Raw genomic sequence first — 140,470 nt, 5'->3', positions numbered from 1 at the left:
AGGGATTTATCTGGAAATACCACCAGTATCCCAAACACATACACACACACACACGCACACACAAATGCTTTTAGTGTTAGATCCATTCTCTTACAATGAAGGAGGCAGCCTGTATGTGTCGGGACATTTTTATATGGAAAATGGCCGACTGCCCATGCTGCTATCCTACCAGTTGGTGGCACGAGAACTTCAGGGGGAAAAAAAACAAAAAACAAAGTTATGTCAGCAGAAGCAAGATTTTTATTGCTTATTTGAATATCTACTCAATGGTAAGTGCTCACTCTCTAACTGTTAGCGGTGTTAGCGCAGTAGGAATACATGACCTTGCACTATTGACTCGTGACACTGAACTTTATATGTCTTGCTTTAGATGAAAAGACCATGTCAGTGTTTTTTGTTTATCTTTCGTTTTGTTGGGGAATTTGAACAACATTTGATCTTTCTGCTAGAGATAGGTGGATCAATCAGTATCAGATCAAAGCTGGCATGATGGCGTTGATCTGATGCGACCATCATATGATGGTTTTGAGGCTTTAGTTCCAGATTTCCTCTTGGAATTGTATTTTATTTTTGGGCTGTAGGTCCACAAATCTACCTCAAAAAACATTGTGTTTTGCTTTGCTCTCAAGTTATACTTCTTTGCAATTTGTTTCTTTATGGAGAAGTGCATTTGTTTTGTTTTTCTGTTGTTTCTGTTTATCATGTTAACATGTCATCAAAATATTTTGTAGACACCAATAAACTTTGTCCAAATTCTGTTCTAGGTTTGAACAAAATAATTCAAAGGAAAAACTACAAAAACAACTGAAAGTCAGAAGTCCGATGATGTATCAAACTTAGATAAAAAGTATCAGTGATGCTGGCTCTACATTTACATGGAATTGGATCGGTAACAAAATAGAAGCAAGTTTTTCCCAACTGTCACTGTAATGTGTTTTAATTGATTGGATTTTCATTTATACACAGATTACCCAGCAACTTTAAAAACACTGATCAACTCCAAGCACCTCAGACACAACAGAAACCTTCTAATACAAATTCTGTTACAGCACCACATGCAGGCCTGGCATAGTCACTGCAACACTTCTGCTCAGGTTTGTTTTACAATTATTATTATTTGGATGTTGCCTGGGAGCAAGAAGGTCCTGGGTTTGATTCCAGGCTCAGGGTCTTTGTGTGTGGAGTTTGTATGTTCCCCCTGATATTTCCTGAATTCTCGTTAGGTGTGAGTGTGAGTGTGTGCAAGTATGGCTGTTTGTCCCGTCTGTCTCAGATCGTTTCAGAAGCACTTTAACGAGGCCTGTAGGCCTTAAAGTTGATGTGTACCTAATGTCCACACGGAATCTTTCCAGGATTTCTTTTCATCCACACGGAAACACTGAGAACAGCCCAAAACGCTGTTTGTACCCCCAACACCTGTAAGTGGCGCTAGACATGGATACAGGACACACACATAGTGGTAAACAAAAGAGAATAAGAATGGCGAACCACAAAGTCCAAGTGGAGTCTTTGGTGTTGGGTGATGACAAAGAAAAGCTTCTTCTTCGTGTCACATTGAATTAATAATTTTTTTTATTAATTATTAGGCACTAATGACCTTTATTTACATCTTTTGACAATTTATTTAATTTCACAGAAAATAGGAAGATGGAAGAAGGGGCAGAAACGCAGCACACGGCCTCAGACTGAGAACCAAACCCGGAAGAGCCTCTGCAAATGAGCCGTCACAACGGATTATGAAACTAATAAACCACAAGACGATCATGTAGTCCGCCATTGTTATGTGTGACGAGTTAGGGGTCACATCAGAGGTTGGGTCAACACATCAGTGCTGTAACAAAAGAGGTGTTTTTGTTTCCCACGTGAATACACAAGGGCGACATTGGGACAGGTTTAAAAATTAAACCCAGGATCCACCGTGTGGACGTGGGGCACAAACGGTTAAAAACTTCCCCCAGTTTGGACTTCCAGGGTGGATGGGGCCTGAGCCTATTGTAATCTACATGTGTGAGAAGGGACCCAAACCGGTCTGTAGTCCCGTTTCCTAATTCTGGCCCCGGCCCCACATCACAGCCCACAGCAAAGACTTAAAAACAGACTATTTAGAAAGACTGGAATGTATATTTTAAAGCCATTAAGGCTGATTTTTATTTCGCTGCCTTTCTTTAAGCTGCTGCCTTCTCATCCTCCTTGTAGGTGTTCCCTCACAACAGTACAGAAAGGATTTCCTAGCAACCGCTATAATGCGCAAACGCACACACAGGGAAAGGGACACGCGAGCGCGCACACGCCCCCCCCCCCCCCCCCCCCCCCCACACACACACACACACACACACTCACACACACAGCAGCTCAGCTCGCTGGGGCTTCCTCTCCTCCAGCTATCAGCGTGGGCTTCCCCCCTCCTCCTCCTTTCTTCTCCCTCGCTGCCGCTCCGCCGTTGAGGAAAGGAGCGAGAGAAAGAGTGACACGCGGAGAGAGAGAGAGGAGAAAGAGAGAGAGAGAGAGAGAGATCCCCCTCTCTCCTCACAGCTCTCCCCTGGAAGTCTCAGCTGCTGGCTAGACTGCGCGGTTAGGCGGGCAGCCTGCCTGCGCGCCGGGACAGCTGCGGGTGGACACTTGGGGTTTTTCTCTGCTTTTTTGACGCAAATGCGCTCAGGAAGGCTTTGGACGGAGGAAACAAAGGAAGGGACGAAAAATATGCACGCTGTGCGGGAAAGATCGCAAGGAAAACGGGAAGAAGTGCTCCGTGTTGAGTTGAGGAAGAGAACAGGGGGGATGGGATGGAAGCCTGCAGGGTTTTTTTTTTTTTTCCTTCTTCTTTTTCGTGGAGCGCGCCGTTTCTTTGGTGCGCAAAAACGCGCGTCAGCTCCGACCGCCGCACCGGTGTTAAGGTGACTAGAGAGGGTCGGCGGGTGGAGGAGAGCTGCGCCGGGGACGATCTGAGCTCCATGATCCTACAAGCAACCGAGACGGAAGCAGAGGCTGTAGCCGCACGCTGACACACACACACACACACACACACACACACACACACACACACACACACACACCCCGCCTCCCGACACACTCCGACAGGGAGGCGTTTACTGGGGCGCCATTTTCAAAAAGCTGTGTTCGCAGCTCGTCGTGCCTTCTCATGTTTCACACGGACCTGCAGCGGACTGCACGAGGAGCGGACTGAGGAGAAACTATTTAAAAAAAAAAGAAATTTAATTATTACTCCAGATTGGTATAATTTTTTGTTTGTTTGTTTTTGACAAAGGTGAGAAAATTTATTTATTTTTCTTAGCATTTTCTGGCATGTTAAGCTATAACCTTGAATTAATATTCTCGGAATAGTTTCAAAGTCTATTTTAAAGGTTAGAATATTTATTTTAAAAATTGAAAAACTAAGTAAATAATATAATATGACAATAGCAAAATTACCAAATAGCACAAAGTAAGCTGACAAATTACGATTAAAAAAACAAAACAATGTAATTATGAAAACTGAAAATAACACAAGAATGGACTTTAACAAATCACTTTAATTCTCGCGATTAATTTATGGGTTTTAAAAAAAATTATTATTAATATCGTTTTATTTTTGGGCAGACGCATTCGAGTGTGTGTATGTCCAGACGTTTCGATACTTTTTAAAACCAAATAGAAAAATAACACATTTAATAAATCTATGTGGTAAAACCCTGAACGCTCCGCGCCGCCGCGTCAGACGGAAGTAAACAAACACAATGACTCCGTTTCCAATGTTTCCACGCTGCAAACAGGATTTGATTCCCAGCGACTTCCTTCAGTTTTTTCCGCTTTGTTTCGTGTTGTGTGATCTGATGCTGTGTGTGTGTGTGTGTGTGCGTGCGTGCGTGCGTGCGCGCGCGCGCCATCAAAGAAAGCAAAGTCTAAAATTACGGGCTGGCAGCTGCAGCAGGAGCAGCAGAGAGCTGTTTTCCATAATTACACACAGAGCAGTAAGTCTGCTCACTTTGAACAACACGCTTTTAGTTGAGCGGATGATCGCAGCGCGGAGAACAGCAGCCAATTAAAACGCCAACATATTATCTTTATTATCTTATTCACAGTTTTGGTGACGCGGTTTAAACCTTTGCGACAAAAAAGCAGAGTTGTGTTTTCTGTCTCCTCGGCGCTTTTAGATTTCCCACCACACACAGAGAGGCATACAAACACACACACACATACGCACACACACACCCTACACACACACTGTGAGTGTGTGAGGAGCTCTCGGCAGCAGGAGCGGATGGAAAACGCGCGTCTGAGCCGAGCTGCAGTTTGGAGACAAACTGTGTTTGAACCGAAGATTCGAGTGTGGAAGGAGGGAAAACTCCCTCGGTGGGATATTTTCCATATTTTGAATTTACTGCTCACGAATTTAGAACATTTTTAAAACATTTGTTTCACTTATTGAAAAGAGTTTGAGCCTCATTCATTCCGCCCGGTTTGCAATTTAACTGCAGCTCTACTTTTACGTTTATTTATTTATCAATAAATAAATAAATTATATATATATATATAATGAATTATATATATATTATGTATAATAAATTATATATATATATATATATAATTTATCGTTTATATACAATTTTATATACAATTTGTTTTATTTATTAAAATCGACTAGAATGTCTTGTAGCGTAGCCATAAGTCATGTTTACTTCTTCCTTTTATTATTCTAACTTTTCATCTTTATTACTCTGTAAACACGAGTTGTCTTCATTTTTTAACCTCACGGTTCTTTCCTACTGCAGCTCAGTGTGACCAAGGCAAATCAGAGCAGTCTGAAATAAAAGGGTAATTCAAGATGCTTTTAAAAATATATATATATATATGACCATGTTTATTTATTTATTTATTTATTTATTTATTTATGTCCATTAAAAGTAATGCAATACCAACTTTTTAAAAATTAAAATCCGTTTTGTGTTTAGTTAGAAACCTTTTTCCCCCAAAAAATGAATTTGAAAGAAATCATTTTCTTCGCTCCTCGTCGTTTTGTAAATGACTTGTGTTAAAACAAAACTCAGATTCATGTATTTGATACAGAAGATGTTAATCACAGCTTTGATGCACATTATATATATATATATATATATTTATTTATTTTTTAAAAACATTTTAATCGTGTTTCTGTCGTACTTCCTTTGTGCCTCTTGCTGCCATGTGTTCACTCCAGAATGGATCTGGGTGAATGAGTGAGTGACTGCTGGTGACTCGACACTAACAACGAGTTTCAGTCAGTTTATCCTCATAATAAAGTAAAGCTCTTCGGTTTCTGTTGAAGCGACATAAAATGTTCCCCCAAGCTGGAAACGTGTGGCTACGTCTCGATGTGCGTCTGTTTCTTGTGCGCTGCTGTTTTGTATTTCGAGCCAGTTTGCCTGGATTGAAAAAAAAAAATAAAAATTATTGCAAGACAACCATTTGTGCGCTGGGGTGTGTGAGTGTGTAGACCCGAGGAGCCAGCGCTGCAGCTGCTCCTGATGTGACCCCAACGCACTGCGTGACGGTGGGAGCGCAGGTTGGGCTCTGACTGCTGACTGTGGGTCGGAAAGCTGCAGCATGTGGCCCTAAAACCTCCAACAATTCAAAGCTGTGCGGCCATTAGGAGGAGAGCAGAACAGACCTAGTCAGGCGGCGCAAAAGAGCGGAACTTCTCCCGTTTATTTGCGTGACCTTGAAGTTTTGAGCTGTTTGCGTATTTTATAGTGATTGAAACCGAACCAGCAAATGGTTGTATATAGAGATGTAAATATGCAGCCCCAATCTGCGTGAGAGATGCCCCCCCCCCCCACTTTTCCTTTTTTTTGTTCTTCTACCAGTTGATTGTTTTGTAAGACAGAGGCGGTGCCTAGAGGAGGAGGGGCCGGGGTGGGATTTAGTGGGGGGCTTGATGAAGGGCATACCCCCCCCCCCCCCATCACACTTTGTTAAAAATTCCAACTCAACACACATACATATCACTTACGTTGCATTTAAAAAGGTAAAACAGCAAATAAGTTCTTTTTTTTTTTTTTTTTTTTTTTTTTTTTACAAATTATTACAACACAACAATAACAAACCTATAAAAACTCAAGAAGAAACTCTCCTCCCTACACCTCCTCTCTCAGCCTCAACCCCCTGCAGCACTGGGTTAGCCAGAAACAGACCCCCACCACCCCACTACCCAACCCCCCCTCTCTTTCTTGCCCAGGCACCAAGCTTCCCAAAATACAATACAAACTCAATTAAATGCTGTCTCCGCTGCGATTTACGGCAATGAATGATAAATTGGCAGTTGTTCTTACCCAATCCCCTCCCGAAATTTGCAATAATAGCTAGAGTCGTTATGTAAAATATGCGCGGGCACACATTTACCAAATTTACCGTAGGAGGGGCAACTGCCCGTCTGGGTCTTTGTTAGGAGAATCCAGCTCAAGTGACAAGGTTCGCCTCTTAGAGCACATCTTAAGGTCAAACAGTTGTATGTGCAAAATATCTGCATTGATACCCAGAAAAAGAGATTATTAATAATAATGATAATAAATGTATCATTTATATATTGGGAAAATGCTGAATAACTGCGTGGCTTTGTAGCATAAAATTAGCATCTGGCAAAATATGGTTTAAGTAGTTCATAGAGTAAAATAGTAATTATAAAGGTGAAAAGATGAGAAGGGAAAAGGCTGTTATTACCTGGAGGACTCATTTTCTATCTTTAGGCACATGGAGTTGTCTTATGATAACCAGTCATACTTTTTTTAATAAATAGAAATTTAAGAGAGCACATGTAATATTCAGCAGCAACTTCATTTATTTATTTGTTTATGTATCTGTGTCTATGTTTAATAAATTATTGTAATTGTATGGAAATACAGAAATGCCACTCTGAAAAAAAAGGAAGAAAAAAGTAGAATTGCACCATTATATGTTTTATGTATATTATTATCTTCTGTTTCTGAAAAACAAATTAGGTCAATAGTAGAAAACAGTAAAAGGCTTGGTATAATGCAATAAATATGCTAATAAAAATAACTGTTCAGACATGAACACAGATATTGTTAGACCAGTAAACCTTACATTTTAATGTTATTACGATAAAATGTGAAACTTTTTCTTCAGCTGTGTGTGGCTGCTCTGTGTCTCCATACATTTCACACTGACTGTTTACAAACAGTAAGCGTCATTTCAAATATAAAACATGCCCTTCTCTTAAATCCAACTCCCAATATAACCTTAACAATAAGCATTGTTTAATTTTCTTTTTTGTTATGATATCTGTTAAATTTCACACCCAGCTATTGAAACTGACTTTCAGTTCAGATATGAACCACATTCGCCTTTTGAGTGTGAAAAATTCACCGAGCGTTAAACCACAAAACTGCTTTTTTGAGTCACGGTCAGCGTAAATATCGCATTGCATGGCAACACACCGAGTGCCAGACCCACTCCTCCAACGCCCTCTAAAAAAGGTAGCCAGTAAACAGTTTTGTTTTTCCTGAAGAGCATTTCATCAAACATTTCACCCTTTATTGCCAAACATATCACTTTTTAAACCTCATGCCAAGCATGGCGATACTTTATTTTTATTTTTGAAACAAACATCCTGAGAACTTCCTTCAGGATCCTTTTGTATAAAGTAATCATGTTGATATACAGTATATATATATATATATATATATATATTTATTTTTATTTATTTATTTTTTACACATTCTTCATAAAAATTCAAAATAAGTTGAAGAAATTTGGATAAAAAATTTTTTAAATAGTAAAACTTTAAAGCATTGTTATAATGCCTACAAAATCTATCTTTTTGGCTTTGATATTTAAGTGACAATAAAAACCTGATATATTAATTAGGACGCATAAAAAGGGATTTCAAAAATCGGCCTTATTAAAAGCGCATAAAAACAGTATTTTACATAAATCTGAATTTTTTTGAAAATTAGTTGTTTAATCAGGTTTTAAAGATTAATGGAGACTCAAATGTATGTAAACTACAGGCTTCACAGCAAACAGAATCCATGCAGCTCTCACTTCAACTCTCTCCTGAAAGGGCATCAAACAACAAACCCGCTTTTCATTTCTAAACGTTTTCCTACATTTGTTCATCTGCTTTCACTTTGCTGATGTGCTTCAATATTTCAGGCATAGATTTTGTTTAACTTCTTTCTTTTAACACTGTAAGAGAAGAAAATGGGTTAATATGGTATAACAGACGAGTTGGAACTGGAAAGATAATACTTTCTGTATAGGATGATCCACTCCCATGTTATAATAGTGTGTGTGGAAAAAAAAATGACTGCAGGCAATGTCAGTTTGGGCTTATTATAAAATACAGGAAGCCTCAAACGAGCAGATTCCTAAACAAATCAAATACTACAATTCCAAACAGATCCGTCTGGTTAGCTCTGAAGCCGGACCTCAACTCAGGAGACCCGATATTTGGCTTTTGATGAGTGCATCTGAGAGTAAATCTGCGGCCAAAAGCGAGAGCCGTGTATCATGGCGAAATATTGATTTCGCAGTGGCCCAGGAAAGACAGGAGGAACACTCAATCCTTCTCTCTCCTCTTTATTCCATTAATCTCTGGGAGCGGTGTAAGATACTGCAGGGTTAGTGTAACATTGTGCCGCGCTAATATATTCCAGCCTTCACTTTGCCCTGTGGCATCCATATGTTTAATTCCACTACAAATGTTTTGGCTGCAAATGAAACTTGTCTGTCTTTTTTTTTGTTGCTTTTTTTCTCCCTTTTTTCTTCCATGCTTCGACTGTAGTTTTCAGGACAAAAGTACTTTAAAAAAAATTTTTTTTTTTAGACTTATACATCTATTGGGCTTTTATATGCATCTCAAAAAGATGCATAATGATTCTTCATTTAATTAGTTTAGGGCCACCTGGAGTTTCAGCATTTCTCCTCTAGCTGATTGCAGAAACAATATGCCAAATGTGTGTTGTTGTTGTTTTTGCACTGTAAAACCTGTATAATACTGTAATAAATGTTTCTGTTGTATTAACACAGGTGCATTCAGTGCTTTGTTTCTTTTGTGAAATAAAGAAGCGCTAGAGAAACTATTGGGCTTATTTGTTTTTTCTTGAAATGACTCACAATACTTCAGTTTGATGCATGCACATGCGTAGCTACAGCAAATAAAATGCAACTGCAGCACATAATAAACACAAGCAGAGCTGCGGGCGTGTGTGCAACACTAAATGCTACAGACAAGACAGCCTGTAGTCCCTCTCTCTCACACCCACATCATCAGGATCCTGTGCGTGAAGGCAGAGGAGATGTGGCGAGCAGGAAGGAAGGAGGCCTGTGAGGTCAGGAGGGGAGAAAAGGAAGGGAGAGGATAACAGACTGAAGAGGGGTGACAGAAATTTAGGGAGGAAACACATGTGTGTGTGTATGTGTGTCTATGAAGCTGGCCCACAGTGGCAGGGGAGGTTTCGAACGTGTGCTTCCGGTGCAGAATGGCCCATTCATCATACTCACATGGTGAGCTGCTCTGTCGGTGATAGAGAGAGGGGTGAGGAGCAGCGGCATTACAATGGAGCAGGGGGAATTAATGCATGCGGGTAAGGGTCCGTGAGCACTGGAGGAGGGGCCACTGGAAAGTGGACAGATGACCAAAGCAGATGTGAAAGCAGTGTGTGTACGCTTGTTTTTATACACTCCGGCGTCCATAAGTGGACAGCACACCCGACCTGCGGGGACCCCTGTGAACACAGGACCCAGGAGCACTGGGTACATTTTTCTTGAAGCGTGCTCATACTGTCGCAGGGTCGAGAAACCATGAAATGCACCATTGTCTGCATGCAAATATGAGAACAAATATGCATGTGTCTGTGGGCGTGTTTACGAGGTACGATGTGTGAAAAGATCAGATTTAACCTGCCTTCTTCCACTTGCCATGGCTGTGTTTCAGTTCACCACATTCCTTCATGCGGAATAAAGTCCCGCACACAGTGCCAACACAAAGTGTTCCATAATTGTCAGGTGTCAACATGATTACATTGGGTTTATTACTTGCAAAAATAAGTCTTTTTGGGGTATGTCTTAATACGTTCTGGACACACAGAGACTAAAATGTTTGCCTGTTATTGCAAAAAAAGCTGAACTTTACCACATTAGACAGATACCTTCTGTGAACATAAATTTTCCAGTCTGTAAGCTTTGGGTTGTTATATATCTGAACGGTGAACATTGGCCCCAGTCAAAAATGTTTGCAGGGTCTTAACAGGCGTTCTACCAACAATATCCTCACTAAAGCTTCAAGCATCTCTCCATCAACTCTGACCATGTTTGCTGCCCTTGCAGAGTAAAAGTATCCCCACAGCACCACCACCGTTGTGGTATGATTTGTTCAAGGTAATGCGCAGTGTTAGTGTTTGTGGATGTTGGCCAAACAGATCAGGCTAGGTCTCCACTGGCCAAAGCACGTTCTTGAACATTTGTCATAAAACTTTGAAAAACATGTATTGTCCTCTTTCAACTTAATTACTTAATTCACTACTTTTAAGTCTACCACACAAAATCCCAATAAAATACATTGAAGCATGTGGTTATGGTATGCTGAAATTGGAAAAAGTTCAATGGGTATGAATACTTTTGCCAAGGCACTGAATGTACAGCACACACCCACTAAAAGTAAATCCCCCCCCCCCCACACACACACATCAGGAGGCAGGAGATGGCGGCTTCTTTTCAATATGGTCCCTCTTGAGATGACATCACACCAGAGGTGTGTGTGTACATGTGTGTGTTTCAGTGTGTGTGAAGGTCAGTTTAAGGTTAGGTGACATAACAGATGATCTCGCTGAAGCCTCAAACAAACCTCCGCTGCCATGACAACAGCAAAATATGCAGCAGGCGTCCTAAAAAGAAGAGGAGGAGGAGGAGTCAGAGGTCAGAGGCTAGAGGAGGAGGCGGACAGATGAGGAGTCATATCCTCCGTCAGTGTAAACTCCAACCACCAGCACTTTTTCCCCTCGTCTGTGAAATTCCAAATCAGCTCAGCTGGAATGCCTGGTGCTTCTCCGAGTCCGTCTGCTGACCTCTGACCAGGAGCATCAGCTGCTTTTGTGTTACTCAGTCAAGTTCTAAAGGATGTGCCACAGCCTCCCCTGCTGGTGGCAGACTATACCGCAGTGAGCTTTTTTTTTTGTCAGCCGTGTCTCTTTAACTGGAACTATTAAAGGTTCCATATGAGCAGGTGAGATTTGATCAAATGTGTGTTTTTTATTCTGCGAGGGGAAACGGTGAAGGGTGAGAGAGGGGACACTCGCAGTAAAACGGGAATTGGGAACACCTGTGGGATTCTGGGATTCATCTGATTGCAACCAGAAATGAATCATGGAATGAGGCAACGTGCATTCAGTCTCTTCTCCTGCAAAACACACACACAGACACACACCCGCATACCCCCACACACATGCACACAAACACACATATGCTCCTCTGACCTGGTTTAGGGTCACCCAGAGGGAGACTGAAATGAGTTTCAAATGTTCACATTATTTATTATTGGCTATCATCTCACTGTACAAATCCCTTACAGATGTTAGCCTCTGGTGCACACTTGTATGTGTGTGTGGTTTGCAAATGTAATATAGAAAACACAGGATTCCTTTAAAATGTGTCTGTGATCTGTGTGCGTGTCACTGAGTGACTCGAGAAGAAATGAGCAATGATCTTTATGTGGCAGCTTATTTGTTTTTGAATGCAGGAGGCCTCCTTACTAAAGGCATCAAGTATGAGGCAAGAGGGGCATCCGTCACCATACTGTCAGCACGCACCCCCCCCCCCCCACACACACACACACAGAGAACAACAAGACAGGAAAGGGAAGAGAGAGCCCCAACACACACAAATACACACACAAGTTTCTCTGTCTTGTGATCGGGCCCTTGTGAGCTTCATTTGAGAGAAAATGGCTTCTCTTTTTGCAGAGTGAAAACAAGCGTGGCACAAGAGCCGGGTGATCAGTCACACACCAGATGCGGTTTCACAAGGTGAGGAGTCTGATGAGTCCACAGGCGGCGAGATACAGAGAGGCAACAATGTGACCTCCACAACAGAAAGAACTCTTTTTCATTACATCAAAAAACCCAGCAGACGAGTCAGGCTAGATCTCCAGGTAAACCAGCCGCTCTGATTTGGTTTTGAACCGGATCATAAAGGCAGCTTGAGCAAAAAAAAAAAAAAAAAAAAAAAGTACTGGTGACTTTTATCCTTACAGTATCTACGCCATAAATTTGTGAGGTCAGTAAATGAAATGAAATAAAATAAAGATTTAAATCCTCCAGGTGACGATTCTATTGTACTTAAGTCAGGAGTCTGATTTTTCTATCAGCCAAAAAAGAAGTATTGGCAACATTCATTTTTACGGTCTCTGCACCATAAACTAGTGAGTTTAGTTAAAATAAAATTAAAATAAATATTTAAATCCTACAGGTGTAGATTCTGTTGTAACTTGTAACAGGAAAGTATTGATGACATTCACTCTTCCTGTATCTACACCATAAATTGAGGTTAGTTATTAAAATAAAATAAAAAAAATAGTAAAAGACATTATATTTTTAAACCCTCCAGGTGAAGGTTGTGTTGTAACTTTGTTTTTTAACTCTGTGGTAAAGTCTGTGTCAGCAGAATATAAAGACAGGCCAAGGAGAACCAAATGCTTTTGATCTAACAGAATTTATAGTCCAATATAATTAGGGTGGCTAATAAAATGAAATATATTTCAACTTGAATTGAAGGTTGAGGATTGATGTACTTTTGTGGTTTTACTGTATGAAAGGGGGCGTTAGCAACAACAAAATAAAAAAAAAGATGATTAACTTTCCAACAAATAGTTATTTACAATGTAATTTATTGAGGGTGGTTAATAAATAAAATATAATAAAATAAGACACATGCAAACACATAAAGCTGCCGGGCTGTTTTACATTCCTTGTTTTTAAATGACTGTCTGCAACAATTTTAATAATTAATTTCACAAGTTAGCAATAAAAATAAAAAAACTGAAAAACAGGACAAGAAAATGCAAACATTTAAGTTAATTGTAAGAAAGTTTTACAGGCATTAATTTCTGCTGTCTCAACAAATAATAGTCGAGACGATAATGGACAGAAAAAATTTGCTCATAATTTCCTAAATCTGTACACCACACCATTCTTCACAGTGTCAACATTTGGGCAAAATGTCTTTGTAATTTTTAGTTTGGGCTTTTCAGTCGTCTCTATATCTATTCATGGTCGCATTGATGAAATTTGGAAGATTTCTCAAACTTTGCTTCATAATGATAAATATTCTTTTGGAGGGGGAGACCTTATACCGCTTCCTAAAGGTTTTAGTTTGACCAAAAGGAAGTGAAAGGATGTAATTTGCTAATTCTATAAGCAAAAATCTGATCTGCAGATAACAAGAAGGAAATTCTGCAGCCGCAGCCTAATTTTCCTGAGGTCTGGTAGCAATGAAACTCCCTTAAAGGTCAGCGGTGAACTGAGAGGCCTGGTTGGTCACCGGCCCGCCTCGGGACACGGGGTCAGCTCCGTCACCGGCTGAATGGCACCGCTGACCTTTCTGTTGTCAGTCCGGGGCTCTGCCAGAGTGTGTTTGATGGGCTCTGGCCTGAAGGAGATTCTAAAAGCAGGCCATATATATATATATATATATATATATATATATATATATATATATATATATATATACTGCTCAAAAAAATAAAGGGAACACTTAAACAGGTGTTTCACACTTAAAGTGTTCCCTTTATTTTTTTGAGCAGTATATATATATGTAGATCTATATATATATATAAAGCCCACGTGTTGATTGAGGGGGTTGGGGAGGTCACCTCAGTTTTAGTTTCTTGCTTGCTGGAAGGTTGGTAGTAATATTTCTGCAAATAAAGAGAGAACATTTGCACACACACACGCAGAGCAGCAGGAGGAGAAGGAGGGGAGTTTGGTACTTTGTAAAACACCTAGGGCTTCTGTTTTTGGCCCCCCATGCTGGAGAGCCCTTGGCAGAGGCTAAATGGATGAAAGTAAATAAAAGTGGCCATTATGTGTGGACTCCAGTAAATAGCTGCTCTCTTGTCTCTCTGTGCTTCAAAAAAGGGGCGGAAGATGCAATCACGAGGAAAGCCCGTGTCTTTTCTTCTCCAGCATCTACAGACAGAGGAGGAGTGTGTGTGTGTGTGTGTGTGTGTGTGTGTGCACCTTCCCTTCCTCCACTTCTTTACCCCGCCACCCCCACACCTTTTTTTTTCTTTTCTCCTGCCCTAGCTCTCCAGTTCTCCTCTGTCTTCCCTCTCCTCCTCCTCGTCCTCCTCCTCCGCTCTCTTCTCTGACGTTTCAAAATCCGAGCTTTGCCCGCCCAGCGTTTTCTCAAACGGCGCAGGAAGGGGGAGAGATCAATGGGTGTCCTCGGAGAGGGAATTACACAGCTGAATTTCGATGAGAGCCGAAGAAAAGAAGAGGAAGGGAGAACAAGCAAAGGCGGGGAAGGCATGTGAAAAGGAAGAGAAGGGAAGGAGGAAGGCATATCTTTCAAGAAAAAAAAAACATAGAAACAGGAGGAATGTGGAAAAGTATGTGGAGAAGCTGTGTTTGACCAGACTTTGCAAGCCTTGATTTAAAAAATAAAAGAGAGAGAGAAAAAGATTAGAAACATATCTGCAAAGTACAGCTCTGGGAATTGAAGGTGTTTGCATGTCAGAGATGAAATTCTGACCCTAAACTGAGCTAAATGCTGAGGTTCATAAATCATATTTGCTAGGAGAAAAGAGATATTTCCTGTTTAGGGTGTCAGGTATTTAGACATACACACAAACTCTCTCCTACACGCACACACACTGTCGTGTTTTTGTATCTTGTGGGGACTTTACATTGACTTCCATTCATTTTCTACAGGCTGACGCTTACACTACCCTTAACCATCACATACCTAATCCTAACCAAAAGTCAATTCACACCTTTGTCCTAAGCTTAACCCCAAAACAGCATTTCCTCTCATAGGGACCAAGAAAATGTCCCCACAAGCAGCAGTGGTCCCCACAAACTCACATTGTAGACAGACATAAGTCCCCACAATGATATAAACACCTGGTTCACACACATACACACATATGGTATTAAGAAAGATGAAAAAAATTACAAGACACAGACAGGAGAAATTCAAATATTTAAACCACGTGTCTTTAATCGTCAGTCATTGGGACATTATGTTACAGCTTCACAGCAAAAACACAAAATCTTACAAAGTATTTTTGGTCTAGTTTCTAGTTCAAATAGTACACTTGAGATAAGGAAATCTATCATACAATTAATTTTTCAGCAACATATAGGAGCTTGTTTTGAGTCAATAATTCCATAATATTGATGGAATAAAGCATGAGACTTGTAAAAAAAATCTGCCAATGAAGCTAGCACTTTCTCCTCTAACTGAATACCAGAAAGACATTTATTTTCTCAAATTTTTAAAAATCTGCATATGATATGAAATCTCTTAACCCTTTTCATGTTTGCAGACGGGTTCTAAAAGGATTTCCTGATTCTATGGGTCAAGCTGTGATCAGTCTACTGTATTGCTAGTAATACTGAACCTAAAAAAAGTGGCTTAAAGTCAGATGAGTGGGATTTAGATATATTTTTAAATTATTTAAAAACTCGTGAGCAGAAAAACTACTTTTTGAAATTCTAGAAACCACCAGTCACCTTGCAGTGTGAAGAGAGGATTGATTACCTTTTCCTTTCCTGATGTTTCCATTATTGGGGATGGATGCATCGATCACATCACTGTCCTCTGTTGCTTATTACTGATAAATAACAATGTCTGGTTGGTTGGCCATTACTAATATGTATGTTTGAGTCTAGAAGTTACAGAGGATCTTAGCTCGGTCCTTTGCCACCACGGATGGATGGATGGCATTTCTTTGGATCAACAAGGAATCACTGTTCTATTACTTTTCAGGTATCAAAATCTTTAAATATTAGATTTTTGATATACTAATATATTAAATAGATTTAAAGCTGCAGTATGTAACTTTTATTAAAAAATAGGTTTTTACATATTAGTTGTAACTGTCAACATGTTATGACAGTATAAGTCCCAAACAACTCAAGCTGTTCTGCCTCCTCCCTGTGCTCCTATTGCCACCTGCAGAAATACACTGCTCCTGTTCAGTAACAACCAATCAGAACCAGGAAAAGGGTCTTAGTGCAGCCAATCATGCCTGTGTACACATTCATCACACCCTTCCCTTTGCTCTGTGCTACACTACAGCTCATTGCCCAAATTGGAGCCTGCCATGAATGGTCAGGCTAGTTAGCATTGCATGGCAAATGATCCGTCTTCCTATCAGTAAGCTGTTTCTCTGCCATTAACACATTGAGTAGCACGTACACAAGCTTGATTAGCAGCTATAAAGACCTTTATCGTGGCTCTGATTGGGTGTGGTAAGTTTTCTTTAGATCTTAGTAGCAGCACAGGGAGGAGGTGGAGGAAGCTGATCTTTCCACAGGTTATCTGTCGCATGTTAAACTGTCACGACTTAGTGATAGTTTTAACAAATGTGTAAAAAACATTTCTTTTATAACAGTTAAATACTGCAGCTTTAAACACATGAATGCTTATTAGTACAAATTTGTACATAATAAATATTTCAAATTGTATTGTTTGTGCTTTTTGAGATTAAAAAAAAAGTGAGAAAGTTTTTAAATTCTAAAAGGATATGATGACTGCACCTCTGTACCGTTACTGAGAGAATATAAGCTTCAGGACCCCCCCCCCCCACACACACCCTCCATAATGTTATTTCAATAATACTAGACTTCTGTCATGTTCTTTTCTGGATTTGATTAGGACATTCTGTTTCTTGTCTATACTGTTTCTGTTATAAATCAGTACAGCAATAAAAAAAAAGAAAAAGAAGACAGAATCCTAATATTCTCTGAGTAAGGACCTGGCTGTTCATGTGCTAAGTGCCTCTCCTAAAATCCTAATGATGCTGCTGGCACCAGAGAACCACATAAAGCAGCATTTCAAAGGCAGCGTCTGTCTCTGGCTGAGCAGCCACAGAACTGCAGCGGAGGAGAAGGAGCAGTGGTGGAAACCCGAGGACAGCGCCGTCCCTGCTGGCTCTCAGCTCCGCTGCGGCCTCGGACGCCGTCAATTAACCGGAGATATATGGAGCTGCACCGTTTCCACCACTTCACTGAGTCCCCCCTTCAGTGGCTGCCCCCACCCCGCTGTAAAGTATCACCACCTCCGATCCGAGGTCTGCATCGGTTCAGAGTCGCCATTCAGATTCAAAACCCTCCTCTGTCTGCCTTCGGATCTCACCTCCTCCGCGTGCCAAACACCAAAGAACCTCCCGCCATCCGAGGCCTGCTGCGACGCGTGCAAGCCCCGCGCGCCCTCGTTGGACGTGCCCGCTCACAAACATTGATTCAAGCACACGCAAATGCACACACATGTCCGTACGAGGCATATAAAGCATCCCTCCGAAGCAGTAGATCATGGGGGAACAGGTAGGGAATTTAGCGTGAACGCACAGGCCGTAGATCACCGGGGTGGGCAGGAACGTCAGCGCCCTCACACACAGCCGGCCTTATTGCAGAGTTTAATAGAGGAAGCCCAGCATGAATCCCCACAGTCATTCTGTTCAAGTCAAACACACTATTCACAACGCTCAGGCTCAGTGTGTGTTAACACACACAGATGGCCCAGGCGGTATACAACACATTACAACCCCTCAGTATGCAACCAGTGCGTTAGATATTGTGATATAGAGTATGGATGCATGACTCTAACAGGAGTGTTCTGGTGCAGTTATCACAGCGTGCAGAAATATACATCCAGCTCCATGTGGGCCTGACATTCAAGACTGTGTGTGGAGAGATGAGAGCCATATTGAGCCATCAAGTGCCGCTCTGTCACCTCTTCGCTTTATGAGTCTGGCCTTTTAAAAACACCCCGGATTTATGGTCAGTTTGGGCTCCGGCTCAGCGTGTGTGAGCCTCTCTCTCTAAAGTAGAAAATTGGTCTGCTTCCCTGTCAAAAGAAGAGGCTGAAAAGCCAACATTGAAAGTGACGGGACGGTTACAAGCGCAATGCGTTGCTTCTGAACTGCAACATGTTGGAAACTTTGCAGGAGTTTGAAGGTAACGCAGTGGAGCTTTTCAAAGTTTTTTTTAATGCAGGCCTTGAAGCAGTGATAGACAGCTGGCAAGTATTGGAATTTTTACATTCAGTTTCTCTACATATGGTTGGTTCATGTAAAGACGGCGCTTTCTGCTGATGCAGTGCCACACAAACCTCAGTATGTCTTGTTGGGATTTTAGCTTTATCTCTTAAAATCTGACTTAGATTTGTAATCATGCCCCCTCTAAAAGAAAAGACACATTTTCTTTAACAATGTGTCTTTACTAGCTTTGCACATCTGTACTAGCTTTGCACATCTACATCTTGAAGTGTATCCAGCTTCTTGGCCAAATATCTCAATTTAAACATGTGAACATGCACTTCCAAGTAATGGAGTTTCAGTTAGCTTTAGGTCTGGATTAGCCTGGTAAAACCCAGCCCTTTGTTCTACCTGTTTGCTTCGTCCAGAGGATCTGGACTCTCGGCTGTTGAGAAACAATTGCTTCCTGGAGTGGTGGACTCTGTTGACGTTTTAAACTTTACCCAATCGCTAACGTTTGACTGTGACGTAACACTGCAGTTTGACTTTATGAAGCTCTTTGCAAATAGACTGACTGCGCTGTAAACAACCTCCCTCCACTGCGAAGAGAGAAATTACCGATGCGCAGAAGGCGACTGTTAATGTTAATACAATATTTGGAAGCATGGCCAACACAGACTGAACGGCTTAATTCATTTCCTACGCTGCCATTGATAAAACTACAGGCAGACTACAATTCTAAAACATCACAGAAAATCAGGTCATCGTTCACAACTTCTTCTGTTTGCTGATTGGCCCGGTAGAAAATCTGCATTAAGGAAGGTGTAGTCACATTCTGTACTACTGGAGGGAATCCAATCCTGTCACTGCAAAAGAAAAGCATTCCAACAGCATGATGTCACTACCGTGTTTCAAAATATGGCTGCTGTGTTCGGGTCAGTGTGCAGCACTTTCTGCCGCATAAAACATTTTGGATGCAGGCAAAAGAGCTAAAGAAAATCGATTGTGGCTGAAACTGACTGGTGCACTGATTTCCATATGTTTTCTGTGCCCTTGTGGCAAAATACAGAACATTTTATGAAGTTCTTTCAACAGTTACTATTACCTTTTATCCACTCTTCCATAAAAGTCTGATTTGTTAAGTGCGTATCCAATAGCTGGACTGTTGACAGATTCTCCCACCCGAGCTGTGAATCTCTGCATCTCCCCCACTGGCCTCTGGGCTGCTGAAGCCAGACAGTCACGTCTTGGTATGTTTGCAGCTGCGCCACAATTTCTCCATTTTCAGGACTTTTGATGTTGGTTTAGAACCCAAGCCTACAATTTCCCTACAACTGTTTCCCTGACCTGCAGATAACTTGCATCTGCCTGGATGCAAATTAACTGTTGATGAGTTAATCTGAAGATGTTTGATGTTATCGATTGACTAACGATTAACTGATAAGCGGCCAATCTTAAAGACCGCACCAGAAGCAGGAAGCGGACTACACGCATTGCATTTTCTGTAAAAACAACCAAAACAAATGCTAACAGGAGAAATGATTTGTGGTCTTTTATCAACGACAAAGAAGAAATATTCCAACCGCTAAAATCTGATGCTACTCCATTTATGTTTATATTAGGTGTTAAAACACCCTTATTGTTTATCTGCTACATAAAATCCCAATAAATGACATTGAAGTTTGTGGTTGTTGAAGGACAAAGTAGAAAAAAGCTTAAAGGATGTGGATACTTAAGAAATCATACACTGGACATGCATGTTGCAGATCTCAACAGTAGAGAATGTGACTACACCTTCCTTAATGCAAATCTGATTCATCTAGCATCTTAAAAGTGTGAGAATCTCCTGAGAGATTAACAAGAAAATTCGTACCTACAAGAGAAGCTGCTCCACATTTCAGACTCAGATTGGCTCACGTGGAGGAAACTCTCTAGAATAACCATCTTTCATCAGCAGTACTAGGTGCTATGTCATTGTGGACGGAGTGTGATGTGTGGTCCCATGTGCTGCATTAACGGGGCAGACACTAGCTGTTCAAGCAGGAAAACGGCCGTTGTTCCCCCGGTTTTTAATGTGCAGCATTAGTCCCGCAGTTGTTAGCAGTGCTTTGTTAGCTGGTGCTTTGATGACGGTCAAATGACAAAGTCTTAATAGAATATAACGGGATAAGCGGGACAAAGGTGGGCAATGTTCAGCTGGATGCAGCCAATTTCTGTGTGAGAGGCCTGCCTAAAAACCCTATTCATAAGCCGTCTAATGCTGGTGCGTAATTAAATGTGATTACTGGAGTGGGAGGGGGGGCGGAGGGGCTTCACTCTGGTTCTCCGAGGGCCACACACAGGACTGGAGGGAATGTGCATGCGCTCATTAAGGAGGCGCTAACAGATGTACACAAGCAACAACCACAGGCGCACCCGAAGATCCGAACTGCATCTCCCTCTGCCTTCCACCAACACAAGCAGGAGTGTGTGTATATATATATATGATTAAACTTATCAGGCTTTAAGAGAACCTGGATTCGATCTTAATGTCGAAGAAACTGGAATGTGTTTTAAGTTTTCCGAACATCATCCCTCAACTGGAACTTAGAGAGTAAATTTGCGTTGCTATTTTTAACCTGATGTTCCAAAATCCTTCAGTGGTTTCCAACATACAGAGAAAAAAAAAAAATCAAACAACCAGCCAGGCGTTTGGTGGTAAATCAAAATCAGGAGAAATTTTCAGTCAGCGATAATCAGGAGCCAAACAGGCAGATATATAAACAAAATCAGTTACGGTTTTCCAGCCTCACTTACACACACACACACCCACGCACACACACACCTCCTCTGACTCTCCGGTTCAGTTTCCTGGGCAGACATGGTCCCCTGGTGCTCATGGGAAATAGTGAGCATGCCAGGCCCCCACAAAGGCGTCCTTTCAGCCGCCCGCATGCTTGACCTGTGCAGGGTCAGTGCTCTGCTTTGTGCCCCGCGACCCCAGAGCGACCTGTGGGTCACGCTGAGGGCTGGAGGTCAAATCCAGATGCCTGCGTCCAATTTCGCTCCAACCTGGTTATCCGTTCAAATCTGCTGTAAAAATCTGCCTCCCCTGCCTCCACCCTGCCTCATCCAGGCTAACTCAGAATCTTCCCCGGTTCCTGAAGCCTCCCAGTACCTCTACACATTACTGCCTCAGAGGAACATGGGCACTCTGCAGTCTAATTGGGCTACCGTGGAGTATCTCTCACACTCAAGCTCTCTCAGTCACGCACACACACACACCCACGCCCCCCGCCCCACACATACACCAGCAGGCTTGACCCCCTGTAACTGCACTAATACCCAATCCCATCGCTGTTGATCAATCCTGAGGGATTAGGTGAAGAGAGACACACAGACAACCCCAAATACATCCATATACATAAATGCAAACACACACACACCCACACTCACCAACACACACACGAGCACACCCCGACTGGCTGAGGGTCTACCTTGAGGGATTATGTGCAGAGAGACAGGACCCTCCAGCCAATCAACCGGTCTGTCACATTGATTTTGAGGGGTCACTGCCGCACAATGGCCAGGGTTTTTCCTGTCTTAACCTTTCTGATCATGCACATATGCACACACACACACACACCCACGTCCACACACACAAGTTTGTATTTCTACCCATATTAGGATTTTGCATTGACTTCCATCCATTGTAATAACTCCATTTATGCCTAATCCAGACATTTTCTCCTAACCCCAACCAGTACTGGTCTATTTCTAACCCTAACTTTAACTAAAACTTAAATCACACCCTACCGCTAAAGCTAACCCTTAACCCTAACAAGGAGGTCCACCGTAGTATGACTGGGCTTACGTCTGTCGGTCTTTAGAATGTTAGTAATGCCAAAAATGGTCGAAAGAAGAATAGCTAAACAAGTACACACAAGCTGTGTTCCTACTACAAATATGTGCAAAACTTTGTCTTTATTCCGCTAATGTCGAAAAACACAATTTCAGAATTGCTGGGTTTCAGACATGTGACCAGGATGAAGCGCGAAATTCAGATACAGGGCCGGAAGTGGATTTCTCCGGTTCAAAACAAATCAAAACGGATCACAACAGTATGCTAAAGCCCTACGTAGGCTGGAACAGACAAGGCATCTCGAAAAAATACACGTATATTTAGGATATGATCCGTATTGTCTCGGTAAAAAAAGACTTCTCTTATAATATTGAGGATTTACCCGCATCGAGGCTCTCCACATAACTAACTATCTGGTGCTGCAGATATTATAAGAGCCAGAAGAAAGTTTTCAAAAGACTGGAAAATACAATCATTTAGTTTCAAGTTGGGTCAAGCATTTAGGATCAAAAGAAGCATTAAATGGCTGTCGACTTGTTTCTGCCGGTTGAGTAGTGAATTGCGCTATTTTAAGTAATTAGTCTATGATAACGATGCTACCGCTAACAACAGACTTATTTGTGTTGAAACTTATCATGTTTATGTTTTGTGTAATTTGGGATTCAAAAAGATCAGATTAAAACAAGAAAGACAATTTCATAATGTCCAAAAAAGGCTTTTTATTGGCAACGCCTGAATATGAGTGACAAACTTATCACTTATTTTATAACACTGTATTAAAAAACAATCTGTCTATATTAACTTTATGACCAAGTGTTTGGCCAATGTATGAATTTGAACAGAGCTAACTCCATCTTCCCTCTATTTTACCTCATTCTATAGTGCGAACTAAATCTATTAACTCAACCCACTGACATTATACAGCATCATTTTTCCATTTCCTACTTCACCTGTTTCACTGAACAGGTTCACTGAAGTCTGATCAGGTGGTATAAAGTTCAAAATGAGTGCTGTGAAGAATCATGAAGAAGTTTTAAAAGTACAGGATTTAATTCTATCTATCTATCTATCTATCTATCTATCTATCTATCTATCTATCTATCTATATATCTATCTATCTATCTGTCTGTGATGGCTAGTGAAGTAGATTTTGCAACAATCTAAAATATCTGCCATATCCACCTACACACGTATATATACATCCACATCCTCTGTGCAATTCAGAATTCCCCTTCCTTGCCTATCAAAGCTTCATCACATGCCTGCTTTAAAAAAAAAAATCCCTCATCTCTGGGGGAAAGCAGAACCGGCTTGAGGGGGAAATTTAAGGTCAAGACCCTTTTTGCCCTCCATGGCTTTCTCCTTCCATCCCCCGCCTCCTTCTCCTCTTTCCTGGTCAAATGACACAATAGTTGTGTATCAGAGAGGGCACCGGGCAGGCGGAAACGAACCGGGGCCGCTGCCAAGCAGCATCTCAGGTGCAGAGGCTAAAAAGAAAAAAGAAAGAAAAAAAAAACCTCTCCAACGTCATCGACCGCATTTGCTCTTTTCTGTTTCAGTCCTTTGTTGCTTGTTTCCTTTTCCTGAAAGGAATATCTGAGGCCTCTGGAAAAACAGGATTCGAGCATGTCTGTTGGTGCTTTTGTAAAATAAATATAACAAGGCAAAAATATTCTGTTACCAGTATATGACCCTCAGGAGGAAACAAGGAACAAAGAGCACTGTCAACAAAATAAAATGTTCTCAAAAGCATAATCTATTATGCAGGAGAAGAAAAAAACATTTCCATCTAACTGATGACATATCAGCATTTCATGATGCATTAATGTACCAGTAGCACCGAGTTGCATCACATTATATATGTCAAAATAATTATTTAAGTAAAATGAATTGAAATCACCAGTGAAGTTAATGTCAACAAAAAGAAATATATGCCACAAACAACATTCAAACTGAGGGCTAAAAGGTGAAAGAGAGTGCTAGCAAAAATGAAACGATTGAAAACTCATCAACTTTTGTCACAAATCACCTGTAAACTGATATATAATGATGATAAGGAGAACTGTAAAAACATGCATAACAGTTAAAAACAGCTACAATAACAAAATGTGTCTGAACAAGGTATGAGATAGTATGAGACTAGTAAAATATGACCAAACGCCACAGTTTTATGGTATTACCAAAAAGATATGAAACATATTTTAACATTAAAAAAGGAAAATAGATTATGCAATGATGCTTAAGATGGCGTACGAAGACTATTATAGATAGAAAATGAGTACATTTCCACCACAAATCTCAGAAATGTTGGGATTAATCTCAGAAATTTTCTAGAAAAACATGGGAAATTTCACAGTTTCAAAAATCAAAATGTTGCTAGAAAAAACTTTGACATTTTGAGATTAAACTCATGGAAATTTCAGAGTTTCAAAAGTACACATTCTTCACCTCTTAGAAATGTTCTGAGTTTCATAAAACACATCCTGTAATGTCAATGGAATTTAAGACTGGAAAATTATTTAAAACAAGTTATATTAAAAACAGGATGCACAAGAAAATGAAGCAATACAGAAGAAAGATCAGTAATATTAGCGGCCTTGGAATATTATTAAAGACTGAATGGAAAGAAAGAAACTCATTATGTACTAACGCAGTAAAAGAAATACACCTTGCTCGGTTACCATATACACTTAAAATGTTTTTTTTTTTTTGTTGCCTGGATGTAAAACAAACTTTAAAAAATTTTAAATCAATTTGCCTTTTATAATAACAATGAAGGTCTAATAGAAGTTGGGTTTCATAAAAAGTGGCATTGAAGTTTCGACCACTAGTAGGCGCCCGAGTATTTCAGCAGTCTTTAAGTTGCGGCAGCGTCACTCAGCTCTTAGATACCACTTCCTGGATACACTTTCAGGGAAGCAGTCCTCTTGTATTTGTTGATGAACTGTGATACACTGATTTTCTTCTCTCATTACACGCACCAACACGCCTCTTATCCGCAAAAAACGAATGAATGTGGCGGAATTACAGATGATAACGTAGCAGTACAGGAAGGCGGGAGGGCGGAGAGTAAGGTAGGCAACTAGAAAGTTATCGATTTAGCTTTGTGGCTAATGACTTTACACGTTATAAACTGCCTACGTGGACTTATTTACCTTTACCCAAACACTATTCGGGTAGCTTATCAGCTGGTATTTTAGAAAAATAAATAAAGTTAATAGCGTGTTCTACCGAGCTGTCGTTGTGTTTCCTCTCAAAGCGCCACGTCACTGATCCACGGGGAAGTAGACCAGCAGCTCCAGAAATTAGACCGAGCCAAAACAGCACCGGCGGCCCTCACGGTGCTCCCGTCTCTGCCTCGTACAGCTTTATTGGTTTTATAAGACCACTGCCACGCACATAGCAACTGAAAAATGACGGCGTCAAACTGGGGCCTGATCATGAACGTGGTGAACAGCATCGTTGGAGTCAGCGTGCTCACCATGCCCTTCTGCTTCAAACAGGTGGGTCACTCAGCTGCCGCCATAAGGTTCACTTTATTCCATGCAGACAGGCTGAGGTTCACTGAAACTGTTCTGATCCAGTGTTGGGTTTGTTTTTGTCACTTGTTTTAGTGTTATATTGAAATATAATAAATATTTCGTACGTTTTCAAATGATTTTGAGAAATGTATCCAAATAATCAATTCTTATTTAGATTACGTATACTTTTAAATTTTAATTTTGCTGCCTACTCTTACAAGGCATTATAGCAATATTTTTTTTAAATAGTTGTCTGTTAAAAACATCTCATCTGACAGGGCCTTTTAGTGCCCTGTCAGATTTAGAGCCCTCTGGATCATGTGAAATCAGTTTCACATGATCCAGAGGTTTTTTTAAATGTTTAATTTAAATAAAAAATAATGTGTAAAATAAGATGGGTAGGTTCAAATATGTTTATACTGTCTACAAAAATGTTTATGTAAATATGTATCGCAGTGTTTAAAAGTGAATGTGAATATGTTGAAAATAAACAATCCATTAAGCTATACATATAGGTTTATAATTTGAACAACTAAGGGTGAAATTCCATGGGAATTTCTTTACCTAAATTTACAATAAAATCTGCGAAAAGCTGAAAGTATATATCATAAAAAAACAATCAGTTTCAAATCCTTTTTCGAAATGTATATGACACTATGATGAATTTTGCAAATATGTTTTTAAGCGCGCATTTAGACAAACTGAAGTATCATAGCTTGGACATGAACATGAAATCATCTATCACTGTTATGCAACGCAAAATGGGTTTCAGTTTCACAACCAGCATGTTTGAATCCAGTTGATGATGATGGCATATTTTATGTGGGCAAAATGGATTTTATTTCTCACCCTGTGGATTGTAATACCATCATCTTATTATAGATTTACTTTATTTGGATCTTTTGAACTATAAGCTGCATATATATATATACAGTATATATATATAGAGTACAGACCAAAAGTTTGGACACACCTTTTAATTCAATGAGTTTCCTTTATTTTCATGACTATTGACATTGTAGATTCACACTGAAGGCATCAAAACTATGAATAACACATGTGGAAATATGCACTAAACAAAAAAGTGTAAAACAACTAGAATATAATTCTAGTTTCTTCAAAGTAGCAACTTTTTGCTGTGATTACTGCTTTGCACACAATCTGCATTTTCTTGATGAGCTTCAAGAGGTCGTCACCTGAAATGGTTTTCACTTCATAGGTCAACCTGTCCTGTCAGGTTAATAAGTGGGATTTCTTGCCTTATAAATAGTCATGAAAATAAAGAAAACCCATTGAATTAGAAAGGTGTGTCCAAACTTTTGGTCTGTACTGTATATACAGTATATATAATGTGTGTGTGTGTTTTTTTAGAATCTTGTGACCTTTCTGTGTAGAAGTTGCTTGTTCTTCCTGTGCATGATGAATGGACTTTTACCAGATTCCAACTTCCTCCTACCTTTCTAAAAATGCGCATGTTGGATAAACGGGTCGCTCTGTGACTGAGTCACATCCAGGAGCAACGCTGCTCCTGGGTGTGACACGTTCATGGTTGAAATCAGCAGCCTCTTTCAGATTTAGGCTTTTCTATGTACAATGAGAGAGATTTAGCCAAACATGCACAATCTGAAGCCTACCTGTGGCCTTGTCATGTCATATCACTCGACCGATTCTGTTGATGTGTTATCTGTTGTTGTAGCAGAAAAATCTTTGCCTGATTATTTTAGGGGCCATTTTTCACAGATGGAAATTTTTTGATCTTATAAAGCTGGTATTTGGAATTCATTTTCATTTTGGGCCATATCAAGATCATCAATGTAATTAAATGGCCTGTAGTGGGCATTTAAGAATCTATTCATGAAAAAACTCAATAGCAAACTGTGAGTATTTTTTCAAATCAAATAGTTTGGCATGTGCTACAGGGCAACATTATTGCAGATAAATAACATCTTAAAGAAATATTGAGTACAAAAAAAACTAACTTTTTGTACCTCCCATTTATTAAAGCTTTTGCATTCGTCTTAATTTTGGAGCAGCTAGAATCACAAACATTGGTCTGGTTTTTTCTCAAATGCAAATCTTCTAGTTCAAATAAGAAAACGATCAACCGCAAAACATGTGGAAACTGTCTGACAGTAACGCTGTCGTGCTACACCTTTTTTCATGTTTTCTATCCATCATGATCAGTTTTCTACAAAAATGTTCTATTTTGTTGCTTTCCATAAAATTGTCACTTTTAGTTTATTATTGAGCAGGTAAAATAAAAAAGGCACAAAATGTTCTTTTCCAAAAGGTTCTAAAAAACCCTAACACTTCTGTGACCCCAGGTCCTTTCTACTTATCGACTTTGTCGCTTACAGCACAAAGTTTGAACACCACTGGTCTAAACTGTCCATTTAAACAATTCCCAGAAATTCTGCAAAATATGAAAAGACCAGAAGTAGTTCTCATACTTCATCCTCTCTCGTGTTAATTTCCTGAATCACAGGAGTTGAAGGTATAGGTTGGGTTTGATGATGACCTGCCTCTCTGCTCCTCCCCAGTGTGGGATCGTGCTGGGCACTCTGCTGCTCTTCTTCTGTTCATGGATGACCCACAAGTCCTGCATGTTCCTTGTCCACACCGCCAGCAACACCAAGCGGAGGACTTATGCTGGACTGGGTATGTAATCTGTGGTGCCTCCTTATTGCCGCAGTAACAGAAGTAGCAGCAGTTGTGGTTTTAAAGAAGTGAGAAAGCCAGCTGCTCCCCCACCTCCAACCATTCTGAGCAGGATGTCAGCTGATGAATGAGTTTCTGTTAGATTTTTCACGTCGATGTTTCCGTCTCTACAGCCTTCCATGCTTATGGGAAACCTGGAAAAACGCTCGTAGAGACGAGGCAAGTTTCACCTTGCGTGTTTTCAGATTTGAAATGTTGTTTTTGGTTTTTGTTTTCTGTAAAAACTCAGCAATAACGAGAATGTAAAGTTAATCTCAGACTTTGACTTTTTAAATAAATTGAAATTCTTTTTCCCGTCTCTGCAGTATGATAGGTTTGATGCTCGGGACTTGTATCGCCTTCTACGTTGTCATTGCTGACTTGGGATCAAATTTCTTCGCTCAGCTGTTGGGTTTACAGGTTTGAGACTTATTTTATAAGTCAACGTTCAGTATTAATCTGCTTCCCTCTCTTATATACACAAAAAATCTGTCAAAAGCTACAGCAGGGGTGTCCAAACATTTTGCACCGAAGGCTGAAATCCTCAAGTTAGAAGTTCTCTGGGGCCAAAATTGACTTTTTCTCTCCAATCAAAAATACAAGCACATGATTGTGATTTTCTCCTTTACCTTCACAACATTAAATTTAACTAGAACTGGAAGCAGTTATCGGTGGCTTCCCAGCCTTACAAGTAATTTTAATGAAACCAAAGTTAGTATGACATTTGAGGTTGATAAAAAAAAATTAGATTTTTACATTTTCCATTTAGAATATAAATTTGCCATTGCAATCTGCATCAAATTTGCAACATTCTTCAAATGCTGTCAGGGGCCATAAAAGTTTATTCTAAAGACCTCAAATGGCCCTTGGGCCGCACTTTGGACACCCCTGGTCTGTAGCCAGCGAGTTTGACTGCGGTGGTATTTGAAGCTCCTCGCCTGGCGTCGTTGCTGTGCTGCGTTCAGGTGACGGGGAGTTTCCGTGTGCTCCTGCTGGTCGCCGTGTCGCTGCTGGTCGTCCTCCCCCTCAGCCTGCAGAGGAACATGATGTCCTCCATCCAGTCCTTTTCAGCCATGGCTCTCATCTTCTACACCCTGTTCATGTTCACGGTGAGCCCAGTTCCACTCAGCCGCTCTCAGTCTGTCCAGTACATGTGAGGACTGTCGGTGAGGTCAGCAGGTTAATGGTTTGCACCAGCAAAACAGCCTCTGTATACATGAGTCAGAGTTTCTCTATAGATTGGGATCAAATCCTGTTACGGTAGTTGGTGGCTCTGTTGCCTTGCAGCAACAAGGTCCTGGGTTCGAATCCCGGCCAGGGGTCTTTCTGCATACTGTTTTTCAGTGACTTATTTTTAATCTAGAGTACAAACTCGAAGAAACCTCAAAGAACAATTCAGTCATATTCAGTTATTGTACCGTTGTTAAGGGAAACCTGCAGCACTGGTGGTCTTTAAAATTATGCTTCAGATGTTTTTGTGGCTGAAGTTTGGCTAGTGCAAACCAACGATAATTGTTTCTCATCTCTACCTTTAGATTTTATATGACATCATGAACTAAGAGCAGCTTTAGTTTATTGTGTATTAATAGTTTGTGTTCCTTTTATGCATGTAAAAACCAAATGAGTCTAACGTGCCGTTCTGCTTTTCAGTTGGAGCTCCTGTTCTGTTTGAACAAATGTTGTTTTTGTTGTATTTTTCATGAATTGTTGCTTATTTGCTCCGTTGTACCAATGCACCAACAAGGTACTGTCTTGCTCCTGTTTGTAAAGAGCAAATCCACACTAAGTCACTCAGGCAGAAAACAGTTGCTGCACCGGTCTTTGGATTAAATCTGACCTCTAATCTGCCCAAGAAATGACTATATAGTTGATGCAGGCGCCAAAAATGGAAGATGTCCAATTTTACTCCTGTTTTTTCCAGAGAGAACATTTCACGTGTGTTCTCTTCCAAGGATCAAGGTTTTTCACATGTGGTATTAGAGTTTCCAATTTAGCAACTTTGCCTCTATAATTTAGCAACTTTTTAGACAAAAAAATTCGACTGCTATCAGTCAAAATAGAAATTGATAGGTCAGGCTTTTTAAGATCGGTGATCGGTCAAAAACTGCAATCAGTGCAGCGATAATTTTAATGGAAGAGGAATTTTATTGACTTATTCTAGAGTCAGTTCTTGTTTCCACTCAGCATAACTGAACTTTGATTACTTGGCCATTCAGCACTGATCAGCATCAAGCTGGCCTCTGTCATATTTCTTTTTACCGACCTGGGCTTTGCTTCCACAAGAACGACAGCTTATAGAAAAGTCTGCAGTGAAAAGTCAAAAGAGACATTTTCCTGTTGCACAGAGCGTTCTTCTGAAACACGTTGTGAAAAGATGCATGGATTACAATTAATAATAAAAAACTGGATTCATCCCTCTTTACTCTGTTGGACAAAGATGCACCAGGTGACATCTTGATTCAGTTATATAAAAACCATTAGGGATGAAACGATTAAACATAATTAAATCGATTAAATAATCGTCAACTAGTTTTGTAATCAATTAGTTGTTTACTGGATTCAAAAAAGTATATTTACACTGCTTTATTTATGCACACATTTTTCATTTAAGATGTAAAAGCACATTTTTTGTCTGTGAATATGTTCTACCCAAAACTGCTCAAGTGGCAGATGTAGCTTCAGCTGATTTAAATTCTGAAAAAAAAAATCTATTAAGCATCTTTAGCTGTCCGATCATCACTCGATCAGTCCAAAAATAATCAGCAGATCATTCCTACAACATTTTGATAAGTTGGGGCCCCACAAAACCTAGAGACGGTCCTGCTCTAGCAGAGGCTGGTCCAGCATCAGTTTCCTGCCTGGTGTGAGTTAGGTTGTGTTTGTGTTCAGCTCAGTTTTACTGAATTCCTTCAAACTGCTATTGCTGCTCTCTCTCTCTCTCTGTCTCTCTCTCTCTGTTGTCATGTGAGTTGTGGAGCATGTCGGTAACTTAGAGCAGTGGTGCGGTGAGTTTAACTCTAGACCCGGCCCGACCCGGCCCAGTCACCTCACCCTCTAATAGATGTATCTCCTTCCCTCCCTCTTTCCATCCTACCCTTAACTGATCTCCTCTCTCACCCTTCATCATCTAACTTTCCTGTCTTTTTTTTCCTCTCTCTTGTCCCGCCTCCCTTCCTCTCCTCTACCTAACATGTGCATCCCCTCTCCCCCCCTCTGGCTCTCCCCTCTCCTCTTTTCGCCGCTGTCTCTGCTTCTGGTGATGTAGATAGTGTTGTCGTCTCTGCGCTACGGCATAATCTCGGGCTCCTGGGTGGAGCAGGTTCACCTGTGGCGTTTCAAGGGCGTCATTCAGTGCCTGCCCATTATCGCCACAACCTTCTGCTGTCACCCGTAAGTAAACCCCACCCCCACCCCCAATAACACCACGGTAAGGGCAGAGAGTGAAGGAAGCTTTGCTCTCCCTAAATCCTTCCTCATGTTTCCACCTGAACCTTCTGCCCACTCCTGTCCTTCATCCCCATCATTCATTCACCTTTTCTGGATTGAGCTGTGTGTGGGTGTGTGTGTGTGTCTTTGGTGGCAGTAGTAGTAAGGCAGAGGGGTTTAACTGAGTTTTTTGCTACACCTCCACCCAGAATGAATCGCAGTGTTCTGGATGTGGTGGATTTTATTTTTTTTTGTTTTAAAGGAGCAAGACAAAGGAAACGCATGCTGGTGAAAAACCTGTTAGGTTGTCGCCCAAAAGCCTCCAGTTTTCCCCAGCTCTCTATTTGACTCATTCTGTCCGATTCCGACGGGTTTTTCATCCAGGACGCGGCTTCCTTCCATTTCTGTCTCTTCATGTTTTCTGATTTTCTTCCCTCAATGATTATGACGAAAAAATCAGCGAGCTGTCGACATGGACATCATCCTCCTTTTTCCTCTATGCTCTTCATGTCCTCCGTCCATTTGTATTCATTTGGTCTGGGCTGTAACCCCCGCTCCCCCTCCCTCCCCTCCGCCTCCTTCCCCTCAGATGGTGCTGTCCTCGTTCAAACACGGGCTGCTCAGCGGCTGGTGGCTAGGGCAGGTCTATGTGGTGCGCTGGGAGGGTGTTTTTCGCTGTCTCCCTATCTGTGGGATGGCCTTCGCCTGCCAGTCGTAAGTACTCCTTTCCCCCCATTGCCCTACTTCAGGATAACATCATAAAGCTGATTTGAAAAGTTTTTGTCCAGCTTCAGATTTTAAATTTTTTTGACATCAGAACTTAATAGGTGTGGGCCGATCTGAGAGTCTCATAGTATCATCACCTTGAGTAAAAAAAAACCCACAAAAATTATCTGATTTTCTTTAAAACATAAATGTGACTATTATTTCCACTTCTGATTGTGATCTCTGTGAATGGAGGAATATGAACAGTAAAAAACATTTTTCTTTCCTTATTTGTGTATTGAACAGTTTCAATAATGATCCCAAAGTTTCAAATCAACAGTCCAGTTTCTGATATCTGTTGCAAAAGAACAGTACAAATTCAAATAAAATCTATTAATAACTGATGAGATTTATTGTCAAAAACATCAATGAAATAAATGGACTATTCCTTAAACCAGGGGTTTCCAAAATGGGTTTCGGTCGCCATCTATAGCTCCCATGTTGCAGTTTAATAAAATAATAAAAAATTGAAAGAAGTGGTGCATATTACTAAACAAAATATTGATCTTTAAATAATCAGACAAATATCCAACAACTTTTATGCAATGCTAAACTCTATGCACCCTAAGCTGCATTTAATTTTTATCTAAATATTCCTGTTTAGTTTTTTTGTTGAGCTGATAAAAACAGAAAATATGTAGATATATATAATGTAATCCAGCTGATCAGCAGTGTGCTGCAACATATGATCCATACAAGTAGAGAAAACTCGTCTTTCCCTGGCACCTCATTAAAAACCCTCTGATAAGATTCTGAAGATTTAAAACTTAGTGTTGTTTGATACTGGCCCATGTTTAGTCCCTAAAGATAGTCCAGAGTAATTTAAGGTCTCTTTTTGTTTACTCGTGTCATTTTCAAGGATTTAAGGATTTAGGTTGAGTTTGTCAAGAGGGAAATAAAGACAAACATTTGAGGATTTAAAAGGCAAGGTTATGTTGCAAAACTGTTTGCCGTAGTGAAATTTCTCTGCTCTTAAAAGCAAACATAAGCGATCAAAAACTGCCTTCGCATTCCAGTGAAGTTCCCCACAGTGAGTCTAGTAATCGCTAGAGCAGCAGCCTCCGCATTTCTTCCCTTTCATCCCTCTGCTGGCTCAATCAGTGCCTCCTTTGTGCCGTCCTCTACCGTCGCTGCTTGCCCTGGGTGTGCGCCGGCTTTGCTCGGGTTGTGGGGCCGCCCGGACCGACCTAATGGATGGAGTTTGTGTTGGATGTGAATGCAGCGTCGGGGAAGGATTTAGGGGACTGTTATGGTGAGATCATTACGGGGCAGATGTTTGGGCGGCGGTGTTTTTGTTTTGTGTGAGAGTAAGTGAGTAAAACTGTTGGGAGGGGGCGGTGGCTGTAAGCCTGGAGACCTAAACCTGACTTGAATTAATGTAATGACAGAGCTAACTAAACATGGTGTGGTGGGCATGTGCATGTCACCCCAAAACAAAGAAAACATGCACTTGTGTGTGTCTGCGTGAGCGTTGTTGTGCTAAGTGATATTTGGCAGAGGGGTGGGGGAGTGTGTGGGGGGGTGGGGGGGGTTTCTTGGCCTGTGGTCATACTGAGCAAGGCAAGCACTCACTCAGCTTCAGCCAAACCACTAATCAACACCTTGGACTGCCGCCATCTTACAGACACACTGATGTATTCACAGGCTGATTAAACAGCTCTTAGCACATTGGATTTTTATTGCGTTCATGAAATGTGTTTATTTTCAGCTAGAACATTACTTAACATCGCCATTATGACGTGGTGGGAGCTGGCCCTGTGGTTTTTTTTTGGAAGTAGAATAATGTGGAACGCTTGGCTCCTCTTAGGGACACGTTAAAGTGTGCAGCAGAAGCCGTCTCTCTGGGAGGGGACGGTGGCAAACGGTTGGAAATTTGCTCAAAATGTCTGGGTATAAAAGGGTTATGTCAATCATATGCAAAAAGTCAAAGAAACTGTTGGATTTATACTCACAGAAGTTGAACCCTAAAGGTCCACGGAGCAGAAAGCGTGTGAGAAAAAAACTTTGATAGAACTAGTAAAGAATTATAGTTCATCTACTTTGCACTTGGTACTCAGAAGTGAACAGTTCCAATTCAGAAAATCAAACAATTGTTTGAAAATCTGACTGAACTAGTCAGTCCAGGGTTTCCTCCAGTGTTATTATGAGCCTGGCGGGACACCAGGCTGTACTTGTGCCCCACCAGGCTAAGCAGTTCAGCTGAGAATCCAATCTGTGTGATGGATCTACTGGTGTAAAAAATAAAAAGCTGCAATAGCCTGGTTGCATAAGTGCGCACATGGTGAAATAAATCCATTAACAAAGTGTCTTCTGATTCAGTTTCAGCATCGAGTCTTCCTGTGTCGCACCAGCCACCAGTTACAGTGAATCTGAATAGTCTGTAATGAAATTCAGCTGAAATACTTGGATTTTTCATCTTCTTGCAATGTGGAAAACATTTGCATTCTTTAACTCAAGCCATCGTTTCCAGACGGGTTACAAACAATCGCAAGAATGTCATTGCACTAAAGTATCAGCCAGGAGAAGGGTACAAATAGCTCCACTGCCTTATTAATGCACTATATTTTATTTAATAAATAGAGCATTTTCACCAATTGAAGGTTTGCCAATAGCTGCTGCAGCTGGTGCGGTTCTCTTTCACACTGCACTGTGTCAAACGATCCAAACCCTTTAAAAACCTGTTGACCTCCTGTTGGGGGCGCTGCACTAAAAACCACTGAAGGAGACAACATAAGAACTTCTGAAGAAGACACTGATCACAACTTCCTTCTTCATAAAATGTGAACAAAAGTGGAGTAGCTTCAGATTTGATCAGTTTTAGTATTTCTCCTTTGTCTTTGGCAAAAGACCCACCAATCATTTCTCTTGCTAACGGTAGACTCACTTGTTTGTTTTGGGGTATTTACCCAGAATGCCCTGCACTGTGGTCTGCTTCCTGCTTTTGCTGTGGTCTCCAGGCTGTTTGGCGTTCACACATTAATTTGAATCATACCAGAGTTCACTTCAGCCGAACTGAGATCTCAGTTTTCAGACGGACCAACGCTGGCTTCTTTGTTCTGAGTCGGAGTTCGATTTCGCTCGTTCACCTCTCCCCAAACGAACCGGACTTTCTAGGCACACATGCAAAATTTGCGATCGAAGTGAACTGAGCAGACCTGGTGTGAATGCACCCTAGATTTTACAGAACTTTTGCAGTGCAGAGAGTGTAAACATTACCAGGGAAGGTTTGGTGTGTTGATAGTCTACTGCCAGAGAAGTTCTGAAATTGAATAAAGAGGAGCTTTAAAAAGACGTACACATTTATCCAACCATTTTCTTGCAGCTTTTTCTTTTTTTTTCATTACAGCACAATTGTTTCTTTGTCAGCTGAATAGTACAGGACAAATGTCACATTATATGTGAGTAAAGAGTTCAGAATAATTTATCCTGGTCTAATTTTTGCTTTTGTTTTCACAGTGGCATGTTGGCTTTTGAGAGCAATTGTAAAATGAAAAAAGAAATATTGCTACTGGCTTGAATAGCTAACAGTATCTGCATCCAAAACAAGCTAGTTGTGTTCTGAGAACAAATGGGTTTCTAAAAATCTGAAAACAGCTGGTGTTTCCTGACTATTTAGCATCAGTGCTTCACAAATCTTTGGATTTATCTTTTCAACTTTTAACCTGGTGCACAGTGAAACATGTCATTCCTGTAACTGTGAAGAATTCCTCCACCACATCTCCCCAGTTTCATCAGAGGACATCAGCCTTCCAGTAAGGACGGCTGAGTGACCATTACATGCTTGCTGTTTCATTAATGTTGGCAGAAAGATTTATTGGCGCACGCATAAAAAAAAAAAGGAAAAGTGTTAAGAGATAGCATCCTGGTAAGGCTGGAGCTAATAAAAATCAGTGTGTGTGAAAGTGAGACAGGCTGAGAAAGAACAAGAGGAGGAGAAAGTTACGGCATCTTGCTTCCCGTCTTGTTTCTGCTCCATGGCTCTTCTTTTGTACCGAAGAAAGGAGGTGAGGAAAAAAAAAGTCTGCCAGGAAAGTTTATAATGCTCTAAAACCTGCCAGGTACTGACTTTTATATATAAAGCCTGTAAATTTACTGGTTAATGTGTCAATGGTCCCCTCCACATAGCCGCCCCTTGCTACAGCACAGAGCAGGAAATGATGGAGAGAGAGGAGCAATTTCACATTTTACCTCGGCCAGCCTTGACTACTGTCACCTATTCTGTGTCACACACACACACACACACACTGTTAACATTTTGTATGCCCTTCATCACACTTCCATCCCATGTCTTTCGTTTATGAACACTTTGCATGAACTGACAAACTTCTGGCTCTTCATGTCTTGACTTGGAAATCCACAGATGCATGAGCTTTGAGATGCGATTTTTAGTTCTCTAGAATCCAGACAGGAAATTCTCTTAAGATAAAACGTGGAAGACGACTTGCTCCGTGTCTGACGGCGTACTTGTGTGATTTAATCCCAAACTGCAGAAAATCTCACTCAAATGCTCAGGCGTTTAATATTTCAGAACAAGACAATTTGCTTTTTCTTAAGATGATATACAAATGTATACATAACCCTAACAGTGCCAGCTGTGGAAAAAAAGAGGTTTGTGGAATAAAAATGTCAGTAAAAAGCATGGCAGTGAAACTGATGGGGGGAAAAAAATCTTCCAGAGCATGTTTTTCATTTAATGTACTAATTAGTATCAGCAAGAAATAAAAGAAAATCTAATATAATTTTCATGCCGTTGCAAATTGTTTATTTGTTGTCAAAATACGTTAAGAAATCGGTGGCTGACAGGAAGTCACATAAAGACAGTTATTACCTGAAGAGCATTTGTAGTTCAAAATGTCCTAACAAGATCTTGAGAAACTCATCTCTGCATTCATCTCTAGTTAAATTTATCACTGCAAATCATGTCTTCAAATTTCTGCCTTAACAGCCAGTTAGACATCTGCTGCTGAACTGGCTGCTTTTAGCGAGTATTTTTTTTGTGGATCTAAAGAAATTGTACAACATCCTTTTACTTTGGCTTTTTAGTGGAATCCTTAGAAATGGAGGGTCCACCGAGTCTCTGTAGAGGTTATCTAAGTTCTTGTTCTGCTTTCGTGACATTGAAAATGTTAATTTAATGTTTAAAATCAAAGCTAGTGATGTTTTCATAAGTGGCTCCTTCCCCATATGTAGATATAAAATGATGCAAACATGTTTGAGCTTGAAAACCAATATTGTTTAGGAGAAATATGAAAGGGAAGAAAAATCTTGTTGGGTCACTTAGATGAACATTTTTCAAGTGCTTCAGATTTGACAAAACTCTTTTCAAAGCAGGTATAATTAAGTTAAAGTCTGATCTCTCTCCATTTCTTATTATTTTTTGGCAGCTGGCACTAGCTGGGCTTTACATGTTTTCTGTGTAACATTTTGTAAAATAGGATAAGACAGAGGCTGAGTAGGTTTTTATTCCCCATAATGTGAAGAGGAAAATAAAGCAGTCTGACTCAGGTAAACTGGAAGCACTACAGTTGCCTCACAGTTGATGAAGGCTTCATTTGAACAATCTTCCTGATAAATTAGTCATGTTTTAGTGGGATAAACAAAAGCAAGCAATAAAATCAGATGAGTGCACTTCTGACAAGGACAGGAGAGAAGAGATGCATCATTTGATTACTGAGAAGCACTAACAGGCCCCCATATGCCTGCTCATTAAAAAAAAACTTTACAGAGCCAATCCCGGTATTAAATCTTGAATGAGTGGCTGCGAAGATTGTCATGTTGTCAGCTGTCAGGACGGGAGAATAAACAACACAATTTCCTCAACATCTGTGGAACCACGCTCCCCCTGACCTGCTGAGTTAGCTCTGGAATGGTGGAGTGCCTCCTCTCAGAGGAGGGTGTAGCTGTGTGATAGCGCAGGCAGCATGCGAGCCGCAGAACAGCAGCTCCAGCATGGCGTTGTGTGGAGCGGCATGCCGAGTTTTGTCGTTTTGGCCTGCTTGTTCCTCACAGGCAGGTGCTGCCAACGTACGATAGCCTGGACGAGCCGTCAGTCAAACGCATGAGCACCATCTTCACCTCCGCCCTCAACGTGGTCACCATCTTCTACATCACCGTGAGTAGAGCCGGCACTTCTCATCACACCTGCCACTCTCACCTTTAGCTCCACCTTTGCTATTACAGCATTTGCTTTTCGCAGCAACTAGGGGTCCACTGATTGTAGTTCACTGATCGTAAACTACAATCAGTGGCATTTTATAGCATAATCAAGTAACTATGTTAATTTCAGTTGTTATGAAAATGCTATAAATTTCAAATAGGACTTAAAAGAAATTTTACTTCGTAACTTATCACCTTGAAATTGGGCCTGTGTCTTTTTAAAAACTCTTGCTCTTTCTGAAACTCCCCCTTTTAGGAAGTCATCACAACACGGGTCCTTTATTAAGCCTTTAGTTGAGAAGTAGCTTCTATAATGAACTCTGCAGATGTGCAGTTATACCAGGCGTAGGCTAATTGGTGCTGGCTAGTCTGAAGGAGCTGAATGGGGGAGTTCCAGGGGATGGCTGCTCAGTGAGGTGGAAGCTTGGAAACTGCAGCTCAGAGGAGGAGCTATGTCTCGAAGGCAGGGCTAGCTCCACCCAGGCGTTTTGCACACCCGAGTTGTTGCCATGGAGATCAAAGGATTTCTCAAACATGCTTGAAAGATTCAAAGCAACACTCCAGATATGTTTTTGATGAGGGAACATAAGATGTAAAGTTCAAAAAAGTGGATTTTACATAATACTTTCAAAGATGTGACTTACCATTTATATGCTGATTTTTTAATTAATTTTTTTAGGGTCCTGAAAAGTCACTAAATATAGCAAAAAGTTCCTAAGGTGACTATTGTTAACCTGTTGGGAGGGTTTGTCAGTCAACTCTCTCAGAGGGGACATTAGCTGATTTTCAGACATTTGTATCGTCCATCCAATTTATTGATGCACCACAAGTAACACCTTTGAAACGTTCAGGCATAGAAAAAAAAAACACATTTATTTGTCCCACCCTCCTCAACACTACATCCTCTGTTTTCCTCTCCACCAGGTGGGCTTCTTCGGCTACGTCAGCTTCACGGAGAACATCGCCGGCAATGTGCTCATGAACTTTCCATCCAACCTGGTGACAGAAATGATCCGGGTGGGCTTCATGATGTCTGTGGCCGTTGGATTCCCCATGATGATCCTGCCATGCCGCCAGGCCATCAACACCATGCTGTTTGAGCAGCAGGTAGGATCAGGAAAGCGTGTTTTCACTCACCCTCAGAAGACTGCTTGTGTGTGTCATTCATTTACAGACATTTGAGTTGAAGTTGCCTTCAGAAAGTATTCACACACCCTTGTGTTTTATTTCTTTTTACACCTTATTAGTTACAACCACATATTTCAGTGTACATTATTGGAGAAAAATAGATCAGCACAGATGCATATTTTATTACCTATTTTATAGTGTAATGTTAGCAAAGACTTGATGAAGTGATCTTACTCAAACAGAGAACAATAGGTTTGGAAACAACTGACCCCATTTTTTTTTCTTATAAACCAATGGGTCTGTGTGCAGAAAGCAAGACAGAAATGCCGGGGCAGACTAAATGCTGGAATAGTGCTTCCAACAGTGTGCTTATGAAGGAGATTTTAGATGCAGGCCAATATAATCCCATACCTCTTTTTTGGCTGATTTCAGACTGATTTCTAATATCAGATCAGGACAACCCTGCGATAGACTTCTTTCATTTACCCTCAAGACACAAAAATCACCTTCAGTTTTGTGGATTTTTAGTTTAGTTATCCTGAGTGGTAGATACATTTTTTTTTTCTCCAACCTGACTTCTGGTTCCGTCTGACAGCAGAAAGATGGGACGTTTGCTGCCGGAGGTTACATGCCCCCTCTGCGCTTCAAGATGATCACACTCTGCATTGTTTTTGGCACCATGCTGGGAGGCATTCTCATCCCTAATGGTACATTCTGTGTGTGTGTGTGTGCGGGTGTGTGTGTGTGTGTGTGTGGCATGGACTGAAGGGTTTAAAACTGCGTGTGTGTGTGTGTATTTTTGTGGACGTCATTAAGGTGCATGTGTTCCTTTCTGTGGGCGGGATGGCTGGGGAGCTTTACGATGTGTGTGAATGTGACTTTACGAGTCAGTGACTGTCACACTCTAACACAGTCTTTAAATCAGGGGCCCAACTTTTATCTCCTTTTAGATGGGCTGACGGTTAGATAGGGCTGTTATTCTCCCCAGCTCTCTCTCTCTCTCACACACACACACATATATAAAATCACACAAAGACAAGTTCACGTACACACTAGTACTGGCTCTCTGTCAGCTTCTTTAGGTTGCTCACAAACAACTCCAAAATGGTGGAGATGAAAAGGTTGGAAGGTTAGCGTTACTTTCCACTTCATTTCATTGTTCAGTTAGTCGCTGTTTGTTAAAGGTCTGATTGGTTGAACACACATGCGGACATACACACAAGGGTGTGGGGTGTGTTTGTGTATCTAATCAGACTAATAGACTGAGGAGAAATGCAGCGAGGACCCCGGGGAGAATGGACACTAAACCTGAGCAGAACAATCTGGTGTCCGTCCCCTAAATGGAGGGGTTCCTGGGGCCCCTTGCCCAGTGCGCTGCTCCTCGGTGGCAGAGCCTGGACTCATGGTCCACTGCGCCCTGCCAACAGCAGCTGCAGCCATTAATAATGGCAGACACAAGGTTAAATGTACAGAGGATTTAGTTTAGCGGAAAGAGCTGGACAAAACACTCAGTGAAGCTTTTTGTCATGTTTTCGAAATTAAACACGGGATTATTTGAAATGGGCCATTTCATTCACCAGTGTATGATTTTCATTACTGAATTTGATGGAACTTTTTTTTTTTTTTTTTTTTTTTTACCTTTTCTGTAATATTTTTACTAGACTTCAAGCTTCCTGCTAAGAATTCTCTCATTGTTTTGATGGTTGCTTTGTAAATTTAGGCCACACTTGAAAATGGACTTAGCTCATTTCCACCTGGAAAAAAAAAGTCCAACATAAATTTGACTGTCATAATTATGAGATGGAAAGTGGCTGTTTCTATAAGAAGGCCTGCTTCTATGGAAGCCCATATCTCATAGTCATTACTTTGACTCAAAATTATAACTTAGGAAATCAAAATTATGACTGAATCTCAAAAATGATGTCTTTAAAAGTTGAAATTATGACTTTGTATCTCGTAATTGACTTTGAAAATCAAAATTATCACTTTGTATCTCAAAATTGACTTTGAGAGTCAGTTTTCAAAATATTCAAAATTATGACTTTGTCTCATAATTATAACTGAAAGTTGAAATTATAACTTTGTATATCATAATTATGACTCTGAAAGTTGTAATTATGACTGAATCTCAAAATTATGACATTGAAAGTTGAAATTATGACTTTGTAGCTTATAATTATGACTTTTAAAGTTGAAATTCTGACTTTCTGTTGGGCTTTTCTTTTGTCTGCCATGGTGGAAATGGCCTCCCATATCCTGGTGACCTGCTGCTCATCTCTGTGTTTCTCTCTTAACAGTGGAAACCATCCTGGGTCTGACCGGTGCCACCATGGGCAGCCTCATATGCTTCATATGTCCCGCTCTCATCTACAGGAAGATTCAGAAGAATGGCTTCATTTCTCAGGTTTTGTATTCATCCTGTTGAACTTTGTCACGTTTCATCATAACGCCACCACAAACTTTAAAGTTGTTCTGCTGAGATTTTAGGCGGTAACCAACACAGAGCAGGATTATACACGGGTTTTTTTTAGTTTTCACAGTTGAAACGCTAAATTTGTATTCATGACACACTAAATATCTACTACAGGTGATTTGTTGTTATTTTTGAAGAACCAGCATTTTTTTATTCTCTTTATCGATTTTTAAATTAAACAAAAAACTTGATCAAAACTTGCAACATAATAATAACAAATGTACATGTAAAAATGATTACTGACACTTTGTGTCATTCTGTTGTGGAAGTTCAGATCAACTATTACACGGGGATCGCATAAAAATATACTAAAATCAACATTTGCTAATAAAATTTTGAGGTTTTAGGAGCCATTGTGGAAGGTCCAAAGAGCCACTTCAGCTTGCAGGCTTCTGGTAAAACAAAAATTCACTTTTGTTCTCATTTGACCAGACCAGCGTCTTCCACATGTTTGCTACAAGTTCCCTGCTAAAAGAACCTCTAATGACTTCCTGTCATAAGAAGCTGATTTCCTCTCACCACTCTCATATAAACATCAGATTTGTAGATCTGGTGTTTCTGGTGCATGACAGATGCTACGTTCATAGAACAACTGGGACTTATATCCAACTTTTCCACAACAGTCTAAATGGCCCAATTTCAATCTTTTCACCCCTCACAAAATGTAATTTGTGCAGCTTCCGTATGTGCGACTAATTCGACTGCGTATCTGATTGTTTTAAAAGTGTCTCCAGTCACAACGTTGCATTTAATCAGATTTTTACGTTGTTGACGTGAGACATGCGTCATAATTCTGCACCAGAAGAAGCCAGGCCAAACAATTGCTGAAAAACAAAATCAGAATCATGAAATTATGACAGAAGTCTGTTCCACTGAAGTTCCTCCACACTTGGCTCTGATTCCACGTCCAAACAGACTTCTCAACAGAACCTGCATCTTGTGCTCCACAAAAGGCCGTTATTAGCTGTTCGGTCTTTTTATTAGCTTCCCTCGTGTTGTTTTGATCTGGTCACAGTCCTGTAAGCTCCCACTGATTTAAAACCCAGCCATAAACGTCGGCGTCCCTTATTACTTGAACAGCGCGCTGCTGTGTGACGTCTGCATTCTTCTTCTGTGCATTCAGGTCGTGTCATCCAGTGGAATGAAGAAAAATTGCAATTAATACATCAGAATTGAGCATCAAGACCTGCTGTGTGAATGTAGCTTAATAGTTATCTTGTTGCCTGATTGTGAATCTGTACAGGGTTAAATAGTGGCTAAATGTGAAACACTTTGAAGAGGGGTAAATACTTTTGGTAAGCTGTGTGTGTGTGTGTGTGTGTGTCCTGTAGCTGGTCCTCTGCGTTGGCCTGGGAATCCTCCTGATCAGCACCTTCACCACGCTCTCCGTCTCCAGCAGCAGCCCCAGCTACAAAGTCCCGGCTCCTCCTCCCCCGGCACCCAACAGGAACATGGCGCCTCTACCAAACCTCCCCGACCCGCACGGTAAAGATCACGACTTCCTCTAATGGCTGCCAGACACTTAGCCACTTGATGGACTGTAAATGAAAGTGGTTTTCTAATGAGCCGTGGAAACATTTACCTCAGCGGGCCGGAGCTGGGGCCGGGGCCGTCTGCTGAGTGTGAGATTGGCCAGCACCACTGCATGTCATTATTTTCTGTAACACGCACCAGCAACAGAAAGGAGATGCTTGTTTTTTGTTTTGCTTTCAAATTCCAAAGGCTTGTGCAGCAGACTAAATGAGCTTGGTAGAGAAAAAATGGATTGGAGGCAAAGAGCTATTGAGATTAAAACAAAAGCACAGAGCAGCAGCAGAAGAATGTTATTTTTTTTTTACTTCCCTGAGAAGAAAAGAGACAGACAGGCTGACTGGTAGTCAGACAGGCAGGCAGGCAGGGTGAGAAGATAACCTCTTGATAATATCTGAAAGCAGCGCTCAGTGCTTGACATTGATGAAGCGGGATTGATGCCCTTCAAACTCCAGCAATTTCTCTCAGCCCCTCTGCCTCTGTTCATTTCTCTTACCAGCCCCCAACCCCTTAAAACACACCATGTTCAGCCTCCTCTACCCTCAAACCTCGTGTGGCAGCTACAAAATGACTGCAGGCTCAACCTGTACAAAGCAAATGGATGCTGTGGGCTCAGAGGGAGATGAAGAAAACCAATGAGACTCGGAGAACATTGTTTTTATCTGGGTTTGCTGTTTTGGGGTAACACATGAGTAAGAATAGTGATGAACTTCACAGTTCCTCAATATTAAAAAAAACAAAACAAGACAAAAACATATTTTTCCTATTTATTTCCTCTAAGTTGTTTATTTTCTGTTTATTATAGGGTGTCAGCGCATCTTCAAAAAGTCTTAAGATTAAATTAAGGCATCTAAAACAAAGATAAAATATGTAAGTTAGCTACGTTAATCACAGTTCTTAAATTTTGTAGAGGCAGGTCTATTTAGTCTCATATGTAGGTATGTATGGTATAAAGATTGGTTTATTTTTCTGGTGGGACTTTTCTGTCCTTCAAAAGTTTGAGTCGCACGCAGACATCTTTATTCCGTTCTGTGTCTCGAGGTGGTTGAGGCTACCGCTAACTAGCTGCTAATAAGCCCTTGCTAGCTAGCTAGCGTTTTCCCTAAGTCCCAGTAGGTCAGACGAGTCAACGTCCGATTTCGCCACCGAGTCATTTCTGTTGCCATAACCCGTTCGATTCTACGTGCATTCTGTGCAAAAAGTGCTTGTCACTACTATATAAAAGTGACACAATTTCCTTTTGTACATTTGTATCGTGATACAGGTCTTTAATTTAATTCTTAAAAGTCTTAAAATTGAGTTGGTAAAACATGCAGAAGCCTTGTATGATCCTTATGGAGCAAACAATCCACCTGCTTTCTGCTGGTTTTAAACCGTGTTCCCTTTTACTCTCTGAGATGAGGCGTCAGATATGTTGTTTTTGCATTTGCTGCCACCTAGTGGATCTTTTGAAATCAGCAGTTTAAAAACTAAAATACAGATGCATCTTTATAAATTGTATTATCAAAAAACGTATTAATTTGAGCAGTTTAAATCAAAAAGGGGAATTTGTATTTTATGTAGATTAATTACACACAGAGCGTGTACATTCTAACATTCTTATGATGATTATGGCTGACAGTTAAAACCCCCAAATTAAAATTTAGCACAAGACCAATAATAAGTTAGACAGAGGGTCATTTACAAGCCACAAACAAAAGTGTTCTGGAAGCAAGCTTATTGGTGGAAAGTTGAGTGGAAGGAAAACGTAGCTTGATTTTCAGCACAAATTAACACAAACTATATTAGTGCGTGTTGAGTCTCAGTAACATACTACAGGTGTTTGAGTTGATAAAGTTTTTCTTGTCCTCACAGATGATGCTGTGGTCAAAAAACCAGTAGAAATAGAGAAGCCTGTTCTTCCAGAAGGGAATGAGGTGCGGCCCGCAGAGAGAGACGCCGAGCCCCCCCAGATCAAAGGGCCTGTGGAGAGGAAGGAGGAGGAAGTGGTGCAGCTGGACCGCCCCGAAGCCGGTAAGGAAGCTGAAGCAAACTGTGAAACAGAGCGGATCCGGAGCCGTTTACGACCGCTGTCTGTTTGCTCTGCTGCAGTTGTGCCGGAGGGGGAAGCCCACCGCCACGAACCGCCCATCCCTCAGGACGAAGTGAGGGTCAACTCCAGGAAGGACAAACCAGAGCTTGAAGAGAAGAAGCAAGCTGAAGAAGGGCTCAAAGCAGAGCCACAAAGGGATGAGCCGGGGCCCGACCTCAAGAAAGACGACAGGAAAGAACGAAACGCCGAAGAGGGGAAGGCGGGTGGTCCGGTGGCGTCCAATGAGGTGCTGGAGAAGCCGGTCAGAGAGGTGGGCAAGCAGGACTCTGCTGCACTCAAGGAGGCGGAAAAACCTGCCAAAGATGCTGCCAACGACAATGCAGCTGTAGCAGCCAATCAGGCAGCAGAAGCACCAGCCAAAGAAGCTAATGCTGCAGAAAAGGGTAAAGATTTAACAACTAATATAGGGAATATGCAGCAATTCCTTCTTGTATGTTTTGTCCAACTTCTATGAAATTTCTGACCAGCTCCACCTGCTGAAGGAGAGCGTCACCCTGTGGCAGACGCTGGCGCAGCCGCAGACAGCAAAGACACTGCAGACGAGAAGATGGACGGTAGGTTCAGCTAATTTACTGAAGTGAAGTCAGAAAAAGTGAGATGTGGAGAAAAATAACGTGACAGAAGCCGCATACCAGAACCCAACCGGTCCAACCTCTGTTTTACTGTGGATGAAGCCTGTCGCAATTAAGCAATGAATCGATTAATTGCATAAACTAAGATGAGCTTCACTCGTGATGACTTAATATTTTTTAAAGTGAAATTTTGTTTACAGAGACGTCATAATCCATTTTATTTATAGTTTTGGTTGTAAGTGGTTTTTATTTCCGTTTCATTTTTGATATTTCAAATGTATTCCAGTTGCAGTGTGCAGCGTTCACAGTTATTGGTCTTTGAGAGAGCTAGCTGGCAGCATCATTCCATTACCAATATATGGCTTGAAAATGGTCTCAACAATATGATCATTTATCACAATAATTACTGGAGCAAAATGTTTTGGAGAGCAGTCTACATGTACCTCTGTCCATTCTGAAAGCCTTAGAATATGTCATAATCAAACAGTATTTATTTAAAAAATGTTGAATAAGATGTAGGGAATTAATTTGGTGAATTCTGTTCATTAGAAAGTTAAATACTTAAGTATCCACACCCATTGAACTTTGTCACATTGTGTCGTGTTTCAAACTGGTCACATTTCTGTCTGTTTAGCTTTAGTTGCAGCCGGATGAGTATCTGGGAAGAGCACGATTAAAATGGTCAGACTCTCAGTTACTATATTTTAATAATAGAACATGCTTTGAAATAGTGTCTTGCTTGAAGGTCACAGAGGAAGCTGGAATTAAACCCCAAACTTTCTGACTACATCCCAGCTCTCCCCAAAACGACGGCTTTGTTTTCAGAAGGAAAACGTTCCAGTTGATTTGAATCCAGTTCCAAGGCATCAGGCGCTTCTCTGAGTCATTTCTGATATTCTAAGGTGGAGTTTGCTGCTCCCTGTATTTAAGTTTATTTCCATGATGGGTTTTCCTTCAGAATTTCCTCAAGCATTTTCATCTGCCAGAGCTGGTGGAGAGCGATACTCAACGTGTACGTAGCTTCCGTCCGCTGAAGCTAACAGGCTAATGATTTAAAATGAATGGAAAACAAAACCTGCAGGATAACTGAAACAATGTGCTGAGATAGTCGACCCCTCCGACGCTCTGATGTTCAGGTTCTGCCTCCCTACCTGTCCTGGTTTCCAGGTACATTTCTACCCATTTGGACAGTCAGAGGAAACATGTCAGAAACCCGGCCTGGTTCCCGAACAACTTCCTGGAGTTAAAATCTAACTTTGTTTCTTCTCTTCCTCTCTCTTTGCTTGTTGCACCAGAGGTGTTAGACACGCGGCGATCTGATTTTAGTTTGATTCTTGGCGCACTCGACTGTCTGATGTGGCTTGTTCACTCTTATACTCTGTTTACTTTTCTCCTCCTCTTTTCCTTTGTTTCCTTCTCTCTGGCGGATTCAAATGGCAGTGATAAAAAAGCTGGTCGCAGGTATGGACTCCCTCTTTCCTTCTAGTCTCTGTGTCACAGTCTGTCACCACACTCACGCATCAGCTGATCAATAATCATTACTTTAACATTTTACTAACTGCCGCATTAGTTGACAAATGGTCGTGAACGGAGATGCACCAAGATGGAGATGGTGGGGTTTTCAACTTCCTCTGCCCTGAATGGTGACTGGCTGGTGGAAGGAAAATTTCAAATCCTATTTTTAACAATGATACCAATTTGTTTATTGAACTTTTTATTTTTAATTCTAAAAAAATTGCTGACATAATTCTCTTCCGATGGAAAATGTTAATTACGACACAAAGTGTTGTTATTTTTATGCCCAGGCTTTTTCAATAAGGCGACTTTTATTGACAACTTTGCTGCACCCGAATCAGCTGTTATTAATTAAACATAACGAGTGTTTTGAAAGAAAGTGACTCATATCCTGCTCTTATAGCTGAAAATACATTTATTCACTCAAGTCCAAAAGAATTTGAAAACTAGCTACCCTTCTTTTAATAAAGCAAAATCATTTTAAACGTTTGGATCTATGATGAACAAACATCCCTTTGCTACAAAAACCCAGCAACAAATTGGCCCACTTTCTACGGAGGCCCCTAAGGGACATGGGGGAAACTTTTGCTTTTGCGTTCCCTCGCAATAAGTAAATATTGCTTAATGCATTATTTATGGGTCTATTATGTATAAAGTCAGAAATATCCATTTAAAATGTAACATTTCTGCACATTTAAAGAGCCTCAGTGAAAACCTGTTCATTCTTACCTCTTTGGTGCAAAAAATTGGGAATCAATTTATTCACTGCATGTTTGTCTATTTGTGTAAGGCTGAGATGGAACTGCACATGAAAACAGCCTTTTAAACCATTCGGACCATCAACACAAGAGACACAATCAAAACTGTCAGATGACTTAATTACCCCGTGAAAATAACTCACAAATTGTCCAAATAGTTTGGATGTATTTTTTCTCTCTTTCCTTCTTAAGGAAAGTTTGTTTACATCTTAGAAGGGAGATGGGAAGCCCATGTTTGACCCGTCTTGCTTTTGCATTTTGCACATATGTGTTTGTGGTGCATTTCTGTCCTACATAAAAAGATATAGAACTTCAGATATCTCACAAATGAGATATTAACATGCATGGAAAAAACCTCACAAAAACCTTATGGCAGGAAGTACGGTGGCCACCGCGAGAAAGACTTTCCGTATTCAATTATGCCGCATCAACTGATCAGTATGTTATTGCAAGAGAACGCAAAACCTATTAACACAGAAGTTTTGTGAAGGAATGCAATACTTTTGAAGGAATGCAAGGTAACTCAAAAGAAAAAAAATGTCCCCTAAGGGGCTTTGCAACTTTCTGCTTGATTATAGTTCCTTTTTTTTAATAATTTTCTTGGCCTGCAAACACTTTTGACTCGATGATTTTGACCCATGCGACACAAAGTTGGACACCCCTGTCTTAGAGTTAGGGTAAAGCTGTACGTTCTCCGTGGAACGTAATGTAGTAGTTAACTACTACATTATTAATGCTAACCCATTAATCATTAATAATAGATGCTACCTTTTTTTGTTTTCATTCTAAAACAAAGGAAAGTTCAAATCCTTTTTAACAGCCACTGTTTCTCACACAGTGTGACGTTTTCAAAGAATATAAATATTAACGGCTCTCGTCAGGAAGGCTACCAAAAATGTCCATGTTTTCTAGATTTTGATGTACTTTGAAGAATCAAACTGCTAAATACTTGACCTGCAGGTGAACAACTGAACCTGGTGCATCTCTGTTAGTGAAGAAAGCCTCCATCCACCTTGTCCTCCAACGTGTAGCTTGAGTCCTCTCATTCCTGAGACTGCGGTCTGTAACTCTGTACTCAGAAGTGTGTCTTGCTTCAGTTGGATGTGTGTGTGTCTGTGCAGAGGGCCAGCTGGACCACGCCGTGCTGCTGCAGGTGATCAAGGAGCAGCAGGAGCAGCAGAAGAGACTTCTGGACCAGCAGGAGAAGCTGCTGGCCGTCATAGAAGAGCAGCACAAGGAGATCCACCAGAAGCAGCCGGGCGGTGCGTACACACACCACACACACATCACTGCTGATCAGCTGATTTATACATGTGCTGAGCAGCTGTGAGTAATCTTCCTTTGCACTGGCTACGTTCGTTGACCATATAATTGCAAAATTTACCGTTTTGCTTAATGCAAACACTGCAATTTAAAAAAAACAACTTGTTTTTCAATCAAAGGTTTTGGTGCAAGAATGAGGGTTATTTAAATTTAATTTTTGGCAGTATCAAAATTGGTTTATTTGGCAAAACTGCAATGGAAACACTTTTTTTTTTTTGCATCACACAAGTCACGTGATCAACAACAGAATATTGCCACTGGTGCAAACTACAAAGACGAAACCAGAAAGTTGCAGGAGTATCATGACGCTGCGTATTCTTCAATAATTTATTGCGTAAATAAACTTATTCATAGCCAATTTTAATTGTTTCTTGTTTAAAGGAAACATTACAACTGCAAAATTGTGCTTTTTGATGTTAGCAGAATTGTAGCCGTGTTTCCGTTTACCGTAGAATTATGCAAATCACAAAAAATATTTTACTTGATGGAAACGCAGCAGTGTCAAAAAAAAAAAATTTTCTTTTTCAATAGAAAATATTTGCAGTAGAATAAGGCGGTTTTTCAACCGTGTCTAAATAGATGTATTTTGTAAAACTGCGACTTTTTCTGCATCACAAGATTCACGTGATCAACAACAGGATGTTGCTACTGGAGAAAACGATGATGAAAACGCGACAGGAAGTGGTAGTAGGATGATGGTTTGTTTTTAAGGTTTTTCAATGTGCAGTTGGCTCCAGCAGAACTCACAGAATCACACAGTTTCATCAAAAGTTGTGTGTCATTCCAACCTGCTGAATCCAGAACTCTTCTGTAAAATGGCCGACTGTAATTTCCCCAGAATGCTGCATATGTAGTCGCTCCCAAGTAGGCGGGGCTTGTTGCTCCAGCACCTGAATAAGACGCCAACATCTCCTCTGATTGGCTGATAGATTGTTTAGTGCCATGACTTAATTATGAATATATCTCATGTAAATGTTTAAATCCATCATTGCCATGATTTTAATGACTTATAGACAACAGTAATTCATTATTTATTTTTGTGTGTGTAAGGAGCTGCAGATGTTGAGGCAGAGAAGGGAGTCCAGGACGAAGGAGCGGGGAAAGCCAAAGATCCCGGCGTGGGATCAGACCTGAAGGCAGATGCTGCTGCTGCTGCTGCTGGGGAGCAGAGAGCGGCTCCAGCTGGGAACGCAGCAGGCGAGGCTGCTAAAGAAGCTGCTGCTGCTGCTTACAAGGAGGACGCCAAAGCTGCACCAGGAGGAGAGTCTCAGCAGCAGCAGAGCGAGCTGGGGGCCCGAGGGGTCCGGCTAGGGAAGAAAATATCCACAGAGCCTCAAAATGATCAGGTGTCTCAGGTCAAAGACGAAGAAGGAAAACTCGATAAGGAAAAAGAAGCGATGGAAAATCTCAAAAAGGACACACTGGACAAGGACAAGCTGGATGGAGACGGGAATGAAAAGACCGCCGGTGAGAACGAGCTGGAAAAGGAAAAACTTCCGAGGGAGATGATAGAGAAGGAAGTCCAGCTGGCCAAGGAACTCCTGGAGGAGAGACAGGAGAAACTGCAGTTAGAAAGAGAGAGAGCTGAAAAGGAGAGGATAGAGAGAGAGAGAGCTGAAAAGGAGAGGATAGAAAGAGAGAGAGCTGAAAAGGAGAGGATAGAAAGAGAGAGAGCTGAAAAGGAGAGGATAGAAAGAGAGAGAGCTGAAAAGGAGAGGATAGAAAGAGAGAGAGCTGAAAAGGAGAGGATGGAGAGAGAAGTGGAGGCGCGGGTGGAAAAGGAACGGCTGGAACGAGAGAAGAGAGAGAAGCTGAACAGAGAGCAGGAGCTCGCCGAGAAGGCAAAGCAATCTGAGAAGCTCCGAGTTGACGATGAGATCAACGAGAGAGCAAAGAGAAAGCAGGAGGCGAGGGAGACTCAGGAGAGGCTGGAGCAGCTGCAGCAGGTTCTAGAAGCCAGAAACGCCGAGGGAGACGAGGGCAAAGCTTTGAAAAAGGGAGGAAGAGACCTGAAAGAGAAAGCTTCCTCCGAGGCCGGCCCCGGAGCCGACGCTGACCCTGGGGCCGAGAAGCGCCTCCAGGGCTCCCACGAGAATGCCAGGGATCAGGGAGAGACAGATCTGAGGCGCAGGAAGAGAGCCCTGGGGCCCGGAGAGGCCGCAGAGCCCCCGGGGGACGCCGGAGGATCCAGAGGGGTCCACGGCCTGGAGCCCCTCCTGGAGCTGGGGGGCCCAGACCTGCATGCTGCCCTGGAGCAGCAGCTGCTGGGCGGGGGAGTGTTGCACTCCAGACAGATTAAACAGGCCGCAGTGGACGATGGAGCAGAATAACACACACACACACACACACACTCCTCCTCTCCAGCTTTATAGCACAAACCTGCAGAACCTCAGAACGCCGCTGCCTTCATCAGCCTCTGATCCACAGCCGACCCAAAGTCTGCGCTACAGTCTGTAAATATTAACTTATTTTTGTCTGTTATGAACATTCTGGAAAGGTCACTGTGTAAATAGAAATATCTCTATGCAAAATCTGTCATTTCTGAGCAGGAATATTCTGTATTTAATGTTAATATTTGTGTGGATGGAACCCGCCTCTAGTTTTCACGCTGTGGTGTTTTTGTCGTCTCAGTTGTTCTGTTGAACCCGGTGAAAGCTCTCCTGTGTGCATCGCAGCCTTATGAACGGCACAGCAGCTGAACGTAACTCTCTTCCTTGGTGCCTTCCCTTCAATATGCTGCAGAACAGACTAAATGTGCAATTTTTTTCCCACACTTTTTTTTCTTTTCTCCCTTTACCTTCATTTTTCTACACAATAAGGATAAAATGAAGGCGATGAGACGTGGGGTTGGAAATCAAGTCTGTATTTTCTGGTCTCTCCTGTGACGATCAAGATCATTTTTACAAGCAGATTTTTCTATGTATAATATTTTGCTTATAAAAAGATCCAATAAAATATATTCAACATTATTGATTGCTGGTTTGTATAAATATCGACTGAAATGAAATAGTTTGTCTGCCCTATTATAACATCACATCAAAGCTCCACTTGGAAAGTTTTCTCCCACAGATCAGTCCAAATGTGTCATCTGGTTTTCTTCTTGGCCTGGGAAACAAATGATGAGAAAAGCTTTTCATTAATCAATAATTCTAAGCCCAATAACATCAATTCCACTATTGATGGACTGTAACTTACTGCGTTTGTAAAACAGGTCTTCAGTGCCTCAAACTCTGTAGCACACAGATCCTTCTTCAGCTCCCGTTTACCAGTTGTTGTAGCAGCAACACACTTCCCATAAACGGCTGCCTACAGCAAAGGAATAAAAAGAAACAGAAATAAGTCCTATTCATTTTTAGTCAAATTGCAGGAAATATTTAGTTTCACCTCTAAAGTGGAGTGTCCATTTTTATTCACTCCAGTTATGGTGATATGTCTATACAACTGCGTATTAAGGTAGGGAAAACAAAACAGACTGAATTTCCACCACAAAAAAATAGAGCTTGGTAATTTTCTAGAAAACACATGGAGGTTTCTGACAATGAAAAGCAGAAAATTGTATTATTTTCAAGAAAATATCTGGGTTTTTTGGTGGGAAAGTTTGTGTTTTCTTTCAATCTACGATGCCCCTGATATACTGTATGTATCAGGTTTGCACATCTAGAAAACTGAAACTTTTGCCCTTTCTTCTTTGCAAAAATAAAAAAAATTAAGCTTTGTTGGATTGGAATAAAGTTTTGCTATTAATCCCCCCCCTTTTCTAAGTGCACCTCACGACGCCTTTAATGAGGGAATTCGTATACAGTATTATGACCAATATCAAACTTATACAGGAATACAAAACGCTTTAAAAAGTGCATATGTTTGATATAAATTTAGTAAATGAGACTACAACCTTCAAATACACTGCATGCCAGAATTATATGCAAATCGGTCTTTTTGCTCTAAGGCGAATAGTTTTCAATAAAAATTTGTGATACTCAGCACGTTACATGACAATGCTAAGACGTGTAGATCTAAAATTTCAAGCTGATCGGAGCAATAGTAAGCAAATGGCAGCCTTTTTGGTAATATCTAGTCTGTGTGAGTGAGCCATGTTTATATGCAAATCATTGTTAAAGTGCCAAATGTGGCAAAGTGAGGACGGAAAATCAAAACATTTATTAGATTAGGAACATTTAATGTGAAAACAACAATAATACAGAGCAAACATAGTCAAAAAGGTTTTTTGGTACAATCAGTGTTTTATGTAATTGCCATTTTTGTGGATCAGAGAAAAAAGCCTTTGGTCCATCAAAGATGTCAAACTTCCGATGTCATCTGATGAGATGTTGTTGGCAGCAGTCAGAACGGCATTCCAGAGGTCATCCTTGGAAGAGTACTGCCTCCCACCGGAGTAAAGCTTCCTTTTCAGGATGCTCCACAGATTTTCGATGGGATTCAAATCTGATGAACAGGCTGGCCATTCCATAATTTTCCCATGCTTTGCAAAAACACTCTGCAAATATTCGTTGGTAAGCCTCGCAGCATGGGATGGGGCATTACCATGCATGAATACCATATTTTTCCAGAATGACAATTTCTTCTTCTTGTGCCAAAGTTCCAGGTGTTCCTTGAGGAAGTCAATGTAGAGTCTGGCAGTCATTTTCACCCCATCTGCAACTCTGAATGGTCCTACCAGCTTGTTTCCAATGATTGCCGCCCAAAACATCACACCACCTCCTCCTTGCTGACGCCTGATTCGATGGGGACGTGGACCCTCCTTGCAATACCATCCTCTCTTCCATCCATTGGGTCCATCAAGGGTCGCTGGTGAACAAAACTGTTTGAAAATGGACTTTCATGTGATTTCTTGCCCACTCCTTCTTCTTCTTCTTGTGAACATCCTTTAATGGTAGGCGAACTTCTGGTTTTCCACATTCCGCAACCTTCCTCAGGATACAACATCAAGTTGATTTGGGTACATCTGGAACGCCTGCGTTTTCAAAAACCTCTTTGCTGGTTCCAAGAGGGTTACGGCGGATTTCTCTCTCTATTCTACTCATTGCTCGATGTGAAACAAGTGCTTTCTTACGAATCTTCCCTTTGTCAGAACGTCCGTTGAAAAGTTCGGGGTTATTCGCAAATCTTTTGATGGAACGCTGATCACGGCCCAATTCTTCGCTTATTTCCAAGGTAGATATGTTATTATGAAGCCTTTGAATAATTTTAGATTTCTCAGCTTGACTCAAAGCACCTCCACGTCCCATCTTGCATATAAAGTTGGCACGTTGCACCAGACGAAATATCACCACAATTTCTGCCGTGTGTTTACCATTGCGCAGAACAACTTAAAATTTTAGATCTGCGCATGTGTCAGTATTGCCATATAACGTGCCACGTTTCGCGAATTTTAATTGAAAACTATTCCAGTTAGAGCAAAAATACCGATTTGCATATAATTCTGGTACGCAGTGTACATACGTTTTAATTAATATTTTGTAGCCTAGGCCAGAATACACAGTTGAATAGATATTTAGGAAACAAACAATGTAAACAAAGATCTGTAACTGATCTGTTTATCTGTAACTGGGTTACAGTTTATCTGTTGGAACATCCTAATGAAGGACAAACAGGTCATCAACAAGCCTCATCATGTTAGATCTTACCTCATCTGCACACTGAGCTAACAGTTCAGGGAACCGTCTCAGTCTCTCTCGGCTACGACTCCATACATTTGACCCCGACATGCTTTGTCCTTTGTGTTTCACATCAACAACAGTAAAAATAATTTAAAAAAAAAGAAATTCTGTAGTGCCTACTGGTTTATTAAACTCACGAACAAACCCAAAACCTGTTTAAAACAAATATATCATCCAGTAGATAGTGTATTCGTGCCAGCCATGGACAGCGCCATGTTCCAATCTTCGTCTTCTTCTTCTTCTTCTTCTTTTTGTTTTTAATGGCGGTTGGCAAGCAACTTAATGGTGTGCATTACCGCCACCTACTGGTATGGAGTGTGGATCAGGACGCAACTTAAAAAAAAAAAAAAAAAACCACCAAATCCTTTCTATCAGTTTAGTTTTCTTAAGAAATTTTATGAAATAACATAAATATTCAGAGGAAGAGGAATATCCCAAAATATCTGGAATTTTTAACTGTAACTTATTCTTTAGAAGCCTATATTCTAATTTCCTTCTCTCCTCGGAGTACTTTGGACATAACAATAAAACATGTTCTACTGTCTCTTCATGTTCCAATCTCTGTCACATGAAGGAAAAAAGTCCGCCTGATACTCTAAGTCTGATTGGCTGACAGAGCTGTCAGTCAAAGTGACGCCTGTGAAAACGTCATGGGCCCGGAGCTTTTCTTTCTACCTGATTCGCTGATTCCCACGCTGAGAATAGACGTGAAGTATTCTATTTACTGCCTTCTGATTGGCTAGCTGTCAATGTTGACCCCGCCTTCCCAGTTTAGCCGGAAAATGAGTGACACGCAGCTAGGACTGCTAAATCATGGCAGCATTTATGGAACGTTTATCTTTCCTGCAGAAAGTAAGTGAATTCAACTTGTGTTGAATGATGACCGAGCAGCTAACACGCTAGAGGAAGATGACAAGTAGGAGCTAGTGCTAGCTTGCTCTCCTTTAATCCTTTATCCTGCTTGTTGCTTCTTATTGCTAGCATTCAAGCTAAACACCTAAATAAACAAGTTTATCTTGACATATCTTATTCTGTTAGAGCGGAAAGTCACTGTGTTATTATATATATATCACTATTAATGACTTTTCTGGCTCCTGTGTGTTAAAATCCTAATAATAATAATTTCAGATCCCCACCTTGATGAAGGCAACAGCAGATGATGAAGCTCCCTGTCCTGGCTACCTTTTCCAGGAGATTGGAAGTATCCTTGTTTGGCTGTTGGGTTCCTGCAGTTTTTTTTTTTTTTTTTTTTAAGATCTCAGAGCCTTCAGTTTCTACACGGTTCCACTCAGCGTAAAAGTATTCAGTCCCTTTGAGCCGTTGCACATACAGCGGCATCATAGTGACACCCCAAACTTCTATGGATATGTTTTGGAGGGGATTTTATGTTAACGACCAACATTAAAAATAATATTACATCTCTGTTTTTTTTTTTTCCTTTTTTACAAATTAAAGTCAGAACAATTCTTTCCTGTCTTTTCAGAATAATAGTATAGGAAGATGCTGCCATCACCATGGTTTCACCATTATGCAGTTTTACAACTGCAAAGTGTTTTTGCATGACGGCCAGAAAAGTCCGTTTTGGTCCCATTTGACCAGAATGCATTCTGTTTCTTACATGTTTTGTGGCTAACTGTTAACGGTTGCTTTCTTCCAACAACGAATCTCATTCTGCCACTCTTATTAACTTAACTGACAGATTCTCCCATCTGATGCGTTTGTCTCTGCAGCTCCTCTACAGCTGGTGGCCTCTTTGCTGCGTCTTTATTAATTCATCCTCTTTTCACATTATGATGATAAATTGAGCAGTTTTCACTGAAATGTTTGGCCCCATAATTTGCCCGCTGGCCACACATTGGTCACCCCTTGTCCACAGGACACTGTTTTTTTTTTTTGTTGTTGTTTTTTTTATATTTCAGTACAGTGTTTAATAAAATAGAAAATGATTTTGGTAGGACTGGATTATACAGCTGAACTTATCACTTTTTTCATATCAGTTTCATATCAGTCAATATCCACAATTATTGATTAGTACTTTGTTTTAAATATCTGATACACTGCCAAGCTGGTGGCGTGACCTTTCATTTTTTTATCCAATTTTCTCCGTTGTTTTTTTATTCTACGCAGTTATGAGGCACGGTGGCAAAACATTAAGCTGCTGCTGCGCAAGTTACACGACGGGTTGTTGCTAGGTAACCAAAGAGTGAGTAAGTTAATGTGAGAGGTGGAGCAACTAAAGCCTTATCTCTGCCTACATGCCCCAGAAGGCTGTGCAGATCTGAACTGGAGTTCAGTGAAATAATTGAATATTCTATCAATATCTGTTGATATTGATCATGGTTCTACCACAATATATGTTATTGATTTATTGTCCAGCCCTAGATTTCATGTAATCTACGTAAAGAATACAAATGCCTGCCACACTTTCCAGATGTTTTTTTTTCTAGAAAAGCTCTTTGACGAAATGTTATGTTTGATGTTTTAGATTATTTTCAAGCCCTGCTCATGTAGAGGGTGCTGCTCTTTATCGAAACAAACCTTTGACCTTTAACCCCGCTGTCAGAAATCTGCCACGAGTCGTCTGGTTATGGCCAGTGTTTGCTGGAATATCTCCTGGAGAGGCTTCAGGTGGAGTCGTGTCACGTCAAGCTGAAGGTGAGAGCGACCGGCGCCAGCCGCGCCTTCCTGTCCTCTCAGTTCCTGATGCCTCTCCTCTCCCCCGGCCAGGTGCTGAAGATCTTCATCCATCTGTGCGGACACGGCTCAAAGCACTTCCTCACGGAGCTCAGAAGGAACTCCACCTTCATCCAGCAGGCGTCGAGTGAGCCCCGCCCCTCGATGCTTTCAGGAGCTTCGGGCTCCACGTACTTCCTGAACCGCAGCAGGTTGTTCACGTTCTGTAAACTTGCCTTTCAGTTTACAGCGGCGCTCCAGATCCCGTCCACGGCACGGCGCTGTACCAGAAAGTGAGGAGTGCAGCACAGGTGAGCCGCAGGATATCATCTGACTGTTACCATGGTTACAGTCAGATGATGGAGCGTCCCACTCAGATCCTTCAGACTAGCCAGCAGCAATTAGCAAACAGCTGGTGGAACTGCATATCAACTGATCTCATTATAGGAGCTACATCTCAGTGAAACACTGGTAGAAACATGATTAAAGGGTTAATAGAGGAGCCATGTTGTGACGACTTCCTGAAGGCGGAGTTTCAGGAAGAACAAGTTTTTAAAGAGACAGAGGCCCAATTTAAAGGCGTTAAATTACGAAGTTAAATTTGAAATGCATTATTTTTATAACAACTGAAGGTAACATAGGTACTTGATAAAATACATAATACTGCTCATTTAAATATATTTATGTATTCATTTGTTTATGTATTTGCACTGCCTTCCAGAGCTGCTGTTTTTAAATGTCTTTGTGCTTTCTTTCACAATAAAGGGATTCTGATTCCAGTAACTGTAAGTTTGAACTGTTTTCTTTACAGGAAGTGGCCCGTTTACTTTTTACGGATGCAGTTTCCACCAAAGACAGCATCGCTCCTCCCACCACAGGCCCAGCATCTGTGGGTTAGTATATGTGCTATTTAAAAAAAGAGCTTTGTGATGTTTCACCTCGGAAACAATCACTCGTCAGTGTGTTTGTTTCCGTTCAGGAATGGGGTCAGCAGGCTCCCAAAGGTCGGGGTTGCAGGGATTCGGGTACAGTCCGGGGAAGCAGGGGACAGGTGAGGGACTGCGGTTTGTTGTTCAGTCTGTGGAAAGTTCTCCATGATGAAGCTGTGTCTCTGTGTGTGTGCGTGTGTGTGCGTGGGCGTGTGTGTGTGTGCGTATAGGCAGCGACACCCTGCTGGATAAGATCCAGAAGGCTGCGGAGGTGGTGGCCAGCGCCGTCCTTCCTCCCACCGAGCACCAGGGCATCCGTTTGCATGAGAACCACTACCGGGCAGTCGTGGCGCCGTCCGCACCCATAGAGGTCGCCGTGGCAGCATGCGCTTATAACCTGCCCACTCGCAGACCAAAAGGCGAGACATTTGTGTTGTTAGTTAAATTATTACTCCTTCAGCCTCTCTGTGTTTTTGTTTCTGTTGTCATGGTGAATAATTGCGATGTGGACAACGACCCTGAACATACAGCATATTCATGTGTTAGAATGACCCAGTCAAAGTCCCAACCTGTGAACCAGGGTAGCAGCTTAGACGATAAACCAACTTTCTACTTCTTCTGAGCCGATGCAGCCCTGGCGCCATGGTAACGTAAAGATAAATAAATCCCTTCTCTGTGTGTCCCTTCACCGCCACAGCCAGCCAGCGATGCCCGGGCCAGGTGGGGGGCGGCTGGGAAGAGACGGACAGCAGCAACGGCTCCTCTCACAACTCCTCACAGGACATGGCCGCCAACAGCACAGCTTCTGCTGGCAGCAAGTCAGCTGGCAGCAGGAGCCAATCAGGAGCCAGCAGAGAGAGTAACGGGGACCCCTCTGAACGGTCAGTAGCTGCTGTTAAAGTCCGTTAGCTGGACATGTTGTAACTGAGTTCTACATATGGAGTGAATATGTGTCTCCGCCTCGGCAGAACTCATCTAACTATATTTGGTCACATTTGATTCCGTCGTCTGTGTTGATTTAACCAAAAGACAGGATCAAATCCAGACCCAGTGGAGACAAAACTAGGGAGAAGCACACACATCTGTTTTCATTGTTTAACCACGTTTAGGAGGGTTTTTTTGTTATAAACTATGAAAAGCTGGGATTTTTTTTGTGTAAACTTGCTCAAGACAAGCCTGAACCTCCACTGTCGGCTGATACTAGATACGCACCGATCCACTTCTTTCACTTCCAATACCGAAGTTATTGGTTTAGTATCGGCCGATGCTAATCTGGTACAGAAAAACATGAAATTGACTTAAAACGTTTCTTTTTTTAAACAGACATAAATGTACTTGATTACTAATTCATTTGCTAACTCTGTCCCAGTACAGCACACTGAAATACAGCAATAACTTTACAAGCTAACAAACATGTAAAAACAACTTTAATTTGTTCCAACAGTGCAATTAGGAGGAGAACAACCAATGTAAAATAAATAAATAAGATACTGAAACTGATAAAATTAGTGGGTAGGTCACCTTGGTGAAACATTCAAAAAATAAACTGAAACAAAACTTTCAAATGGTTCAGAAAGGGCACTTAGGAATTCTAAATATAATATAAAATAATTAAATAAATAATAAAGTATGAAATCTTACACTGTCACTTTTGATGTCTGTGCATTGTGCGCATTCAAGTCTCTTAAGTCCTCCATCTGAAAGTGAAATTTACAAAAATGTGCTTTTTATCATTTTGTTTATAATTTATTGTGAAAAATTTTGATTTAAAATTGTCACCATAAATTTCAATTAGCGTTAAAAAAATGGACTAAAATGTTAATTTTATTCTTTTCTCCCCTGTTATTTTTTTTCACCAGAGCATCAATAAATATCAGTAAATTTGAAAATATGATTAAATGACGTTTCATTTAATCATTTTAGTGACATAAATCATGGTTAAGTAAGTGCCGTCCCAATTATATCACATGTGAATGTTTTTCAACATGGCGCTATGACTGTTTCGCCATGCAGTTACCTGAAAATCTTTTGTATCACTTTTGTCATTATCACACTAGTACTTCAAACTATAATGATAAAATGCTAAGTCCCTGTCGATCATCCCCATTTGAAATCTAATGACTCAAACACTTTAATTTCTCTGAATATTTTGGGAATAATAACTCATTTCTTTTGTTCAGTAACATAAGACTTCTTTTTATTCCAGTGGCTTTCATGCTTTTTTTCCCCCACTGAAGCTCTCTGTGTCCAGCTCGTCTTTAGCCGGCTTGTCCACTTCAAAATGTTCTGAATTTGAATGAGAACAAAACTGAAGTCATGTTTTCTGGACACAGATCTACCAGGGGAGCCGCGTCATTCTCGCCTCTTCAGCTTCTTGCGTGGTTCTTCTTGGAACTGGCACAGAACAGCCTCTGCTCTGGTTGCCCGGGTGATCTGGCTTTTGCTCAGATAGATCATGAGACCCAAAATGCCTGGACTATAGCTGAACCAAACCAATAAGATATTAGCATTGCATAGTAGTTCATTGCTCTGTAAAAGCCTTGCTCTCCACATGTAGGACTGAAGCGCTGCAGCTGGGGGACTGTGGTCAGGAGATGGCTTTGATCAGCAGACTGACCGAAGGATCCAAAGTTTTCCTGACCAGAGAGGAGAATCAACACTTCCTGAAAGAGTCTGTGCTTCTCTTCTTCTTCAAGCTGCTCTCTCTCTCTCTCTCTGCTTTGTGTCGTCTACGCTAATGTCTCTTTCCGTCCTTCTCAGGTGTTCTACTCTTAATTGTGAAGTTGTGGTGGAGTTGCTCTCAAGCAAGCTTCAAGACCTATCGTACACAGTTAAGATGGTAATAGAAACACCTCACAGAGGCAGGGGGTGCACCGATAAATCGGGGCCGATTTCCTTCATTTTAGGAGATCGGCGACGGGTTGATACTTGAGAAACCGATTTAATCTACCAATCAAATCCAGGGTTTCTTCTACATGTAACTGATGGTGGCGTAAAATAAAAGCTGCCAAGAATTTAAATATTATGAAGCGTTAAAAGTTACTTTATTTTTCAAAAACCAACCCTGTCGGCTCTTGCCTGTCTGGCTGCAAAGTTACCTACTGCACGCTGCGTTGCTCTCAGAGTGAAGAAAAACTAGAGGCGATCGTCCGAAGCACAGGGAGAGAAAAGGTGAAATAAATGTACCTAACGAAGGTTAAGTTGGATCCATTTTTAGTTCAAGCTTGTGAAAACGCCCCTAATGTTAACGTATGTTGGATTTGAACGGCAGTGACGTAGTTAACAGATATAGTTTGTAGTGTTCAGACACGTTTTGAAGGCTCCCTGGTCATGGTATTTAATCAGGGTGGTGACATCCCACTGATACCAACTTAGTGACTTTTCAGACCAAAAACAATTCATTGCAATTCCAAAATCGGAATGAGCAAGTCAGACTATTTAAAGATCGGTGCACTCCTTCTGACAAGCCTCCTGTCTGCTGTGTGGAGTTGTTCTTCCTGTGAACCTGTGGTCCTCTAACCCCGCAGCGGGCTCTGTGTGCGGTCACCTGCCTCATGACCTCCGACCTTCTTGCTCTGGAGCAAATATTCAGAGCGACTCAGCTCAGACTCTGCCAGCTCAGTGAGGGCCCTCCAGGACCGGTGGCCAACAAGGCTACCAAGGTAAGAGAGGAAGACGGGGAAGGGAAGGGCTGAGAGGTCAACAGGGTTTGAGATTAGGTGGAATGCTTATCGTCTCTCTCCAGATACTGCGACAGTTTGAGGCTCTGATGGGCGGACCGCTACACGCCACCAGACAAAACGCGGCGCAGAGCAGCCATCAGGCAACGCCTAATCAGTGTCACCCCTCTGCACACTTGGAGAGCTCAGAAGCAACAAACTCGGCCGACACCTTCTCTGGACCTAATGAGTCTGAGCTCTCGTCCAGCATCATCCAACCGCAAAATCTCCCGTCTTCGTCTTCCAGTCTGGATGAGAGTTGGAGAGGCTCGACGTTAGAGCAAATGGACGATCTGGCCGGCAATAAGGTCGAGTCAGTTAGGACTGCTGGAGACCCAGAGCTTACCGACAAAGAAAGTCCCTGTCTTACCTCTGAACCTGAGAGTGTGCCGGCCAATCAGAGCAGCCTGAGTCTGTTTAGTGGGATGGAGCTGGTGACCAGGGGGGCGGCGCCGTGCGGACGAGGCGTCCCGCACGCAGAGTCCGACAACACAGACGAGAGCGGACTTGACGCTGAATGTTCACAGAACTCCTCCGTGGTTTGGATTGAAGACAGAGAGGAGGAACCTTCAGGCTGCAGTCCGGTCTCATCGGATCCAGAACCGGTGTCCGTTTTCTCCTTTCTCAACTCTTGACTACCTGCTACACTTCTGTTCTATGCTGATGTCAAATATATAGCCTTTCAGAAAGGGTTATTTTAACTTATTTTTTATTTTAACCACTTACAACTTTACCCCACGTGCAACCAGTCAGGCATAACATTATGACCACCAATATGGTTTTTTAATTGCACCTTTCTGGCCAATCACCAATCTTTAAAAAGCTTGACCTCACAAACAACACCTACAGATGCCTTATCGATCGGGCTGTTTGCTTGTAGGAATAGCATGAACTGAGTTCTGTCCATTTCTGTCAGGATTAACCCATTTTAGTCAGCAACCATGTTGAGTAAAAAGCATCAAGATGATGCTGGAACAGGCGTTTTTCAGGATCCATATGTGGAAGTGTCTTCTGTTCTAGCAGGACTGACTCTAGAGCCTTTATTTGTGTCCATATTTTTAAAATATCTTATTCTTTTTGATAACTGTGGGAAAACTATCGTAATTTGTTTCACATCGTCAACGATTCAAAGGATTTCCGGCTCAAAGTCCCTTTGAGGCCTTTATAGTCAAGTCCTCAAGGGCCAGCATCCTTCACCTTTTAAATGTGTCCCCTGTCCAACACACCTGAGTCAATAGCTAAACTACATCCTCTGTATGAAGTCAAGTTGTTCAAAGTGACCTAAAAATGTGAGTTCAGGTGGTTTGAAGCAGAGTCTAAAAGCCCTTGAGGACCAGAGTTTGACACCTGCTCTTTAAAGGATCTTGGTGCCAGACACCAAAGCACACCCTAAGTTGAGTCCATGTCTTAACTGGTTGTGGCTGATGAACACACTACTTGACAAGGGTCATATTATTATGCCTGAACAGTGTCCCTGTTAGATTAACTTTTTTTTTTGTCTGTTTGCTGCTTTCAACAACAAACTCAGTCAAGAGTCGGACTTGGAAAACTACAGAGAAGCATGTCTGTCCTGACGGGGGGCTGAGGGTTTGCAAACTTCGATGCCTTAGGTTTATTTTCTGTGAAGTATTATAACAGCTGGGGTTGTATGAAATAACGGGATATCAACATGCCTTACAATGTTGAAAGGCAGTAGGCACAGAATCAGAGATTCAGAGAACAAAGATTGTTTTTCAGCTCATGGTTGCTTTATCTCAGGATTCTTTTTGTGTTTTTTTTTAAAGTAACAACCAACACCTCTGGTGCATGTTGTGAACCTTTAAGGGAACCTCCTATTTGTGATTTGCACTACAGATGCTTTTCCTTTAACTTCAAACCTTGGAATGAAATTAGTCTTCCATATGTTTTGTTACTAAGTTGTTATGTGGGTGTTAATTTTTCTTTACATGAGGAAAATGTCTGGATAATTGTAGTTGAAAGGTTGTAATGTGCATGATTTAAAGTTGAATGGATTATTTTTTATATTTGGGGTTCTGAGTGTTTGAAGCATCTGCAGTCTCTTCAAATGTCACGTTACATTTACAGACTACAGTAAAGTGCAGTACAACTTTATGTAAAAAAATAAACTGCTTCAGTGAATACAAACCATGCTGCTGAACAATAAAACATGCTGTACTTTTGCTACAGCACAACCGCTTCATAAATGCTTATTTGTTGCTGCTCAAGACAAACTCTTAACTTAAATATTTAAGAGGAACGCATAAAAAATGAGCCGTGATGCTTGAAATAAAGTTCTTTCAGGTTGCTTTAAATAATTGTGTGCCCTTTTGTGTCAAACACCCAAATGTCACATCAGATTTGAAATGAGGTTTTAGCTTAACAATTAGCTTAGCATAGCACGTTGTAGTTACTACATTCAAGGTTTAAAAATGGATGCTTTTAAAAAAAAGGGGACTCTAGAGCCCACAAAAAGACCCCCTGGAGGGGATATATAAAAAAAAAAAGAATTAAGCAAAGGTGAGGAGGTCTTGGTTTGAAGACATGTATCGTTGACGTTAAAATAAAACACTATTTTTCTTGAGTGTCTATTAAACTGTAATATTTAACCAATTTTCAATGTTCTGTTATTTTTTTAACAAAAACTTTTGTTTTAAATAAACACTTTTAGATCACGATAGGCTATGCATGTCGATACCATGCTGTTACTAAATTATGCCACGAAAATTAGAAACAGGCAGCCAACTGGAGTAAAGTGCATACCTTTATTTCAATTCACAAGCACTTTGGATCATCGTCACACTTCTGTTGTTATTAGCACCAATGAAGAATGTCCATGCACCAACGCACGCATGTAAAAAGAATGATACTTCTTAATAAAGTGCACAAGGTGCGTACAAACACTCACACACACACATCAACACAGCACGAGAAAAAAAAAAAAGACACAGTGGCTAGGCCATGGAAAGGCGGATGTGTACGACATATCAGGGCCATTTCTGAGTTTCAAAAGTTGGAAAGTTTTCGATTTTTGAAACTGAAAACTCCCAAGTTTCTGAGATTACCCTGAAAATTTCAGAGATTTTTCTAGCAAATTTTCGACTTCCCAAAATCAGAAATTCATTTGTTTATTTCTAGAAGAAAAAAAAAGAGATTAAAAATTTCTGATTTTTTTTTGGCGGAAATTTACTGTTCCCTTTTTTTCCCTAACTACGATATTAATACGTCGTCGAAGATGTGCTTATGGTCTCAACCAATGATAAGATGAGCTGAGCGGCTCATCGACTCTCCTAACCTCCCACTCAGACACACACACATACACACACCAGACTCCACCCCCGACACCCCGCGCCAGGATGCTGTGACGGCGTCAACACTAAATAACACAACAGAAGAGGTCAAAGGTCACGTCGAGCCCAGCCACCCTCTGGTCTGCAGGCTGCTGAAGTGCGCCTCCCGCAGGACTCTGTTGATGTGGTCGTAGGAGGCGCTCTGCCCGTGGCCATGGAGACGGCGCTGCCAGGAGCCAGCCGAGTCTTCACGCTCCGGTCTGCCGCAGTTCTTCTGGTGGCGCGCGCTCGGCCCGGCGCTGGCCTCAGCTGCCCTTTCTGGACTGCTGGTTCCGTTGCTGCTGTCGCTGCTGGAGGACTGCAGAGGCACACAGAGAGGAGGGAGAGCAGGAGGAGATGCGGGGCTTTAAATAAAATATTCTCAGCTCTAGCAGAGAGTGGTGCAGTTCCTGGGAGAAGCAGAACTACACGTTTCTAAATGTCCACCGTTTCTACTGACAAGGACACTTATTACATTCACAGTGCCTTGATAAAGTATTCACACACCATCTTAAAACAATGATTAAATGGATTTCATTGGGATTTTATGTGATGAACATAAAAAATAATGAATATTTGTGAAATGGAAGGAAAATGATAAATGGTTTCCAATGTTTTTAATGCAAAAAATGTGACAACTTAGCAACCACTGGTCTTCAGGTGGGCTCTCCTGATAAAATGTTTCCACTACCGATACGATATCGACGTGGCAATTTTAAGTATTGGCCAATACCAATACAATATCAGCACAAATCATACATACTTTAACTACGTACTTTGTAGTCTGTAGTTTGAAAAGACTTGATAAAGTGATATTGTCCAAACAGATGACAATCGCAAACAACAGGTAAAATGGGGTTCTGCAAAACTGTACTTTGGGATCTATATGAAAACTAATTATCACTCAAAGTGTTGCTGTGATTTTATTTTTGCTTCTCAAAAAACCAAGTATGAACTATTTAAAGGAAACAAATAAAAGTAGGTAGGAATGGGATCATGAATCCCAAACCTCAGATTTGTTTTACGTTTTCCATGAAAGGCAGTTTGCTCATCATTCTGGGCTCAGTTGAGGAAAAATGACAAAAATACTCTGTTTATACTGAACAAAAAAAAGCAAAAACTGGGTCTAGATCACAGTTCTCTTGAAAACACTTGCTGTATTTAAAAAAGTTTTAATAAAGCAGTTATAGAAACAGATTTGACAGCACCAAGGTGGATTTTAGAGTAAAGTCAGTGAGCAGAAGTTACCATGAAACCAGAAAACTTGGAAAAGATGATGACTTTGTATTGAGTCTAACATTTTTGTAAGTAGATTTGAATTTAAGTGGGAAAGTTTTGTCCTAATTTATTGAATTTATTCTTGGATGGCCCTGGGCTCCACTCTGAACACTCTTGGTTTAAAACATTGACTGACGCTGGCTGAATACAAATTATGACTTTTTATCTGTGAAAATCATGCATGCCTTCGCGAAATATGGAAACACTCAAAAGATATCAGTACTTTCTGCAGAATGAGAAAGAACCTGTGAAGAGCAGAGCTAACCTCCGAGTCCAGGTCCGACACCAGCAGGCAGGGACCCCCTCCTGACCTCTTGGGCTGCGGGTTCAGCTGCTGATCTTCAGCGCTCTCACCGCTACGGCGTCGCTTCCTGTGCAGAAACCGGACAAGAGCGTGTGACAGGGGGAACTGCAGGGCAGGGAGAGGCAGGAAGAAGAACCAAAAATAGAGCCACACATCTCATATGTTCCACATCTGAACACTTTGTCTTTAACAAGAGCCAGAGGAAACTATGACATTTCAATAAAATGCAGTAAATGACGACACTCGTTCCGTTACCTGTTACCAGTCAGCATTTCTGCAGCCTGACACGGATGATATTTGGCACCGAGTTGTGAAGTCTCCCTCAGAGGCTTTGACAGCGGCTTAGTTTTACGAGCATTTCTCGGTGGCACTCAGTGTAAATCTCACCGGAGAGCCTCGGGGAGTGGAGCCGACTCGGTACAGCTAACACACCAGCCCCCGCACTGGGTAGTCCGGCTCTCCTCGGTTCTACGACGTGTTCTCTGAGCGAACCCACAGAACCTACTGCTGCGTGTTCTCGTTCACTCAGCGTAATCTCGGGGAACTCAAGGCATGACGGCGAGAAGGGAGCGAACCGACCCGCAGCTAACTACTTTAGCCAAACACTTCTTCCGCTTTCGTATTCACACCGTTTATGGCGTCGAGCTGCTACACGAGGCTCGCGGTGGTTCCATGAAACACAACAACAGATAAATTAGGAAGATATTAAACTTCTAATTTCCAGGCACCAGGAAGTTGTTTAGTAATACCGCTTCAGAGAGCCGCTTCTCTCAGACGATGAAGTTGGCATCATATTCAGAACTTGACTAAAGGAATATTCCGCTCCGTTCAACGACCATTATCCGATGTAGTTCAAACTCTTATAGAATGGGTAAAAAAGAAAAAAAATATATTGTATTTTATACTTATTACATATTAAATAGTTTGTGATTTACGGATTTTTTTTTTTTCCAATTTGGGAAAACAAAAACATTAGAATGTCTAGTTTTTGAGTCTTCATAAAAATCACAAACTGTGTCGTACATAATCTGTACTCAATTCAAAACAATCCAGGTCACGTATGGCGATTCTTTGTATTTCAGTATTAAATGAGCGGAATAGCCCTTTAGTGAAGTTTCGGACTTGACCCTACAAGATTGATGCGAACTTCAGCCTGATTAAGACTCCGCCTCTGTGTTTACATTGCGTCATCAGGTACAGCTGGACGTTATAATACTGGGCTCATTAGGAGAATTTGAGGTATAGAAATTAGGATCCATGAGATGGCAGTGGTGCAACAAAAATGGATGCAAGCTGCCGTTAAAATCTAAAGAAGAAGAAGAAGAAGAAGAAGCTGGACGTTAATACCAGGGTGAGCTTTTGCTAGCTCCTGTTTACAGCTATTTTCTACCTACACAGAAACTACTATTTCAAAAAGGAAAGCTGGTGGCGGTAATGCATACCAAACACTTTTTGCCACCCGCCAATTAGAATCAAGAAGAAGAAGAAAGGAAACGTTTCATTATGTTGTTAAATTGGGCACTACCCAGCCAACAGAGGGAACTTCACTCAATTAGCTTAGGCTAGCGATATGCTAAAAACAAGCATAGTATTAGGTAGGTTCAGTTAAGGGAAATATGAAAAATCTGGAGAATGTGGCAATTTCTTTTATATGCTTAATCGGAATAATTAATTACTAAAATAACTGTTACTCCCCCCCCCTCCCCTATAAATTTCTTCTACTTTCATTAGATTTTGATTCTTTTGCAAGTGGAAAAATAACGATTCCAATAGTTTATTGGCACAAACCTGACTTTAAGTGCTTTCTATAACTTTTTCAAAGGGTTGAGGTCAATTTACTGTGATCCCCAGAACCAGACATGCTCTCTCTCATTCTGGATGTGTAAAGGCAGACATCTGGGGTTTTATCTTTATTCTTTTTCCTCTTACATCGCCACAGCAACCCAACGTTTATCTGAGTTCACGTTGCTGGTTTGTTGTTGTTTCTCCTCCTGAGTTGCCTTGCTGCTGAAAATGTGCTGTAGAAATAAATCTGCTTTGTCTTAGGGGTCAGGCTCAGGGTAGAGGTCAGAGTTTCAGAAATGCAAATGAATGGAAGCCAATACAAAGTAAAGAAACATCATTTATACTGGATGGAGGTTTTGGATCAGAACCAACATGGACTGAACTTTTTAAATATATTTATTTATTCCAGTCAAACACAAATGATACATTATAAGTACACATAAATGTGATCAATAAGGCATGACACTGATATGGCTAACTGTGCAGCCTTTAACAAATTACCTGTAATATTTTAAAAAATAAATAATAATAAAAAATATCCTAACATTCAGTCGTGTAATCATTCAAAATGTATTGTGACAATGTTTTTAAAAAGAAGCAATGAATTAATTTAATTTCTGACATTATTCTGAGTGCGGAGAACCGGCAGGCGTCTTTGATTTAATGTTTATTTCAGCCTCTGCTGCAATAAACTTACATTCATCTGTAAAATTATATTTAGTTTGCAGTAAACTGACTATGCTAGCTAATGCTAAACTTGTTCATTCAAGAGTGATCCCATAAATACAAACTTGTGTGTGATGGTCCATCCTGCTCCTCTCAATGATCAATTTTAGAAAAAATAATAAAGTTCAAATGTTTCTAACAGAGTGTTGGTTCTCTGTGCACAAACAGAAGCAGAAACCCATCGTCCATGTTGGGTTCAATTGTGCTTCAATAGCCACTTAGTGTGTGTGTGTTTAATCTCTTCCCTTCAGAAGTGATTTTCCTTTGGGATTCCTGCAGCTCAGTGACAGAACCGGCGGGTCTGCCCATTGGAGGAACTGTTCTGAGGTTCCGGTCGGGTTCAGGGCTGCATCAGCCTTCCGGACGTCTCAGGTTTTCTGGCTCAGGTCAGGAGTTCTGCTTTGTCCGTTAGTTTTGTGTTTCTCTGTCTCTCTCTCTTGAAAAGACTTAAACACACATTCTTGGTATATATATACCTTTACAGTGAAATTAGCTATAGCGCATGTATGTAGCTTTTTAAGCATACGCATTACTGTGTAAAAGTTGTGTACAGGTGTAAAGAAATGTTAAATACATAAACCTTCACTGAGAAAGTAAATGAATTTTTACCAAAAGTAAATGAATTTCTATCACACCACACTTTTCCATAAAAACAGTACTAACTATTGTGAGTAGACCTGAGCCAGTAGCAGCGATGTAGGGAGTTGAGTCAGGTGTAGTTTGATGTACAGCCATTAACTCAGTCAGAAACAGCTGTGCAACTGAACGAACTCTGTTGTACCTGTCAATTTTCATAAACAAATCAGACATAATATTATGAAGAGAGAGGGGAAGGAAGTTCAAACCTTCTCTGACTCCAGCGTCTTTCTGCCCAGCTTTCTAACCATACAGAGGAGCAGCATAAGCAAATGAGGTGGATTAGCAGTGCTTGCTAACAGCTGACGGTGTCATCTAGGATACGTTACTGTGGAATATCGTTTCTGCTGTTCAAATTTAAAGGTGTTATGTCATGGCAGTTATACACCAAGCTGTCTCTTTACTCTGAGGCTTTCTAGGTTCATTGCTAGACTGACTGCTGCCAGAGATCCTTCCTGTAGTGATGAGAAATACAAGCAACATACTGTAAAGATACAGTGAGTGTCATTAATTAAGGACGTAGAATATAGAGTGCGCACAAAGCCCTGATCATAACATTAATGAATATGTAAAGAAATTTATAAAAAGTGAGAAGAACCTGGGTCAACATACATCAGTGTATATCTGTGGTTGGTTAGCTCAAATGTTTGGAGCAATCCAGCTGCTGAGATTCCTTAAAAATAGAGAACATTCATAAATTGAATAATTGTTTCTATTATAAAGGCAAAAGGTGCCTGCCAAAAAATGGACTTTTGTTTATCTTCAACCTCCCTGCTGAATTATTAATAGCATACAGCAAAAGCAATTCTGTTCCAGTGTCTTTAACTCTTCAGTTTGTCTTTTTTACCAGTTTTTAGAAGTGTTAGTGAAGCAGTTTTCTTTAAAGACAAGCAACAGGGTTGAGGGGAGGAATCACTGATACACTATGCTAGGTTTAGCTGCAGTAAAAGTTTGTTTTTATTATTCTGATATAAATTCATTCTATCTCTCTCCCCCATCCCACAGATGAACGTGGTCCAGCATTCTGAGGAGAAGCTCTGCAGGGCTTTAGTGTCTAAATTACCGGCTTTGGCTAAATTATACGGCGACTACACAGAAGGAGAAAGACGCTTTCTGGAGGGAGGACTGCACCCTGGGAAGCGAGGGTCTCTCTTCCAGCCCATCACTCTTCACTCTGACTCGGACTGGATCGTTGCTCATCCTGAGGAACCTCAAGACTTTGAGGCTTTCTATAGAGACCCTCACCGCAAGACGCCTGACTCAAGCCACAACACTATTTACATACAAACTATCGGTGAGTGAGCTTGTGCTACATGTGACTTGAACTTTTCTAATTTCTTGTAAAATGCGTTTTTCTTGGAAGGTTGAAGATTGTCAAAAAATTCAAGGGGTATTGCAAATTTGATGTATTATTTTACAAAACCCCAGCTGCGCTTCCAAAGACCATAAAATTGCGCAAATTGAAATTACTGAAATAAATGTGCTTAATAAAAGGAGGCTAATTTAGAAAAAAAAACTAATGTTCGATAAAAAAGTTTTTCTGCTGAGGCCATGTTAACATCAGCATATTTCACAAAACTGCAATGGAAGCACATCTTTCACACGAGCCAAGTGATCAACAGCAGGTTGTTACTACTGTTGGAAAACAGTGATGAAGATGACAGGAAGTGCTAGAAGGTTGAAGCCAAGGCGCGTTTTTTTTAATGACATCATGGGGACAAACTTGTTTACGTGATTCAAACTGTATTTCTTACCTATTAGAAACATTGCAATTGTGAAATTGTGTATTTTCGACATGATCAGAGTATCAACAAAGTTTTGAGCACATTTCCAATGGAATGAATGGCTGTGTTTCCAAATCCACTGATGTCGAAAAAACACAATTTTGCCACTGTGGTGTTTTCTACAAACAAGTGGCCAAGAAACCACCTCATTGAAGTCCCAACATTTTTTTCATCAAAAAAACTTTTTTTTTTTTTTATAGGTGTGTTTCAGTTAAGCTAAATATTTTTTGAAATATCAAACTGTGTGCGTCTGTTTGCAGGTTCTTTTGGAGACGAGGGACTCCAGACAGACCAGTATGTTGAATGGCTCAGAGATTACTGCCAGGCCTTTTTCTGTGGGCTTTCTGTTAAGTTGCTTCCAGCAGTTAGTGTGTCTGAAACAGGATGCTCCTTTAGGGTGAACAGCAGCTCACACAACCTGCAAATTCTCACAGGTAACTCAGACATATTTCTTTATCCAAGCTTTGCTTCACGATATCAGTTGCCTTTGCTTTCCCTTCAGACACGACCTGTTTGTTGTTTCCTTTTGAAACAAAGGTGACTTGTTACGGTATCTGGGGAAAAGAAAACCAAAAGATGCTTTCTGCATAGTTGGAATCACGATGATTGACCTCTACCCAAAGGACTCCTGGAACTTTGTGTTTGGTCAGGCTTCTCTCAGTGACGGTGAGCTTTTTGTTGTCATAAAGGAAAATGTACCGCAACCACTAGATGGCGCTCAAATGCATAGAGTGTGACTTTAATTTCCACCCCCATCAGGGATGGGTGTGTTCAGCTTTGCCAGATATGACGACCACTTTTACTCCAGAAATTATGCTGGGAGGCTGAAGAAGAAGCTTCAGCCGAGGCAGGGAGATTTCTCTGTGTTCCAGGGATACTACACTCCACCCATCACCAGCACTCTGCTGCTTCGATCCTGCAAGGTTGTTAAAGGGCATATGGAATCATTTTTACACATTTCCATTTTTAGTTGCACTCATATTTGTGGCTTATGATAGTTATATTCATTTTTCATGCTTGCAAGTTGATTAAAAAGTTAGCGCAGAACAGCTGAGAACAAAGCTGAAAGTTGCATTACGCGATTGTGTGATGACATCATATTGAGAAAGCTGAACTCGGCCCCTGATTGGCCCATTAAGGAGGCATGAGGAGGAATGTGCCTGGATGCCTATCAAACTGAGACCCCCACCCAAGGATTTAAAAGATCAGTCATAAACAGTTATTCGAAACACAAAATCTCAGAAATGTCCAAAAGTTGAAAATTCTTAACCTTTGAAGCTCATAAATTTCCAAGTTTCTTTCTAGCAAATTTCTGAGATTAATCTAAAAATGTCTGAGTTTGGTTTTTTTTCTTTTCAAAAATGTACTACTCCTGTTTTTCCTTTCATCTACAATGACCCTAACGTCACACTTTCTCTTTCAGTGGTGGCGTTTTTTTATTTCAGAAAAGTAGTACTCTAAAACTACTCTATTTTGAAAATAATTGCAAAGACTAAAGTGACAGTTACATTTTATGACTTCAACCTTTTAAGGCCTAAAACATGTTTAGAGATAACTCTCGAGTGCAGGTGGTTTTATCTCACTAGTTCTGTTTGTGAATTTGCTATGACACGGTGTATGTAACATGCTGCTGCAGACCATTACCCATGAGATTGGCCATATGTTTGGAATAAAGCACTGCCAGTGGATGAACTGTGTCATGCAGGGATCGAACCACTTGGAGGAGTCGGATCGTAGACCGCTGGACCTCTGTGCGATCTGCCTTCACAAGCTTCAGGTCGCAGTTGGATTTAAAATTACTGACAGATACAAGGTAAAACTACACTCTGCTTAATGTATGCTCAACTATTCAATGTACAGGAGACATTTCCATGTTGTAATGATGATGAGTGCAAAGTAACTCGGCGTTTTAAGTATCGCAGGTGTTAGAAACTCTGATTACGTCAGCCGGTTTTCTGGTAGCATCTAGGTCTGTGTTCTGCCCCCTGACATGCCTGAGTTCACATGGTGGACTGAATTTTAACCTCACTGTGCTGAGCTGGTACATCCTAAAAAATATCTTTCTCAGCATCTGCTTGAATTTTGAACCCTAACGGAATGCTGCACATTTCCGCTCCACAAGAAGGTTTATCTGTAACAATTTGTAACATTGTCTTTCTTTCTTTCTTTCTTTTTATCTCTATAAACATTTTAAGGATCTTCTTGTTGTTAAATTGTTCTCTTCTCCTTCAGAAATTCCTGAAGCATAAACCTCATTATCCAAAACAGGATTAAAAAACAATGTTGGATTTGAACTTTTATTTCAAATTCAAGGTCTGTTTTGAGCTCCATCTATTTCCCAGCTTTCCCTGCCCTGCTTTAAAGCTGCAGATTGTAACTTTTATAAAAAATATTATTTTGCACATACTTGTGTTACCATGTCGTGACAATGTAGCATGAGACAGATAATCTGTCTCCTCCACCTCCTTCCTGAGCTGCTATTGTTGTGTGTAGAAACGACACGCTCCAGGTCAGAAACAACCAATCAGAGACAAGAGGCCGAGTCTTAGCGCTGTCAATCAACTTCACTGCTATATGTGCTAATGGCAGAGAAACAACTCCCCGTACCTGGAAAACCGTTTATCTGCCATCGTCAGTGGCTATGTTACCTAGCCTTAGCATTCAGGACGGCCTACAGTGTTTTTTTCTTTCTTCTCCTTGACCTGAATCTTTGGTAGATGACACTTTGTCACCCAACTCTGACCACCTCACCTGGCGTTTCAGCAACAAGGCAGTTCAAAGTGCCTTGTTGTTTATGATGGTTTTATGTTTTTATAAAACATAAATACATCATGCAGACAATAATTGTGAAAACGAGTAACAAACATTGCATTTTGTCAAGTGCCATTGTTAAAATCATCAAAACACATTAAATATGTTGGTTTATGTTCCATTTCAGAACTCTAAGCAGGGTGTGTAGTCTTGATTTAAAGGATTTCCGTGTTTCAGCTGTTTTGCAGTTTTCTGGAAGTTTGTTCTATATACAACCAGTTAATCTGCTGATTAGAGACTGTCCCAGAACTATAAGTATCTTTTTTCTCTCTCTCTTTTTGTAAACCTTATAGAAACATTTTCCTCTACTGGTATCAAGTCCCACATTTTGTTACTTTATTTTTTTTTTAAAATTAACAATACTGAAAACCATTTCTCCTGTACATCTGTCTCTGTTAAATAAATGGAACACAAAAAACATTAAAAAAAAACCCTAAAGCAACTTTGCCAAGATTGCCGCTCATAAGGTTGTACTTCCAAGAAGATTCCATAAATATGACCGGCAAGGTACAAGAAATGATTTATTTAGTCATTGATAAATGGATGGTTACTGTGTTCTTCACAGTTTGATTTTGCCATATTTTGGAAGAGTTTATTCATCATCACACTATTTTTACTTTGATTCTTGTAAATAAATTTTTCTGTGTGTTCAACAGGCTTTACTTTGCTGGATGGAAGATGACGAGAGTCAGCTGTCAGAAGCAGAGGGGGCGTCTGTTCACCACTCTGCTGTCCGTTTTCACAAACCCACCGAAGCCTTCAATGAATCCCGGCTGTGGCTCCGCAGCTGTTTGGACAGACTGGAAATAAGTTAGCCGAAGTGACTGCCAGCTTTCATTCAGCTGATGAAGAGTTTTGTCTAAGCTTCTTAAGGTTGTTCCTGTGGCTCAGTGGTAGGGTTGGGATCTTGCAATTGGAAGCTTGCGGCTTCCGCGTGTTCTGTTCATGACACTTAACCCGAAGTTGCCTACAGCTTGGTGTATGAATGAATGAACATGTGAAATACTCAAATGACATCTTTTAGGCCAATTGCTTCTCCTTCATTTGGCTCAAACACGAAGAAAAGGTCAGGTCACAAGTGCAGCTGGTTATCACGAGTAAACATGCAGGAGGATCATTAAGATATTTTTATTGATTTATTGTGTAAACTGAGGATTCGACAGATGTGTCACACTGATGGGACACGTTAAAAATAAGAGGGAATTTGGATGGACTGTCAACAATCAACAGGAGAAAGAAACTTTGTGAATTAAGGGACTTAATGTCACATTTTTATTTTAGTCTGAAATGCAAACTGCAATCTGATGTGTTTATGCTCAGATTAGCATTAGCAGGTCATTTTGCATGGATGGATGTGTTAACATTATACAGGCTCTTCAGTGACTGATGTGATCAATGCATGAGCCATCGCTTCATGACACAAAAATACGCCTGGAAGGCTTAATTAAGAAGTTCAATTCACATCATTGCTTTATTGCGATTTAATGCATCTTTGGTACAAAATGACAAATGATTGATATACAGAAAAAATAGATTAAAAAATAAGAAAATACTTTTTGTTACATTCTCCTGAGGTTTTGGAATTTTTTATTTATTTTCAATTAATTGCAATAAAATCTGTGCAGTATATTTTGTTAGCAGCTCTCTTTAGTTTCTAGTATTTTCCAGGAGTGGTTAGACTGATCAACAGCTGATGTAAAATGCTTCAGTGTTAGGCCCTGATTGATACCAGACAAACTAACTAACTTCACACTGCAACACTGATGACTTATTGAGGACACACCTTTGTGTGACATCTCCTGTCACTGTTCATTCACTCTACACTCTTCACTAACACAGAACAAAGTACAAAAAAAGCATTAATTTTTATATTTGGCGTGTAAACTTGTAAAAAAAAAATACTGGTTGTTGGATCATATTTAAGGTACAACTCCCTATTTCGATCAAACACCACAGCGATACTTCCGTCTAGGCATGCGGCGGTATGAAATTATGACACTATGATATGTTAGGTAAAAATATCACCATGTCGTGGTATCACATGGCGGGTAAACGTCAGCCCCTTGTTCTACTCTTAGCTTGGTACAGAGGGTCTGAACGCTCGGCTATTGAGACACGATTGCTTCCTAGAGGAGTGGACTCTGTTGAGGTTTTAAATTTTCCTAAAGTCGTTAATGTTTGGCCGTGACGTAACGATGATGTAATGCACCAGTTTGATGCTATGAAGCTTCCGGAAATTACGAGGCGGCTGTTGGTGTCAATTCATTATTTGAAAGTGTGGCCAACATGGACTGAAAGACTTCCTTCACTTCCTCTGCTGCCATTGCAAAAACTGCAGTGAGAGTGCATTTCTAAAACAGCGCAGAAGATCAACTTCTCTTGTATGCTGATTGGCCCAGTAGAAAGTCTACTGGCAGACTCCAAGTCAATGGGAGGAAGCCTGGAGCATATCAGAGATTTGAATGGAGCAGAGTGGCCTGGGATGGCTAGGCTAGGTGTGGTATTAGTATTACAGCTCTAAGACGTATCATTTAGCATTTCTTTAGCATGCTTTGATGTGAATGTATAGGCAATTTGCTTCTTGCATGTTTGCTGAATTGTGGGCTGATCCTCTTTGACATGACGCGTTGCTGCCAGAACATTTAGAACAGCCATTTGAATTTAACTAGAATTTCTTTTTTTATTATTGCTGGACATTTTGTTTACACTAGTGGCATTTATTTGAAAGCAATGTGACAGGAAGGGGTCAAAGAGAAAGGGAGAAAGACAATGGGAGACGAACGTGGGGTGAACACATCCCGGTCGGTAGCCTCTGTCTACATGGCGCAGCTCCAAAATCTGCGCCACGCGACAGCCCTTTATTTTCATTTCAAATTCGCCTATCGCCATAATCTCTACAGTCATAGTCAACTTAAATTGCTTTTGGAAGTTCCTTCTAGATCACAAACACGGTGATATTTGTTTCACTAGAGGTAGCTCGTTCATTTCACCACAGCATGAACTTTACCTTTAATTTAGCAAATTGCTCTCCTAGATGTACGATCGTGTTTGCCTCCTTTGGCTACAGTATGGTAAGCAAGTTTTGCACATAGGACAACCTTCTTCCTCCAAGTTGCCATCTGTCTTCCTGCGGTAGCTGATGTACTTCCATAAAGTGGACTTTGTTCTTTTAGACAAGGTGGACGGATTGTGATAGTGCAGCTACACATGACCGGTTTGATTCGACCTCCACTCTATCTCTGACAAAAAAAACACGCTTGTACCGCCAGAATGGTATGACGGAAAATTTTTGTGGTTTTGAAACCGTGATGTTTTTTATATTGCGGTATACCTTGAAACCAGTAACCAGCCCATGCCTACTCCCCTCTCATAAGTGCTGAACCTTCTCTTTACTGCCTCCTGGACTGTTCACCTTATACCCTTACATTCACTTGATTTGTTCTTTTACTTGTGCGTTTTTTCAGCTTAGTATTGAGTTGTGACCTCCTTGACTCCTTCCTGACTGACGTTCCCTTTGTCTTCTGTCTCAGAGCAGTCGTGTGCCGTGTGAGTTTGGTCCGGTTTCTTCTCTCCTCTCACCTCCTTGTAGCCAGGGTTCCTTTCATGTTCAACTGCAGAGTGTTTCGGGCTTCTCCTCCTGCAGGGCAACCCTTTTTTAGCAGGTCTAACAAGTCCCAGGAACACAGCACTCAGTCCCATTCCCACCGCGCAGGAGTAGAATGCCGCTCCATAGTCCGTAGTTACATCCACTAGCACACCTGTAGGCATGGAATGGGCACAGAGAAACAAGTTCAGTAAACTACAAATCTAAAACTATGGCATCATATTATTTGGTCCTCCACAGATCGTTTTGGGGTTGAGAAACTGATCTCACTGTCCTCAGTGACATATTTGTTTTCATACTAAGAGAAAATGGAATAAGAAGAAATCCATGTGTCTAAACAAATTTGAAATGATTGGAAGTCTTAAGTATCACAGACTTGTTCAGGCTGCGCAAATGGAATACATGAACCTCCGATACTGTTCGATGTTTTTGAGTCGTTTGTTTATTCAGTTCTCTCATGCATATCTATGCTTCCTCTCACTTTTTCACTAAATAACAGCATCCACGTCAAGAGAGCTGTTGTTGTTGAGCATTCTGGTAGTGTTTACTTGAGGTGTGTTTGCTAAATGAGGTTCCAAACAGTGAGTTGCTGATCAGAACCAATCAAGCTGCAAATTGTCAATTTTGTGTCGCAAGTAAATGTCTCGGTGCATCTCTACTTTTAAGGGCCTATACATTTGCTTAGGCATCAGAATATTATACCACTAGAAATGTTTACCTATGAAAAGATCTTTCCTACCTCCAAGTGGTGGCCCACCCAGTCCAGCAAAGCTCTGGATGAACACATAGACACCGGCAGCTGATGACATCCTCTCCACACCCACCACCTCGTCCTCTGCCAGCATAGGGATGTGAGTGCATGCCAGGGTTCCCATGAAGAACCCGTACACAGCACAGCACAAACCCAGAGTGTAAAAATTTGTCACTAGCGTAAATCCCACTAAGTCCACTGTCATCATGACCACACACATCAGGAGTACCAGGAGCTTCCTTGTCTTGAACACATTCTGGGACAGGACCCACCCGATGAGGAATCGTCCAAAGATTTCAGCCACGGCCATGATGGAGAGCATGTAGGTGGCTTGCTCTCGCTCCACGCCACGGTTCACGCTCAGCTCGATGATGTAGAGTGGAGGGGCAAAGAAACCCAGAGTGGCAAACAGTCCAAACAGAGAGTAGAGAATAAAACTGCAGTCTTTGAGGATGGAGAAGTCTAGGAGTCTAGAATTTGCAGCAGATTGCTTTGTGCAGCCTGAGTTGCATCCTCCTTCTTGGTACATCGTTTTTTCGTCATCTTTGTTGTGTTTTTCTGTTTCCGGTTCTTTACTTTTTTCCTGAGAGTTTGGAGTCGTCTCTAGCCTTGCCTCTTTGTCCAGGGAAGTATTCTCCTCTGGTGTACAGGTGTCTTTAAGTGACAGGACACCATTAGTCGTCTCAAAGTTCTCAAGAACCAAACTGTCTACATTCTCTTGTTTCTTGAGTGCTTCCAGCTCCTTTGGGGAAGACGTGTCAATGTTTGGGCTTTGGGGCATTCTGGGTTTAATAATGATTGGCCGGAGCAGCACACCACAGACGATGATGACGCTTTGCAGAGCTCCGATCACTGCCATGGTGCGTCTCCAGCCAATTTTATCTCTTAACACAGAAAAGCCTGAAAGGCAAAGGAAATGCAGTGATGAAATTAAATGTGTGATTGCTCAGCTTATTTAAAAATGAACACATTTTGTCTTATGTTGTTTCATGTATCAACCAATCATAACCCCTACAAGGTATCGTCACACCTAGCTATGGGGTCAACCACTCTTCCTCTCTGAGGGAATTTCTGCCAACTCCTCGCTCTTAGTCTCTCACAGCAGCTGACTGAATCAGTGTTTTTGCATCCAAATTAAAAGTTATTGAGACCGATATAATGACAAGTACCTCTTGTTTATGGCTTCTCATCTTTTTAACTGTATATTTTTTTGTGTTTGTTGCTGCCTCTTTGCCAGGAGGTGGAGGAGATGATATATATTATACTGTCACAATATGATGACAGTTTTAACAAATATATGTACAAAAACATATATATTTTTTATAAAAGCTACATCTGCAGCTTAACCATACAGCCAGAGCTACCATGGACATGGCTTTTGATCAAAGCATATTTGTGTTTCAGAATGGGTCAGTTGAAGTCCAGACCTAAATCCAATTGATGATCTAAATCTGGAACAGCAATCTGGCTGAGCTTGTTGAAGAAGTTTAGAAAAAAAAATGTTGGCCTCAAGATGAGTAGGTCTGGTATTGACATTTCCCAGAAAGTTGCAGCTGTAATTGCAGCAAAAGGTGGTTCTAAAACATAATGACTGAATGGGGAGAATTCAAATCCTCTTTGTTTTTTGGGGTTTTGGTTTTTTTTTTTTAAATCATGTCATTCATTTTTAAATTATTCTCTGTTCTCTGTACAGAATAAGTCCCAACAAAATACATATACTGTAAAGCATAAATACGTCAACAAAGCACTCTTGGGATGTGTGCATAAAAATCATCAGATCCAGATGAGACTTTGCTCTCACCTGGAGCTAGGGCAGACATTGCAAGGGACTCCCCAGTAGAAGCCAGAGCAGTGACCAGAGAGCGCCGACGGCTGAAGTACTTCGACAGGATGGTCACAGTGGGCAGGAAAGTCAGACTGTAGCCCAGACCTGCACAGTTCAACGCGTTTTTGTTTAATTTACCAAGACACATCACTGTAGGACAGCTTCAGAGAATTCATTATAGGTGTAGATGAAGTCAAATGGATACCTGTCACTACTCCATAGGTGATGTATATCTGATTGAGTGAACTGGTAAAGCTGGTTGCAATGGTGCCAGTGGATATTAGTAATCCTCCAATCATAACAACAAACTGGAAGCCAAAGTGGTTCATCATCACTGAGGAGAGAGGACCTGCAGGTTACAAACAAAATGTGATTTAATATCATTGCCGCTCATGGGCTAGATTTTGTTTTTTTCAGAGCTGCATCCAGTCTGTCGCGGCAGATGAACCGGCCACCTACTATTAAAGGCCATGATGAACACACAGATGGAAATGATCCACGAGACCCGACTGTTGGTCTCACCAAACTCCTCCATCATGTCCTGGAGGAAGATCCCAAAGCTCTTAATGATGCCATATGTGAACATCTCCACCAGGAAGAACGCCACAGCCACCACCCACCCCCATCCTCCGTCAGGGGCCTTGGAGTACTGTTTGGCCCCCAGGAACTGGGTTACTTTAGCTCTGCACAGTCCCATGCTCTGCAAAAGAGAAAAAAGCTTTACTAATTGAAAGGGGTGTACCAATAAATCGGCCTCAATTGCCTTCATTTTGGGAGATCGTTGATTGGCCGATACTGAAGCCGATCACATCTGCCGGTCTTGCTGACCTCAGCAAAGGTCTAAAAATCAACCACTGTCCTCTGTTGCTCTGCTGTGAGGGAGGTTTCACTGACAGACCAGCCCACCGAGTCATGTACATGTTTGCAGTTAGCAATAGTCACCAACTCAACGACTTTCTTGCTATATTTGGCAACATTTCACACACACAAAAAAACACGGTATCAGCCAAAATTGGAATTGGCAGGTCAGGCTTTTTAAAGATTGTTAATCATTAATTGGCCAGAAAACTGCAATCGGTGCACACTGTTACAAATGAAGCATGACTGACTTTCAATCAGCACTATGTGAGATTATCAAATGAGATTTCCCATGAGATCCTGGTTTGATGTGAACCGTAACCATCAATGTTGACAGAAATAAAGACTTGTAATATATCACTTTATGAATGAGATTCACTTTTTCAAAGGTATTGCTGAAATACTTCTAGTTATACATGTGAATGTCTTGTGATGCACCAGAAAGCAAGAGGTGCATCAAATTATTTTCACAAGAATTATTATTACTTTGAAGAGATGCACTGAAACACGCCGTGTTGTTTAAAGAAGAACAGCAATCTGCCCAAGTGAATTATTATCTTTTGAGATTTTCTCATCAGAAACCAGGAAAGGAAAAAGGGACAGTTATTCATTTTAAAACAGAAAATGTTACATTGAAATACAGGCCACTTTTTGTTTGTTCGTTTTTTACTGGTACTCTGAAAACCCTCCACATCCCCAAAACAAACGATACAGTCGCAGGATCATGTGACATGAAAACGATATATTTTTATATATATATATATACTTCATCCAAGCTTATAAAAAATTTGAGACGTGTTTATTTGTAGCCTAAAAAACACGTGGGATACATTGGAGGTGAACAGAAGGAAATAGCGCCTCCTACAGTCACCGTAGAGATTGGTCGCAAAATTAGGAATTTTAAAAAGTGGGTCATTCTCAGTCAGTTTGAGGGACTTTTATTATCATTATGAAGAGAGAGAAAAAAACATGTGTATTTTAAAACTAAAACTAAAAAAAAAATTCTTTTATTTTTATGTTTTGGCAGTTAGAAAATGACCAAAACATGCACAGACCTTTGAACCGCGATCAGTCCGCGATGTGGAGCCGAACCTCGGCCACCTCCCGGATGCAACGAGCCCGCAGTAAGAGCGCTTCGGATTAGAGTCCCAATCCCTGCTGGCGCTGGTTCGGTCGGACTCTGCAGAACCCGCCTCAGTGGTTCTAACAGCGAAGAGCCGTCAGAGGACGCCTGACCCTCCCTTCTGACCTGCTCCTCTTCTCCTCACTGACAGGTCAGATTATCTGTTTTACAGAACCGCTGCAGTTTTAGTTCAACTCACATGCTGCTCATCCTTCCAGCTATGTTGAATGTACAAACACTGTCAGTGCGGTTCAGATAGATGTCAGGAGAGAGGAAAAAAAAACAGTAGCTGAAGTTCAGCCTCTTTCTGCAAGGTAGAAACTAATTAATTATTAATACTTGAGGAGGGGGATGAGAGGGGGGTCAAAATTGAGCAAAAAATCCAGATGTTGACAGTAATTTGTTCCTTATTTGTAAAAGTGGTGCATTAACTGACACTTCAATCTACTACTTAAGAATAAAATATGAATTACCATAGGAAAAAGCTACATTATTCCTCGACCCTCCAATGAATTTATTAAAGACTTAATGAAATTTCATTTTGGAAATTGCAAAAGGGGAACTGCAATCAACTCTGTAATCCTCCTATAATAAGGCATGGAGATGAATCCTAATGCAAACAATTACAAAATGTGCATCTTTTTATTAGCAATCTGCAGTTTCTGCATCATTCCTCTAACTGTCCCTCTTAAGGGTAACATTTTAAATTTTACCTTCACTACATGAAACTTATGCAATTTCCCCTCATGGCTTTGTTCAGTTTCGCAACAAGAAAAGATTTCATAACCGCCGCTGGTACGCTAAGCGTGCAGTGGAGTAAATCCAGGTTCATTTCGATCTGCTGGAAACCTTTAATGAAAGACTTATTCTGCACAGCATGCTGTAGTTGCATAACACTTTATTTACAAAGCAGATAAACATAAAGGGTAAGTAACCATTGTCCCATGCTATTACACATACAGAGATGTGAAATGTGAAAGAAAGAAAAAAAACTGTTAGAAAACACCAAGAAAACCAGATTTAAGCGTGTTAATATGTTAATACACCTCCAGGTGTGTATGAATGAAAATGGGCATTTATTGCCAACCCGAAACAAAAGATGACCTATAGAGAATAGAAAAGACTGAGATGTATTCTGTCTTATGTGATCTTAATAGTTACTAAAACATACATATAAATATTTATATTGATTGAGAAATGATCAAGTTAAAACTTAAGTAAGCATATAAGAAATGTGCTTTGAAGTTTTCCATATTTGATCACATTACATTACAAACGTCAAGGTTTTATATTGGGAGTGCATACCTACACAAAAAGAGGAAAATGCTTTTTTACTTTTAGGAAAATAAAAAACTGAAAACGATATTTTGAGACTGAGTGGAGGTTAACCTTCCACCAGGACAACAACCGGAAACGTAAAGCCAGAACGACAATGGAACAGTTTAAATGGCCCAGTCAAAGTCCAGACCAAAAAATATATTCAAGAAATCTTAGTTGTTTTTCTCTAAGCCATTATCACAGCAGCAAGATTTAACTGGGGAGGGGTTGTGAATGTAAATAAAAATCACATTCACAACACACTTTTCAGATTTTTATTTGGTTTAAAAAAAAGGTATAAAATCAGACCATCACCAAGAAAAATGATATAGGTTTTCATTTCACTTCGCAATAATCCACTTCTACTTTACCAACGGAAAATACACTGTTATGTGACAAAACGGAACAAAGTCTTGAGACATGAATAACTTGCTGCCCATATCTATTTACAAAATAAAGTAACATGTATAACATGACATTAACAGACTAAAACATTTTAAAGGACGGAAAAATACAGGACTTGGAGATGTTTTTGAAGTCTTGCATATATTACTTACAAGCAACCTACCTGTACTTCCTCTACCTTTCTTTTTTCTTTTGCCTTCTTCGGAAACTTTTTGTATGATCTTTTATTTTATTAACAGGTTAACAACCAGCACACACCGCCTCTCTCCTTTCTTCATTTCTGATTATTATTTACATTTGCTAACATAGTCACTCATATTTTACATTCTGTTGGTTTTAAACAAAACGCCTGATTCTCTGTGTACTTGGAGGAGATGTTGACTTCGGGTTGTATCCTCGCGCGCACTGCGCTTGACGCAACGTCCTCGTGCCGGCCGGCTGTTTGTCGTCGCGTGCTTGTTGTTTAAGGACAACTCACTCACACTGTAAGTATCTGTACGTCGCCTTTTTAAGACATTTACAGCCCAGTTAGCCGAGGTAGTGTTTTTTTCCCCCGCTCGCGGAGCAGTGATAAATGAAAGCCAACCACAGAGGACATGCCAGTTTGCGAAATGTTTCGTTTTGAAGTGTTTCTGTCTGACCTGAGAGTTGCTCATTTCAGCTGAAATTAATCCGCTCTTCGTCGGAGTAGCTGCGACTGTTTTCTCTGTCTTCCATCTGCGAGCGACCGCAGGGTAGCCCACCTACTGTATGTGAGCCACATGTTCTCTCAGGCATTTATCCACAGACACGCGTGAACCCCGAGAACAGGCGTGCTGTGTGTGTCACAGAGTCACATTCATAGGGAGGAGGGAGGAGGGTCGGTGGGATCTGGTTGCAACCAGTTCTAAGTCTGTAATAACCGTCCACAGAAGCACACACGCCTTTTTTAAAACTTGGTCTACTCTGATTGGTGGTTGCAGGTTCTCAGGTTGAATTCTGTGGAAAGTCCTATTTAAATCCACATGTTTTCCAGGTTTGTACCAAATTTTTTATGGCTCCTTTACATGGCTCCTCTATTAACCATTTAACAACTTTTTTTTTTTACAAGTGTTTCACTGAGAAGTAGCTTCTATAATGAGCTCAGCTGATGCTCAGTTCCACCAGGCGTTTGCTAATTGCTGCTGGCTAGTCTGAAGGAACTGAGTGGGGGAGTCATGGGGAAGACCTGCTCTGTGCGGCAGAAGCTTGAAAGCTTTGACGCTTGCAGCTCTGCGGCGGTGCTAGGTCCATCTAGACATTTTACACAGCTGAATGGTTGCCATGGAAAATAAAGGATTTCTCAAACATGCATGAAAGAATCAAAGCTACACTCCAGATATGTTTTTGATGAGCGAACAACGCTATAACATGATGTAAAGCTCGAATACGTCTATTTTACATAATGTCGGGCATTTAAATTTCTCTACATCTTGGTTTTCATGATGATGTTTGTTCTCTAACGGCTTGAATATTATTATATATTAGCCAAGCTCTAAATCAAACATGTTTTCCTTTTCACAGTTTTTATCCCAAGATGGTCAGGCCTGTATCTCAGCTGCTCCAGACTGTGACGTTGCTTTCTGGGCTGATGATCTACACAGTTTCACAAAGAGGAGCAGAAAAGAAGCCAAACTTTATCATCATACTGGCAGATGATATAGGCTGGGGAGACCTGGATGTTAACCAACCAGAGAAATACACAAATAATACACCAAACCTCAACCAGATGGCCCAGCAAGGGCTCAGGTAAAACCTTTATTTGTGATGTATGAGATGTGAGCCTCCGATTTCTATGACAAGTTAACAAAGTAATTAAAGTGTAATCTTCTTAGAAGAGGACCTCCGATGTCATAAACTGTATGTGTATGAATAAACTTTTTCCAGATTAACAGACTACCACTCCCCTGCTTCCACCTGCTCTCCATCGCGTGCTGCTATCCTGACCGGCCGCTATGGCCTCAGAAATGGAGTGACTCATAACTTTGGTGTGAACTCTGTGGCTGGCCTGCCTCTGTCTGAAGTCACTTTGGCCCAGTTGCTGCAGCAGGCCGGCTACTACACCGCTGTTATAGGGAAATGGCACCTCGGACACAATGGACCTTACAGTCCAAACAACAGAGGTGAGTCTAGGCTGCAGGCTGCTGCTGAGTTCACTCTGTCCTCTGCCTGACTAGCATTCCAGTCCTGTCTGTGTTGATTGGAGCAGTACCACCTGTACTCAGCATTGTCTCTGCTAATCTGCTGAGGGTAATGATAGGAGTTAAGAGGGTCATTGGAGAATTGGAGTAACTGTAAGATCAGGGCACAGAACATCGGCCCGAGCGTGCTGGCCGATGTCATGGTCATGTGGGTGTGGAATGTTCGTTTTCGTACTCTACCTTGAAGGTCCACAAGACACACTGAGCCATGAAACCCCTCCTGTTGCAATTATAGCAATGGTATTTTGGCATGTAGATGTGGTTTATACCAGTATAGTAAATAGAATAGAATAGAAGTACTTTATTCATCCCAGCAGGGAAATTACTTCGCAGTTACAGCATAGAGACAAGACACAATAACAACTACCACTGAGTAGTAGTAGTAGATAAAATAAAAAATAAAATATAAAATGCTATGAATTGTGAAAATATAAAATGCTGTTAATATAAAAAGCAACTTAGAGCAGTCCTTGCAAAGATTCAAAAAAGGCAGATATGTATATGTAAATATATGTACAGCAAGTGTGCCACAGTGCAGTTGTGCAAAATTGGACTGATTAGTGCAGAACAGTGATTTAGCTTTTATTGTACAGTGAGATGGCATGTGGCAGGAAGGATTTCCTGTATCTGTCCCTACGACAGCGGAGCTGGAGCAGCCTATGTGAGAAGGTGCTCCGCTGTCTGTCCACTATGTGGTGGAGAGGGTGCTGATTATTGTCCATAATAGACAGAACCTTCTTCAGTGTCCTCCTCTCCACCACAGTTTCCAGGGACTCCAGCCTTAGTCCCAGTACAGAGCCAGCTTTCCTGATGATTTTGTCTAGTCTATTAGAGTCGCTGGCTCTGATGCTGCTTCCCCAACACACAGCAGCAAAGAAGATAGCACCAGCAACAACACTGTGATAGAAGGTCTCCAACATCTTGCTGCACACATTGAAGGATCTCAGCTTACATACATATGTTCATACATTTGTCGAAGAAGGAAGTAATGATTGACAAGCTGGAATATCTTATTTTATTTTCCATGTTGTCAGAAGCCAAAAAAAAGGAGCATAAGGCTTCTTCTGGACATTCGCCCGCTGAACCAGAACAGAACTGAATAAGGAGTGTTCAGTATTTTGGTCCAGCAGTATGTACTTGACTTGTTCCTGCTCTGTGGCTGAAAAATTGACATCTGGAAGTTAAGTTGTTAGGGCTGTTTTTTCTGCATAAACAAACACAGCCATGAAATTCTGAGCCAAAATGACGGAATTTTTGTCAACCAACTTCGAAAACAACGAGAACCGATTTTAGCATGACGCCCGACCGGGCAGGGCCCTTAAGACTCCTGACGCTTTTTTCATGAACTGTCTGAAATGATGCCATCAGGCAGAGGATACCCCAACTGATGCAAAAGTAATATGGTAAAATGACAATAGATTAATTTGCTTTAACCATGACTAATATCTACCGCCTATTTATATTGCTGACAAAGTACATCTTTCCATGTGTCTATCCTTTTGGGGCAGTTTCTGTATAGAGAATCAAAGGGTGTGAAGCAGGGTACATTCTGGATAGGTCCTGGCACTCTTGATAAAGATGGCATCCTATATGACAGTGGTCTATTTCAGCTGGATAGTTGTTTCAGCCATTCTCCAAAAATGCCTTAGGAAGGACCATCAAAGGCTGTTGACTTCCTCTTTAAAGAACTCACAAGCTTTTGGGAAGTTTGCTGAACACACAGTCGTCAGAGGCACTAGCTGGCAACTTGGACCCTAAAGGTCTGCTACTGGTAGCTTTGTGCCAGGTAACTCAGGGGATCTTCAGAGGCTGATTAGAGTCCTAGATTTTGGTTGGTTTGGTGCTATTTTAGTGCCAAAAATTAGATTTACTCAGAAAAAGGTGTCTATCATAGCGTTGTGATAAACTTATGCAGAAACTGCATATGCCTGACATCTATTGAAACAGTCAATGATAGAAATCATTCTACAGTCTTTACATATCACTTAAATTGAAACATGAGCACATTTGCACCTCTTGCACAATCCTGTATCCTTCCATTTGCCTGGCCTTCTGAGGACCTCCAGCCTCACAGTCCTATGTCTCCGCTGCAGGAAATGTACAAAACAAGGTCACCAACCATCTTCCAGCTGCGCCTAATGTGACAAAAAACACATCATTGCTGATTCTTCTTCACCAGCTGAGTTACAACCCTCTCTCTTCTAGCATTTCAGTTCATACTAACAGATTCAAAGTCCATTACATACATTCAGTTTTGCTCCTAGTTATCAAACAATAAACGAGTTAAAACGTTTTTTCTATCTAAGGAAACACAGCAGATTGCATCAAGTCATTGACTTACAACATTCGCTCCTCCTGGACCAGCATGTGTTGTTGACTTTACAACAATCCTTCATATTGAGTCTGCATGTAGCGACAGTGGAGAGGAAAAACTCCAAGTTGACAGGAAGAAATCTCCAACAGAACCAGCTTATAACCATTTATGGCAGATTGTTTTAGCAATGGTGAACCACAACCGACTAGTTGTTCTTGTTTTGTGAACAGGATTCGATTATTACTTCGGCATTCCCTACAGTAATGACATGGGCTGTACTGATACACCAGGATATGATCTACCCCCGTGTCTCCCTTGTGTTTCATCAGAACCTCAAGTGATCAGGTGTGGCTGTTTTTTGTTTGTTTGTTTTTTGTTTTACTTTAGCATCTGTTTCTCGCACAGTCGCAATATTGGACATTTCAAAGAATAGTAGTTTACGCTTCACGTAAATTTGGTGTGTGAAGCTTTTGGTGAAAAGGCATGCAATGGAGAATATTAAAGGGACATTGTTTTGCAAAATATAATTTTTTTTTTTTGGGTTTACATCATGTTATAATGTGATTTGCTCATCAAAAACATACCTGGAGTGTTGCCTTGATTCTTTCATGCATGGTTGAGAAAAGCTTTAATCTCCATGGCAACCCTTCAGCTCTGTAAGATGTCTGGGTGGACCTAGCGTGGTCTTTGAGGACAAAAGTCCTCATCTGAGCTGCAATTTCCAAGCTTCCACTTCACAGAGCAGTCCTCCCCCAGAACTCCTCCACTCAGCTCCTTCAGACTAGCCAACAGCAATTAGCAAACACCTGGTGGAACTGGGCTTCTGCAGAGCTCATTATAGGAGCTACTTCTCAGTACAGCGCTGCAAAAACATTGTTAAATTGTTAATAGAGCAGCGCTTTTGTGATCATAGGAGTTTTTAAAGTGACAGATGCCCAATTTCAAGGTATTAAATTACAAAGTCACGCTTCTTCTAAGTCATATTTGACTTGTACAACATTTTTCTAACAACTTAAGGTAACAGTTATTTGATTGTGCTATAGAATGGCACTATGTGCCTGGAAAACACATAATGCTGCCCCTTCAAACTATTGTAATTATTTGTGTGAAAAATCAAGCTACTTTTTATTTAAAACTAATTTCCTATCATGCCACAACTCTACGTTTGCAGACCCTCATACGTTATTGTGTCTTCCTGTTGTAGACAGAGGAGGAGTTTTCACGGTGGCTGTTATTCCAAGGTGGGACTTCCTCTGGTTGAAAACAGCTCCATTGTGGAGCAGCCGCTGAACCTCTGGGCGCTAACAGAGAAGTACAGATCTGCTGCTCTCAGGATTATACAAAGTGCAAGGTGCAACACAGTGAACACAGAATTGATTAAGTTGTTGATCTCTGCCAGACCAAACATTTGGATAACTCATAACATCCGCTTGCTGTTTGTGCAAAGGACATTCTTATTGATTTTTATAAGTTGTGACAATACAGACCAGCACACAATTTACAACTAACGGAAAAGTGGGAGGCACACAAAAGCTGTGAAATTTACAGAAAATGTGTTCACAAAAGAAGGGATTAATTTAAATTTTAGCTGTTTACAGCAGAGCAATAGGGTCAGGTTAAGAATAAAATGTTTTTTTTATTTCCAAAATTAAGTCATATTACCAGAGAAAATTTGTAACAAAAATGGTAATAATACCAGAATAAAGTTAATCAGTTTTGCTCCTAACTTTTTCAAATCAACATTCACCAAACACATCACACCATCATCTTTACCCAGCAGTTAATGAACTACTTTTGACTTTTTGATTTGATGTTTGTGTTGTGACAGTCGTAGTAACCTGTCAGAAAATCAAAGACCCATCCAGCAGAATTAGTTGTTAGCCGTTAGCTATTTGCTGTTGTCTTGAGTGTTTTTATTAGAGCATATTTGCACAGTAGTTGTACCAATAACACACTCCTGGTGTGTGTGCATGCTTGAAGCGTATGAGGAGGAGGGCGGTGAACCCTGCTGCTTCCAGCTGTTGATTAAAAGGCAGCATGACCCCATGCTGCACCAGGGGGTCATGTGAACCAACTCTGCACTTTTCAGTCAATGCCACAGCTTTGAGTGGCTGGAAAGCAAAAAGCTACACATTAATCTACATGTTATTCATTCTAATCTTAACCATATTTGTTTCCATCATTGACAGACACACAATGCCTATGAAAAAGTATTCATACCCTTGTACTGTTACGGTTTATTTATTTCACACAGAGATAATGTACAACAATTTATTAACCTTTTAAAAGAAGAGATGCATGGTACCGGCTGTAACCCAGCTTTGCTGCAACAAAGCTGGGTTACAGCAAAAAATGCTCATTTCCACCTGTAGTCCACGGACAGTTTGGTTCTAGTTAAATACTACAATTTAACAGATCATGAATAGGTGAAAAGTCATTGTAATAATTAATTACATACATATCTAATAATTCATTATCTCACCAAAAACCAAGTAAACCAAACTGCAATCCTTCCAAACAGTTCATAAAGCCATTTTGTGCCAAATATGTAAACATTTTCTAATTAGAACATGTTATAATCTCACCAAACTGACCATGAATGCTGTTACACCACGTAGCTTAAAGTAAATCAATAGGTCATGTTGACATGTTAGGTCATGTCGCTTTATCATGACTCTTCCTCATGAGGAGATGATGTTTTTTTTTAATGTTTTTCAAAAATCTTTACCCATCACATGTTTAGTGAAACAGAATTGTCCTGTGGTACCAGGGCCCGAGCACAGCCGTATCTCCTCCTGGTGGCGTCGGCTCACATGCACGTCCCTCTCGCCCCCGCGGTGGCAGAGCCTTCAGGCGACGAGGTGTACGCCGCCAGCCTGCGGGAACTGGACGGTCTGGTCGGGGCGTTAAAGGCTGTCGCCGATGAGACAGATAGAGGGAATACTCTAATCTGGTTCACTGGTAGGACTGTTTCACATCTGCCCTCGTGTGACAAATCAGAACATCGTGTGATGGAGTCAGCAAAGTGTCTGTGTGCTTTAGGTGATAACGGCCCGTGGGAAGAAAAGTGCCAGTTTGCAGGGAGCGTTGGGCCTTTCACTGGAAAATGGCAGACCAGCAAAGGTGCAACAAACTGAAGTTGAGATCGGCTCACTGAAATCCCTCACAAGGCTTCTCGGTTAACTCTTGACTCCTTATAAGATGAACATTTGTTTCTGCATGCTAGGCGGCGGATCAGCTAAGCGGACTACATGGGAGGGCGGTCACAGGGTGCCAACTGTGGTGTACTGGCCAGGCAGGATCCCTGCAAACACCACCAGCTCAGCGCTGCTCAGGCAAGCCCCGTTTCACCGTTTACATCAACCAAGTCAAACACCTGCAGCACTTTTCCTCACTGACTACACCAGAATGTTAGGGAGACGAAGATGATCCAGGTCTGAACGTTGAAGGGAGTAGGCCTGTCACCATGACAAGTTTTGCTGTACAATAAATGGTCCCAGACGTTATTGCGATAAATAATAAGTAATATATATATATATATATATATATATATATATATAATATATATATATATATATATAATATATATATATATATATATTATATATAAATAAGTAATATATAATATATTGTTGTTTTGAGACTATTTTCAAGTAATATAATGGCAATAGCATAATAATGCAAGAACACATTCTCCAAGACCAATAAACTTTAAATTTTAATGAACATTTAACACTGAAACTGGAAGACATTTTAAGTATCCAAACAGAAACAACAACAAATAAAATGAATTATGAAGACTCTGTAAACAGAATTAATTGTCCTTCAACAAAAAGGGGTTAGTTGAAACCCAAGTACCAGACTGAAGACTTTTTTATCATCCAGTTTTTGGTAGATAGAGACTGAAATTTATTTTAATTTATCATGTGATTAATATATTTGTTAGTGTGACAGGCCTACAAGGGAGCAACATATATTATCTTGACTTGTTATGAAGGATATATTTAAGTCTACTTTGGTAAGTTTTACAAGCTGATTATTTATGGAGCAGTGCTTGTCAACTCATAACCTGAATTGAAGCCCTAAGGCCATGAAGCTCACTCCACAGGTCTGGAGTGATTAAGTAAGCGTCATCATGAACTCCTGAACCAATGACTAGCGCAAAATAATTTCTGCCTAAAAATAGAGAAATTATCCGTCTGCTTTACTCAAATGTCTGACATCGCTTTATGCTTTTTCAGTCATCCATCCTCTGTACAGGGTCTCTGGGGAAACTACCAGGAATCCAAAGATTTCAGGGTGTGAAAGGCTTTTGTAAGCAATTACCAGAGATCATGCAAGTTTCAGACACAAATACATCAATCAGGCTGACTTGAGGATTTTGCTTCTGACCATTTCTGATTTTCTTTTTAATGACTATAACGCATAAAAGAGAAAACCAAAAATAGTTCTTTGATAAAAGCAGCTGCTGTATTTCAGGTCCAACAGTAAAATAACTTAGAAGATAATCTCTATTTATGTAGCAGAAAACACACTTACTGTATATTTAAAAAAAATAGAATCGGTTTTTCAGTGAAGATTGTTTGTCAGATTAAAAGTAACTTTTGATAGCACCCTTTAAGCTTCTAAAAAACATACTTTTCATTAAGCCCATAGTTCTGTATTAAGTTGTTTTTTATTGGCCTGATGTAATATGCAAATCTTAAGTGTTGTGTTTTTGTGAACTGTAAGCAGAATATTGTCATAATTAACAGAAATAAAGGCTTGAAAACATCAATCTGGGTTGAATATATAACATATATAATGAATTCCAGTTAGTGATAGAGGCACTGAAATTAATTAACTTTCCAATAATATTCTAATTTACTGATATGACTGTATATCCCTTAAGCTTGTATTTGACTGAATATATTCATTACCATGATACAGTTCCAAATTTAAAACCCAGTTTCTATAGGAACGTAAAAATTAGTTAAAGGAAGACTCATTAAGAACTAATGAAATTCATGGTCAAAAACATTTAAACAGCACATAATAACCTTAAGAAATGTGGCACATTATGGATTACAACAAAAAAACTATTTCAACTTGTAATTTCTAATTGCAAAAACCCCACTGGCAATGCATGTTTAAGGAAGCAAATATTAAAGTTATTAAGTACTTCCTGTTGGTTAATGCATTAATAGTCGATATTTCTTAGTTTGTATGCATTTAATGAACAGAAAAGAGAACATTTGCTCCAGTGTTTGATCTGGGAATTTCTGATCAGAGCCAATCAGGGAATATTGTCTGATTCTGATCTCTGCTCAGTACATGAAACCTTCACATTTGTGCTGTATTAAAATTAAGTAATTACAATGCCATTGTAAAATATTTACCCATTTCAGTAAATTAATTGAAAAAGTGAAACTCATACAATGCTCAAATGTTCAGTTATATTCTAACTTTCCAATATGCACCCGTACATTAGCTCTGTTCGGAAAGTGTTTGTAAATTGTTCCTACATAATTAAAAAGAGCTGAACTGTTTTGAATTATGATTTCATAACTTGCATTCTTGCTTCATTTTTCATCGTACAGTGGTATGGACATCTTTCCAACTGTTCTGTCTCTGGCAGGCGTAGCGCCCCCTGCAGACAGGCGTTACGATGGAATCGATACCAGCGGCGTTCTGCTGCGCGGCGAACATTCTGGTCACGAGGTCACAACTGCTACAAACAGGTGGAAGTGTTGCATTGCTGCGTTGCTTTGCTTTGTAAAATGGGTCTGTCCTGTGTTCTGCTGTTGCAGTTCCTCTTCCACCCCAACAGTGGCGCTGCAGGAAAGTTCGGGGACTTGCAAACAGTTCGAGCCGGAAAACACAAAGCTTTCTACATCACAGGTAGAAAAATATGCTGCTATGTCCATGCATTTGTTTCAGAGTGGAAACATCATACAAGTAGCAGCTAACTATTATTTTAATTGTCCATCAATCAGTATCAATTATTGTGACCATTCTTTTATTAATCGGATACAAAAATGGGGACATTCTGCAGATTTTTCACTTTAATGCAATATTAGAAATATATTAATATATGTCAATAAACAAATAATGCAAATCCTTTTTTAAATAGGAACGTAAACTTTTTATTTCTTAAAAAGCAGTGGCAGCATTCCTTTAGTTCCTTTCCTTTACTTGATCATTTGTAGCAAAAAATGCATCTGCAGCTGAAAAATCCTCCTAACATCAAGATGTGAAAAGCTCAGTGCTTTCTGCTGGACTAAACATAAATATGGTGTAAAGACGATCTGGTAATTATTTTATGATTAATGGGTTAATCATTTGTTAGCAAAGGTGCTCATAGGATATTTATTATTTCCAGAATTTGAATCAGGTGAAGCTAAATCTGCCACTAGAGGAGTTCTATGTAGAACATATTTACAGACAGAAAGGTTTTATTTTTTTATTTTAGATGCCAAATGTATATTTTTGTTACAGTTTTGGTTAAATTACCTCCTTTGATTGTGTTGTTTTTTAGTAGTTGGCCTTTACTGAGTCTCTATTCCCCAGTTATTGATCAATTGATTACTAAATTAGTTGACAACTAACAGCTTATTTATTGGGTCCTATAGCCAGAATTTACTGTGAATTCTCTCCTGTCCACCCATGGTTACAGTTCTATATGTGGCTGAGTTTGAGGAACAATAAGGAAGGGCCCGAACCAGTTGTGGTGTCTGGTGGATTTTGTGCAATGCACTACTTCATACGACCAGCAAATTTAATATGAAGTTGCTGCAATGGACCTCATCTCAACCCAGCAAACCAACCTAGTTAAACACACGCACGTTTGTTTCTCAGTCTTTGCAGGGATTTTCCACTGACTTCTATTCATTTCTATAGACACTAAACCTAGACCTAACCATTACTAGTACATATTTAACCCTAAACCTAACCAAAACTTGACAGAGTTTCAGAAACATTTTGTCTGTCAAGTTTGTCTGCCTTATGACGTGAAAGTTACACAACAAAGAAGAGTTCAAAATAACATAAGGTTCATTTGAACATTTCACTTTTGTGGAAGGATTTAAAACTGAAAAGAATTTCATTTTGGCAGGTGGAGCAGCAGCTTGCAGCGGCAGCACCGGCCAGGAGCAGCTCCACGATCCACCTCTGATATTTGACTTGGATCGTGAAGAAGCCGAGGAAACACCCCTGCAGTTCGCCACAGCCGAGTACAGGGCGATTGCAGAGAGGGTAGCCCGCAAAAGAGAGGAACTCCTGTGGGACATCGCCACTGATGGATCGGTGTCCACAGCGGACTACAGCCAAGATGAATCAGCGGCGCCGTGCTGCGATCGGAGACAGGCCGTGTGTCGATGCCACACCGTGTGCAGAGGCCCGGAAGAAACATTAATAACAGGCACAAGGAACGGGCCATGAGGTAGGCGAACAAAAGCGCAAAAGCGTCTCATTCGCAACAGTTAGTGTGCAGAAAGAGTTGATTAAAAGGTTCAATGTCCAGATGCAGCAGATGTGCAAACAAGAAATACCAGCAGCTGAAATCTGATTGTTTATCTAAATCCAGTTCTGTTTTAGATCGATACTTTAAAAAAATCCATAATACATCTGCAGCCATCAGACAGTGTGTCATTTAAGTGTCATTTTGTTGATCTGTGAACAAAGTTCCTGTTAATCAGCAGCAGGTTTCATCTGTAGAGGTGACTGGTCATCCAGGCTTCAGTTCCAACCCTGAGACCTTTGTTGCATGTTGCCTTCTGAACCCTGAGACTGACGAGTCCTGAACTGGTCAGTCTGCAGCCATTTGACTCTTAACTTCTATCAAAAACACTAAAGATGTAGTGTTTTAAAATGCTAGCTGTTTTCATGCAATACAGCTCTGGAAAACATGAAGAGGTCACTGCACTGAACCCCATTCAAAACCTCCTGGTTATTACACAACATATTGATTTCTGAACTCTTCCTGAGTTAAAACATTATTGTTGTTGGTTCTAAATGAATATTAACTTGTTTTCTCTGCATTATTTGAGGTCTGAAAGCACTGTATCTTTTTTGTTATTTTGACCATTTCTGATTTTCTGAAAATAAATACTAAATTTTTGCTTGGGATTTCAGAGACGTGTTATCAGCAGTTCATAGAATAAAAGAACAATGTTCATTTTACTCAAAACATATAAATATAAAAAGTCAAATCAGGGAAACTGATCATTTTAAGTGGTCTCTTCATTTTTTTCCAGAGCGGTATATGCAAAGCATGTTCACAAATAATAACACTAATACACTAATAGGAATATTATTTTTTTTATGTTTTTTCTCATTTGGTTGCAAAGTTTGTGCTTTAAAAAAAAAAAAAATCTATTAAAAATTTGACATTCCACTGAAAAACTGTGTACATTCTTTTTGTATAAAAATGTTAGATAACTGTTATTATTTAAAACCTAACATAAACAGTCTAAATAAGCTAAGCTAAATAAGCTAACGTGTTTTATGTAGCTTTTGTAGCCCTAAAAATATATATATTTAGCTGGGCCAAAGGCCAAAAAAGGTTCTCCGTGTCATAAAGGTCAGACTCCTGCACTAGTCCCAAAAAATGCCTAACAGGAAGCACAATCCACTCATAAGTAAAACACATTTAATGATCACTTGTTATTTTCTACGCTAAATGATTTTAGTTGTCAAATGCGCAGAACTTAAACAGACACAGGGAGTTTATGAAGTTGAGTCACTTTGAGCTTTAATGGGTCGCTGGGTAAAATGTCCTGAACTGAACAGCTCAGAGTGTCCTAACAGCGCCATCTTTTGGCAAGTCACGTTTAATTAACAGGTTACCTAGTACACTTGTATTATATAGAAATTCAATATTTACACATTATACAGACAGTAAAAATTCTTAACATACATTAGGTATGGTAAGCCTATGTGCTGATGTGCAATAATGCTTTTGCAAAAGAATGTTTAATACATCGATGTAAAAATAACTGAGTTACGTCTGAACATCTTCTTATTAAAAAGGTTTGAATGCTATCACTGAAAGTCAAAGACGTGTAGCTTTGCCCCGTTCATCTGGTCACCAGCTCCTCAGAGTTAACTCTTCCACATTTACTATCAGGTCTCTGGTCTCCTCTGTTGCTACCATGATTAGCATCACAGCTGCAAGTAATACATACGGCATGTGTAATGATGGAAATAGGGTATTACACACTATTCTTTCCTTCTTTACACTACTACTTCTCTGTTTCGAGGCAACATTTAATAACTTTAAAAAAGTTCCGATTGTAATTTTCCATCACATATACTTAAAGGGTCTAACGCTGATTAAAAAAAAAGAAAGAAAAGATCAGTGTATGGTTGCAGGTTGTAGGAAAGACTTCAGATAATTCGTATCAGGAAATGCTCTTGTTGTCCTGAGCTTTAAAAGAACCGGCCCAGTGTGACGTCACAGATGGACTTTGCACATGCTTTCACAATTCGAATCTTAAACAAATGTGGCATGTCAGGCTCAGCTGTTTTTAATTACTACAACACAGTTGCGGCGCCTCGCAAAACTATTCACACCCCTTGAAATTACATTTTGTCACTTCAATGTGTTTAAAGGAAAAGAGCAGTGGTGGGCACCGCTAGCTAAAACGTTAGCTGTGCTAACCCTAAAGCATCAACACCAAGGCTAAAGCGCTATACCAACATGGTATTTAGCAGAAGCTAACGCTATAGAGCGAGCTAGCTTCCACCATGTTGATACCCACCATGACATGTTACATCATAGTAAATTGCCCTAAACAGGGTCAGAGTTGTTATTGCAGTTTAGGGGAAGCTAGGTGCGCTAAACATACTCAAAGTTAGCATTCATTCAGTGCTAAAGCACTGAGTGGAAAATTAGCTAAACCATTAGCACATTAGCAAAAGTGTGGCCACCATTGGAATAGAGTGACTACATGTAGGGAATAGTTGTGAAGAGATGAGGAAATGACACATTTTTTCTAGAGATAAAATCTGACAAGAGTAGCTCAGATGGGTCAGCAGTAATGTAATTAAACATATTTCAGTTACAACTACAAAGAATAAAAAACAAATAGCTGAAGTCCACCGATAGTCCAAGTCACTGTTTACCACAAGCCTTGCAGGGGACACGGTGCAGACGTGTGTGACGCCAACTAGTCTTAAGCATACCACACACACTGTGAAACATGGTGGTGGCAGCATCATCCTGAGTTTTTCTTCACCAGGAAACCTGCCCTCTGGACACCCCACTGTTTATATCAAAGCATATTCACGAGTTACATCTGTAAAATGACAAAATGTGAAAAAGTTCAAGAGGGGTGAATGAGTCGAACCCAACCTCTCACCTGAACACTGCCAGAGTCAGGCACCGTAAAGTCTGCTCAAAATCTTTTTATGCCTTCAGGTTTAAAGTGACATGCAGCACTGGTAAACAGTCACCACATGATTTTTGTTAGAGTTAAAGCTGCATAAAAAGGGCTACACTTAATACTAAATACAAACTTCCAGCATCCCTCCTGAAGAACACATGAAATATCGGACTATTTTTCTTAAAGTGTAACCTCTGAGTTAAGAATAAAGTGCAATATTCAGAGAAAAAACATTAAAATTAAAATGGGGGAAACAATCGCTAAGGTTCTTAATGAGACTGTCTGCATTCTTCAACGGAATTAGCTACAATGATAATGTTACTTCTCTGCCAAGGTCTCTTACTGTTCACAAATATTTAACACTGTTGGTTATGGCATTGTACTGATTGAAAAAACAGAAATCAGGAGGTGTTTTTCTAATGAGAGATGTTCTAGTGCTTCTTTCTTACAATGAGATGAACACAGGAACAAGCACAAAGTAATCCTCTAACATGGTATCCAAGGTCAACGGTGAGCTTTGAGGAAGGTTGCAGAGTCTCTAGTCATCAGACCATTCTTTCTGTTTAAACTAGTACTGTAGATGTTCTGTAAATCTTTTTTCTTTTGTGCGGGAGCATGGTGGGGATGTTGGAGAAACGGTGGATTAATTACTCTGGTTGCCGACTGGAGGAAACTCGTTCTCGTCATCCAGACAGATTGGGCTCTCTGCAAATTCATGCTCAGGGATGACTTCCCCTCTCTGGGCTCCGCCGTCTTCAGAGTAGCCTGGGAGGGAGAGAGAGAAGAAAGAGGTGTTTTCAGATCAACAATCCAAAGGAAAAAAAACTCTGAAATTATAGGGGTGCACCAATTGCAGTTTTCTGGACGATCGTCAATTTCTAATCTTTAAAAAGCCTGACCTGCCGATTTTGGCCGATACCAATGTTTTTGGCTGAAATGTTGCTAAATATATTAAGAAAGTCGCTGAGTTGTTGACAGTGGGGCCACTATTGTTAACTGCAAACATGCAGACATGACCTGATGAGGCACATGTTGGTCAAACCTCTGGGCAGTGGTTTGACTGACATGAAAGTGGGAGAAAGTGGACAGTGGCCGATTTTTAGACCTTTGCTAAGGAAGATGAAATCAGTCAATAATATCGGCTTCACATTTAAGTATCATCCAATCACTGATCTCCCAAAAGTAAAGGAAATTGGGGACGATTTATCGGTTCACCCCTAATAAGTTTGGCTCTTTTATTTTGCCCGTCTGCACATCTAATAATCTTCCCAGTTTAGGTTTTATTCTCTCATATCCACTGTAGATATTTCATGCTGATATATATATATATATACAGTACAGACCAAAAGTTTGGACACACCTTCTCATTGAATTCAATGAGAAGGTGTGTCCACACTTTTGGTCTGTGTTGAGGAGTGTATATACATACATATATATATATATATATATATATATATATATATATATATATATAAAATAAACTTTTTTAAAAAATCCCAACAAATCTTTGCATAAAATTCCACTTTGGTCCTGTAAGGTATTGCCATTAGAATTCAAACTCTAACTCTAAAATGTGTTTCAAACTGTAGAAACATTGTAAGAGGTTTTAAAACACAGTAAATGTCTGCCACTACCACACTTTCTTAAAACATGGAAAAAACCCTGTAAACAAATAAAAAATGGATTATACATATTTAGTATTGAAAGACATTTCTAACTCAACAAGTTACCCATGAGTGTGGTGGAGGAAGGAGGCGTGGAAGGAAGAGCCACAGTGGCAGCGTATGATTGGCCGGCGGGTTGCTGGGGGCCGTCCTCTTGGTTCTCCTCTTCCTTCTCCTCCTCCTGCTCCTCTCCTGATTCAAAGAGTCTGAAGGAGCAGAGCAGAGGGGACAACATGGAAACATGAACATTGTATCATTTTTTTAGTCGTTTTGACAGCGTAAATATTTCTGGTAACATGAACACACCTGTGTTTTTGAACAAGGACACACTCGCCTCCGTCCTGCGGATCTACATTGTAGACATAGAGGTAACCCTCTGAGGATGCAACTAGCAGTCGTGGAAGCTTCTGAATCCTGAAACAAAGATAAAGTGTAAACTGATCGATTTAGCTACATTCGACTGCGTATTGTGGATGGAAAAAAAGGAGGAGTATATTTCTGACAATTTTTTTTTATTATTTCAAATATTTTCCAGAAATATTTGAATTTTTTTTTCTGAAAATTTTAGAATTTTTTTCATAAATAGTCAAAAATGTGCAAACCCGCCCCCCCCCCCCCAAACAAAAAAAAAAAAATCTAAATTTTTAGGTTAATCTCTAGAATTTTCTGGAAAAAACCTGGAAGTTTTCTGAGGTCGTTAAAAAGAATACTTTTGACTATTGAAAATTTCAAAACTTGAAAAATGTCTCCTTCCTGAGGTCAGAAATGAATACATTAGGGCCATTGCACATAGAAAAAAAGGGAAGTAAATTTTCTACCAATAAAGACTAAAAAATGTTTAGATCAATTTCAGAACCTTTCTCTAAAAAACTTGGAAACTTCTGAGTTTTAAAATTCGAGATTGTTTGACTTTTTGTGCTCACAGAACTTTCCTGTTTTTCCAGAACATTTTTTGGCAGAAATTTACTATTCCTTTTTTCTCTGTCTACAATTACCCCAATACGCCGTCATAGGTACAACCCTTTTATATAAAAATAAAAACAAACTAAAATAACTTTGCGGTGCTGATTTCTTACGTGGCCAGGGCACAGATGTTCTTCAGGCCGAACATGTTGAGCCGTACGGTGGCGAAGGCGCGGTCCTGGTGCATCATGTCAGACACATGGGTGGGTAGGTAGGTGCTGGCTGCTGTGAACATCTTCCCCACATATGTCGACCATGTTGGAGATTCCTCATCTTGACTGCAGGGAACATGAGGGTTCAGGATAAATATTTAAATTACTTTTTTTTTAAATCCTTACACCACTGGCCATACCAGTAGGTGGCAACAAAATCAGCAGTGACATTAAAAAGAAAGCTAATTTTAATGCTGCAAAAACATGATTCTACATTTGTTGTTGCAACACTGAAAGCCTCTGATTATCAAAACTGAGATGAATAAAAGACTTTTAAGACTTCTGTTGGCTTTCCTCTGATAATAAATTTGTCACTGGGTCGTTCCAGAAAAAGTAAAATGTCCGCCATCGGTAGAAAACCTGGGAAATGTCATGATGTCAAGCCACTTTTAATTAAATTTTTTATTATTATTATTATCTTTTTCCCCCCCCACTATGTCTAGTTTTTATAAATGACCCAAAAGTTGTTCAAACCAATCTTTAGAAAATGTGTCAGGTAATATATGCTAGCTTACACAACAGTTAAAATAGCTGCGGTTACACTGTAGTTATGGTTTTATTCCTTTAGTTTTTTAAAGACAAAGGTTCAGGGATCAATATGTAGACTTATGATTTATGGATTATTTCAATATTTTTCAATTAGTTCTTTAAAAAAACTAAGACTTGTGATACTTTGTCACATATTTACAGATATTCAGACAAACATTTTGTTTTGAGTAAACCTGACAATGTTATGAAAACAGTCATATTTTGGAGATTCTCACATGTACATAATAAGAAGTTATTGTTATGATCATTGGGTGTTTGGGTTTTAGTTTCCTTTGGGGTTTTGATCATTTCTGTGCTGTTCGATCTTGCTAATATTTGGTTCATCTCTCTGTGTTCATTATTGTCACTAAGGTGTTGCCATATTAGTTTATTCCTTTGTTTCTGTTCTGTTTCTTAAATTCTGAATTAATTTCTCTTAGATGGACATCAGACCTTTTCCATTTTGGGTTGTAGACCCTATAGTTTTAGTTAAATCTTCCTCCCTCAGCTCCCCTGCTGTTCCAGCCACAGCTGTTCCACATCTCCTCTGTTTAGTTCCACCTCTGTATTGAGCTCCTGGTTTTTTCTTTGTTCCTTTGCTGTATTTTTCCGTTCTGCTGCCTGAACCTCTGTCCATGCTCCATGTCCTGTTCTTGACACATTTCATGACAGTTACTTTGGTTAGGTCAGCATGGCATGTTGAAGCGACCTGGAGAAAGCAGGTGAAGTAGGTTAAAGGTCTGTTTGTCTGCATTGTAACTGCAGCCAGGTGCCAAAATGGGGGCAGACAGCTGGCTTGTGCTGGACCTGATTGGTGTGTACTCAGTACAATGTGTGCCTGACATGAAGCAGATATTCCATGCTGCGTATGACAGCATGTGTCTCTAATCTGCAAATAGCTAAAGAGCTTTCTGACAGTTAGACTGTGACGCTAAAAATGTCTGTCTCTTTAAAGCCAGCTCACTGACAGGCTTTATGTCAGGGCTGATTATCCAGATGATTTTATGTTTCCAATGTTTTCAGTCAGTTTTTCAAAGTGGGGTCCGGGGCCCGCTGGGTGGATCAGTACGGGGGCCATTTGGGAGCCTCAGAAAGTTAGAGAGAAGATGAGGGGAAAAAAAAAACATTTTTTTAATCATAATCATTTCTTCTTCAGTCCTTTCTTTTTAAAATATAAAATATACGTTCAAATGATTGATTTAAATATTATTTTTGATGCTCATTTTCTGATTGGCTGCCAGTCAAATTGAGCAAGCTGATTTGCTCCTCAAGCTAGCGTAGCAAGCTAGCTATGGAAACATTTCTGAGTAGAAAAAGACCAAAGTTTGTCCAGCAGCCCATGTTCATCCTTACTGATGTAAAAAACCAGAAAAACTGTGGGGATAAAACAACATTTGATGTGATTAAAGCAACATTGTGTATTTTCTTATCATCAAAGGAGGGGATTGTGATGAAAAATGGTCTTATCTGCTAATACAATCAGAATATATTATCTGACAGTAACATTTTCCGCTGCAGAACTCATGGCTAACTAAAATCCAAGCTATGCTACGCTAAATAAATGTAACACTTGTTGAGTAGTGAATATAGACCTTGTAAAAGTTGATGTTTCTCTACATATTTTGTAGCATCGTCTGCAGGTTTGTAAAGAGGGAATCTGAGCAGAGGCTGAAGCTGCTCTAAATAAACCAGACCAGAAAGTTGTTAAATAAACGAGGGAAAGCCTGGATGTACAAATAACATTACCTCGAGCGAAGACCTGCGGACCTCGACTGAGACGTTCAAGCATTTATGACCCAGAGCTTCTAATCGGTGACTCAAACATAAAATGAAACGGTGTTTACCTGGGGCTGTGTTGTTCCAGTTTGAAGATGTGAACAGTCTCAGTGTTGCTGGAAGCGCACAAGAACTGAGCGTCTGCGCTGAACGACAAAGAGCTGATGCTAACGTATCTGAAACAGGACATCAACGAGAAAACACTAAATTAAGATGCAATTGTGCATTTTTCAAAAGAGAATATACGTTGCTAACATAACGTTCTTATAATAAGAAAATCATCTCAGGACAAGAGAAGAAATTTGATTTGAGAGTGTGTTCATAGTTAGCCAACGCTAACTTCAAAATTCCTTTTTAAAAAAAACTATTATTCACAGATGTAGCAGTTTGTGAAGCATTGGTGCATGTAGCATGGTACTGGAAAAAAATACAGAATCACACTCGATCTAGCTCTTGAACAAGAACTGAAAAATTCCAACCTCTGAGTGTAGATGGAACTCATGATTCCTCTCGCCTGACAGAAGCTGTGTTTCCGTTGACCATAAAATTGCGCAATTTAACATTTCGTAAGTAAATTTGCTTAATTGAAACTCGGCAACCTCAGGAAAACTCACATTTTTAAATAAAACGTTTTGGCATGAGAATGAGGTGTGTGTTTTTTTTGGGGTCCTATCGAAATTGGTTTATTTTTCAAATTTCCAATGGAAACACCTTTTTCACATCACACGAGTCACATGATCAACAACCGGATATTACCACTGGCACAAACTACAAAGAAGAAGAAGACAGAAAGTTTATGGAGGATGATGACACGGCGTGTTTTTGTAACAACTTATCACGTGAACCAACTTATTCACATGTGATTTTAATTCCATTTCTTATTTAAAGGAGACACTGCAATTGCAAAATTGTGTTTTTTTATATATTTTAGCAGAATATTGTCAAGATTTTGCGTATATTTATAATGGAAACACATCCAGGTGCTGATGTGCTGTTGGCCTGTTGGCATCCTCTACAAGCCAACTCCACAAAAAGTACTTTGCTGAGCCAGTAGTTTTTCCACTACTAAGACGATTCTCTTCATCCCAGTCCGCAAGCGCAGCAGCACAGAATATTAAAACCACATATAAACACAAACCTTTTCATCCCCCGACGAAATTCAAACAACTTCTGACCCTCTGGGATGCTGAAAACTCTGATAACAGTACCCTACAGAAAAGAAGAAGTAGTTCACGCTCCCTGTTACTGAAAACAACAAAAGCAGGGTTTTGTCGTTTTCACGCCCTCGCCTTCTCAGATGCGCTGGCCAGCTTTGTGCCGGAGGCGTTGAACTTCAGGGCCGCCAGCGGGCTGTCGTGGGCCTGGATCAGGGTCACCGTGCTCTAACAGTGGGAAAACAAAGGCTTTCTAGTGACAAGCATTCAATCTCAGACTGGGGTTCACGACGCTAAACCCAATCCTCACCAGGTTGTTGGCGTCATAGACCGTGATCTCTCCAATGGTGGCGCTGCCTGGGTAAGCCAGGTAGGAGTTGCCATGGTTAACGGACAGAGCACACAGACCTACAGGTGAGCAGAGGGAGCATTATACAGTTTTATACCAGTGGAGTCAAATTTCAACTTGAACTCTTTCATTGGGATTATGTTTCTGTCCTGGTTAGTTGAATTCCAGTTTAACATTAACATTGTTAGTAGAAAACAAAAACTTTGTGTTGGACCTAACATTTTGGAATAAGATTTTTTATGGAAAATCTGACCCTGAAAATAAAGTGTTCATCTGCATCAACAGTCAATGTCTGCAGGGCAGGTTTGCTCCATTCTGAACAGAATCAGCCAAACGGCTGTAAATGGCCCTTGTGTCCCACTTTGGATGCCCGTGTTGTAAGTGAAAACTCTGTAATGTATTTCAAAGAACCCAAACAGGGATGTCTCTGAGAACGTTGAGTTTTTGCACCCATATCATCAAATGTTTTGCTTACCATGTCACAGTGAGCTGCAGCTGCTCTCCTGGCTAAAACACTAATTTTGTGAGAATTTGTTCCGCCTGAACCAATTCCCATTCATTTGTATGCAAAGAAAATGGACAAACTGGAGAATCCAGTTTCTGGATGCTTTATTTAAAATCGACTCCAATTGGAGTCTTTAGTTTTGATGGAACCAACTTTAAAACACCCCACTAGAGATTACCCACTAAATATCTGTCTAACATTAGAAGCTAGAGAGATGGTACAAACACTTAGTTATCCATAATAAATCTTCTTTTAACTGCTTCATGTGCACAAACAAGTTTGGAGTTTATAATTTTGAGCCTCTGGTCCATTTGCTCCTGCAGTGTTATTTTCAGTTAGATGACCCGGTAGCTGGCGTGTACCTGTTGGGTTGACTGGCGTGTTGAGCAAGGTCTTGAGGAGTTTCATGTCTCTGATGTTGTGGATGTAGATGGACTCCTCCAGGCACACCACGAGTCGCTGAAGTCGACAGACCAGGAGATCAGCATGGCAACGCAGCCGGACACAACCGGAAAGATCCGCATTCCCGTTCTCACCTGTCTGTTCAGCTTCACCGACAGGATGTTGTTGGAGTAGCTGTAGTTGCAGATTTCTGTCCCCTTCTTGAAGTGGTAGACGTTCATTCGACGGGGCATGGAGAGACTGACCACCACCACCAGGCTGCTGGAGAACAGTCGCTCCACGATGTAGACGTCTGGGCACTCCACTGAGAGAGAGGAAACGGAGACGAAAGCAGCCTAGTGAATGCTAAAGCTAGTTAGCATGGCCACCGATGACGGCGGACAAAAGGGTTTCCAGTAAGGCTGAGTTGTTTCCCCATTAACACATTTAGCAGCAATGACATGAAATTGACTGACAGCACTAAGCCCCTCCTCCTGTCTCTGATTGGCTGTTTTTGATCGGGGCGACTCGGGAGTGGTGTGTTTCATCTGACGGCAACAGAAGCTGAGGGAGGAAATTGTTCTACTCAGATTATCTGTCTCATTATCTGAAACAATATGGTGACAGTTTTTAAAAATACACTTGGAATATTTTTATTTGAAAAAAAAGTTACATACTGCATCTTTAAAAACTAGGATTTAAACGTTTCTTTTAGAAAAAAAATAGAGAGTAAATTTGATTAAAATTAGAGAGTCTTAGCTCATCTCAAGGGAACTCCGCCCCCAGTCAAATTTTGAAAAACTTTTACGAAGTGGGCAGTGCCAAGAGACACAGAGGGGCGTGGCCAATTGTGGGGATGAGTGGCAGGAGGGGTGGAGGGGGGGGGGGTTGTGGTCAGGACGAGGGAAAGGACTGTATCCAACTTTGAGACTTTATTGCTGACTTTGTTGGGCGGTGACTTTTTTTGTTTTTTTAAAAGTAACAAATCTGGGGACTTTTTTCTGTTCCTGGTGATTTTGAAGCACCAGTCACTCCACCATAACTGCCCAGTGTCACAGATTCCTGCAGCAATCGATGCTCATCAGATGATGAGACTAAGACAAATTTAGGCCACATATTGCAGAATTTAACACATTTTCAATTTGAACAGTAACAAAAGAAATCATCCACATGAAACAATTTATGCAGTTCATTTGCAAACAAAACAGTTGATTTAGTGCTTAGTTAGTTGTTAAGAATTATTTGCTCCTATTGTTGCTATTTAACTTATTGTTTTCCTTCCCTTTTCTCTCCTCAATTGATTGTCTGGTAAAGTGATTGTAAATAAACAAAAGTATTGATTAAAATATGTAATTTTTACTGTACATCATTTGATGGGGGCATTTACACCATTTTTACAATTAGACCTGTCATGATAACAGATATTGTCATAAATAATAATGTTGTTTTGAGACCATTTCCAAGTAACATAATGGTAATGGCATAATAATAATAATAATAAGTGCACAATATCAAAGATCAATAAAATTTAAATTCTAATAAACATTTAACACTGAAACTGGAAGACATTTAAAATATCCAAAATGAAAAGGCAAAACAAAAGAAACAACAAATAAAAGGAATTATGAAGTCTGTAAACAAAATGTTCCTTCAAAAAAAAAGGGACCAAAAAACCAAACTGAAAACCTTTGGCTTCCAGTTTTAGGTAGAAAGAGAGAAGAGAGGAAAAACAACAATAAATTATGTAAAATGGAAATGATTAGCTGGTTTTAATTTGTCGTGCGATTAATTGACGGTCGCTTCTGGAGACATCTGTGGTTGAGAAGTCATGAAACAGCCCGTCTGATGAGGGCTCAAAAAACCACCTAGGCAGCGCTTTGATTAGCAGAATAATGCAGCAACAGACTGCTTCTGTGATAAATATGAATACAACGTTGAATGTTCTGCAACAATGAATCCTCTTTGTTTCAGGAGTTTTTGTTTGGTGGTGAGGTTAGCATGGGAAGTGCCTGCTCCGTACCTCCTTCATGGATACAGTCCAGTTTGTCCACAGCTGTGACGGAGAAGAGCCGGTATCCCGTCTTCGTGCCCACGGACAGAGAGCTGAAATCAAAACACACACACACAGGCAGAGCTGCTCACTGTCACACACACACACACATTGTCATCAAGAGAAGGAGCTTCATGATAAGAACCTACAGTATGAAACATAACCATTTCCCCGGTTGTTACGTTAAAGATTTTGTGAAAAAAATTTTTTTTTTAAGAAGATGGATCACACCATTCCTACAGATAAACACGGTGGTGGCAGCATCATTCTTTAACTAGGCTTTCATCTGTAAAGAACACAATAGTTCCTGTTGCTGACCAAATGTATGAAAACTTCTGAATTCAGAAAATCTGTAAAAATAAATGTTCTCCCTACGTTTTCTAAAATTTGTCAAATAGAAATAATTTTTGCTCATTCTGACTGACCTAAATCGAGAGAGGTTTGGTCTGATTTAACTTCAGACAGTGATACAAAAAAATATGCATGTGTCTTTTTATTTGCTGTAAGTAATCTAGTAATCTTCTGGTTTCAACTGTTTAAGCTGAGCTATTTTAAAAAGAGCCTGCAGTAGACAAGGACGTCCCGATTCTTCCCTTCTTTGTTTTTTCTAAGTATTGTAGTTTTTATAAAACTGATAGGATGACATCAGGTGAGTTGTTTATATTCAAGTGTTTGAATCTTAGGAAGTTACAGTACATTTTCTGGGGGGAAACATGGAGCTATTGGCTCCACATTGGGGGACATAATAAACCTACCATGGTGCTGATCCATGGCGTTTTTGTATATATTTTGGTGCTCTATTCAGTACAAAGAGAGAAAAGAGAAAAACAATAAATCCTCGACATCCAAAATATATGTATATTTCTTTTGTACTGGATATTTTTTTGGACTGGAAAGAGTACCAGAACTCTGAAGTGGTTCTGGGCTGAAGTGCAATTATTCTTAAGAACTTCAACAACCCTGGGCTGCCTCTTATTTCTTCATTAACATTCAAAAAACAAAGCAAAAATGCTTAAGAAACATATTTATCCATGTTTCTAACATATATGTGTCCCTCAATTTGTTAATCCAGATTGTTGATGTTATGGTCAGCGTGGTTCGATCATAAATTCACTACTTTGATGTGCAACAGGCCCTGAAGATTAACACAGTGGCCTACTTCACCTCCACTTTATCTTCAAGTTCTGATGTTTCGATTAAAAAAACCTGCAGATTTGTTCTGTTTGCTCTCTGTGTCACTGTTTGGGTTTATGTCAACAAAACTAATAAACCGTTATCTGGGAATACGGCTGGAAATCGTTATGCAACAGCCAGGTAGATGAAGGAGTTCACCCTGGGCCCGGCTCGGCTCGGCTCGGCCCGCAGGTCGCTTACGTGGTGTCCTGGTTGAAGGAGGCGCAGATGAAGTGGCGGTGCGGTCCGGGGCCCTCCGATACCGCGTCTTGGGTCTCCATCCGAGCCACCGGAACCTCTGTCGTCTCGCTGTCCGAGGTTGAAGGCCTTTGGCTCGGGCCGATCCCCGCCGGAGCCCGCTGCTCCTCCTCGGCGTCCAGACTCCAAGCGCCACGCTCTCACTCTTGAGGGAAAGGAATGTCCGGGCTCAGATAGCGGTTCGGGAAGCGCTCGTTTCCCAGAGGAAGAGTTCTGCCGAGCCGAAACAAGATCAAAGGTCAACGCCGTCACCTCCCGAATGAGATGTTTCGCCGTAGCCAGTCAGGAATCCTGTTATTATGCTGTTATTAACTTCCAGTGTTCTCGGAGAAAAACAAAAACAGCTGATGGGAGGATGCGTCACACTGAGCCGCGTAACGATTGGCTCATTCCAACAGGTCAACCCCCTTCCTTCTCGCATTGCTATTGGCCAACATTTTCTGCGCTGACGTATGATTGGATAAATCGTCTAAACATCAACCACGAACTGCCTATTAAGAAGACATAAAACGCCTGATTGGTCGACTAACCTTTCAGTCTTATCACGAGGAATTGTTTTGGTTATTTAATTGGATAAAACATGGAGATAAAAACAACCCAGAGAAGGTGCAAAAACTAAAAAAAAAAAAAAAAGAAGAAGTTTGGAGTCATTTGGTCATGTTTGGCTTTTTTCTCGGGGAAGGAACATAACTTTTATTTTACCGTAGCAGATTTTGCCTGTGCTAGATTTACTGATACTTGTGTTCAAAATAATAGCAGTGAAAGAAAAAAAGATCGTTAACCAGATACACTACATGGAAAAGTGATAGTAGTAGAGTAATAGAAAACTAACAGACATGTATACTGTTGTTTCTGTATCTGAATCTAAAATAACACCATTATCAAGTTGAATTATCATCTGTTAAAAAAATATTTTAACGTTGCCGACTTATCGCACTATCTTCAGATGATTAACTCATTAGAATAATACATTATTCATTACTGGTTGTTACATATATGCATATATGGTTCTGGGCTTAAGAGCAATTATATATTATAGATACATACCTCTTTAAGCTTTCCTTACACACAGTAGAGAAAAGCTAATAATATTCACCTGGTATAATTGTAAAAAGCCTGAAAACAGAGCACAACATGTAGTAACATGTAGTAAATGTTTTTACTTGGAAGTGGTTATCATGATGGGTCACTAAATTAGCAAATCAATGGGTTTTCACATTTGCCCCTGGAACAGTAAAGAGTAAAACGTTTGTTTCCGGCCTTTTCCAAACTACTGTTCTGGGAAATATAATGAAAAAGATAGTTTATGAACTCACTTACAAACTACAAATCTAATTTGGTTCAGATTTAATTTGGCAGACAGGGATTTCTTTGTGGCATTTCATAATTGTAAATCTGGGTGAACAAAATAAATTGTGGAGTTCCTCAAAGGTCCATTCTTAGGCCACTTTATTTAACATCTACATGATAACCCCTATTTTAGATTAAAGGGTTCCACAGCAATTCCAAAACGTTATATCTATATGTCACCGCATAGCTCCACATTCACTCAGATTGTCCGTAATATAAATGAGTCAATGCGTCAGACTTTCCACCAACTTAATGCGATTCGGTTGCAAAAGATTGTTTTTGACCCCCAAAATGCAACAATTTCAATAGTCATGTTATATACAATTAATTTTCAACTGATTGTTGTAATAGCTTTTTTGTTATTTTTCTTATTTTGTGTCTCATTTTCTTGCATTGTGTAGTGCAAGTTTTGCATCTGATTTGGACTTTTTAAAAAGTCTATAAGGAGACTTTTTGTTTGAAATAAATAGTATATCTAGCATGCAGTCATCAGACATATTTTTGCAAAGTTTAAAAATATTTTAGTTTAAAAAAAATCTATTTTATATCACTTTGTTGACATTAGTCTTTTTATGTCTTTTATAATTCACTTATTTTATCTGTGTTATCTGAATAAACTTTCTTCCTTTGTTCAAAGATCTTTTGAATCTTTCGTTCGATATAATTTAAAATGTAAATTAACAGCTGCATATTGGCTGAGTGTTTCGTAAAAGGCCCGTATTCTGACCACAGTTAGACCAAAACAGCAGTTTCACTACTGTAACCTGTAGGTATTGCGTATTGCATACAACTAAAGCACTTTCAAATACTTTCATACGCATTTTACCGCTTCATTTTGCATTAATGTGCAAACTAACTGAACGGAGATTATGATATTGCTTTCATATTAGTTAATCGTGTTCCGGTAACAGAACGTAGATTGTCAATCTAACTCTTTTCATCAACTCCTTTTGTGTGTGCGCGAACCATTTCCTTGACGTCACCATTTCCGCGCTGTCTCCTTTAAGGTTGCTACGGGTTACAGGCTCACATGTCAGAACGGGCAGAATTGACGTCAGTGACGGCTGCTGATTGGTTCTCAGCCGTATCCGGTGGGGCAGCGGTCCAAGGCTCGGAAAAAAAAAAATCGAAGCGAGCAGGAAGATCTGGTAACGGTGCGCTTTGTGAAAATATCATACTGCCGAGTTTTTTATCGAAAGGCCCGGTGGGATTTTACAGTTTTTGTGAGTATTTGTGTCGTTTCATCGCAGTCTGTTTAGGTGAAATTTTGTTTCCTGCGTTTCTCGTTTGTTTATGATAGAACTCAAGATGGCGTCATTGGAGGAGAGCTTTGCCTTTGCACAGAGCCAGCAAGCCAGTCGTTGACGCACAACGTAGGCCAAATATAGTTAGGCAGTAGTAAACAACCTTTATTGAGCATTTTTGTGCAGTTAGGGGAATATTTTTCAACCAGTTCCTAGTTAATTTGTTTGCGGTGGGTATCTTGAGTTCACCCGTCGGCCTTCTTGACCTACACGGCGATACTCCTACAGACAAGACATTTGATTTATATTCTAAAAAGCAGTTTTACTGAATCCACTTGCATTTATCGACCTGCCTTCATCACATTTCGTCGTTTTCTCATAAGCCACGTTATTATGCATGACGAAAATGCCTTCATTTTTAACTGACGTTTGTTATTTGATGGGCAGGAGGTGAAATTCTACAACTAAACCGAAGACTAAATGTGATTTTTGGTAGACCCAGACCGCCATGATGGGAACTTAGATCAATCCATTACACAAGGCGTAAATTCTCTACTCACAGCTACTACATGTGGGTCCAAAAACAGAGGCATCTTCGTCTTACAGGTTCCGCGCTTGGTTGGATTAAAATAATCCTGCCAAGTTTTCAGTACAAACGGACTTTGTTGCTCAGAATCTATGCCTGGATTATTATTATTTGTGTTTTATAAGTTTGATTAATGGTCAGTAATTTCCCTTGCAGATTAGAAGTGTCATGGGTGCCGTTCATGCTCAGTGCACATGCAGGCGGAGATTGGATTCTAGTGACACGGGTCCTCTTTATTCCTCTAAAACGCACACATTGATTGGTGGCAGCAGTTGAGAGACAGTGCTGCTGCTGCTGCTGAAACGCGGACAGGTTGAGCTCAGTTAAAAACTCAAAGCCTCCGGAGCAGCTAAGGTCAGGATGTTTTTGCATTTTCGTAGAATTTCCGTGCTGCGTATGAATTCTGTTGTGGTTCTGCCTGTTTAACAGCAGCTCTGTAACTGTAGGCCTTGTGCGTGACAAGGCATCAGATAGTTGAATGAGATAGTTGAATTATTTTCTTTCAGTCACATAAGTGTGATCATATCATATGACCAGGCTCCATGGCGAGCTAAACAAAACCCAGTCTTCCCGCTCCGTCTCACTCTGGTTCTATTTTTCTCATGTTCCCATCAGTTCTGTCAGTCCGCGCCTCATCCTTTCTCAGGATCTTAACGTTAGCGTTTCAACAACACAGCGCCAGGTTAACCCTCTCAAAACCTCCGTCGTGCAGTTCTAATCTGACGTTGGGCTTTTTGTGTCCTCTCCAGCGTTAAGGTCAGAGGTCATAGAGCAGGGTCGCGGCTGTCGTCATGGCATCTGGAAGTACGAGCAGCGAGGAGGAGCGGAGCCTCAGGGAGTGTGAGCAGTACGTGCAGAAACACAACATCCAGCAGCTGCTGAAGGACTGCATCGTCCAGCTGTGCACCTCCAGGCCCGACCGGCCCATGGCGTTCCTCAGGGAATACTTCGAGAGGCTGGAAAAGGTTTGTGTTCGGTGTGGTTTGGAATGGTAAACAAAGCATCACACGGCCTTCATTAAGTGTGCAAAATAATGGATTCTTCTCACTTACTCTTCAGCTGTTAAAATCATGTCATCTGTTAAACACCTTTTATTTGTTTTCTATTTCTACTGTGCTGTTGTTCAGGTTTTGTCTTTTGTTTTGTCTTTATTGTGTTTGAGAAAAGCAGATTTTATTTTTTTTCCAATATGATCTAAAGTAGAGAATATTTATTCAATTCAAAGCAAAATGGCTTCCAGTCAGGTCAGTTCAGTACCGTGTCTTACATGGTGGTAGTTGTTGTTTTGCTTTCTGAAAATATTCAACTCTTTCAAACAGATTTTTTGTTGTTGTTGTTGTGCTACCTAGAACCATAAAGATAAAAAAAATCCTCATTTTTGTCCCAGTAGACTTCCCTGCAGACTTGTTTTAACTGGGAGTTTTGTTCTATTTTCATCCTCTAAGTAAGGCGTCTTTCAACTTCTGGTTCTAATGTTCAACTCTGGAGTTTAAAAAAGAGCCAGAATAATTACTGATAAGCAAATCCTTTTTAGTACTTCATTTATTACGACTCATAAACTACAAACGCAGCACACTGATCGGGCCTTCAGTTAGTTGTGGCCTGGTTCTCTGATTCTTAACAGTAAACCGTAGTGTGCACTGTAACTTTAAGAAAAACTGTTTCAAAAGAATTGCAGAACTTTAAAGTTTGTGTTCCTCAACACACATAAATTGCCTTTTTTTGACAAAACAACAATCTGCCAAAGTAATATATATATATATATATATATATATATATATATATATATATATATATATATATATAGCTGTATATATATTACTGTAAAAGAATACATTTTTTAACTATTAATTCCAGAGTTGGGTAAGAACTAGCTACATTTACTCAATTACATTTACGTGATTAACTTTAAAAAAAAAAACCTGCACCCCTGGTGGTGCAGGGGTTAAGCACCACCCACACAAGGAGGCTTTAGTCCTCAATGCGGCCGTTGCAGGTTCAAATCCCAGCTTGGTAACGTGTGTGTGTATATATATATATATATATATATATATGTGTGTGTGTGTGTGTGTTTTAGGAGTATTTTTACTATGTTATATGTTTTACTTGAATAACTTCATAGTAAAATTGAGTAATTTTACTATGACGTATACTCTTAAGTATAATTTCTGTCCTCCATGCCCCAAAACTGTGACTAACTGGGTCATAAAAAACTGCTACAATGTTCTAACAAAACTTGGCCTAAAACACAGGCAGCTTTACCTCTCATTTGGCTCGTCACACACAGCTGCAAAATGTTTTCAGTAAACGAACGTCTGGATCTGTGAGGGTTTTTGCTTGAGAAGATGTTTCTGATGAGGTTTATTTTTGTGAAATGTTGTTGTTGTTTGGAGGAGGTGCTCAGAGACATCAGGCACTGACGAGAATCATTTGCTTGCCAGCCTGATTGGGATCAGTGAGCTACCGTGTTCTATCTTTTTGTTGTCATTGAATGCACCACATCACACTGACTATAACACTCTTTGGTGTCGAAGGGATGACCAAGTGAGGAGGACAAAAGAGGTGGCTATTTTCCTCATCATTGAGGTGCTTAAAAATGAAGTCAGAGGAAGAACCAAGATAGAAGAAGTTATGAAAATAATAATAACACATAATTGACTCTAACGGCACAGAGAAACAAGAAAAACTGAGCTGGAGTTACTGTCAGACAGTACAACCAGGGGCGCCGCCAGGAATCTTGGGCCCAAAAATAAAAAATTAGATTGGGCCCCCCTGCGCAGCTGCTGTTACAATTTTTTGAGTGTATTTGACCCACAAAAAGCATCACAACTTTAAAGGCTTGCAACTGCCTTGCTTTCTTTGGTCCAATACTGACACTAGGACAATATTTACTGCTCATGAATGTTACATACAACAGTTCACATGCAGTATGCAAGTAGGCTGCTTACAATTTGCTTACATGTTTCTGAATTAAAAATAGTTTGAGTCGAACCGCTAGACACTGAAAGATTGGCGTCTCTATATACCACAGATTTCTAATCGCAGCATGTTTTCCTCTCTCACTCGGCCCTGCAGGAGGAGGCCAAGCAGATTCAGAACCAGCAGAAGGCCAGCAGCTCCCGCTCAGACTCGCGCGATGAAGAAGTGTCTCCGCCCATGAACCCAGTGGTGAAGGGTCGCCGGCGGAGAGGAGCCTTCAGTGCCGAGGTTTACACAGAGGAGGACGCAGCCTCGTACGTCAGGAAGGTAGGCACGGTCTGACGTCAGCGATCAGGAACGTGATGCATGCAGTGCTGCTGTGGATCTGCTTCAAACATCTGTTTTCCTGCTGGTACTGAAGGTGATTCCAAAGGACTACAAAACCATGGCTGCTTTGGCTAAAGCCATTGAAAAGAATGTGCTCTTCTCACACCTGGATGACAATGAAAGGAGGTACTTGCCTTAAGCTACTTTTTTAAAGGGGCATTATCATGTAATATTGAAATTTTTAAGTTTTACATGATATTATAATGTTATTTTCTCATAAAAAAACATACCTGGAGTTTTGCCTTGATCTTTTCATGGATGTTTGAGAAATCCTTTAATTCCCAGGCAACCATTCAGCTGTGTAAAACACATGGGTGGATACAGCCCAGCCTTTGAGAAGCAGCTCCTCCTCTGAGCTGGAGTTTCCAAACTTCCACCTCCCAGAGCTGCCTCCCCCATGACTCCGCCACTCGACTCCCTCAAACTAGCCAGCAGTAATTAGCAAACCCCTGATGGCCTGCACATCTGCTCAGCTTATATGAGCTACTTCTTAGAGCAACGCTGCTAAAAACATTGTTAAAGGGTCAATAGAGCAGCCATGTTGTGATGACGTCCTGAAGGTGGAGTTTCAGAAAAAGCAGGACTTTTTAAAGAAATGTAATTTTAAGGCATTAAATTGCAGAATCAAATTTTTAAAGTCATTTTTGATGTATACAGCATTTTATAACAACTGAAGCTAATAGTTATTTGATGGTGCCATAAAGTAGCACTATGTTCCTAGAAAACACATAATACTGCCCCTTTAATAAGCTGTTCTTATAAACATGAGTATTCGTCCAGCTCCTCCTCTCATAAACCTGTTCTTTCCCAGTGACATATTTGATGCCATGTTTCCAGTCACCTACATTGCTGGGGAAACAGTCATTCAGCAAGGTAAGGAAACATATGTCCAGTGTACTCGACAATTATTCAAAGCATAAATTCACTTTGAAACGAAACATTTTATTTTTGTGCCTTCAGGTGATGAAGGGGACAACTTCTACGTCATCGACCAAGGAGAGATGGATGTGAGTGTCTCCTTGTCTCGTTGTCGTGACAGGAACATTTCCGTCTCTTTCGGATGATAAAACTTGTCTGACCGACTGCTCAGGTGTACGTGAACAACGAGTGGGTGACCAGCATCGGAGAGGGAGGCAGCTTCGGAGAGCTGGCACTCATCTACGGCACCCCGAGAGCGGCTACAGTCAGAGCCAAGACCAACGTGAAGCTGTGGGGCATCGACAGAGACAGCTACAGGAGAATACTCATGGTATTCATGATTCCCTGGTCTGTGTTGTTTCATGTGTTTGGAGTGACACTAAGACAACTCGCCCTTCTCTGCAGGGAAGCACTTTGAGAAAGAGGAAGATGTACGAGGAATTCCTCAGGAAAGTGTCCATTTTAGGTGAGTTTCTCTGGTTCCAACAGTTTAAAAATAGACACAGATCATGTCACCTGTGTGAAGATCCGAATAACATAAAGAGGAGCTAAAAATACCTTCTTTTCAGTCAAGATATTTCTTCCCATCTCCATCCTCAGAGTCTCTTGATAAATGGGAGCGTCTGACGGTGGCCGACGCCTTAGAGCCCGTTCAGTTTGAGGATGGCCAGAAGATCGTGGTGCAGGGCGAGCCCGGAGATGAGTTCTTCATCATTTTAGAGGTATGCTTTTGTTTTTCAACAAACATTTTACTCTTTAGACATTAATAAGTTCACTAGTGTACATTTTTGTTGTCATCAAATATGCCCATCAGTGTTAAGTGTGCTGTTTCAGTTTGTTCTGTAGTTTACTGTTTTCTTAATCTTTGTATAAAGCTTTTTGTTTTTGATCTGTTGAACAAACTAGACTAAAACTGATCAGATATTTCTTTCTTTATTTATTTTCAGGGTTCAGCAGCTGTCTTGCAGCGTCGCTCCGAGAATGAAGAATTTGTTGAAGTAGGAAGATTAGGACCGTCTGACTACTTTGGTGAGAATCGAACAAACACTACTCCAGGATTTCTGCTGTTAGCAGCAGACAGTAGGGATGTCCCTAGACATTTTCTCACACTGCTGTGTGTTTGATAACTTACATGGTCGACTTTAATATTGTGATTGTCTGACACTTAATATGCTGACCAATAAAGTCCCAGAAGCTGCACTGTCCAGTTTTATTTCAAAGCAACAAACATTTATAGAAGAGGGCAGCTTTTTTTGACTTTTAGAAACTTCCATCTTTGCCCTGCTGCTGGTGTTATAATGTGGAGCCGTTTGTTGAAGCGCTAGGCTACTGCTAGCAGGGTTCCTCTTTGTTTAGGTAGTACTTGTTGATAATTCAGCAGGCTAGGCTAATGCTGGCATTTTACCTGTTTTGGTAGGACAAAACAGGTAAATTCCAGCTCATAATCCATTTTCTATGCTGTTTCACTTGTTTCATAATGTGAGTGTTTTGAATGACTTGACATTAATTGAATGATGTTTCAGCTGCTGTCTGCAGCTCTAACACTACTGTTTAGATGTAGGACTGGACCCCACTAAGATAAGAGCTGATTACAATGATATACAGGCCAAATGATTTAACACAAATGTTTAAGGTTTGTATTTAGCTTCCTTTCAGTAGCCGTCTCTCTGCCTCTCAGGTGAGATTGCTCTGCTGATGAACCGCCCTCGCGCTGCCACAGTGGTCGCCCGCGGCCCCCTGAAGTGCGTGAAGCTGGACCGGCCCCGTTTCGAGCGCGTCCTGGGCCCCTGCTCAGACATTCTGAAACGCAACATCCAGCAGTACAACAGCTTCGTGTCGCTGTCTGTCTGAGGGAGGAGCGCCGCTCCCCATCTTCTTTTTCTGCCCCCCCTACTCTTCCTCCTCCTTCTCCTCCTCCTCACTTTCTCTTCTTTCAGACCCAGGGTCCACAAATGCAATTTGCTTTTCGCTCTCATTTATTTTACTTTTTGGCTTTTGAGTTCTCTGTTTGTTTTACTCAAATGGTTTTTTGCCGTCTCCACGTGTCACGCTGTGGTGACTTTCAGCCACTCACCAGCGCTTGTACCAGCTGCTGTACGCTACCTTGTAGACACAGTTACACCACGTTACTTATCTTTCATATATATATAAATATCTATATATTTATCTATATATATTTGCTGGTTACACTTTTTCTTTTTAGATTTCAATTTAAAGCAGGAGATCTGAAAGACTTTAGGGTCTCAGACTGATGAGACAATCAGACCATACAAGGCGCTTTTACTGTTTTGCTTTCAGATGAGGCGAAGGCCGATTCTTCCCTCTAGGTACACAGGAGCAAGGCAGAAATATGACCGCACCCAACTGTCTTTCTGATTGTTTTTAATCCTTTCTTTTCGGGAATCAGCTGTGATCTGAGACTCCATTCGGTTTTTTTTATTGTTATTTTGTTACCTTTTCGACGGGGATGACGAAGGCGGTCACGCGTCTGTTTTCGCTTAGTTTGGAAGAGTTTGTACAACTTCAAGGGTTTTTATTGTGCAGCTACCAGGCTAGTGCCAAATGTTGATTATTGTCACAGCGCAGACATGCATAGCTGCAGAAATGTTCCCTGGAGCTCCAACAGGAAATGTCCTCCTAATCGACTGAACAACCACACAAGAACTGCCTTGAATACTCGAAGGAGAAGAAGAAAAAAATACACAAGAATAGAAGGCAAAAGGAGTATTATGTGAGTTTCAGTATTCAGTTTCTTTAGAAAAATACCAAATAACTTGGTCGCTCTTCTGCTATTGTTTATAATCAAAATGTTATTATAGTATAGTTCTATTATTATCATTGAGAAAATGATAAATCTTATGGTTTGGAGTGAAATATGTTTAACTGTCTTTTGTAAACACTTATTTTTCCATAATTTCTATTTTAGGTGTTTGGTGCCACAAAGTACTAAATAAATAAATGATTCTTCTCGTCGACTGACATCAACAGTATGTAACTCGTATTGTGTAAAACGTCATGGGAAAGGCTTTTCAGCAGCAATGGGAGCACGTTTTGAAGGAAAGTGAAGTATTTGGCTGCTGAAGCTGGCGGGCAGAGCGAGTAGACTCACTGCTGTCATCGCCTCTTATCGCCTGCAGGGGGAGCCTGACCTGTTCTCTACGCTTATTTAAAGAAAGAAAGGGAAAAAAAAAGATGCTTGTTGCAGAAGCAGGAAGTTTGTCGGATATTTTGTTTGTTATCCCTTTGGCTTAACTGCTTCACCACTATTTAGATAGTATATGATGTTTTTGTAAGATCTCTACCAAGTGAGATGATGTTGATCTGACTCCTCATTCCCGCTTCACTCTTTTATCGGAGCTGACCTCTGGATCCGCAGTGTCTCTGTTCTTTGCTTCATTTAGAGCAGTCGTATGCGCTTCACGTTGAGATGTCTGTTTGATTTTTAACTTTTTATTTTTGAAGCTTTTTTTTTTTTTGGTACTGATTGCGGAGTGTTCAGCTCGGTGAGAGGAACGTCTGAACTTAAACTGATCGTCTGTCGTCCCAGCCGGCCCCCCGGGTTGCTCCTGGGTTTGTGTCCACTGATGACACGTCGTCTTTATCCTCCGTCAGGGCGGAGGGAGTCACCTTCATGGTTTTCATGTAAATAGCTGCATCGGAGGTTTTAGTTGGAATCGTTTTTAGCCACACTGCAATCGTCCCGGTTTGCCTTAGCTTACCTAACCTGGGCTTACAGTAGTTGTCCGTCACTTCTAGCCTGACCTTCAGAGAGCTTGATTGGTGTGCAGCACAAGGAGCTGCAGCCCGTCAGAGGACCATTCTTTTTCTATTCTAACCTGTATTTAGTTTGACCTCCTGTATGTGCAAAGATGTTTATCCTTTTGGTATAGATTGTTCCAGATGGCAGTTTAAGCAATAAAAAAGTAAAAAGCCATTCACCCTTGTTTCTGGCTTCATTATTTTATTAATTTATTTTTGTGGCTTTACTGGGTGTTCTAGTCCTTCATTGCAGTTTCTCTTTCACACTGGGACTCGCTTCTCCTGGGTTTCCTCCAGATAACCTGCTGAGCTCGGCGGTGGGGGCGTTATGGCAGTCACCCTGCTGTGTTTTTCACTAAAAGCTGACAGGGAATTTAAAAATATGACTCGTAATTATGTGTTATTGGAAGATATTATTAATACTACCTGAACACCAACTATAACGTCTTAAGGCAGACATAAAAAAAGCAGTTAAAACGAGTATAAATCTTTTGACCCCTCACTTTATTCACATCTTTGCCCTGCTGCTGATATTTTAATATGGAGCAGTTTGCTGTAGCTATGCTAATGCCAGCATATTTTCCTGTGTTTAGATGGAACTTGTTGATAATTCATAACCCATTTTCTATGCTGTTCTTGTTAATCATGAGTGCGGTTAAAGTTAGCATGTAGATCAGTAAAGACCGGCAGTGGTTATCTAATGCCAGTGAATAAAACAGACACCTGACCTCAGTTTCACTCTTGGCAATTAAATTCTGATTCTAAATCATAAATATTTGCAACTATACATTAAATGAGATCAGTATGGAAAATCACACAGAACCTTTGTAAGCATTTGGTCTTATAAATAACAAAAACAGCAAAAATCCCATAAACATTTAATACTCCCTCATCTCTACATCTGCCTACTGTAGCAAGTTTGATGCCTGTGAAATGTCAGAAAAGATGCTACATCGCATCTGAACAGCAGAGGGAGACATTTATCTTGTGTAACTCCTGAAAACTTGTTGTAAATAATCAGAAAGATTTATGAGTTTAAACATCCTTTCAGTCCTACTTTACTCTTTTTCCATTTGGTCATTGGCAATTCTTCATTCCAGACAGGTCTGCTTACACCATGAAGAAAAAGTGTCATGTTAAAAGCAAAGTTTGTGCTTTAGAGAGTTTGTTTGACACGGTTCAACATCCACACCTTGCTGCATGTTTGATGAAAAGATGAAGAAACAAGAAACCTAATAAAATGAGTTTCTCTTATTTTCATTGGTCCTGAGGAGCATGTGTGTCGATTTCTTTCTTTCTTTGTCCCAGCCTGTCTGGGACAAAGATGTCGTAAAAGGCATTTAGTCGCTGATGAAACAGGATTACAAGTCTGGAAAACAGGGTGGAGTGAATTCAAACGTCTGCTAAATTGCCTTTCCTCCCACTCACACTTCCCCTCCCTAACTCACACTTCTGTCATTTTAAGGGAAGAAAGCGTCTCAGAAATGCGTGTTTTTATTTAAAAATAATTTTATTTTAGAATTTAAAAACGTCTGTCGATTCCACGGCCCCAAACTTGACCAACAACGTATCCAGTGCATGACTTCTCTCTCCCCCAGAACCAGAACCGCTGGCTGAGGTGTGGGAAAAACCTCAACATACATTCAGATTGTATTACAGTAGAATAAACTCACACTAAAAAAATAATGAAAATTCAAACCTTTAATTTCAGTGCACTTAATAAGTGGAGAAAGAGTTGAATTAATGACATCTGGTTGGCATGGAGATGGCGTCTTATTGTTCTTATGGAGGCTTGGTGACCTCAGGTTCTCTGTGACCTTTCAGGAAGTGTTAGCTCGCTGTGCACAGCCTCATGATGAACATGTGTTCTTGTTCACACACAAAGTAAGTTTCTGGTTGTTTAAGATTTTTTAATGGACCCCCAAACTGTGTGTCCAAGTTTAGACCAGTTATTGTTGCCAAATAGCTCCATGGAAAACAGGAAGTCATGAATTACTAATTCATGACTTAGTTGCTCAAAGTTTTTTGAGCAACTAAGGAAAACAAATCGTTAACCTAATAGCATAATTACTTAAGTCCTATTATGCTACTAGGCAATTAAAAACAGATTTAGTTTTTTTTTTACAGATTTGGTTTGAGGATTCAGTTAAAAATTCATAATTTGTCAAAATAGGATCTCTTTTTTTTCCACAAGAATAAATGGATTAATATTAAAGGTAGAATTTTCAAACTGTGTCGATGTAAACTCTGCTACTGCAAGAAAAAACAGGTCTACTGCATTTTAAGACTTTTCACTCATCTTTTCCAGAGGCACCAGTATGATGAGGATTCTTTATCTCTGTTGCTTATGATGGTGTGTGTGGGCGTGTGTGTGTGTGTATGTGTTTATGACGGGAGTTTTAGTTTAGCTTAATTTAAATGATGAGACGTTTCGAACTTTACTCGGCCCTGTAGCGTTTCCTTCTTTGTCCAAGTTCTCATTAAGGATGTCCTGACATCTTGTTCCTTCAGCTCCAGTCTGATCCTCCTCGGTTTCCATGGTGACTGCAGGTCATCACTAAAGTCTCCCAGGCAGCTTCTGTTGACCAAAACCAGCTCAGTCCTCGGCTACCTGTTGTTCCCCCTCTGCGTTGCAGTCTGAGGAGTCGCTGTGGGTCTTGTGAAGTCCTTAGTGATGACCTGGTCCTGGCCGAGCCGCCGGACGCAGCGCTGCACCGCCCGCAGGACCTTCTGCAGTCTGCGGTTCAGCGCCAACAGGTGGGGCTCGGTCAGCACCGGCCTTAAAGGATCCCCGTCCAGAGACTCTCTCATCACATCGCTGAGTCTGAAGCGTGGTCGGGCCAAGAGCTGGAGTCTCAGCAGCGTGGAACGCTTTATGCTAAAAAGAACAGGAAAAAAATCCACGAGGTTTGGGTTAGTCAAAGTCCACAGGAACGTTTTGCTCGTCTGATCTGCAGAACTCACATGCAGCACTGAGACAGTGGAGCCAGGATGGACATCTCATCATGGGAATGCTTCCCAAACCTGGGAACCAAATGTGGCGTCATACAGTGGAACCACAAAGCAATGCTCAGAGCCGGCCTGAGGCAGAAGCAAACTTAGCTGCTGCTTAGGGCCACCAGGGGGAGCCCAATTAGTGCTTGACTTCTCATTAAGAGTATTCATCTCAAAACTTCTGATTTGTGCTTACATTTATCAATAACAACATCCTTATATATATATATATATATATATATATATATATATATATATACACTGCTCAAAAAAATAAAGGGAACACTTAAACAGGTGTTTAACACTTAAAGTGTTCCCTTTATTTTTTTGAGCAGTGTATATATATATATATATATATAGTCTATATATTATTTTCTTGTGAATATTAACTAACTGGACTCCCCTGCTAAGCAAAACGCAGTAGAAATGCTCCTGTTTGTGTTTGTGCAATTAGAATAAAATATTAATGAATCTCAAATTATGATTTAATTAATTTTTCTTCAGGAAATAATTATTAAAGGGGCAGTATTATGTCATATGATAGAAGACTTACTGATAGAAGACAGTTGTTATAAAATTGCTGTAAATATTAAATGTGACTTAAAGGAAATTAAATTTTGGAATTTTACGCCTTAAAATTTGACAACTATTTTACACACACACTGTGTAAAATAGTGTGTGTGTAAAACACACACACTATGCTGACAGTGTGCTGACAATCACACACTGAGTCTGGCATGAACTCAGAAAGTAAGAAAATGTTCCTATATTTTATATTTGAGGAATTGGACCATCAAACCAAAGTTAGGACCAAAACGGTCTGGGCCCGGTTCTGAACCCGATCCTCACCCTCTGGCGTTGTCCAAGTGCAGAAGTAAACCTTCATCTCCAAACTTGGTAAAAATCTCATAATGGTGTCTGTCCATGTTACCTGATTTAAAAAGAAACAACAAAAAACAGGGACAAATTTGATTCAAAACTAGACAAAGACAGAGACAGTTGATGCATTGATGACTCACCTATCAGGAAGTCAAAGATGGACATGTCTATAATGTTGAGCAACCTGTTGCCAGAGTTATAAGGATACGCCTGTTTAACGGAGTCACAGTAGAAAGGATTTACCTCCCACCTGCAAAGAAATGCAGACATGAGAAAAATCTGTGCATAAAACATTTCTGAGTTTTATTCCATAGAAAATCTTTCTTAGGAAACATGTTAATATTAACATAGAACATTTCATGTGCTGCTAGATGTTCTGTTTCTAAACGTTATGACCTCCAGTGCTTTACAGAACTGGGAGCAGCTGCAGCTGGATTCTTACTCTTCTCGTCCGGAGAAGGTGTAGGAGCGTTTCCATGGATTCGGGATGGAGAGGCGAGGAGCCACGGTGAGGCCCGGCAGGTAGGCGGACAGGGAGCCCTCCAGCAGGTCGGGGCCCCCGCACACAGCGTACTCCGTCTTACACACATACAGGCACTTAGCGAAGAAACACGTGTTGTTTGCTGTCGGAGAAGCAAAACCAGAGTGAAAAATCACCAGAGATCAGCAACATGAATCCTGCTGAGGCAAAACGTTTACTGTGTTATATAGAGTTATTGTTTATAATAGTTTTATTGCTTTATGGTTTCATTCATGAAAAACCCGTACAGTGTCTTAAAAATATTCACACCCACTGATTTTTTTAATGTACCAGACAAATGCAAACCAGTTCCCAAATGTAAATTAGAAGGATGTTTTTTTAAAATAATTTTTAAAAATATATATTTTTTAAAATAACAAGAAAAAAATATTGTAAGCATTTGTTTTATGCTCAGTCAAATTGGATAAAGAGCATCTTTAAATGTCAAATTTCAAGTCTTATCATGTTTCAACATAGGTCCGTACTTTAACTAGGCCATTCTAAGACTTGTAAATGCTTTGATCTAAACACTGAAGCTGACATGTTTTCACTCAGGAGTCGCTCTGTGTTCAGCTTCATCCATTCGTAGGTAACGGATTGAACTGCATCTGCGTTTCCATTACAAACGTGAGTAAGTCTTTGTCTATATTCTGCTAATGTTGACAGAACACAATCTCGCAATTGTGGTGTCTCTGTTAAATAAGAAATGGAGTCAAAATCACACACGAATAAGTTTGTTCATATGATGAGTCATTAAAAAAACAAACGCCGCAGCGTCGTCCTTCCTGTCGTCTTCTTCGTCGTTTCCTCCGGTAGTAACATCCTGTTGTTGATCATGTGACTCGTTGGATGTGAAAAATGTGTTTCAGTTGCAGTTTTGCCAAATACACTAATGTCGACGCGGCTGAACGACCTCCTCATCCCAGCGCAAAAACTTTATATCAAAAACGTTACTTCAAAAGTAGCGTGTTTCCATTAAGCAAATTTGCTTTTATTGCTATTCCTAAAAATTTGGAATCCTCCATGTCTGTTATGTTACATCACAATCACACTCTACGTGGTGAAACATCTGAGTGTTAAAAGAAGCTTATAACGATAATATAGATCCATTAATATAGATCTGCAACACCCAGATCCAGTCAGCAAACCCTGACCCCGGCTGACCTGGTGAGGTGAAGAACACGGCCCGCAGGTCTTCGTTGTGGGCAACATGGAGGACTTCTCCGCTTACGTTGACTCGCCTGCCGGCCACCGGCGGAACCCTCCGGAAGTCCAGGATCCTGAAGAAACCAGGAGATTCAAAAGAAAAACTAAATCAGATAAAGTCTCTTGCTAAAGTATTCACACCCATTGAAGTATTTCTAATTTTGTCATCTTGGAACCACAGACTGATAAATTAAATTAGTGAGATTTTATGCTAAACTAACTCAAAGTGAAGTGGAAGGAAAATGATCTTTTATTTTAACGCAGTTTTCAAATAAAAACCTGAAAATGATTCCATACGTTTATGTTTAGTCTGCTCTATTCTGACTAAAATGGCCACAATCCACAGATTACAGATTATCTTATCAGTTTTGCTCAAGTAATAATTAGCAAAACTAATAAAATGTCAAAGTCCAGACCTAGTCAAAGTCCAGACCTAAAATCGATTGAAAACATGTGGAAAAACCTTAGGTTTAATGTTTGTGAACGCTCTCTATCCCATATTGAAAGAAAACTGGTTCAAGTCGTAAACAGTAAAGATGATACAGACTGCTGCAAAATCTGGGTTTAAAGGTTCTGACACAGGGGAGCAAAATACAAACCCTGCCACACTTTTTAGGTTTCTTATTTGTAAAAAGATGTTAAAAAGCATGCATTCATTTAAATTAACTTCACACTGTCCTCCGTAACATTTTGTAACGTAACAAACTCTATTTTTCCATGCATGTATCAGCAGATTCACCTCAGTTCTGTCTTATCTTTTCATCTCACTGATTCTCATCACAACTGCAGCCACTCCCCCACCCACACCCACACACACACACACCCACCCACATCCACACACACACACACACACACACACACACACCCACACCCACACACACACACACACACACCCCCACCCACACCCACACACACACACACACACACACACACACACCCACACACACACACACACACACACACACACACACACACACACACACACACACACACACACACACACACATCTTTAAATGGTTGCACTGTGAGCTGAGGTGAGATGATTCACTCACCAAAAATACAGTCATCTGTGTGAGACGGTGTGATTAAGAAGCCATAATTGGTGACAGACAGATCAGGAGGAGCAGCTCAAACAATAACTAGAAATGTTGCTGATATGTCAAAGTTCAGACATATTAAAGTCTAGAGGAGGATGATCTGCACCTTCTGCTTCGTTTCTCCCGTGGATGAGGCGCAGTGCGCCGCGCCACCGTGCCTTGTTGTGTCTGACTCGGCCATCGTCGTTATCGCTGGCAATGAGGGGTTGAGGAACGCTGGCAATTTTAGAAGCAGCAATTCAACTTCACATTCTGGATTACTTGATTACTGTTTGTGAAACTTGAGTGAAATACGGGCCCTGCAGGGATTCCAGGCTCTTGTGTGTGTGTGTGTGTGTGTGTGTGTGTGTGTGTGTGCGCGTGTGTGTGTGTGTGTCAAGTCTGCAAACAAACTATGTGGTTTATACTGATCAGCAAGTTGGGAAATCCTGGGCTGTGGAGAAACGTTGCAATCTTTTCTGAAAGCCACATAAGCGGTTGGTGGGAGGAGCCATGTCTGCTGTGGGATCAGCTGAGCTTTGGCTTAAATACAGATATCAGCTTTCTGACGACTCCTCCTGGTTTCTGTTTACAGGACTTCACACAGGACCCATAAAAACTGAGTTATTTTAGTGAAACTAGAAAACCAGCTCCACCAGTTTAAAGCTGTGAGCTGTTCAGTCGACACCTGCTGGCCATGCGGCTTCAGAACACCTGATAATGTTTTGTCTTTTTACCTCTTAACGGAGCACAAACACGTCCACCACCTCCACATGGAGCAGATGAAATACTGGCAACTCTAAGAAGAAATATTATTTATTTATATGGTCACTGCAGCTCACCACCCAGGGCGGCATCGCTACAGGGGGAAGCATCATCACCTTAAAAAACCCTCAAACTCAAACAGTCGGCCAGATGGGCCCCAGCAGGCTCACTGCTACTCCTTTGTGTTTTCTTAAACATCGTCTGCAGTTTATAAAACTTAAATTCCACAAAATGACACAAGACAGAAGAAAAAAAAATCCTTCGGTTCTTTTTAGATGCACATCTAAGTTGGTATAAATCATACATATATTTCCCACTTTGAAATTTGAGTGTAGATGTGGGGGCGAATATTTTTCCAATGTGAGATGAACTCGTCCCCTTAACACATGGCCTCAGAGATTATCTTTTTTATATCTCCATCTCCTGACTACTACTTTTCAGTAACCTTTTCTCTGATTGGTTCTAACATTCTTTAGTCTTCGTGTTGTCATGGTAGCAGGAATACTGATGAACCAGATGAATTTGGGCAATTACAGAAACACAGCTAATGTGAGATTACCCACACCACACCAAATGGTAGAAACCTCGGTTGAATTAGGTCAGTCACTCTAAAGAATGTCAACTCTTTAAAGTTCACACCCAGGTTACAAATTTAGATTTTAGTTGATATTTTGTGGAAATGAGTTGAAGGGTTTTCTTTTCATTTGTTGTTGTTTTTTTGGTGTCAAAAAGTTGCATGATTTGCAAAAACAACATAAAGGGTAAACTACACAAGGGGTTGAGTACTTGTTATACACACTGTGTAAAATGCCAGAGGACGGAGACCGCACACTGTGGCTTCACCTGTCCAGGTGGAAGGCTGCGATCTCTGCGTTGTGTCTCTGGAAGTCCACAAAGTAGAAGAAGTCCCCTGGAGTTTCCTCATTTCTCTGCTGCCTGCAACACACACACACACACGCACGCCCACGCACACACCAATAAAGATGTCACTCACATTAGTCTGCAGTGTGTAATCAACAAGTCAAATACTGTAATTTCCCCAGCCTACTGGATAATTTAACCAGATATAAATTAAGACAGAACATGGAGTCACAGTGTTTGCTGTGATTTATTAGATTCCTTGCAGACCAAACAAACCCTGAACGCCTCTGAGTCTGTTTTCTCTTGCAGGGCGTCATGGAGAAAGAACCACGTCACTCATCGCCTCACCTCATCGGTTTAAACATCGCTTTGCCAAAGTTGCTCATCTTCAGAGCCAGCTTCAGGTGATGGCCGCTCGGTTTCACCACTGCAAGACAGACGGGCAGAAGGTGATTTACTCCCTAAAAGACTCCTTCTGTTTCTTTGGTTTTTGTTTTTTTGTCATGTTTCAGATAATTTAATAAACGTTCATATCAGACAAAGGTACAAACAGCAGCTTTCAGATGGTGGTTTCTTATAAGGAAAAGAGCTATCCAAGCCAACCAGACCTTATAAAAAAAGGAATTGTCCTCTGTTTTGGCTCACTTTTTGTCTTTTAAATGTTTAAATGTGATTTGCTTAATGAGCAGAAAAAAATTCACATCATTGTATGTGTCAACATGAACTGAGACGGTAAAAACAAACTGTAGTTTATTTTGAAAAAAAAAAAACAAACCTGCAGGCAAGTCGTCTAGTTAATACAGAGCCTTTAAAAACATTCGTCCCCTTTGTTACTATTAATTGATAATTTGGCTTTCTTGAGAGAAATGAATTGCAAAAAACAAATTTTAACGTCAAAGTGAAAACTGATTTCTCCAAATGAATGACATGATGAAATAAATGGTGTGTAACATGAAATCAGAAATTACATAAACATTCACCCCCATTAAATGACTGACCTAATTCAACAGAGGTCCAGCCAACTGGTACTAGTGGTCCCACACTGAGTGGACTGGAGTTCAGCTGAGTGCAGTGAGTTTGTCTCCAGTGATTGTAGTATAAAGACGGCTGTGTCTGGAAAGTTCATCAGTATTTCTGGCATGAAAACTAAAGAACACGCCCAACCAATCAGAGAAAGGTTTATTGAAAGGTAGAAGTCAGGGGATGGACACAAAAAAATTCTAAAGGTCCTAAACATCCCCTGGAGTTCCATTAAATCATTCATCAAAAAGTGGAAGGAAAATGCAACATGAGTAATGCGACAGGCTGATCTATTCCTAGATCAGCTGACATCACAACCTGAGAGGCCAGGAAGAACTGCCAGGTTACCATGACAACGCTGAAGGAGTTACAAGGTTCAGCAGCCATGGCTGAATTCTGAATATATCTCATGCATGATTTTAACAAATTATTGCATAAACAAGCTTATTCATGCATGATTTCAACTTCATTTCTTATTTAATGGAAACAGTGCAATTGTGAAATTGTGTTTTTTCTATATCAGTAGAATAGAGACAAAGATTTGTGATCATTTGTAATGCAGACACAGATACCAACTGTTGGAAAGACATGTAGGAAAAGACTCCATGGTAACGAGGAAGAGAATTCAGCTTTTTCACCATCAGAGGAGACTCAGTTTTCATTTTGACACTGAAGGTGATTTTTGTCAAACAATCAAAATTCTTTTGATTATGATTGATTTCCAAAAGTCACAAAAGGGTAAAACATCCAACGGGGTGAATACGTTTTAGAGGGACTGTATTTAAGCTTTTGGTTTGGTGAACCTGAACTCAACGTCTGTAAATCACCGTCGTTCTTCGCTCTCTGTGATAAAGTGAGTTGGTGTTTGGTCATCCAGCCGCTCCGTTGAGCCCGTATATTACAGCGCCGGCAGCACGACCCGACTAACCACACGCCGCGCTCCACCGAGCTCCAGGGTATTATTAGTTAACAATCATTCAGAGTTTACTTTCAAAACCGTTCTGGAGCGGAATCAGAAGCTCGCCATTTTCTAAGAGCAGCTGCAGCTGATGGACTGTGTCGCTATTTGCGCCTGAAATAACAAGAGCCTGTACTGCAGCATAAATTTAAACAGAATCTGCAGATTGTTCTGGTGTTTATTTCTCTCTGGCAGGGAGTCGGGTTTGTGTGGTCACCCGCTTTATTGTGCAGGGATGCTGGTGTGGCACAAATGGGACAAAAACACTGAGAATAGATTTTTTCTTTTTTTTTACATGTCATTCTCATATTTCCAGATGAATGGAATAGAATAGTACCTCAAGGTCACTATCTATCTTTGACTTAAAGCTGCAGTGTGTAACTTTTTAAAAAATATATGTTTTTTACATATTTGCTAAAATTATTATGTGTGACATTATAATATAAGAAATAACATGTGAAAAAGAAATCCAGCTTTTCTGTCTTCTCCCAGTGATCCCAGTAGTAAGTGACATCCCACTCAGTCAAAAACAACCAATCAGAGCCAGGAGGCGGGTCTTAGCGCTGTCAGTCACTCTCATGTTCACCCTCTCCCCTTTGCTCTCTGCCACACCACACCTGGTTCCCCACAACATAGCCTGCTAACAATGCTAACGCTAGACAGCATGGCCACCGATGACGGTGGATAAAGGTTTTTCCTGTAACGGTAAGTTGTTTCTCCACCATTAGCACATTGAGCAACGTTTTTACAAGGTTGATTAACAGCGCTAAGCCCCGCCTCCTGGCTCTGATCAGATGGCAATAGCAGCTCAGGGAGGAAGTGCAGGAGATCCATCTTTTCACAGATTATCTGCCTCATATTACACTGTCTGTTCTACATGGTGGCAGTTTGAACAAACATTTTTTGTAAAAGTTACATACTGAAGCTCTAACAATTTTTTATATCTTAGAGGGAAAGTAGCAGATGAAACCCTGGATGGAGGCTAATCTCTGCTTCTGAAACAAACCAGCGTTTTGGTGTTTTTGCTCAGCGCTGAGCATCTGATACAAAACGACCAATCAGAACCCTTTTCTGTCAAAAGAAAAGCCACGCGGACGAATACAAAGACACTTGTGTGTCTGTGTGTTAGTGTGAGATGGTGCCAAACAGCAACAAAATGACAAGAGACAAACAGGAAACAATGAGGACAATGTGGATGAACTGTAGAGCTGAAAAATTTAACATGCAGGAATAAAGAGCGCAGGACGAGGCTGGGCGATAAGTCCACTGATCCAATTAATACAATTTCTTTATTTATGATTTAACTTTTGGAAAATCTGGATTTATTTTTTAATCAAAAAAAATAAATCCAGATTTATTTAAAAAAAATTTTTTTTTATTTTTTATTAAATAAATATTTAAATATTATATTTTTAAAAAAACTAAATCCAGATTTATTTTTTTTTCATCTGGATGAAAAAAAAAAATCTGGAAATCTGGAAATATGGGATTCCATATTTCAGAATGATGTCAGCCCACCCAGGGCGAGTTGAACTAACGCATTTTAGAGATTGTGTTCATTTGGACTTTATATTCAGGTCAACTGAATAAAAGCAACAAATATAAAAATGTTCATATCTTTTTAAGAGAAGACAGGAAGGGGGGGAATATGATTAAAATCAGAAATTGCATTCTGTATGAAAAGTTCAGATTTGATGTTTTATTCATATTATATACAGCAAGTTATATACAGATTTGATCACTCAGCCCACCCGACATGCTCTGGGTCAACACCAGTGACGAGTTGAACAAACCTTGAGTGCAGTCACACGCTCCTTTTAGAGCTTTCTCATCCTGGGTGTAATCTGGAAGAAAAAAAAAAAAGATTAAAACCCAAAATTTTCTGTTTGATGTAAAACAAAACTCATATACACGAGCAAAAAAACAAACAAAAAACTGTTTTGCTTTTATTCTGGAACATGAATTATGTTGACGATTTTGATGAGGTCGCAGTGCAAAGAGTTGTCATCAATTAATGCATTATGCTATGTTGACGTAGAATTTTAACATGTAAAAAATGTTTGATGCTAGCTCATAATGGTACGCAAATATGAATGTATTTGCATGCATATAAATATGGATATAGAAAATACTAAGAAGGAATGTTGTAACTGAGTGAACAGTAAAGTATTGGATGAAGAGAGAGGAGAGGTGTAAAAACTAATTCATACTCCTACTCTCCATTAAACGTGTAAATATACTTTACTACTGTTTTTCTTTTGCTTGCTTTTGTTTTATATTTATTTTCTCTGTATGTAACTTTATTTATTCTTTTATTACACTACGTTCAATAAAGTTAAACTCAAACTCAGAACCAGTGATAGATGGCTCCCTCCCACTCGTCCGTTCATCCTGACCTCATCTCTACTTCCTGTCTTTTTAGCGACCCACTCGCCTGCCTGTCTCTTTTTCTGGGCCCTTTCTAACCCACTCAGCCTCCACCTCCCACTTTATATCCTCTCTAGCTCTCTTTATCGTCCCACTTTACAAGCTATTTTTAGTCCCATTCACCTATTAGTTTTTCTTTTTTTTAAAGCCTAGTAAAACACTCTGCAAAATTCAGTCCGATCTAAGCTAGACTTTGATTTGATTTAACAACGCCGCTCTCTTTGTACTCCTGAACCAGGTTAGATGAAGGTCAACTGATCCCTCTGCTTCCTCGTCCTCTCTCCTCTTTGGTTAAACAAGTGAAATCTTGCGTCTCTGCCAGTGAAAGTGCCATTTTTATTTCCCCTTCACCTGCGCCAACGATGGTCATGTTCTGCATGTCGGTGAGAAGCTGGAGGACGGCGGGGTCGTCCCGGGCGTACAGGGTGTAGCGGTTGATTCCCAGGTGGAACCTCAGCCAGCTGGCGTTCGGATCATAAGTCATCTTTTGCTCCATCAACGAGATGTTGGTCAAAGTAGCTGCCTCTTCAAAGAGCTTCTTTCGTCTGCAGAGAGTCAGACAATGGAAAGAAGTTAACAAGAGCCTGCAGGATAAGTAAATGGACTGAACTTATATAGTGCTTTTCCAATTATTCTGACCACTCAAAGCGCTTTACACTAGAGTCACATTCACACTCACAAATTTATACACTGATACACAGATGGGTAGGCAGTTTGGGGCTAAGTGCCCAGGGGCACACCGACATGTGGCAGGAGGAAGCTGGAATCGAACCTAAAACCTTCCGATCACAAAACAACTACGCTACCCACAGAGCCACAGTCACCATCTAGAATAGCAGAACAGCACTGGAAGCAAATAGTTGATCATGTGGACAGTAATAGACATTGTCAGGTCAAGTTATATGAAAAAAATATTATCTTATCTTTTTAATTTTAGTCCATTCAAACAAATCTGCCATTTCCATAAAATGGCAGATTTTGTGGGAATGGGACATAATTTCCACAATTTTGTGCCATTGTTTTTTTTAGCTACAGCATGAGGCAGTAGTAATCTGATCTGAAAGCAGGAGTCAGAGGGACAGAACCCGGTCCAAACCGACCAGCCAGCTGGACATTCAAACAAACTCCATCACAGGCTACAAACAAACCGAGATAACGGAGCAAAGGGCTAAAGTTCATGTTTGTTTGCAGGTCAGGCTAGCCACCCGGTCACCTAGCAACCTGAAGGGTAAACAAGACAGCTGGGAAGAGTGTGGACAAAATGTGCGCTTGGAGCAGAGTTGAGTTGCAGCTGAAACATACTGGAACAATAAATACTAGAATAACTTTCTTTTTTTTATCTGGAGGACAGCGCTCTGGGTAAACCAGATCCAGTTTGAAGTTTTTGCCCCACGTATAAAATGCTGCCGGTGACAGAAAACTAAAGCTGCAAAGCAAAAATCAAAAAAACAAACCCTACCATGTGCAGCCTGATACCTGGTGGTGACAGCATCATGCTGGACGGAGGTGAATGCAGGGGAACGTTAGAAGAACTGCAGCCTGTTGCGTTGGAATGCTGTGCTGCTGGAAAGACTTTGTCTTTCATTCTTTTCATTTCATTTTTTTTACTCAGTCATAAGTATGAATGAAGGTATGAAAAGAAATCACGAATGAAAAGGAGCAGAGAGAAGTATAAACTCCCTCCCCCCATGAGCAAAATGAGCTCTGCAGCTCAGAAGGCACAAAAAATAAACAACTAAACATCAGCTTATTCAACAATAAAATCACTTCATCGTAATAATTTTCACATTTCTTTTAAACGGAGAAAAAGATTTGAATCATGCTTTTGTCATGATCCAAATCATGGATCAAGTTTCTTCCATGAACGTCACCTCACAGATTGATCCAACAACTGCCTGTTTTGTGACCACCTCACAAACGTTTTGTAAGACTGAAGGTGTGTGTGTCTGACCGGCAGCACTGGAGCACCACAGGGCACTGTACTCTCACCATTCCTTTTCACTTTGTACACTTCAGACTTCCAGCACAGAACAGAATCCTGTCATCCCTCACATGACTTTGCGGCCATCAGGTGGATCAGATATGAACAAGAAGCTGAGTACAGAGAGCTGGTGGGCCGCTGTGTGGCATGGTGTTGAATGAGAGTGATACAGAAATACATCAAGACATATTTCCATCATCGCAGAAGAGCTGGAAGTGGTTGAGGAGAAGAAATGAGGTGTTCACCTGGGCAACAGGTGGTTTGAGACGCAGCAGGATCAAGACGGGACAGAGCAGGCTGTAGTTTTTGGGAAAACGTGCGTCATTCAGCAAGATGTTGGACATCTTCTCTAAGAATGTAATCTCTTCTGACATCATCTGCTAAGGCAGCAGCATCAGAGGTTGGCACTGGGGAGGACACTGACCCTAAACATACCGCCTGATGTGGTTCATCTGTTAGAATGGCAAATGATCCTTTCCCTTTACAGTTTTACATTAATTGTTATAAGCATCAAAATGTGACAAACATGACAAAATGTGCAAAGGATCGAGGTTGGCGCTGGTTCTCCAAAGCGTTGTAATTTTCATCACAAAATCCAAAATCTGAATCTTACTGGCAGATTTGGAACAAAGAAACTTTGAAAGATGGCTTAATCTTCCAGAAAATTATTTAGCAAAAGCTTCAGCAACGTTAGATTTCTTGTTGACCAGAAGACACATGCTGTCAGAGTGACGTGTTTGGACGTCTGCACTTCCAAAGTGAGTATGCGTCTTGGAAAAAGAGAGCACTTCTGTTTGTGTGCCCCAAAGCGCCCCGGAGAGGTCTGACCGCTCTGACTCTGACTTTACCTCTCAAGCCACAGCATGCCACAACGCATGCTCTCAGAGCTGAAGACTTCTGGCCTTCCATCGGCATAACCACAAAACGCACTGACGAAAATAAAGTTGGATTTCCATTAATGCCCTGCGTGAAGTTGCTTTAGAACCTGACCTTTCCCAGTGCGACACCTTCCTCCCGTAGTACTCCATCAGCTGCTTCGCCTGCAGCAGCTTCTCCTCTGGCTGCAACTCCGGAGTCTGGATGTTGTAGAGAGGGTGGGAGAACAGCCTCTGCAGCTTGGAGCCTCCATCATCCACTTCAGGTGTAGTCGCAGCACTGGACAGAGGCGCGTGAGTCCAGTTGGAGAGGTGTGGTGTGGCGAGAGTCTCCAACCTGGGGAGGCTGAGGTTGGTGTCGGGACTACAGGAGCAACTGTTTGCCGCTCTATGTCTCCTGCTCTGCAGCTTTGGCAGAAGGATGAAGTAAAAATCTGCAGAGAAAAGGGCTCCAAGGGTTGCAGCCAGCAGGAAGCGGTCTCTTCGCATGGTGGAGGCAAAAGAAGAGAGAGGAAATGAAACAGTTTAAGAGAACGCCAAAAGGTCCGGATTGACCCAAAAGCAAGGGACCACTTGTAGGGATCCTCCAGTCCGCCGAGCCAGATCGGAGCTGTCAGATCGTCCTAGCCTCTCAGTTCCTCAGCTTTCTCTTTCTGCTTTCTGTCTCTTCTCTCCAGCCACACTTTCCATCCTCCTCCTTCCTTGGCAGGAACTTTAGAAAAAAAAAAAAACAGAGCGGAGAGCTCGGGGCCGAGAGCAGGCATGCGTTTGCAGCAAGTCACTGACAGCTCGGCTGCTTCCAGGGACCTGCTGCTTATGAGGAGGAGCTGCTTTTGTGACTGTCTAGTGTTGCAACATTGTGGGTGTGTGCATGCACACATCAAATCACAGGTTAGCAGACCGAGACAGAGGGTGCAGCAAAGGTGCCGAGACGCAGATCCTAGGCAGAGTGACGCTGAAGCCACAGCTGGAAGGTTCTCCTCTGAAGTCTTTTTAACAGCAGCAGATACACATCCAGTCTGAAGCATCGTTTTAACGTGAGATTGAGAGTGTGTTGAGTTCCCATATATGCAAACTGTTGTGTAGAAACTTGTGAAATGCTCTGTTGATCCTTTCTGTTTCCCCTATAAGGCAAAGCTCTCCTCTTCTGTCATCTTCCTGTCTCCTCCTTTTTTAAGTCCACTTGTACTCATCACCCACCTCCTCCAACCTCATCCTTCACACCGGCCCAGCTTCAAACTTCAGTCCCCCTTGCTCTCTCCTCATCTCTTCCTTATGCTTCTTTTACTTCTAGCCACAGATCTCCAGCCTGCCGCGCTCCAGGCAAAATTCCCAGCTGCCTTCTCCTTCCCTGCTGCGGTTCTCACACATCACTTCCCCTCACTTTTCACGCCGAGCCACAGCGAAGCAGGCTTTCAGCACTGGAACGAAACAATTGCTCTGGCAAAACTTTCAAGCAGGAGAACACGGTTTAAAATAAACCCTCCCTCTGTTTTGCGTTGCCTCCCTGATGTAATCACATACAGCTCCTGAAACCTTATAGCTCCTTGTTTGCTGTCTTCTCTCTAAAAGCTCTAGGAAAACTTATGTGGTGAAGCAATCAAACTCTCAAAGGGGATTTCATAGCCTGCCTCTGTTGTTATTGTGGTATTTTAGAATATCTGTTGTGTGTGGGGGTGTGTGTGCGTGTGTGAACTGTGACAGAATTACGTGTCAGTTTCTGGAAGTAGCCCTTCAGGGTGTTTTACCCTCTCTCAAGATAAAAAAGGCTGACATTATTAATGAGGGAAATAACAGCTTTAGCCTGTTATTCATTCGGCGGCGGCAGAATCTGTGATGGGCCTCTCCACCCAAAGGCAAACTGGGTTAGTGCCATTCCAGTTATTTTGAAGACTATAACTAAAAACAAAACCAAGGAAAGAAGAAGGAGAGAAAACTGTTGCCTGAAAGTAATTATATTTACTACAGGCTTTCATTATAAAAGTATAAATTGATGTTTTTAGCTGGGAACAGTGTGTTTTTGCCAATGCCGATGGCTGCAGCTGACAGGGAAAACGGAGGGAGAGAGGTGGGCTTTGCAGGAAAATTGAGGGAAGGTTTGCTTAAGTCACTGCAAGTTGGCTTCAGGAAAACAAAAAGCATTGGAGGAAAGTTCTACAGGCGCTCTACCAACCTTCATTTTTCTGACAACTAAATGATTGGGAAGTGGCTAATGGGCGGAGCTAACATTTGGTACAAGTGGCCCCAAATCAATGAACAGTGCTCTTACGAAAAAACAACTTAGCAATTATCAAACAACTTACTTCAGTAAAT

The 140,470-nt window shown here is 40.7% G+C and overlaps 10 protein-coding genes across 25 annotated transcripts; 5 read left to right on the top strand and 5 right to left on the bottom strand.

Moving 5' to 3' along the window:
* Window positions 1-24,913: 24,913 nt before the first annotated feature.
* slc38a10 (solute carrier family 38 member 10) lies at window positions 24,914-52,959 on the top strand. 6 transcript variants are annotated; one of them, XM_028028403.1, is made up of 18 exons: window positions 24,914-25,108; window positions 25,294-25,537; window positions 28,096-28,213; window positions 28,387-28,432; window positions 28,579-28,672; window positions 29,218-29,361; window positions 32,268-32,392; window positions 38,453-38,555; window positions 39,524-39,706; window positions 40,323-40,434; window positions 42,025-42,131; window positions 43,532-43,685; window positions 45,585-45,743; window positions 45,822-46,205; window positions 46,290-46,376; window positions 47,835-47,855; window positions 49,789-49,929; window positions 51,041-52,959. In XM_028028403.1, exons 2-18 carry the CDS (start codon window positions 25,448-25,450, stop codon window positions 52,318-52,320), a joined length of 3,348 nt encoding a protein of 1,115 aa, XP_027884204.1. In that variant the 5' UTR covers window positions 24,914-25,108; window positions 25,294-25,447; the 3' UTR covers window positions 52,321-52,959. The 6 variants fall into 6 exon arrangements, with proteins under 6 accessions (XP_027884204.1, XP_027884205.1, XP_027884206.1 ...); XM_028028404.1 differs by lacking the exon at window positions 32,268-32,392 and adding an exon at window positions 31,518-31,642 and having other exon boundaries at window positions 40,326-40,434; XM_028028405.1 differs by lacking the exon at window positions 32,268-32,392 and adding an exon at window positions 31,518-31,642 and having other exon boundaries at window positions 51,050-52,959.
* On the bottom strand, window positions 52,838-55,883 carry ndufaf8 (NADH:ubiquinone oxidoreductase complex assembly factor 8). 2 transcript variants are annotated; one of them, XM_028028409.1, is made up of 4 exons: window positions 55,636-55,883; window positions 53,375-53,431; window positions 53,186-53,296; window positions 52,838-53,095 (listed from the first exon to the last, which is right to left on the bottom strand). In XM_028028409.1, exons 1-4 carry the CDS (start codon window positions 55,714-55,716, stop codon window positions 53,075-53,077), a joined length of 270 nt encoding a protein of 89 aa, XP_027884210.1. In that variant the 5' UTR covers window positions 55,717-55,883; the 3' UTR covers window positions 52,838-53,074. The 2 variants fall into 2 exon arrangements, with proteins under 2 accessions (XP_027884210.1, XP_027884211.1); XM_028028410.1 differs by lacking the exon at window positions 53,375-53,431.
* A 514-nt stretch (window positions 55,884-56,397) lies between these two features.
* Window positions 56,398-65,186, top strand: tepsin (TEPSIN adaptor related protein complex 4 accessory protein). The gene is made up of 13 exons (XM_028028408.1): window positions 56,398-56,520; window positions 56,797-56,869; window positions 58,232-58,323; window positions 58,396-58,489; window positions 58,585-58,652; window positions 59,153-59,234; window positions 59,321-59,392; window positions 59,501-59,689; window positions 59,968-60,151; window positions 61,828-61,941; window positions 62,031-62,109; window positions 62,798-62,932; window positions 63,016-65,186. The coding sequence occupies exons 1-13, from the start codon at window positions 56,482-56,484 to the stop codon at window positions 63,622-63,624; spliced, it is 1,830 nt and encodes a 609-aa protein (XP_027884209.1). The 5' UTR covers window positions 56,398-56,481; the 3' UTR covers window positions 63,625-65,186.
* Window positions 65,187-65,732: 546 nt separating this feature from the next.
* On the bottom strand, window positions 65,733-68,744 carry LOC114150968 (protein FAM104A). Its single transcript, XM_028027825.1, has 3 exons — window positions 68,153-68,744; window positions 67,859-67,964; window positions 65,733-66,634 (listed from the first exon to the last, which is right to left on the bottom strand). The coding sequence occupies exons 1-3, from the start codon at window positions 68,167-68,169 to the stop codon at window positions 66,392-66,394; spliced, it is 366 nt and encodes a 121-aa protein (XP_027883626.1). The 5' UTR covers window positions 68,170-68,744; the 3' UTR covers window positions 65,733-66,391.
* A 322-nt stretch (window positions 68,745-69,066) lies between these two features.
* amz2 (archaelysin family metallopeptidase 2) lies at window positions 69,067-78,883 on the top strand. 5 transcript variants are annotated; one of them, XM_028027822.1, is made up of 9 exons: window positions 69,070-69,248; window positions 70,688-70,794; window positions 71,464-71,541; window positions 72,050-72,338; window positions 73,089-73,262; window positions 73,366-73,494; window positions 73,588-73,751; window positions 74,465-74,641; window positions 76,296-78,883. In XM_028027822.1, exons 4-9 carry the CDS (start codon window positions 72,050-72,052, stop codon window positions 76,452-76,454), a joined length of 1,092 nt encoding a protein of 363 aa, XP_027883623.1. In that variant the 5' UTR covers window positions 69,070-69,248; window positions 70,688-70,794; window positions 71,464-71,541; the 3' UTR covers window positions 76,455-78,883. The 5 variants fall into 5 exon arrangements, with proteins under 5 accessions (XP_027883625.1, XP_027883623.1, XP_027883621.1 ...); XM_028027824.1 differs by lacking the exon at window positions 71,464-71,541 and having other exon boundaries at window positions 69,067-69,248; window positions 74,534-74,641; XM_028027820.1 differs by lacking the exon at window positions 71,464-71,541 and having other exon boundaries at window positions 69,071-69,248.
* On the bottom strand, window positions 76,762-86,371 carry LOC114150962 (monocarboxylate transporter 7-like). 4 transcript variants are annotated; one of them, XM_028027810.1, is made up of 6 exons: window positions 86,164-86,371; window positions 82,279-82,519; window positions 82,025-82,168; window positions 81,796-81,924; window positions 79,983-80,894; window positions 76,762-79,397 (listed from the first exon to the last, which is right to left on the bottom strand). In XM_028027810.1, the coding sequence occupies exons 1-6, from the start codon at window positions 86,176-86,178 to the stop codon at window positions 79,105-79,107; spliced, it is 1,734 nt and encodes a 577-aa protein (XP_027883611.1). In that variant the 5' UTR covers window positions 86,179-86,371; the 3' UTR covers window positions 76,762-79,104. The 4 variants fall into 4 exon arrangements, with proteins under 4 accessions (XP_027883611.1, XP_027883614.1, XP_027883612.1 ...); XM_028027813.1 differs by lacking the exon at window positions 86,164-86,371 and adding an exon at window positions 83,733-83,865; XM_028027811.1 differs by lacking the exon at window positions 86,164-86,371 and having other exon boundaries at window positions 82,342-83,693.
* arsg (arylsulfatase G) lies at window positions 83,815-110,010 on the top strand. 3 transcript variants are annotated; one of them, XM_028027816.1, is made up of 12 exons: window positions 85,420-86,007; window positions 87,065-87,289; window positions 87,428-87,663; window positions 90,286-90,400; window positions 91,260-91,406; window positions 92,826-93,016; window positions 93,098-93,178; window positions 93,282-93,390; window positions 95,635-95,755; window positions 95,845-95,935; window positions 97,149-97,475; window positions 109,923-110,010. In XM_028027816.1, exons 2-11 carry the CDS (start codon window positions 87,078-87,080, stop codon window positions 97,472-97,474), a joined length of 1,629 nt encoding a protein of 542 aa, XP_027883617.1. In that variant the 5' UTR covers window positions 85,420-86,007; window positions 87,065-87,077; the 3' UTR covers window position 97,475; window positions 109,923-110,010. The 3 variants fall into 3 exon arrangements, with proteins under 3 accessions (XP_027883616.1, XP_027883617.1, XP_027883615.1); XM_028027815.1 differs by lacking the exons at window positions 85,420-86,007; window positions 109,923-110,010 and adding an exon at window positions 83,815-83,951 and having other exon boundaries at window positions 97,149-97,674; XM_028027814.1 differs by lacking the exon at window positions 109,923-110,010 and having other exon boundaries at window positions 97,149-97,674.
* On the bottom strand, window positions 98,766-112,042 carry LOC114150965 (WD repeat domain phosphoinositide-interacting protein 1). Its single transcript, XM_028027818.1, has 12 exons — window positions 111,376-112,042; window positions 109,972-110,054; window positions 108,107-108,276; window positions 107,933-108,029; window positions 107,027-107,124; window positions 106,852-106,944; window positions 106,701-106,771; window positions 105,631-105,738; window positions 103,160-103,324; window positions 102,390-102,497; window positions 102,150-102,289; window positions 98,766-101,184 (listed from the first exon to the last, which is right to left on the bottom strand). The coding sequence occupies exons 1-12, from the start codon at window positions 111,453-111,455 to the stop codon at window positions 101,063-101,065; spliced, it is 1,335 nt and encodes a 444-aa protein (XP_027883619.1). The 5' UTR covers window positions 111,456-112,042; the 3' UTR covers window positions 98,766-101,062.
* A 1,805-nt stretch (window positions 112,043-113,847) lies between these two features.
* prkar1ab (protein kinase, cAMP-dependent, regulatory, type I, alpha (tissue specific extinguisher 1) b) lies at window positions 113,848-122,774 on the top strand. Its single transcript, XM_028027819.1, has 11 exons — window positions 113,848-114,005; window positions 115,362-115,577; window positions 117,688-117,858; window positions 117,953-118,044; window positions 118,730-118,791; window positions 118,879-118,925; window positions 119,009-119,167; window positions 119,242-119,302; window positions 119,437-119,558; window positions 119,784-119,865; window positions 120,515-122,774. Exons 2-11 carry the CDS (start codon window positions 115,404-115,406, stop codon window positions 120,685-120,687), a joined length of 1,143 nt encoding a protein of 380 aa, XP_027883620.1. The 5' UTR covers window positions 113,848-114,005; window positions 115,362-115,403; the 3' UTR covers window positions 120,688-122,774.
* A 1,312-nt stretch (window positions 122,775-124,086) lies between these two features.
* fam20a (FAM20A golgi associated secretory pathway pseudokinase) lies at window positions 124,087-139,629 on the bottom strand. The gene is made up of 11 exons (XM_028028496.1): window positions 138,273-139,629; window positions 135,653-135,846; window positions 134,668-134,718; window positions 131,245-131,323; window positions 130,879-130,971; window positions 128,153-128,268; window positions 126,911-127,091; window positions 126,609-126,718; window positions 126,439-126,520; window positions 125,560-125,619; window positions 124,087-125,473 (listed from the first exon to the last, which is right to left on the bottom strand). Exons 1-11 carry the CDS (start codon window positions 138,644-138,646, stop codon window positions 125,203-125,205), a joined length of 1,611 nt encoding a protein of 536 aa, XP_027884297.1. The 5' UTR covers window positions 138,647-139,629; the 3' UTR covers window positions 124,087-125,202.
* Window positions 139,630-140,470: the final 841 nt, after the last annotated feature.

This window comes from Xiphophorus couchianus, chromosome 9, assembly GCF_001444195.1.
Source record: "Xiphophorus couchianus chromosome 9, X_couchianus-1.0, whole genome shotgun sequence".
Lineage (NCBI taxonomy): Eukaryota > Metazoa > Chordata > Actinopteri > Cyprinodontiformes > Poeciliidae > Xiphophorus > Xiphophorus couchianus.
Note: the sequence above shows the minus strand (reverse complement) of the source record. Positions and strands in the feature narration are given on the sequence as shown.

Coding starts and splice junctions, on each gene's coding strand:
- LOC114150965 (XM_028027818.1), bottom strand. CDS start 111,455: ATGGAGACCCAAGACGCGGTATCGGAGGGCCCCGGACCGCACCGCCAC. Junction 110,055..111,375: donor TCCTTCAACCAGGACACCAC/GTAAGCGACCTG, acceptor TTTTGATTTCAG/CTCTCTGTCCGTGGGCACGA. Junction 105,739..106,700: donor TTTCGTCGGGGGATGAAAAG/GTTTGTGTTTAT, acceptor GTCCTGTTTCAG/ATACGTTAGCATCAGCTCTT.
- amz2 (XM_028027822.1), top strand. CDS start 72,050: ATGAACGTGGTCCAGCATTCTGAGGAGAAGCTCTGCAGGGCTTTAGTG. Junction 73,263..73,365: donor CAACCTGCAAATTCTCACAG/GTAACTCAGACA, acceptor TTTGAAACAAAG/GTGACTTGTTACGGTATCTG. Junction 74,642..76,295: donor AAATTACTGACAGATACAAG/GTAAAACTACAC, acceptor TGTGTTCAACAG/GCTTTACTTTGCTGGATGGA.
- slc38a10 (XM_028028403.1), top strand. CDS start 25,448: ATGACGGCGTCAAACTGGGGCCTGATCATGAACGTGGTGAACAGCATC. Junction 28,214..28,386: donor GAGGACTTATGCTGGACTGG/GTATGTAATCTG, acceptor CCGTCTCTACAG/CCTTCCATGCTTATGGGAAA. Junction 42,132..43,531: donor AGAATGGCTTCATTTCTCAG/GTTTTGTATTCA, acceptor TGTGTCCTGTAG/CTGGTCCTCTGCGTTGGCCT.
- prkar1ab (XM_028027819.1), top strand. CDS start 115,404: ATGGCATCTGGAAGTACGAGCAGCGAGGAGGAGCGGAGCCTCAGGGAG. Junction 118,926..119,008: donor TCGACCAAGGAGAGATGGAT/GTGAGTGTCTCC, acceptor CCGACTGCTCAG/GTGTACGTGAACAACGAGTG. Junction 119,168..119,241: donor GCTACAGGAGAATACTCATG/GTATTCATGATT, acceptor CCTTCTCTGCAG/GGAAGCACTTTGAGAAAGAG.
- tepsin (XM_028028408.1), top strand. CDS start 56,482: ATGGCAGCATTTATGGAACGTTTATCTTTCCTGCAGAAA. Junction 58,490..58,584: donor CTTCATCCAGCAGGCGTCGA/GTGAGCCCCGCC, acceptor CTTGCCTTTCAG/TTTACAGCGGCGCTCCAGAT. Junction 59,235..59,320: donor CACAGGCCCAGCATCTGTGG/GTTAGTATATGT, acceptor GTTTCCGTTCAG/GAATGGGGTCAGCAGGCTCC.
- LOC114150962 (XM_028027809.1), bottom strand. CDS start 82,588: ATGAAGGCAATTGAGGCCGATTTATTGGTACACCCCTTTCAATTAGTA. Junction 80,895..81,795: donor AATGTCTGCCCTAGCTCCAG/GTGAGAGCAAAG, acceptor TTTGCCTTTCAG/GCTTTTCTGTGTTAAGAGAT. Junction 79,398..79,982: donor GGGTGGGCCACCACTTGGAG/GTAGGAAAGATC, acceptor CCATGCCTACAG/GTGTGCTAGTGGATGTAACT.
- ndufaf8 (XM_028028409.1), bottom strand. CDS start 55,716: ATGTCGGGGTCAAATGTATGGAGTCGTAGCCGAGAGAGACTGAGACGG. Junction 53,297..53,374: donor ATGGACACTCCACTTTAGAG/GTGAAACTAAAT, acceptor CCTTTGCTGTAG/GCAGCCGTTTATGGGAAGTG. Junction 53,096..53,185: donor AGACCTGTTTTACAAACGCA/GTAAGTTACAGT, acceptor TTTGTTTCCCAG/GCCAAGAAGAAAACCAGATG.
- arsg (XM_028027816.1), top strand. CDS start 87,078: ATGGTCAGGCCTGTATCTCAGCTGCTCCAGACTGTGACGTTGCTTTCT. Junction 87,664..90,285: donor TTACAGTCCAAACAACAGAG/GTGAGTCTAGGC, acceptor TTTTGTGAACAG/GATTCGATTATTACTTCGGC. Junction 93,179..93,281: donor AAAATGGCAGACCAGCAAAG/GTGCAACAAACT, acceptor TCTGCATGCTAG/GCGGCGGATCAGCTAAGCGG.
- LOC114150968 (XM_028027825.1), bottom strand. Junction 66,635..67,858: donor TGTCGGACCTGGACTCGGAG/GTTAGCTCTGCT, acceptor GTGCCTCTGCAG/TCCTCCAGCAGCGACAGCAG.
- fam20a (XM_028028496.1), bottom strand. CDS start 138,646: ATGCGAAGAGACCGCTTCCTGCTGGCTGCAACCCTTGGAGCCCTTTTC. Junction 128,269..130,878: donor GCAGCCTTCCACCTGGACAG/GTGAAGCCACAG, acceptor TGGTTTCTTCAG/GATCCTGGACTTCCGGAGGG. Junction 126,521..126,608: donor CATCTTTGACTTCCTGATAG/GTGAGTCATCAA, acceptor TTTTTAAATCAG/GTAACATGGACAGACACCAT.